This window comes from Neomonachus schauinslandi, chromosome 4 (assembly GCF_002201575.2).
Source record: "Neomonachus schauinslandi chromosome 4, ASM220157v2, whole genome shotgun sequence".
Lineage (NCBI taxonomy): Eukaryota > Metazoa > Chordata > Mammalia > Carnivora > Phocidae > Neomonachus > Neomonachus schauinslandi.
The window spans coordinates 96835660-96979838 of NC_058406.1; the positions used below are offsets into that span (position 1 = coordinate 96835660).

Genomic DNA, 144179 nt, shown 5'->3' on the forward strand with positions numbered 1-144179 from the left:
CGTTTCCCTTTTTAAAATGTTCCCTGGCAGGAGCACCTGGGTGGCTCAGATGGTTAAGCGTCTGCCTTCGGCTCAGGTCATGATCCCAGGGTCCTGGGATCGAGCCCCGCATCGGGCTCCCTGCTTGGAGGGGAGCCTGCTTCTCCCTCACCCTCCTACTGTTCCCCCAGCTTGTGCTCTCTTGCTCTGTCAAATAAATAAAATCTTAAAAAAAAAAAAAAAGACTTTAAAAAAAATGTTCCCTGGCAGAAAGCATTTGGGAGAAAAATTAGGCAAAAGTAGAACGTTAAGACATAACATGGAAGCATTCTGGGTACCCAAGGGATAAACAATCCCATTTCAACTCCTGGCCAGGCCAGCAGCTGCAAGAAGTTGATAAGGATGCAGCAGATGCGGCTGCAGAGCAGAGGAAAGCACAGATTAAAGCCTCTGAAAGGTTTGGATTTTTAAAGAGAAAAGGAAGCGCCTCCCTCTGCTTTTTACCCGCATATTTCTTTTGCATATTCTGTGAAATGTAAAGAATTACAGATCATGTATCACTGCTGTGGTTTTAATCATTCTATCATTCTCATTTTGCAGAAGTGGCCAACTCCTCCGTACCACGCCAGCGTTCGAGGGACGCGGGGAACATGGACTGGCGTGCTGTGCAGGAAGGCACCCTGAGAAGGAAGACACAGCTCCTGTGCGGTTCCTGTATCCTGGAAAATGCTTGCTGACAAGTCCAGGTCGGGACAACACTCCATCGTTTGGGAAAGGTGGTGTGGTCTTGCTGCGGAGGCCCTCTGTAGCCAAGGGGAAGGTTATTCCCCATTCCTGCGCTCCTTCTCCATCAGTCTCCTCCCACCCCTTCCTGTCCCGTCCCCCTAAAAAGGAAAGCTGGTTAAGGAGCTCTGCCTTCTGAACCTGCCTATCGGGCCTCCAGGTGTGTGGTGTGTGCACAGATCTGGGGGCAGCATGGCCTTGACAGTCACGGTAGTTGTGTGCATTTACTATGAATCATCTTCAGCAGATGGCAGTAAAGCGTCTTGGGAAAGCCTTTATTGTTTTGTTTTGTTTTGTTTCCCCCATCATTTGTACAAAGGCACTCCTTAGGCTGGGGGCAGGGCTGGGTAATAAAGGCTGCAATTCTTGACCCTTGAGCCTAGCAGGCCAACGCAATGCCAGGGGCAGAACTCCACGCTCCCAGGGCGGTTTCACGGAGAGAGGCTGGTTAAGAGAAAGAAGGACAGTGGGCTCCAGTAACTGCAAACAGCCATATTTTCAACATAATTTACTACAGGTCTCTGAAGTGTATATAAAACATTTTAGTGCAACATTTTACAAATAGTTCTCCTTTAAAAAAAAACCAAAAACCAAAAAAAAAAAACAAAAACAAACAAAACAAACCAAAAACAGATCAACAGCTCTCTACATCATGCATGGGTAGTTTCCTTACCCTACCTGTTTTTTCAACAATAAACGCAGAGAAACCATTGTTTGAAAAGAATATGAAAACCTGCTACAGAGACACCCTGATGGAGGAGGGTGTGGTCATATCCATGTCCTGGGATGGGCCTAGCACCGGGTAGTTTTTCATGAATGCAACATTGTAGCTGTAGATAAGTCAAGAGTATAGCTGTTAGTTTTCCTCTCCTGGTCCATGGCCTAGAACTCCTGTAGGCCGTGTACAATGAGGTCTCCAGCCACTGGAGGGCACCATTACCACTCATCTGACACCACATTTCCATAGAAATGGCCAAACAAGGTCCTGGGGATTTTCACAGAAAGTTGAAAAGCTCACCCTTGGATGGTATCCCCCAGCCCAATATAAAATACACGGGGACAAAAACAAAACAAAACAAAAACCCAATTATTAAAATACTGGCTTCAGTTTCTTTTCTTCCTTTCAAATTTCCTGCAACTGCTTCACATATTTAATTCCGTGCATTACCTACTTTTCTATAGCTGTGAACCAATGCAAAGTCAACTCTTCTTAGTCCTCACACGCCCAGTCCCGGCTGGCCCTCTGGCATCTTCCCCTTCTCACAGAGGAAAGTAAGTCATCTTCCCTCATTGACACAGGCTACAAATGAGGGGCCAATTTTCCACCGAAAGCCCCGGCGCCGGAAAGGGAGAAATGGGGCAAAGGACTGCCTTCTTCCCTCACGGCCGAGCAGGTGGACTCTGTACGTCCGAGGCGCTGATGCAGTACACGTGATAAATGGGAGTGAGCACATCAGGCAACAGAGGGATGCAGGTGGCGCTGCCTGCACACGGTCTCATAGGAGAGCACTGGTGCGGGCGGAAGAAAGGGAGGCAGGTCTCCACAAGCCTGTTGGTGGTCTTGCTTCCCCTCAACTACGCAACAGCAGAGCATCCGCTGAGCACCCCCACGGACCCCGACACGGATCGGCACCCACCTGGCCTCCCAGGGAGTCTGTTCAGCCTCAGAACAACCATCTCTCTGGTTAGGCTTAGCTCCAGAATCCCTGGTGGCTTTTTCTAAACTGGGAATTCCCTGGGGAGTCAAGATGCAAGTTCAAGAGGAAAGGAGATGGCGCTCTTAACCGGCAAAACAGAGAAGCGCCAGGGCATGAGCACGCCTCCCATGGAGTGCGCAAAAGGCAACACTTGTGACCCACGACGGCGTGCCAGGGGAGCCAGGGGAGCCAGGGGAGCCAAGCACGTTGCCCCACAGTGTAAAGGAACAGGGTGACACTGGCTCTGCTGGGCTTCAGTGGGCATTCGAATAAAAAGCCACCATAACAATGAACAACCAAATCGCCTGAAACCACAAACGAGATCTAAGAAAGGGGAAGGCAAAGACCCACACAGCCACGTGATGACTTCCCGCTGAGACTAGGTCCTCTGAATGGGTCACAAAAGGGCTGTGTCTGGACCTCTCCGGGGCAGATATTCTCATGGCAGTAAGACCCACGCAGACAGAAATGGTGAATAAGAAAGACACCGTTCTCTTTGAGGAAAATCTACCCGGAGGGAAGAAGAAAAACCTAGTCTTCATACCTCCAGCGTGGCAGTTACACCTCCCCTGGTCTCCAAGGTCAGGCTCTGGAAACCACCCCATCCCACCACTGACCCCTGCGGGAGCTTAGCGATCAGCCCGCCCCGTGCCCTCCAGGTATGTGGTGTCCTGTGGGTAGCTGCTTGGGCCCCTAGTGGTCAGCTCAGCACTGTCCCCTTTTCAGGCTCCCTGGCCACTTTCCCTTAAGAGTTTGGCAAAGCACCTTAAAATAGAAGCCCACCCACTCACAGTTATCAGTTAGAGACATCTGGTGCAGAACAGATCAAGCCAACAACTAGCCTTTTGTCCTTCCTTCCCTAATCACTGGCTCTGATCAATCTGAAAGTCAGTAGCTGCTAAAAGCAGTGTGTTGCCCACTTTAGCTGGCAAAGTGTGTGCTGTTTGGAGCTTCTGACTTATTCTCCAACAAAGTGGGTTTTTTGTTTTTGTGGGGGTTTTTTTGGCAAGCTTGGGATGAAGCCTATTCTTTGCCTCCCTGACAGGCTGGTCAGGCACCATCTACTCCTAATGGGGTTATGCAGGATTTCTGTTGTACATACACAGTTCTTTGAAGCAAAATTCAATGCTTTCATCTTGACTACTACAAAGTGGTTCCAACCACTCCAGCTGAGGGAGAAGATAAGATACAAATTGGGCCCACACTACACATAATTTTCGAGTCTCGTTAAGAAAGTAGAAAACGTTTGGGTGTGTTCTGATCCGTGGGTAGCATTTTCAAGTACGCAAAAACAATAAGTCTTGGAAGAGATTCCTTTGCGCCATAAAGTTCATCCCTCCTTTTGCCATCGGTGGTACCTTAAAGAGAAATTCGTCCGTCACGTTACGGAATCCAAAAAGGGTAAACCAAAGGGATTTAAAAAGAGTCCATTACAAAGAATAAGAACCCCTGTCACATCTATATGAGAATACTATATAAATCAGTGAGTAGACATGGCACCTGGAGCTACTCACTACATTACCGGAAACAGAAACAAGGAGCCTAATTCTGCAGGATAAGGACATCTGCTCCAAAACAGCTAACCAACCAGGACTGCCACTGAGAGGCAGTCTGTCTCTGTGACTGATCGGGGACTTTGAACACTTCTCAAGTCTGACAGTTTTCGGGCAAGAGCACTCCAGAGGTTGGGTGCCGTCTGCTGAGCGATCGCAGAGCAAGAGGCAGGAAGGGAGAGTCTCAGCTCCTCTGTGGCTGAGGTCCGCTGGGCTCCCCTTAGTCTATGGCTCCTGGGTGGATACTGAGCACAGGGGGCTCCAGGCAAGTGGGGGAGTAGTTGAGGTGTGGCTCTTTGATCCACAACAGGGGCACCCCATTCTTCCCATCCGAGTTCTTGCTGGAGTTCCGGCTCTTGAAGCGCACCAATAGGATGGTGATGATGAGGATGCCGAAGATGGGGAAAGGGTAGAAGAAGACGAAGTAGAAGAGCGCGTCATTGGAGCAGATGATGGACTGCAGGGTGGAACCTGGAACAGAGGCAAGACCGTGAGGGCTGGGAGCCTGGACCTCCGGCCCTCGTTCCCGAAGCCCTCGCCCAGCCCAACCCAACTCCCGCCCCCACCCTGTCTTTCCCTGGCTGCTGCTAAGGGAGGGGAGACCACCCCCCAGCCCTGTTCACACAGCAGCGCCTCTTCCGATTCCCAGCTGAAGTTCATTCAAAGCAATGCCTCCGTCTCCCGCGGGGAGCCAGCACTGTGCTTGGAGAGCCATAGAATCAAATACAGTTTATTGATTGTGAACCCAACTGCATCTAGATGGTGGAGCAGCTGACCACCCCAGTCCGCACTGCCTGCCCGGTGATACTTCACATGTCCCAATGCACTCAGTTCTGCTCCAAACGTCCTTCTTTGGGACGGGACCTGTTCTCTCCCCCCGCCAGCTTCTGAGAGCAGTTTTACCAGAAATGATGCTTACTTGCTTAACATTATCAATTGAAATGCCATTATGGACCATTTACAAATGTCCACAGTGAATTCAGTGCTAGTTATTCCTGGATATGGAAGGGAATGAAACCCGCTCCCCCCACACCCCAGACCCAGTCGAGGTCTGCTCTGGCATAGGAGACCTCAGCAGGAGACCTTCCATTTTCTCTGGAAAATAAGGCTGCTGGATGACCTCTATGTACTACGAAACTTAAATAGGGACATCCACAGTGGGCCGATAAAATGTGGTCTAAACACCTTCGCTTGTACTTTTGGGTTATTCAGTAGATTGTTAGGGTGTCTGAGTATGATTTAGGCTTTTCTCTGCTTTCATTTCTACTGCATAGCTGTTGCTCAGTATTATTAAGAATATTCAACATGCACTTACACTTACTAGATTTCCAAAGTATATGAAATTGCTGATAGTCACCCACTTTTGACCTACAAAACTTCAATTTCAGATGGTTCCATCTCCTAAACAGGAGGTAGTCAAAGAAAAGAAAAAGCTGACAAAACGAGAAACCTCAAATCAATTTACCCGGTAAAATGTTTTGGCTGAAACGGAAAAGAGGTTACAGTTTCCAGCAGATTTTTTATTTCTGCATTGCAGGCCAAGTTTACGGTGACAAACGCCATCTTCAGTCTGCTCTATGCCACACTTCGACAGAAGGGCAACTTAAAAGAGTGCCTTGTGAGAAAAAATCATTTAGGTCAGCAATTATTTCTTCCAGTCTCTGGCCATGGAGTCCCTTGATGTGATGAGAATTCTGAGCTCTGGACCTTTCTGGAGTAGCCACTGATGGTGAGCAGGGCCCTGCAGTATCACTGGTCATCCCAGCCAATCATGCAGAATCCAGCTCAACCTCCAAGTCACCCTCCAAAATACACACGAGCCAGGAACGTGAGAAAAACAGAGCAGCGACGCACTCGGGCTTCATTTTTTGTCCTCCTTCTGAGTCTGAAACACGCTAACTGGCTAAAGTAGGACTAGGCTGGATATTCTAAAGAGTGACACCGTAACATCTCACAAGATACTTGGATAATGAAATCTTACTAAAATAGAATCTGGTGGAACATCGAGTTGATTAGGAAGATTACTGGATGGTATGTTCTCACTTGAACTCCTATCCTCAATTGAGGGTCAACTATACGAACTGGCATGGCAAAGTCGAAATGCCTATGACAAGGGAAAACTGCTTATTAACCCATAACCGAGCTCTGATTTTATTCTTCCAGACCGCTGGAACCAACAGTTGGAACCAACAGAGACATCCTTCCCCTGCAACCTGGGCAAACTCACTTGTGTCCAGAACCCGGATGCCGATGGGGGCCGACTCCTCTTCCGTCAGCCGGTACCATTCCTTCTGAGGGCTGGGCAGCCACTCCTCCACTCGGCAGGAGTAGTTCCCCGTGTCCTGGGGGCTTGCCTGCAGCACGGTGAGCCGATAGAGCAACGGGGAGAGCCTCTGGAAGCGAAGCCTGCCCTCCCAGGGGCTGCCTTCTGGGCCAAAGACGACATCTGGGCCCACGCTCAGCAGGGCCATCCGCTCCATTGGGTCCTCCTCCTCCTCCTCCTCCTCGTCCCCTTCCTCCTCCTGTTCGCCCAGGCCAGGGCCGTCCCTTTCCCCTCCAGCTTTAGTCCTCAGGGAGTACCAGGCCACGGCAAAGCGGGAGTCCTGACTTGACCGAGAAACAATGCTGCAGTCCAGCTGGAAAGCTGCCTTCTTGGACACTGTGGCATTGGGGACCACCATGTCCACCTGCAGGGCAGCATCTGGGGGAGGTGAGGGGCAAAAAAGGAAAAAGAGGCTGTTTTAACTTCTTTGCTCACAACAACCTGCATGTCCGTCACCAAATACACTCTAGTAACATAGTAATATAGAACACACACCTATTGAAAGGAGCAAAATGGAAGGAGAGTCTCTAGAAAGATCGCTAGGCTATAGAACACTGGGTACCCTACAAGTCACTGTGTGCAGAAGAAAATGTGTTTTATTCCGACACATGTATCTGTTTATATTTGCATCGAATATCCGCAGAAGAATTCACAAGAAGCTGGTAGTACGGCTGCTTATGGGAATCTGGGAAGGAAGGGACACTTATTTTCACTGTAACCTCTTGCAGGGGCTGAAGGGTCCCCCTAAAAATTCATGTCTATCTGGACCCTCAGAATGTGACCTTGATTGGAAATAGGGTCTTTGCAGCTGTAACGAACTCACCCTGGATTTAGGATGGGCCCTAATCCAATGACTGGTGTCCTGATAAGAAGACAAGGGGACACACAGAAAGGACATAGAGGCAGAGATTGAAGCAATGCAGCCACAAGCCAGGGGACACTTGGGGCCACGAGACGCCGGAAGAGCCAAGGAAGGATTCTTCCCTAGAAGCTTCAGGGGGAGCCTGGCTCGGCTGACAACTTGCTTCTAGACTTCTAGCCTCCAGAACTGTCAGAGAATAAACTGTTGTTGTTTTAAGCTATGAAGTTGGTACTAATTTGTTGTGGCAGCCCTGGGAAATTCATTCACCCCTCGGCTTCTGAGTTCAAACTGTGTGCATGCGGACCATTATCTATGCCACAGTGAACCCGAGGAGGTAAGTAATCTCCAAGGACTCAAGCCCGAGACCTGAAAGGGCCCCTCGCCCTGAGCACAGAGCCCCCAGAAGGATGACACGGACAGCATCCTCCCGACAGAGACGGGAGACACAAAATGGCCAGGGAAAGGTACCAAGCAGGGGAGTCACACTTCAGACAGCACCAGGCAGCCATAATCTGTTTCTTGACTTTGCTGTGCACCCCCCTTTTTTTTTTCTGGCTCAACGGGGTAGGTACTAAACAAATAATCCATTCCCTACCTCCTAAATGGCCTGTTTGGCTCTGTTTATGAAATGCTCATAAAAGATGCCAACATAATGGTAACAAAAGTAGAGATACCAAATCAGATTCTGCTTGGATGAAGACCAAATAGGAGCATTTCCCAAGTACTGTCCTGGGCTTTCAATGAATTGGCTTAATGTTGCTCAAAGGTGAACACAAAGCTGGGGGTTCCCCCACCTTTGTGGGGCTCTACCAAGCCCCTCCACACCCCCCATGGCCCATCTAGAATCTTGGTTTGCATCGCTGGCACAGAAAGCCTCGGGAACCGGCTACAGGTGGCGGGAACAGCGCCTCAGCCCAGCTCCCATGGGGGAGAACACGCTGGAGGGCAAGGTGGCAGGGCGCAGAATATCCGTTCATAGGCGACTCACGCTCCTTGGCTCATCAGCTGATCCTTCCAGAGAGCATGGCTAACTGTAACCCCAGAGCCATCAGAGAGAAATACTGCAGATCAAGGAGCAGTCTAGGGCACCTTTGCTCTGTAGAGTCTACCACAGTGGTATCCTAAAGCTCCTGGTGGCTGGCCAATAAGACGCAATACACCCAAAATGGCAAGACGATCAGAGACCACTGGACATTTAGTTCCTCGGAAGGGCCTCTTCCCCATCTACTCTCCCTTTGTTTTCTTCTTGTCTGAATACTTACAATCTAAAGATTTATTTATTTTAGAGAGAGAGAGAGAGAGAGCGCGCACAAGCGGGAGGGGCAGAGGGAGAGGGAGAATCTCCAGCAGACTCTGCGCTGAGCGTGGAGCCCAATGCAGGGCTTGATCTCACAACCCTGAGCTGAAACCAAGAGTCGGTGCTTAATTGACGGCACCACCCAGGCGCCCCTGAATGCTTGCTATTTAAGCATTTGAGTTTTAATTTAAATTTCCTGGCTCCTTCCAGTGCCTCGTCTGCAGTAATGACTCAATGCAAGTTTTCTGAATGAAACTAATGTCCACCTGTCCACACCCCCCCTCCTTTAACATATCTCTGTACTAATTTGGTTGCCCGTGTCTGTCCCCTTCTAGAATAGGCCAAACCACGTCCCTGTGCAGACTTTAGCACTCTTTCCTGTTTCAGGTATAAGTCCCAAGAAAGTCCGCTTCTGCCTCCTCTCTGTATGTTAGGCAGGAATGCCGCCGGTGCTCCCTAAATGTCTGCCAAACCCCCCCCCCCGCCCCAGTCTCCCTGCAGCCCTAGTGTGGGGACGCGCACATGGGTGGGTGTTGGGGGAGAAGAGTGCTCAGCTGCCACCTCTCTACAATTTCACCTTTGGGAGAAGACACGCAGCAGTTTCTAGGCACGGTAAAAAGAAAAAAAACAAAAGCTCATGGGAACGATGAGTAACTCAAAGCAGAGGTGATTTCCCATCCAGTGTAGGCAAGACACAGAGCAGTGAGATAATGCCCCTTTCCCGGAACAAAGGGCGTATTCACTCCTGAAGTGTGTTCCGTGACACATGGGGCAGGCACAGCTGCGAGGCTCCACCCACGAAAAGAGCCACTCTCCTGAGACGTGCAAACGTGACGGACGCTTCCAACAGACCACTGATCCAAACGCCGGGATGCGCGGGAAACGAACAAGACAAAGTGCTCACACCGACGCAGGCCACCAGTTCATTTCTGCTCCATGTCCTCCGGGGGACCACTGACTTTTTGCTAGGACTAGGATGGACGAGGATGTGATGTCGCAGGGGACCCAGGAATCCGGCTTACCTCTGCTTTCATTACGGGTTGAAATGGGTAACCATAATTCTACCAAGTAATTATGTGCATTTAGCAACTTTAGAAACAACAAAGAAAGGCCACACAGAGCAGTCACTGGTACCAACAAAATTATTAGGAAATGAGATTGAATTTCATCTCTTCCTATTTAAAGCATGCTATTTCTATTTAAAGCATGTGAATCAATTCTTTTCCACTGTAAATCCACAGGCTTAATTTTTTTTAAACCACATGGCTACTGTTTCAAGATTTTTGCATATCCACCACCTTCTGAGTCGGAATGTACTCTTAAAAAGAAAATACTCTATGTTCTGCAACAGTTAATTGAAAAATGCTACTCTGGTTAAGAAATAGAATCACTTTAGGCCAAAGCCAGATGTGCCATTTTCCTTTCACGAGGGGAAAAAAAATGTGAGACAATCCTGAATGCAAATGCAAAATGTAAATGCTCATAAGTTTAACTGCAAACAATGTATTAATACACTCATTTTGGGCAGCGCATAAAGTATGACACTTGGAGGGGAAATACGCAGAGCAGTGACGGCCTGGGGACATTAACCCTCACCTGGCCGCATGATGGTCACAGCCATCTGCCCGGCAGTGTCCTCTGCCCGCTTATACCACACGCCGCTGGGGCTGGGCAGCCACTCCTCCACGCGGCAGCTGTAGGTCCCGCTGTCCTGCACTGCCACGTTCTGGATGAAGAGCCGGTACACACCGGGGGAAGGGCTCTCCAAATGCAGCCGCCCCTTCAGGTTGTTTTTGGCCGCCTGTTCCCCATAGTGGAAGGTAGCCTCGCGGCTCAGGCGGGCCACGGTCTCCCGTTCCGGGTGGTTGGGCTTCCACACAAACCACTCCACCACCAGCTGGGAGGCCGCGCTGGTGCGATTCAGCACCACACACTCCAGCTGCACCTGCTGTGTCTCCAGGACCGACAGATTCCCCTGCGCTTGGCTGAGCCTCAGGCGGCTATCTAGAAAGGCGAGGAAAGACATATTAGCCTCACGGAATGACAGGCCACCCACATGCACCCTTTCCACGTACATTCTGAGTCCCCTGATCACGCGTCTGAGTGCATGGATTGTAAGCAGTTCATGGTAAGAGCGGTCCCCCCATTTCTATCTCATCGGTTCAGAGCATAGGAGGGAACAAGCATGAGGTACAGAGGACTCCACACCCAAATGAGAGCAGCCCATGAGCCTATGGTTGACCAGAAGGGCCGGCTGGGAAGGGCCAGGCAGAAAAGGACAAGGTGAGACCCCCTTTCGAACCAAGAGCGAATTTTGAAAACTGACCACATGATGACTAGAATATGTTGGACCGTCCACCACAAAAAGAACTGCAGATGAGACAGTTAAATATGTTCCCGAGTTGGCCTTACGAATTGCAGTTCTTACTTTCTTGGGTTCCCTCTCAAGGTGGGAACAGAACAGATCTAACCTTAGTAAAGAGAAGCCTGGTATTGATAGAACCTGTGACTTGAAAACTCAGCCAATCAGATTCTCCTCCAGAGAAAAAAGTGTCCCTAATGATGGTATGCCCTGGCGACATGCGTGTAATTTCATAAAAGGTCCTGATGAGCCTATCTGGACCGGGGGGGGGGGGGGTCAAAAACCCACAAAACTGTAAAAGCATACAAGCACCTGGCGAAGGACACTTCCTGAGTGATACCCGAGGAGGGGGGAGGGCCATGCACAGAGCACTTTTTACTTTTTTTTACGCTTCAAAACTGTCGGAATGTTTACCATGCAATGCAGTAACTCCTGTAATTAAAAGGTCAAAAAATTAAAATAACAGAAGAAACGGGTGCCTGGGTGACTCATTCGGTAAAGTGGCCATTCTTGGTTTTGGCTCAGGTCACGATCTCAGGGTCATGAGACCGAGCCCCGAGTTGGGCTCCACATTCAGCGCAGTCTGCTTGAGATTCTCTCTCTCCCTCTGGCCCTCCCCTCGCTCACCCTCTCTCTCTAATAAATAAAATCTTTAAAAAAACTTCTAAATAACCAGTCTCCCGAAAATATACATATACATATATGAGCATGTGCGTGTGCATGTATGAAGATATTAACTCTGGTTGTCTTTGGGTTGAAAGATTATTTTCTTCTCTTTTTGTGTGTTTTCCAAAAGCTCTATAAGCATATTCTTTCTCATCAGGGAAAGAAGGAGAGGGGTGGTGCGTAGAGAAAAAGAACTAGAAGCAGGGGAAGAAAAAAAAACAACAAAACGAAAAAAATCACTGAAAAGGAGGGATGTGTTGTTTTAATCAATGTCCTGTGAGTTTTCTGTTTATAGTGTTAGTATTCCCACAAACAGAGATCTCACTAAATGTGTTTTGACAAACATCCGTGCAGCCCTGTGCGTTGGCCCAGTTAGCTCGCTGTAAGTCTGTAGTCTCAGATGGGGAAATTCCCTTGATAAATTTAGGATCCACTGAGAATCTCTTAGTTTCTGCACAAATGAACAAAGGCAAAGGATGAATGGCGACTAAGGGGGAACTCGAGGTGGGTGGGGGATCATGTCCTCCCAGCAGAGAAAGTGACCAAAACTGAAAATATACAGGAAGAACAGAAACCTAAAAGAACATCTGTGGGCCAAATGACAACTGTCAGTTTTCAAAAGCCCCAAGGACTGGCTTGAGGTCTCTGGAAAAACCAAGAGCGATAATGCAGACCAGAGCTTCCTAGGCAATGCACCCGCAGAACGGTTCACATAAGTGTCACCGAGGTGCTGAGAAGCCTGCATTGGGGCAATCTTAGCAATACAACAGAGCACCCCCATCCCATCAGGAAGGACAGGATAGCACAATAGATGGTAGGCCATGTAGGAATGAGGGATGGAGAGGGAGCTAAAGGCCACATCGTGTGGGGAGTTCAAAGAACTAGAGCTCTTTAACAAGAAGAAGGGGAGACTGACAGGGGCCCCCTTCACGCATGAAAAGATATGACCCAAACTTATTCTGGGTTGTTCCAGGGGCAGATCTAAAACCTGGAGGGGAATTACGTGGAGGAGGGTTTTTCAACGAGTAGGGCTGCCCTGCAGTGGACAGAACGGAGTCCTGCGGAGGTAGGAATGGTGCTCAGAGAGGTCAGGTGCCACCCCTGATCTGTCGGGAAGCAGAATGAGGCCTGCACCCACAGGCTCTGAGACAGGGCCGAGGGGTGGTCCGCTCTGGAGATAGGAAGGGCTCCCCGCCTGCCCGGGGGTGCTGAAATGGGTGGTAAGGAAGAAAGGCGAGCAGATGAGGGAGACCAGAAAGTGCCTTCCCGGCGAGAATGCTGGGTACGGAGCCGGCACCAGCCCGAGATCCAGGGTGCAACCTGCAAACCCAAGAGGAGATGCAGGAGCCCCCAGGGACCCTGCCTCGCGGCCTCTTGCCCAGCACAGCCACCCCTTGGGGCACCACCTGGTGAGGAAGATGCTGTCCCTAACAGCAGAGCGGAGGGTGCTTTCCTGAGTTGGCCCTACAGCACCAGGACGCGCCCGAGGCAAAGCCAGCAGTCCACACGGCACTAGGGTAAGGGTCTGCACGCCTGCACCCACCCCCAGCGTGGGCCCCACAGAGCCCCGCCGCCCTCCGCCCGGGCAGTCTGTCTGCACGAAAGCCGCTAGCCCAGGACAGCTGCACCCTGGGTCCTTACCTGGCTGCTTCACAGTGACTTCCGTGCGCCCCGAAACCTCCTCGGCCAGCTTGTACCAGGCGTAGTTGGGGCTCAGCAACCACTCCTCCACGTGGCAGTAGTAGCTGCCGCTGTCGCTGACCTCGGCCCTCTGCACCGTGAGGCTGAACAAGCCCCCGGACACGTGCCTCTCGAACTGGAGCCTGGCTCGCAGGCCCTCCTCCTCGGCGTAGGTGCCGTACTCAAAGGCCGAGCTGTGGGTGGTCTTCAGGATGAGCTTGCCGTCGGCATCCGAGGGCTTGTGGACGTACCACAGCACGGCGAAGTGCGAGTTCTGGCTGGTCTGAGACTTGACGGAGCAGCTCAGCTGGATGGGCCTGTTTTCCACCAGGGTGAGGGTCCTCTTCGACTTGCTCACCTGCAACTTGGTCACTGCAGAGGAAAGGGGGTGGGGCAGTTCAGCAGCAGAGCCCCACACAGCTCCCGGGGGACTGAATGCGGCCAGGCTTCCCCCGAAGTGGGGCTCAGCATGAGGGAGGCGGCATGGAGCCGGCTTCACCCCAACATCCCTCCACCTGCCTCCTCCCTGCCTCCCCTCCTATCACGCAGCCTCCAGGGGACTCCGCGAAAACTCAGATCTGCCCAATCACTTCCCTGCTTAGAAAGTTTAATGGCTCCCACCCAACTGCTTATAGCTTATAAGGAAAAAATAATTCCTTTTCACAGTACAGAGTCCCCCAGGATCTGGCTCTCGCCCAACTGTCCTGGCTCATCTCCATGACTCACCCCTCCAGCCCCCCCATCTCGCCCCCAGTCCCCCTGCACCTCCTCCCTGAGCTCTGGTTTCTGCTCAGCTGACCTCTCTGCCTGTCTCCTTCCACCATCTCCCCTCTGGCCCTTCTGTGCACTCGTCTTTCCACCCCCTTCTTCCTTCCCACCCTGGGCCGGCAGCCCCTCTCACTGCTAGCACCAGCACCCTCTACATATCTTCCGACTCTTTTTCCTTAGTCTCTCTTCCACCCTAGTCTGTGAGCGCCGTGAGGGCAGAGATCAACCTTTTTTCTGGAAGTCTGCAAATATTTCGAGTGTGCCCCTCCTGATGCTAAGTGCCGGGGATACCCCAAAGAACACCACCATCGTGCCTAGTGGACGTTCTCATCGCGGCACCCCCCCAGAGCCTGGCACAGTGCCTGGGCTTCAGAAAGTACTCGAATATCTGCTGGGATATGTGGGGGAGAGAGTGCCAGAGAAATAATGATAGCAGGTATTGAAAGGATTGCTAGGGGTGATCTTCCTGGGGCAGAGAGAGGGAGGAGGCTGAGAGGAAAGTGGCGAGCAATGGGACAGAACAGAGTTAACTCCAGTGTCCTTCCCCTCGCCGCCCTGCTCCAAAACCAGAGGGAGGACAGACTCCAGAGTGCCACCCTACCTGTTAATCAATGACTGGGCTCACCTTTAAGGTGGCAAGAAGCCAAGGTCTAAGGAAATATATCTTAGGAAGGTAACCTGGGATCATACCCACTCCATCCTTATTACACCTGGCTGTGCTTCTCCCCTACCCACTACTGTCCCCCTACTGAAAAAGTTTTTTAAAGAAGGAAAAAGACGCAGCTCCAAGTTCCTCCTAGGGAGCTAACAGTGAAAGCAGCTTTTCACACCCCAACTGAAATTTCTGAAAGCCCCAGACAGTCATTTGGACACCTTGGTCACACACAGATAAACATTCTGGATGGCAGAGAGGATTCAGCAAGCCAAGGGATGGCGGGATCTGATACCCAATGCCATTACTGCAAAAGCAACTCTAAGGACAAGTAACTCAGTGGTGAATCAGGAGACACTCCTCACAAATGACTGCTGAATTCACATTCCCACAGACCTTCCCCAGCCATCAAGAACACACCAATATGAGGGGCGCCTGGGTGGCTCAGTGGGTCGAGCGTCTGACTCTTGATTTTGGCTCAGGTCATGATCTCAGGGTCATGAGATCAAGCCCAGTGAAGGGCTCCTCACTGGGCTTGGAGTCTGCTTAAGATTCTCTCTCTTCCTCTCCCTCTGCCCCTCTTTCCCCCACCCGCTCTTCCCCTCTCTGTAAAAAAAAAAACAAACAAACACACCAACATGAGAGAGAAATCCTACGTCCCACGCCCCACCCTTCTTTTCATCTTTCTTGTGAACAAGCCCAGTCCCCTTCCTTCTCCCTTCTTCAAACAGACAAAGTCCTCCAGGGCACATGGGAATCCAGGGCAGGGTTTACCAGTAAGCTTCCCAGCTCTGCAAACTAGATGCACTTAGCTTGCCAGTCGACTTTTCAGATCTGATTCCTACAATACTTGAAACAACCAGCTCCCTTTTCATTCCCTTCCAACCCAATTCACCACATGCAAATGATATCTATATCAGCACAAATGATACCACCTGAATTATCTGGTTCTTGTCCAAAAAACTGGGTTGTTCAGTGTGGAGTAGAAAGAGCTTTAAAATGTATTATTAATTGGGGCTGGATTATTTTTGCAACTGTTACTAAGGAAACCTCAATTGCTATAGTAACTGCATATGTTAAACTGAAATCCTATGACTAAGCCTCAATTCAGTCACGTGGTCTGAGAACAAGAATCCAAAGAAGAAAGATGTTTTAAAGCATTTCCATTTTTTCTTTCCTTCCCATGTCAAAATATTGTGAAGTGTTGAAAAGCTTGAAAGAGAGGCAGTTTTGAAATTTGGTGCCTGCCTGACAGGTGGGCAAGGGGTCAGCTCCTATTCTGCGCTTGGAATTTCCTCCCCCATCTCAAGGGCAGGGAGGGCCTTGCCTGAAGCCCAGGAGAGCTGGCAGCCCCCATGCCTAATTAGGAAGATCTCACGAGTCCTGACCAGTACTGCCCTGGGCCTTGTGAAGCCTGCTTGCACCATCCTCCTCCGTAGAGGCTGAGGTGGGTGGGGGGGGGGGGGGCGTGGGTGGGAGACGACGACAAACAGGACACAGCCCACTTTAGGACTGGAGGAATTTTCATCTACATGATGACAACACCTCATAGCAGTGTTGTGGCGGCTAAACGCAACAGTCTATAGAAAGAGTTTAGCACAGAGCCTGGTATAACATAAACGTGCAATACATTTTTACTATTTCCATTTCATTTTGGTCTCTGGGTTCGGTGCCACATGCAAAGCACACCATGAGATCCAGAACTGTCAAACTAAGTGACCAACTTACTACTAAACGTGCAGCCCCTGGCCCAGGCCCGGCGTCACCTGGGAACCCGTTAGAAAGGCAGACTCCCGGACCCACCCCCCACCCACTGACTCAGAATCTGCCTCTAACAACAAGATCCCTGGGTGATTCCTGCGCACCTTAGAGCCTGAGAATCCCTGGGGAGGGCCCCTGTGAAGGAATGGATTTAGGGAGGGCAACCGCACACAGGTCATAGGAAAGCCAGGGACGGAGGCTGGGTTAATCCCCAACAGTGAGTCAGCGGGAGGAAGGGGCAGGAAGAGAGGCTGCCGGGCAAGGCCCCACCTGCTAGCGCAGGCTCAGGCTCAGGCTCAGGCTCACGCCAGTGATGCCTCCAGGGGGCGCCTCAGGCTCCTGGAGCCAGGCTGTGCCCGGTTTGAGGGACGGGCCCTTTCTTTCTGCATCTGGAGAGTTCTCTTCCTAGGCCTCTCATCGGGCGGGATCATGGGTGTGGCATTCTGGGAGAGGCTGCTGCATTACAGCGAAGACAGCGCATAGCAGGTGGTGAGAGGCATCTGGGGGGACTCGGCAGCAGGGGGGAGCAGTGGCTTCACCGGCCAACTCCCCTGATCCTGCGGACCCTGCTTTGTGCGCACCGCCCACCCCCAGAACTCCTTTCTTCCATCAGTAACAATTCTCTTATACCCTGCGAGAGCTCTTACAGGCCGCCTCACGTTGAGGTTCATTTTTTAAAGGCCTTTTCTTTCCTATGAAATTATAAGCATCTGAAGGGCAGGGACTGTGACCCAACCATTTGCTAAACAAATTAAGAAATGGATGACTGAATAAAGAGGCAACTGATCTTTTGGAGGTATGGGAAGATAAAGGAGAGGCGTTGAATCCTGATTGCGATGGGAGGGACTGCACATTTCACAAAGTGTGTGACGTCGGAGCTCAGCCCTTGAAAAACAAGTGAGTAGGTGTTGCCCAGGCACAGGAGGGGAGCGAGAGGGCACCCACGAGAGAGGGGACAGGGAAGCAAAGGTGGGAACTGCTCTGCGCACCACATTCGGGGAGAGCAAGTGGTAATTCCTGCAGATGAAGTCAGAAAGGTACGCGTCCGCCACACTGCAAGGGGCCTGGAGCGCGTACCAGCCGCTGACCATCCGCGGTTCTCAGGGGGCCCTCCGGGGCCCTCCAGCATCAGCATCCCCTGGGGACTGGCTGAGACCGCTGAATCACAAAGCTGCGGGGGCGAGGGGGCAGCGAGGGGCAGTTTCCCGAGCCCTCCAGCGAAGTCTGAGGCACACGGAGTTTGAGAAGCCACAGGTGTGGTGCTGAGGCGGGCACGGGTAACCCAGGATGGAGCAGCTTCTGTGCAGGGGGTGCGCAGAGCCAGAGGACAGTGAGGAGACTCAGGCAGTGAAGGAGTAGAGGAGAGAGAAGGAACACTGTGCTTTACTAAAGACATGTGACAGTGATCAGAAGAGTGAGGCAAAGAGGGGGGCCAGTGGCTGGACAGCAGACGTCTGTCAGGTTGAGGAAAGCAAGTCTGCCGAGAAGGGAAAGCTACGGGGGAGGAATGAATGGGGGGTGTGTGTGTGGTGTGTGTGTGTATGTGTGTGTGTGCGTCCATCCCACCCTCAGAGAAGGAGACGGCAAAGACACCTGCCAGTCAAGCAGCTACTACACCTTACAGTCCCTACACCCCAAGCCCCTGCTCTTCGCTCTCCCCACGGTCATGCCCTAGTTGAGCCCCTAGAAGCTCTGCCCAGCCTTACACTCGGCCTGCACGGGAGCTCTCCAGCCCCCGACCGCACCAGGGGGAGCTTCTTAAGCCGCAAACAGGAGCTCGCTGCTCCCAGCTTAGGGCCTGCTTGTGGCTCCGCATTGACAGCAGTTTTCAGCAGGGCAGCGATGCCCCCAGGGACACCAGGGAAATCTGTGGGCAGGTCTTTCCTTGTCGCATTGATGGGAAGTGGGGGCGGGGGGTGTTCAGGGGATGAGAGCCAGCGATAGATGTAAACCCAGGTCTGGGATGGCTCCATGCAACAAACCTCTGCCTCGGGTCCTGCATGACTTTCAAACGACATTCATGTGGGGGAAAACTCTGTCCCTGAGCCCAGAACCTACTTTCATTTTACTATCACCACAATATTTTTTTTTTTTAATTTTGCATGGTTTTAATATATACCAGGGAAATGAAGGGAGGGTTTTCCTTTGTTTTGTTTGGCATTGCTGCAAGAGCTGCTCAGGATTTCGGAAAGCGTGTAGGGGACAGAAGCGCCGCTTGGGCAGAGGGCCTGATGCTCAGTCGGTATTTCTAGGGACAGGGCAGCAGGGTGGCTGCCCAGGATAGCTGTCCCTGAGCACGGACATGTTACAACACATCACTGTGTTATGAACTACTTTTTAAAAATTCATCCTTTATTCCACAATGAGGGCACTGTAACAATTTTTAAAGATTATGTGAGTAGGAATGTTATACTGTCTAGGAATTTCATTTTAATAGTAGTAAAGGGACTATTCTAAATTGTTATAAAAAGGATTATATGATCTGAGCATGAGCAGAACTCCTGATTGCTCAGTTTAGAGAAAAAATGTCTTATTTAACAAATTATAGATGCCTTTCTATGTGCTGAGCACTGTTGTAAGCACTTCATAAATATTGACTACTTGCTCCCCACCAGATCTATGAAATAAGTATCATTATCCCCACTTTTAGAGATACTGGCCAAGGTCACATGGCTGGTAAGTGGTAAAGCCCAGATTCAAACCCAGGTGGCCTAGTCTGTCCTTGCTTTTAACCAGCACATATGATAACCCTCCACGCTGTGGTGTCTAAAAGGGGCTCCCCTGAACTGAGGGTTCTAGAGGAGAGGGGGGTGGGAGGATGGGTTAGGCTGGTGATGGGTATTAAAGAGGGCACGTTCTGCATGGAGCACTGGGTGTTATACGCAAACAATGAATCACTAGATCACTACATCAAAAACTAATGATGTAATGTATGGTGATTAACATAATAATAAAAAATAAATAAAAGGGGCTCCCCTGGCCCTCGCCAACATACCTGGGGCCAGAGCCCTCCCTGACCCGATGCTTCAGTCATATCAAAACATGCGTGCTGCTTCCTCCCTCCATGATGTTCTCTGTACACTCTGTTCCAAGCCTGGACTGTCCCGCTGCCCACGCCCATGCCACCCGATTCCCTCCTTGGGCACATCCCCCAAGCCGGCTCTCCCACCACCCTTGTGACTCTTCCCCGAGCTTCCGCCTTCCCAAGCCACAGGACAGCCTGCCAGGCAGGAACGGGGCCACACCCCTGTCTGCAGCTGCAGCACCCAGCATGGAAACTGGCACACAGTAGGTGCTCAAACATGCTTGCAGAAGGCAGTGGGAGGGAGGACTGAGGAGAAAGTAGCAAAAGTTTGGAAGTGGAAACAGCTAATTAGGAGTAACCCAGACATGCCCTGTCTGTCTTACCTGTCTGCAGACAGAGCAGTGACCCTTCTGCGCTGACTGCAAACAGGTGCACCTGGCGTCACCATGACAACGGGGCCTGAGGAGGTGCGGGAGGGCTGGGGACTCCCCTAGGGCTCTGGCACTCCTGCTCACTGTCTCTGAGCACTCAGCAGGCAGAAGCCACATGCACTCGGCATGCGAGGAGAATGAACCCCAGGTTCTCCTAAAAGAAAGTAGGGGCCAATCCCACTCAGGATGAGGCGGGCTGTCACTCACCAGACTGTGACAAGGACAGCCACTGTTCACATGCCCTGGACCCATGCAAGTCAAAAAAAAAAAAAAAAAAAAAAAGGCGCTCAGCCCTCCCAATCTGCCAGGTCAGCAGTAAGAAATTAGAGATAACGGATTTGGCAGCATCCACAGGGTATTAAATATTCATCCTGACTACCCATCAGTAAAATCCCAGCAGAATACACCCACTGACAAGTCGGCTTTCTACACCGGAGACTCTCCTCTTGGAAACTTGTTTATTGCTTTGTCAATCCGAATGTGCAATATTTAATAGCCAGACCAAGAGAGGGTCATAAACATTTGGAAAATGAGTGCTGACATTTCCCTTATTGCTTCTGTATTTAGGGATATGTAATTGGAGGGTGTGTTTTGGTGCTAAAGAAAATCAGAAGGAAGCAAAGTGATGCTTGGAAATTAAAAGAAAAAAGAATTGATTAAGAGCGAAGAATCGAGTATGTTGAACTGGCTTAAAGTCTTGCCTGAAGGCCCTTGGGGGTCACCCCCTGTGATCGATGGGAGTCAGGCTAAGCTAAATCAACAAAATGGGAGTGATGGCATTCCTTGAAGATTTCCTTGGGGACGTGCAGATGGAGCAGGAAGTAGGTAAAAAGAATGGTCAATAATAGATCCACAATCAATCGTGCCATCCAGCCAGAGATTTTAATGAATCAAACACCTGTGATGTGGTCAGGTCAGCAGGTGGCCCCGGCAAGGACTGGTCTGGGGCATAGATCACACAGAGCTCTTTGGGAGCAGGTGACATGAGCAGTGAAAGGCTGATACATGGACCAGCACAAGAGAGCCAACAGTCCCTGGGTTTCTCTATGATTCTGTTGGAATAAGAATATTTGACAAAATATTCTTAAAAGGGGGTGGGGGCAGGTGGTGGGGGACGCTCCTAGGGAGAACACCAGATCAGGGATAAGAAGCCCTGTTTTGAGGGGCAAGGAATGGAGGGAGAGCAGAAAGAAGAGAAGCCAGCACTGGTTCTGAGCTCTAGTATCCCCAAATCTTAGGAGCCATCTTGTGGCAGAAGTTTGAAGAAACGGGAGTTAGAGGAGGCATAAATTAAACTCCTACACCATTAGCAGACCGGAACCTCTACGGGTACCTCATGACCCCAACTTGAAAAAAACAAATTTAAGTATTTCCTAATGGGTGTCAGGAAATTAAGGATGGTAAACCAGAGAGAAGAGAGGTCAAATAAAAGTACCTGGTACCAAAGAGGATTCCTGAGAAGAAAAAATAAAAAATAAAAAAAAATATATATATATTCGTCTCGAAAATATGCAATATAATAAAATTAAGAGCTTGGGTTCTGGAGCCAGACTACCTGTCTGGATTTAAATCTTGCTTCTGCCTCTTATTATGGATCATTAGATAATTTATTTAAGGTCTGTGTCAGTGTTCTCGTCTATAAAATGGGCAAAAGCTGGTATTGTAAGAACCAAGTAAGCTATTGCATATAAAGCATTCAGGATGGTGACGGACACACAAGAAATGCTCCATAAAGATTAGCTGCCGTGTCGTTGTTACTGTTCTTACTGCTACAACCACCCATGCCGAGACTCCGCCATGCCAGCAAGCTCCAAAGAGAAACTTCTTCCATTAATAAGGCTGTTAACTGAATGCAGAAAGCATAATCTCCAACTATATGGCCTTAAAGAAAGTCAAAGTCCCCCTTTCGTCATCCAACCCCACTGCTTTTTAACAAGGCACACATGGGTTCAAATCCCAACCCTCACCCCCCACCCGCCACTTACTTGACGGGCAAGTCAGAACTTCTCTGAGCCTCAGTTACTTCATTGATAAAGTGGGACAGCAAGAGCCTCCTCCCAGGTTAGTGGGTGAAGACAACATGAGATCACCGACGCCGAGTGTCTGACACAGTCAGCCCCCGTATTTTCCACTTCTACTTCCCCCCTATGAAGGAGCAGCACCAACCGGGAGTGTGTGGGGGAAAAAAGGAAAAACGAACATGAAGCTCTTTGGGAAAGATGAAGGGCTAAGTGCATAAATGTTTAACAGAGGAGAGATGGTAACATTAAGAGGGATGCACTCTCCCTGGCGCGTCAGCCACTCCCCGGGCGGTGGCGTGCGGCCCCAGCACCCACCCGGGCTCCCTGCAGCCTCCAGGGGGCCTCTGGGGTGCATTCCTGCTTACCTCTGAGCACCGGCCACGTGACCAACAGCCCCTCCCAAGGCTCCCGCACCAGTGCAGCTCCTTCTCTCTCAACAGTGAAAGCACAAACCAATTCAGCACAAGCCACAAAGACCTGAGACAGTCCTCAGAGCAGATCCTCACCCCCTAGCTCTCCAGCTACATTTTCCACCCAGGAGGAATGAGATGGTGTGATGGAAAATGGAGAGAACTCTGCAAGTCGAGGAGACCATGGCCCACCAGCAGCTGCAATCTCGGTTTTCCACTTGACAAGCTGGTTTGCCGCCATCGTGCCTCCTAAGCAACGGGAGCCTGGGTTTCTTCGCAGAGAAACCACACGGGGATACAAACATCTACCTTGTTTCACTGCTGGATGAATTTTTAAGAAAAACATAGATGCTAGTAAGCACAAGGCCCGGCACCCGAGAGGTACTTAACACATTTATATCCCTTATTCTCTTTAGTAACCCCACAAATCAATCAGAATCCAAATAACTTGAACTTCGATGAGCTAATTCCTAAGCCTTCCCTTATGTGCTCCAGCCTTAGATTCCAGATAGGGATGGAAACAAGCAAGTATGAGGAACTGATTCAAAAAGGCAATGTCAGGCAAGGTCCTGGGGTCAGTGCTAAGCCTACCTTCTACAGCTGCAGAACCATGTGACAGGCACCGTGGCTCACAACCCGGCCTTGAGGGCCAGAGGAGACCACAAAATGTGCAATTACAATCAGAACGTCCTAGTCAGTGAGGCAGGCGAGTGTGTCCCTCGGCATTTCCACAACAAGAGGTCACACAAAATGGGGTCTCTGCTTAACCCTCCATTAACCCAAAAATCCACTTAAGCAGCACAGCGTCTTCCCTGAGCTTGTTGTTGCCCAGGCTTAGGCTGTAATTGACCAAGGAACCCCTTCCCATCATTTATACAACTTGCTTGTCCCAAACTCTGGTGCAGAACAGGGCTTTTATGAGGTTAGAAGAAGCCAAGGATAAAAGTTCAGACAACACCACTGTGACCATATGATGTGGTAGAGCAGACCAGGTTGGACACGAACCACGGCTGTGAGACAGAAAAATCCTCTTTGCCAGGTGTTCAAACCATCTTTGCAAAGTGGGCAGGTCACAAAGTCAGAAAAACGTCTTTGCGGAGTCACTTCTCATCCCCACCTCCCTTCACCGAGTGGGTGCCTGTGTTCTCTTGTTTGGGGGTCTGGCGGCGGCGGCAGCTAAACAGCACCTGCAGCCTGGGCTCCACCTTCCACCAGCTTCCAACCAAGCAGGAAGGGGGACAGACACCAGGACACCATAAAAGCACATATACTTAGGAAAAGGGTCCAATGAAGGAGCGGTTGCAGAGTGTCCTGCTCCTCTCTTCCCCCCACAGGAAAGGGCATGGGAGAAACGCACACAAGGGTTCAAACCCTCCCTCCACCCTTTACCAGCTAGGCGACCCTGGGCTAGTCATGGAATCTTTCCTGGGCTTGTTGTGAAATTATCATAAAACCAGGGACCCTAAGCACCTGCCACGAGGGAGATACTCAGTAAGTGCCTCCCATGTTCCTTCTCACATTCAACATTCTTTATCGGCCAACAGGCACAACGGTCCCTCCTCCACGCCTACTGTCACAAGGATTACAGGAGATGAGTCTAAAAAGACATGACGATTAAAAGTGGTTTGTAATCCCTGATTGGATCCTGGTTCGGAAGAAAAAAAAAGAAGAAGAAGAAGGAAAACTATAAAGGACATTATAGGGACAATGGGGGAAATGCTGGTAACGTCCCGCAAGGGTGGTGAGTTCCCCGGGCCCAACAGCGGTATCCTGGTTGGACAGGAGAGGGTCCTTGTTCTTAGGAGGCGCCCGCTGAAGGACCGAGAAGCAGGAGACCCAACCACTGCCACTGATGCTCGAATGGTTCAAAAACGACACCAACCAACCAGAGGGAGAAAACAAATGCAGTAGTCAGCCACTGACCAGCCAGGCCAGCGAATGGCAATCTGGCAGCCACCTCCAGATTTGAAATTTCTCCAGGCGGAGAAAGCAGACCGGCCGAGCGCTTGATGTGCGCCCCCTCCATCCCTGCGTGCCTGGCACCCGGGGCACGCGCCCACGACCCAGCACCCCCCGCCCCACCCCCGCGCCCAGCCCCTGACCTGGCTGCAGCACCCTGATCTCCAGCAGGTTGGAGGTCCGCTCGGCCAGCCGCGTCCAGGTGTTGTTGTAATTCCTCCGCCACAGCTCGGCCACGCACTGGTACTTGCCCGCCTCCGTGTCGCTGGCTCGGCTGATGCTCAGGCGCACGTTGTTGCTCGACTCGGCCTTCTCGATGGCCGTTCGGGTTCGGAAGCTGGAGGACCTGTCCCCCCACTGGACCCCTCCGTCCCGGGTGAAGGTCACCAGGTCATGGAACTCGAGGGTGCCTACCGGCTGGAACCGCCACGTCACCGACACGGGGACTCTGGCCGGGTAATGGGGTTTGATGATGCACTGCAGGTCAAAGGAGTCGCTGTAGGTCACGCCCGGCGTGCGGGAGATGGCTGTGACCGCAAAGCCTGTTTCTGGAGGGAGAGCAGAGAGACTCCAGCTAGGGGAGACACCTGGCTTTCTCAGGGCAGCGTGCCGCAGTGATGGGGCTACTGGCAAAGCTAGCGGAGCAGAGCCAAGGCTCTGGGTCTCTCTTGATGCCCAGGCCAGGGTTACTTTAGCTCTCATATGGAAGCACGAGCCCAAAGACAGAGGCCAGACGCAATTCTCCTTGAGCAGCACTAAGAAAATCCTTCCCAATGACACCTTCATGTCCATCTGCCTCCCAACAGCCCCCTCCCAGGGAGTGAGGTTTATAGGCAGAGCCATTCCCAGAAGTCTTGGGATCTCATGCTTAAATAGGAGAAAAAAGCCCCCAAGCCAACTTCATTCATTGCCTGCAAGGTGGACACAGCCCCCAGCCCCGACGCCTCCTCTGTCTGGTCCGCAGCGCACTGGGGCTGGAGAAGGGGGAGGCGGATGGGAGGACGTGTCCCATGTTCCCAGTGGAGGCTTGCTCACCCATCCTTTTTCCACTTTCCTTGTGAAATCCAGGGGAGATGGGCAGTGAGGAAGCCACAGCAGGTGGCCTGACCTTGAGCAGGTGAGGACCTGGGGTGAGGTGGGCTTCTGCCTTCACAGTACTCCTTACGGACAGGCAGCTGACCAATCCCTGATACCAACTCCTCAGCGGGGGTTACCTGAGTTCCTTCACCTTGAAACACTACTTAATATTAATACATTGGTTCTGCTCATAAAACTGGGACTTACTGAGCGCTGTGTGCCAGGCATGGTGCCAACGGCCGTGCTCATGCCACACTTTACCAAGTCCTCAAAATGACCTTGTAGGACAAGAAGGAGCACCATCCGTTTCTTAGGGACGAGGCAGAGGCACGGAGAGGTTATATAAATTGCCCACGGTCAAGCTGCTTGTTGATGGCAGTCAGGGCTCTCATCAGGTGGCGTTACCCACGGGAAGTGGTTAAAGGCACAGACCCTTGAGCCTGATGCCCGACTGTGACACTTTCTAGCTGTGTGACAGTGAGCAAGTTACTTCACTTCTCTCTGCCTCTATTTCCCCATCCGTAAAATGGGTCCTTGTGGGGATGAAATGAGTTAATATTTGCAGCATACTTGGCATGGAATAGTACCCGGCCCGTGCCATGTTTTGTTAAATACGTCGTTAGCTGAAGAAACAAAATACACATAAAGGAAAGTACTTTAAATTCTGTGGGTAAAAGACCAGGCACAGAATGAATCTTTTGGCTTTGTGTAGGGAGGTTAAGTCAGCAAACAGGTCGGCATAATTTGCTGAAAACTCTGGATCCTTAATTTGGATTTCATAAACTATCTTTATGTTATCCTTAAAATAAAAAAAGTTAAGACCCAGAGACCCATCCTTAAGCCTGAAGTGGTTGTGATGGTCACTTGGACCCCTGCATGCAGTATACGTTGCCCTGACGGTGGTGGAACACAGGACCTCGGGGAGAGGACATGCACCAAGGGTTCCTGGCCTCAACACCCGAAGGGGAGAGAGCTTCTCCAGGCAAGGGACTCTGTCCAGACTTGACAGAGCACACGCCATGATCATGGTGCACGGAGCAGCCGGCTTACTCTAACTGAATGATCACGATGGTCCAGGGGTAGATGGAGGAGGTACCCACCTGTTATCGCCCCGGGGTGCCTGCTGAGAGCGAGCCATATGTTAACTGCACCAATATGAAAACTCGTGTGGGTCACAGGCAACCTGAACCCATGGTGCCCTCCACTCTCCCTGCCATATCCCCTTGGGCTGCCCTGATTATGGCTTTGGCCAGAGGCGCCCCAGGGGTAGAGAACAGGGAAGCAGAACCAAGCCCCAGAATCCCGGGTCAGAGCCCCTGGTGACCCTGACTGTGGGAACCACAGACACATGGTGAGGAGGAAAAATCTCAGGGGATTAGCGGATTCTGTGAGGTGACCTCTAGAGAAGCGCTCCTGATGAATGCTAACTACTCCTTGGACATCCCTAACCTCACAGTATGCGAAGAATGCCCGTGACCGGACAGCCAGAGGCTTCCCCACAGGTGCCATCCCCAGGTCCACACTGGTGCTGACTGAGCCGGGCGGCAAACTCAACCAGTGGACGAAGCTTCCACAGACAGAAATCTGAGCAATACGATGACTGCAAGAAGCAGGACCAATCCTGGGGATTAAGCTTTTAGAAAAAAGATGTGTAATTCTAATCTTGGGCGGGGAGGATAGAGTACTTACTCTGTTGAGAGCAAAAGCAGCTGGGGCTGCCATCTTTACGGGGCTGTGTCTAAAAGCACCACCAGCTCTACCTGTGAGGAGAGTGGGCAACACGGTCCCAGGGAGTGGGACACAAAGCCACTGAGGACAACTGATGTCACAGCTGTCCTGATAAACAGGAAGACCTAACAAGAAAACAGGCAGCAGACTGGCCTTTTACAATTTAATATACTGATTATATTAGGCAGATAAACATTGATAGAAGCCTCCTTAACTGCCCCGTGAGAAGCAAATCTAATTCTCTGGTTTTAGCAAAATCTCAAGGTATCTTAATTTCATCCTAATGAGGAAGTGGCTTTCCTAAGGACGTGACTTACGGAGGACGAGACAAAAGCACAGACTTTGAAAAAAAAATTTGAGGGCGCCTGGGTGGCTCAGTCGTTAAGCGTCTGCCTTCGGCTCAGGTCATGATCCCAGGGTCCTGGGATCGAGTCCCACATCGGGCTCCCTGCTCTGCGGGAAGCCTGCTTCTCCCTCTCCCACTCCCCCTGCTTGTGTTCCTGCTTTCGCTATGTCTCTGTCAAAAAAATAAATAAAATCTTTAAAAAAAAAAAAAAAAAATTTGAGACACTCCTGGCTTCCTTGGTCCGGATTCTGGGTCTGTCATTTAAAAGCTGTGGTCCTGGGCAAATGAGTTAAGCCGTCTCACTCAGTTTCCTTGTAAAATTGGGTTTAGCTCTTGGCTAGGTGAAGATTCAAAGGGACAATTAAGCTTAAGTGCTTAGACTCAGCCAGGAACATAGTAAATGCTAAATAAATGGTGAAAGGGGGATTTTCTACCCTTGTCTGCCCTGGCCTGCAGGGCAGGAGAGCCTGGGGGCAGGCAAGAGAGGCTCTGCTCTGGGGGGCCAGTTTTGGCAGTGACCACATCCCTCCACCTGGGGCCACCACTCCTGGGGGTGGCCTCGCTCCCCCGACCAGAATTCTTCTAACTTCATGCCTACCACGCGGACACAGAAATAGTGAGCGCCCCCCAGCTGCCACCAGTCCCCAGGGGCCCCACCGTGCACCCCTGCCCGTCAACCCTACCTGCACTTCGGTAACGGTCCCTTCAGTTAAATCTTTCGGAAGGTGCCATCCGTTTCCTGCCAGGACTCTGGTAAAAGTCGGGGTAAGGTTCTTGACAGGGAAGCAGTCTCCCCACAGCCCCACAGAAAGACTGCCAGATTCTGGGGGCGCCTGGGTGGTTGTCGGTTAAACGTCTGCCTTCGGCTCAGGTCATGATCTCGGGGTCCTGGGATCGAGCCCCGCATTGGGCTCCCTGCTCGGTGGGGAGTCTGCTTCTCTCTCTCCCTCTGTGCTCTCTCTCTCTCTCTCTCAAATAAATAAATAACATCTTAAAAAAAAGAGAGAAAAGAAAGACTGCCAGATGCTTACTTACCAAGAGCCGTGATGGAGATGGGGGTGCTGGCCCGGCGCTCCCCGACGATCTGCCACTCGCCGTCCACGGCCCGCACCCATTCAGTCACGTGGCATTCGTACTGGCCCTCATCCTCCTTCCTGCTGTTGAAGATGCCCAGGCTGAACGAGTTGGGCTGCACCTGCTCCATCTGGACGCCCCCAAAGCTGCTGCGCTCCCAGTAGGACGCGCCGGGCTGGACGGTGCCGTCCCTGTCTAGCCACATGATATTGCTACGGCGGTTCTGCCGGTCCACAAGCTGCCAGACGACCGAGAAGCGGCCCTGCGGCCGGCCCGCCATGCGGATGCTGCAGGAGAAGTGCAGGTTCTCACCCTCCAGGATGACGCTGGCGTTGCTGGCCACCTCCACGGAGATGCTGCTCTCTGGGAAGAGGGACAGAGCACCACACTGCGGCTTTCTGGCCCCTCCTGCACCCTCCCCGCAGACGTAAAAAGGAGAACGGGTGCAGAGGTCATGCTATGCAGGTGCCATTCCCTTGGAGGATAAAAGCCCTCTGACACTCACTGTCGCAAGCCCTGGCTGGTTCTGGGCACTGTTCCCCAGGATTTTAAGATCCATAACCTTGGAGGCCCTTTGCTGGGTACCAGGACAAAGTGTGGGATAAGGAGGGTCTAAGACCTGAGGCTGAATCAGAACCTAAGAAACACACGATGACCTTACACTTGGGGCATAAAGGCATTTATCAGAGAATCTGTTCAGCTAGGGTTCAAGGATTTTTCAGCTCAGGAGTTTCTGTAAGCTGAGTGACGCGGGAATTCTACTTCACCTCAATCTTCCCGCCGTTCAGTGCTACGGCAGGCAAGTAAACGCTGAACGTCCATCATGTGCCCTTAGAGCTCTTCAGGGCAATATTAGCAAGCAGCCCCAAAAGAGAGGGGTGGGGAGTAAGCGCTCATCCTTTTCATCAAGCAGAGGAACATACCAAGGCCACCGGCTCTCCATCCGGCCGCCCACATTCAGCCCTGGTTCCACTGCTTCGACCTTAAAACCTCCTGCCAGTCAAACTCTGGGCTAAGGATCCACTCACTCTCTTGGCTCCTTTGCTACTCACTTAGCTCCATGACGTCAACTCAATCGAATTATTTCAACTCTACGTGCCTTCTTCTATAAGATAGGGACGGTGGTATTTATATTGTGCAGTTTTTTAAAGATTAAAAAGCAAACAAGACAATGTATATAAATCACCTAACACACAGGAGGTTTCCAAAAGGTGGTCACCGTGATCATGATTAACTTTACTATTGCCAAAAACTTGTGTTTTGATAAACATCCTGGATGTTCGAATCTGCCTTAATTATGCATACATTATTTTGTGTAATTATCTATACTGAGTTTTAAAAAACGCACAAGAATACAAAGTACCATAACTAATTCGGCTTCAATTTTCTGGGTACCACCCACATGAAACACAACAATTTAAAATCAATCAATTAAATCAAATCCCAGATTCAGAGGCATACCCCAATCACGGAGGGGGGACCAGCAGACACCCATAACCATGCATTCGAATCGATCTCTTCTCCTCTGTATTTCTCCCACAGGCAGAAACAGACAAAGATGAGCACCGAGCCCCGGCAGGTAGTTCGTGCTATGGTGAGAATGCCTGCTATCCATTCTGCACTGGCTTGTTCCACGTGAAAAATCCGTCTGGACAGGGTGGGAAAGAGGAGTTTTCCCAGGAGGGCAACCCCCCCAGGAGCCATACCAAGATGATTTCTGGAGGTGAGGAGGCTCCTGCTTAGCCACCATCTACAGCACTAAGAGGCTAAAAGCATGGATTTGGAGGCAGGCAGACCTGGGCTCTAGGCCCAGGTTTTACTGCTTCCTAATTCTGTAAGCTTGGGGTTCTTCCTTAACCTCCCCACGCTTCCATTTCTCATGTGCAAAACGGAGGCACTAAGAGTTCCTACTTCTTGGGGTCACGACAGTGACAGTATTGGAGGAGATAACTATGTCTCATTATCATCCTCATTACTAATAATTCCTCTTTAGGTTACGGACTCATCCCCAGTATGATAGTTCCATGTGGGGAATCGAAAGGACAACTCCGCATCGAGGGATAAAAAAATCCCTTCGCTTGCCTCCGGCAGAAGAATGACGTGCAGGGCGTCCCTGCCATTCCCTACTGTCGCCCCAGTGAACTCTTCCAGAAGCCCTGGCTGGGTTACGATGGGGGCTGCTGCTTGGGGCTCTGCTGCTCGAGCCAGCCTGGAAGAACCGCAGGGGGAGATGCGGACCCCTGAGAAGAGAAACCAGGCCGGTGGACTGGGCAAAGGCAGATACAGACCCGGTGTAGCCTTGCCTGTTAAGACTAGATCCGAGCGTCCCCGGGCCTGAGAAAAAGGCAGCCGACAATTTAAAACTCTCTGGATTAAGCAAAAACTAGGACAGACTGATGAGAATCTGACTGCATGGGCACCAGTGAAATTTCCAATCAGGAGGCGGGCAATGTAGCAGAGACTAAGCGCAGAGCAGTGGATCTGGAGTGAGAAGCGAATGTTCCTAATGCCACGCACGCTCAACCACTAACGGAACTGGCTGGGCCACTTCTCTGCACGGTGCTCTCGCTTCTTCATTCAGGGATGGATATGATTTGGGCCTCTACGGGGATGTCAGGGGTGGGAGCAGAGAAAGAAGTGATCTATGCAGAAGTACTTGGGCTCTTGGAAGGAAAAGCGCCATTAAAATCCAAGGTATTATCACCATTCCCGATGTGATCATTGTACTTTGGTAGACTTACCCAAGTGGCCTTGGGGCAGGATCTGGTGGTGCTGAGGGACTTTAACTACCCAGTTATCTGCTGGAAAAGCAATATAGCAGGCCACAGATCATCAAACAAGTTCTTGGAAGGGGTGGGGGGAAATCTCTTAAGTACAAAAGATCTAGGGGAGTAAAACAGCGTGGCTGCCCTTCACTGGATCCTTACAAAACAACGAGTAATTAGTTGCAGATTTAAAAGGAGAGAGTCTGTGGTTAAAGCAAGCACAAACCGACAGAAAACAGTCAAGAGAGTGGGCATTCAATTCAACAATTTCAACTCTACAAATACTCAGCAAGCACTTACCCTACGCAAAGCACCATGCTAGGCGTTGCAAGGAAAATTTTTTAAAAAGTCTAAGAAACAAAATAATTTTGAGATAATTAGGTGTGTGTGAGAGATTTCAAAAAATAAATAAGTAAGTGCGAAAGAAAGGAATCCTGTTGGTGAGAAAAGAAAGAAGTGGCAAAAGACCCCTATGTCTAATTTTTCCTTCTCGCTTGAGGAGAACTATATTAAAAATGTAAAAGTGTAAATCAAAACGTAGAGATAACCTTTACAAGGCTAAGGGAAAGAACAGTTTGAGCAGCTGAGAAAAGGTTAAAGGTTAGTTTAAAAACTTCACTGTCTTGTTTAAAATCAGGGCATGGTATGCTTTAATTCTTTTTTTACTAGAAACAGAACTATGAGAGAACTGAGATGTTAATAACATCCTGAATCTAGGGGGTGAGTAAACCCAGTAGGAGCAAACTCAGGTAGTGCCCCGAGTCCCCAGCCACAACCACTCTCCACCCAGACAAGGCCAGCTTCCGTGGAGACAGGAGCCCAACCATAGCCTCGGAAACCGGCTAAGCTTTAAGAGGAAGGCTATGCTCCAGGAAGACAGGAGAAGTCCCACCCACTGACTTTTGAAAACACAATTTCAACAGGGAAGAGACCCTTAGGGAAATGGCAACCCTTATGCCCAAAAACCCCAGACAGCAAATCTTTTTAAATAACGTGCTTTATGATTGAACATTCTCCCATAAAAGACCAACCCTCGTAAGTGAGATTTCAAGGTAGGCATCTGCCCACTTCTGGGCATTTAATTCCCACGTGGGAGCAAACAGCCATTCCTGGATTCCTGATTTTCCGCCAAGCTGAGCTGGCGTGGCTGGCGTTTATAGAGGGCTGTTAACGCTCGGCTCTGGGATGCCCCTTCCAGCCTGCAAACACACCCCAATGCTCTGCATGACTGGGGGTGTTGCTAAGTGTGGGCAGGCGAGCCGGAGAAGGGAGAGAGATTAATGGATTTCTCTGCCAGCGTTGATTGAACCCTTGAGTTCCACGAGCCCTGCCCTCCCCTCTGCCCACACAGCTCATCTGTCCCCCCGACTTTTCTTCAATGATGCCAGCTACAGACCAGACCAGGGGGAGGAGAAGGCGGCAGCATGTCTCTCTACTTACTGATGGGGAGGACTATGATGGGGATGTTCTTGGGCCGCTTGCTCTCCTTGTCGATGAACTCCCCGGTGACCGTTTTCTCTCTCTCTGTCACACGACAGTTGTATTTCCCGCTGTCTTCCTGGCGGAGGTGGTAGATCTTCAGCACAAAGACACCGTCGCTCTCTTTAGCCACTTTCAGCTGGCCCCTGGCTTCCCGATGGGTGAATTCACTGTTGAGGACCGGCACGGCGTTAGGCCCCATGCTGGCAATGAGTGAGCTGTTGAAGGCCCAGGAGACGGCAAAGTAACGGTCAGGAACGTTCTGAGCCTCCAGGATGCATCTGAACTCCACCTGCTCACCCACCGTGTACAGCCGCTTCTCTGTTTCCAGCCGAACAGTGAACTCTTTGTCTAAGAAAACAAATAACAAAATGGATGCATTCTGGGTGAATGCGGACCCCACCCCCCACCCCCGGCTATCCCAACTGTATCAGCAAATTCCCATTACCCATGCCTTCTGTGTAGTGCTAACCACAGGGAAGGCACCTCCCCACTTGTCTTGGGAGAAAAATCCAACCCATGCCCAGGGAATCTGAGGACTAGAGAAACTCCCAAATGTCACAGAGCGAACTCAAAGGTAGCTAAACCCAGGCAGTCTAAAGGGCTTGCCATCCCAGTTGGGACAGAGGGGGCTCTGTTTGCAGCCTGTGATGCCCTGGATTAGACCCCCACAGGTCAATAAGGAATATCATTCCCGACATCACTTACCCAGGTCTAGCCCTGACCTGTACTCCCGGAACTCCATTTAAGCAACAGGATTACGAACATTTTCTGCAGATGTGGCAGGACCCACCCCCACTGAGACGTGAGAGACAAAGTTACACGGTGGCCTAGGCGCTGACCCCAATGCTAAGAAATACTCAAAAATGTACCTATAATTGAGATATGTTCTCCAGCCCCATGTGCACACTGGAAATAAGAAACAGGTAAGACAATCTCTAACAAAATTCCGCAAAGTGAAAGCAAATGTCTCTCCACCAGTCACCACCTGTCAGATCAAATCTCGAGAAGGAAGGGGATAGCTGCTGCCTCAGTTTCCCATTTCCCAAAGGCCAGTCCTACGAGGTAGGAGTTGAAAGGAACGGGTTTCGCTCTGCCACCCTAGCCTAGAGGAACACACCCACAGGGAACTGTGCCTGTATTATCTGCCAGACAGTGGCTCTGTGGTAAACCCAATTACAGTCACTTGACATCAATGATTTAAAAAAAAAAAAAAGCACCCCTTCCACATAAATGGCATGGAAGACATGCAAATGGGTGCCCGAGACCTCAGAACTTTCCATTTCCTCAGAGTTAGGCTGGCTACCACTGTGGCTTTCTACTTGTGGCAGCCAGAGACTCTTATACTCTCGTGGGACGATCCCCAATGGCTGGGTGAAGCCTTCCCACGCCCAGGTTGAAGACCCAAGATTTACAGCGAACCACCTCCTTCCTGTAGAGCAACTGGTCCTTGGTGATGATACCCAATTAAACCTCTAGAAATTGCTTTATGCTTTTTCCAATGCCCCCTCACTCTTCAGCTCCCTGAAGTTTGGCTTCTGGCCCTTCTCCCACACTTCACTGACTTAGCAAATGTCACCAATGATCCGCCCATCCCCACCTCCGCCATCACACCAAAGGCTTCTCTCAAGCGGGTTTCTGGACCGGTTCTCCGCCCTTGGGTTCCATGACGCCTTCCTTCCTGTTTCTCCTCTTGCTTGACTGACCGCTAGGTCTCTCTCTCTTTCTCACTGAGACCTGCTGTTGTCCAGGGCCCTTTGCAATGACTACCCCATGGGCTTCCCCCCGGCCCTCATCCCTCCCCGGTTCAGCACGGACAGTGCTTTATGACTGAGCATCTCTGTAAGATTCTGCATGAAGGATGGACCCCTTGACTAAAATTGACAAAAACAGTAGAAAAGACAACCAGGGCTGCCACCAATGGGGAAGCAGAGGCTTTGAAGCAGGACTTGGCACGCTCTTGATACCTTTCCTTCCCCCTCTCTCCCTACCCCGATGCAAGGAATTGCCCACAGCCCTGGCCTCAGGGGGCCCGGTAGGTAGATTCCCATTCCGTGGTGGTGCTCCCCATTCTTCCATCTCTAACACCCACTGGCGTGCTTTCCAGGCACTGCCACCAACCCGCCCTGGCCTTATAGCTCTCTCCTACCTGGTCTCTCCACAGCAGGACCGACCTGCTTCATCAACCTCCTGCTGGCCTCCGTGGTGTTCTCCTTCTAGAACCCAGATCTCATTGTGTCACTCCTTGCTTTAAAATCTCTATTTCCCCCTCCCATTGTCTGCAACAGTGATTTTCAAACATTCCTTGGAGGGGGCAGGGGAAAGGGCAGTTTCTCCGTGCAAAATCTTTTGTTGCCCAATATAGAAAACATTTGGTTGAGGCAAGCGAGGGAACACTGTGGCCCTCAGCATGCCTTCCTCCAGGACCTCCTGGCAGGCACCTCTAAAGTGCTCTTAAGATCCCAAGAAGGACAGCTTGCAAACACGGGGTCTATGGAGTCAAGGCCGAGCTCCACACTCCAGCACGTGGGGCTTTAGACCTCGTCTCCTTCCTCATCTCGTCACTCAACCTCTGCCCACGCCGGACTCCTCTCTGCTGGCCAAACACAGGACACATTTTTGTGCCCTTATGCTTGTCCCTCTGCTGTCTCCTCAAGCTTCAGACTCAGCTCCACTTAGCAAATTCACTGCTTTTCCTGGATTTGCCTTCACTCTCCCATCCAGGGAAAACTTCAGGTTGCAAGAGCACTTCCTAGTCACTGTGTCCCAGGGCACTGTCCAGACAGCAGCACCACAAACCTCAGCACACCCCACTTAGCCACCAGCCTTCACAGCTGCCCCTTCCCGGAACGCAGGCCCCAAGAGTTGTTCATCTCGGAATCCCCAGTGGCTCTCGCCAGACCTTCACTGCGGCAGAGACTTACTGAGTGTTTACCGAAAGGAACTAAGGGAAGGGCCTCAAGATGGGGCTGCAACTGTCGAACCTGAAAAGCTCGGGGGCACAGAGTAAAGTCATCCACTTTATTTTTTTTTATATCTAGTTTTCCCTTTGCTGGCTTAGTCTGAATACATTTGCTGGGCAAATTCAGAAAGTCCTAATCCCAAATTGGTAAGATTAAAATAAAGAAGATTAACTGATGCCACCTACTTTGAAAGCATTAAGATTCAAAATTTGGTCCAGACTTTTTTTTTTTTTGGTCCAGACTTCTGAAGCTGATCGTAAAGCCATCCAGAAAGGGAAAGGATAAAGATGAAGTGTCTTCCCTAGATGTCTTAGTACTGGAAGATCCAGAAGCTGCTAACTGCTCTGGGCCCGACAGAACAGATAAAGTGCTCTCTTTCTGGGAGCCGCCCCTTCTCAGAAAAGCCCATCAGATGTCCAGGGAATCCCTTCTGCCCTATTACCTGCAGAGCTATGCTGGACAATGTGGGCAGTGGAAGAATCACCTGGGATGTGTACTGGAAATCCAGCTTCCCAGGCCCCCCAGCCCTACCCCAGGAGCCTGATTCAGGAATCTGTACCATTAGGTAAGTTGGAAGCACTGCTCTAGAAGGACACAAGAACAAGTGGGAGAAGACTAGGACCCCTGACTGTATGTAGCAAAAGGGACAGTGAGGTCAAGGTCAGGTCCTGAAGAGGAGACCCCCCCTGTACTGCAGCTCATCTCCCACAAACCACACCTCCAACTGTAGCCCCTCACTAGAGGTGAGGAACAACAGAGGAAGGCTCTCGGGCCACTTACTGCACCTCGATGATGACACAACGACCAAAGCCAGGGCACTGAAGGCTCGTGGAGAGCCTGGCCCTGACCAGCCAAGGCAGCCAGCGACAGGGGTCAGCTCTGATCTGGAGCCTGGCTGCACTCGGGGGCATGGGGCAGTCAGAGATTGTGGGGGAATAATACAAGGAGTCAGGGAAGATCTCAGCCCACGGTGCCACCATCTTCTCATCCCAGCTATAAACATGTCACTCAGCCTCCTCAGGGAACTCCTTTTCCAGGTCTTTCACCGGAGAAAGCCGATACTCGCCAGGCTGGCCTTGACAACCCGCCCTGTGACTTCTCCCAGGGCCCCACCATAAAGCAACTGCCCTCGGCATCTGCCCCACCGCCGACTTACCTTGCAGACCTTCTGAGGGACCCTGAAGTAATATGTGATAAAGTATTTTGGAAATTATAAACCACCACATATCTTAAGACACAGTGTTAATATAAAAAATAATAATTTAAGCCAAAGTATCCCTAGATCATAATTTCAAACCTCTGATGGAAGGCTCATAATCTCAAATGTCTTCTACAAATGAAACAGGACTGGTCCCTGAAACAGGTAACACCATCAAAGGGGACAGCCACTGTGAACCCAGTTCATCAGATACAAATGGTTTATGTGAAATCTCCTAATTTTTTAAAATGAATTTGTAATTCAAGAAAAAATATAAAATTCCACGTGGGTCCAAGAAACCATGCCTGTAAGCCAGATTCGGTCTGGCCTACTCCTCTCCAAGACTCACTAGAAGGTCAGATCTTAGTTAGGCTCCCTCTACATTCCTAGTACCCTCAGAGATCACCAGAGAAGAAGTCTGCACACCCTCCCGGCGTCGGACAACCCTCAGCACCAGGTAGAGAGCGGGCACAAGAGAGAGACTGACCCGTGGGCTGGACGTTGACCACGGTTCCCTCGGAACGCTTTCGGGTCATGGCATACCACGAGCCGTCTGGGTCCTGGATCCACTCGGCGGCCTCACAGTAGAACTCGCCCTGGTCGGAGGGCTGCAGGTGGAAGATGGTGAGGCGGAAGGTGGTGCTCCCCAGCTTGTCCAGCCGCACCTCCCCCAGGCTCTGCCTCTGGGTGTACTCGCTGCTGGAGTGCAGCACGAAGTCTCGGCTCAGGGAAATGACCTCCGCAGGCTTCTCGCCCCCTCGCTGCCGGAGCCAGGCCACAGATAGGTGGCTGTGCTGGAGCGTCTCCGTGGCCACCTCACACGTGAGCTCCAGGGGGTCCTGCTCCACTTTGTGCAGAGTCTGGGGCACGGCTGTGGTCTGCAGGGTGTCGGGGATCACTGCAACACAGAAATGTCCCGGGCGCCCGGTCACAAAGCCACAGAACCTCATCCTCGCGGCGGGGAGGGGGCTAGCCACCCACCCCCCACGGCCTTCAACAGTCACCGTGAGGCCATGGGCGACCCCGGATGGCACAGAAACAGGAGCTGCCTGCTTGGATTTGGACTGCAATTTTTTGGCACTTACACTTACCTGTTTGGTATTTTAATAACACTTGGATAACAGGTAGGATGTATTTTGTTTCCCACAGTAAATGAACTCCCTGAAAATACCATGTAAAAAAGAATTCTCTTTTAGGCCAAATGAGATTTTGTTGTTCACTTTGGTACTGCGTCAAGATACTTTCACTTGGCTTCTGACCGATCTTCAAAAGGAAATCGTTCCTAGAAGTTGCAGTTTTATGTGTCTGTGCACCTTGCTGACTTCCTCCCCTTTCGCGGCCCCCCCCCCCCCCCCCCCCCCCCCCCAACTCACTTCAGCAATGCAATCCTCCAGCAAGGCTATGTTGTAAAAAAAAAAAAATCTTTGGTAGAGGAAAGCAACAACATCCTCAATTGTCTGGCGGGTTGAATTTTCCTACAGTGCATGTGTCAGAGTGGTCGGCGCTGGAAGGAAGCCTCAGTTCGGGCATTGCCCCATGGCACCTTGGTCAGAAATGTACTCTGGAGACTAAACACCCCCCTTCTCGGCCTGATGGGGTGTGATGGGGACACCCCAGTCACAACCAGTGCTGTCTTTTCTCAGTGCGTGATCTCAGGCCTGGGTTCTCACAGGCCTCCTGATGGGATGCAGACCGAGAGAAAGGAAAAGCAAGTTTGGCATGGGGTGGGGAGGGGGGGATTTCAGTGTGGACAGCACTGGGCTGCAATGTTCACCCACATGGAGGGTCAACAATATCAAGGCTGTTCTGTTTTTCTGCTCACGTCGTAATTTCCAAGCATAATTGTGATAATAAAAACTGGAAATTAAGATGTAGGCAGAAAAACAGATGTGGGAAAATTAAGATGTGGGCAGAAAACAGAACAGCCTTGATATCGTTGACCCTTCACGTCAGCAAGCGTGGTGGCCCACGGCCATCCACACTGAAATCTGTCCCCTCCCCTCCTGCCAACTCCCTCCATCACTCAGGGAGCACGAGGGCCAAGGGAGAGGGCTGGTGCATAATTCCTTACTCATGCAGCCAAAGGACCTAGGGGCGGGGTCCGGGTATGAGCAAGGAAGGACCTGCAGGTGCATTTGCTTCCTGATTCAGCAGTGCCCCAGGGGTCTCAGAGCCCCTCCACTGCCCAGCAGTTTCGCTTCTCTGCTAGCTGATGTCATATGCTCCATCTTCGTCCTTTCTTCAGACAGATCATCAACCACAAATGTCCCTGCCTTCTATTTTCATATCCCCTTTCGCCAGCTACAGGGTCAGTTAACCTCTGAATTCTTGACATCTGCACTCGATCTTTCATAAGTTTTAGCCTCAGCCTTCTATTATTTACAAATGAACCCCCAACCTTTGTTCACTCATGCTACCGGTTAACCACTAAGATATCTGGGGAGCTTTGGTTTTTTGTTTTTGTTTTTGTTTTTTAAGTTAAATAAAGTTGCACTAAAAAAGAAGTGACTCAGTAATCTGGACTCGGTGTTTATTTCCTCCCCTCCCCCACAATCCATATGGTAAATCCTCATCTTTCCTCCCCCACCCCCCCAACGGTGTTTGGAGGTGAGGCCTCTGGGAGGTGATGAGGTCATGGAGAGGGAGCCCTCGTGAATGGGATTAGTGCCCTTATAAAGGGACCTCAGTGAGCTCTCTCATTCCCTTTCTGCCATGGGAGGACACAATGAGAAATCACAAGTTGGCAACCCAGAAGAGGGCCCTCACCAGAACCAACTGTGCCTGCCACCTTGACCTTGGGCTTCCAGCCTCCAGAACTGTAAGAAATAAACACTTGTGGTTTCAGCCAGCCAGGCTGCGGTATTTGGGTATAGCAGCCCAAGTGGACTTACTGGGGCGGGACACTGGCCATGGGAAACGTCATCTCCTTACCCACTAGGTTCATCTTGGCACTGTAACTCCCAAAGTACCGCTCATCTGTGTTGGGCGTGTGGCACTCATACTCCCCGGCATCCCGGGCCTGGAGGTCGGTGATGTGCAGCAAGGCTGAGTTCCCCTGCACTCTCTCCACATAGATCTTCCCCCCGCGGACCCGCTGGGTGTAGATGGCGTAAGGGAAGGAAGAGTCCACCGTGCTGATGATTTGGACCTCGCGCTCTGGGGCAGATGGCAGGTAAATGGACCACTGGAAATTCTGCTCAGACGGCCCCTGGTAGCCACTCACGTTGCACCAGATGGTGATGTGGGAGCCCTCCGTGCGGTACAGGGGTCCTTCCTGGACGGCGACATGTCGCTGTGCCGACACTACACCTGTGGGGGACACAAAGACATGCTCGCTTACTTCTCAGACCAAAATGCAGAGTAGGCAGCGATCTTCGAAAGGGTTTGTGATTTGTATGACATGATCATATAAATAGCTTGCTGGCCCCTTCTGAGGTGCTCTGTGATTTATAAATATTAATTAAAACACTCTGCAGTAAAGCTCTGTCCCTAATTTGCCTGTGTGGAAATCTGACCATGCAAAGTCGCAGTTCTGTTACTTATTCAACGGCTGAACCCTAGGGAATTTGTGTAGCAGTTTTATATCTATTTATTAATGCCGTTTATAAAGTTTTTAATAAAATGAGCACGAAACGTTGAATCCTCGACACCCATTCCAATGAAAACAAATAAAAGCAACCGTCCTGCAGTCTGGGCCTGTAGGTCGGAGGTAATCCTGGGGCCCTCGCTTTGGTGCTGCACCCTCCGTATCGGGGGGGTGGGGTGGGCAGAGCCAAGCTCCTGCAGGCGACTGCAGCTTTAAGCTGAGTGCACACGAATGTGGAAGTACGTGCAGGGCCGAAGCATAGCCCTGCTGCCCAGATGCCCGCACACTGGCAATGGCGGGGTGGGGGACTGACCGTGTAGACCCGCCCTTTGGGATGGTGGCTCTGATGCCCCACCAGTCCCCCTGCCTTCTGACTGGGCTATGCTGCCCTGGGGTAGCCTCTGCCCGCCTTCTCCGTGTTCTTCTTAACACGGTCTCCCCCACAGACTCAGGAGTAAGGAAATACGATGAGTTTCATTTCTCATTCCATGCCTACAGCCTGAGCCCTGGAGCAGGGAGAAGGGGGCACACCCCCGTGGCCTTCCTTCCCCTCAGCAGCGGCTGGGCACGCCAATGAGGCGCAAGGGGCATGTGAGTTCCAGCCACAGCTCTGCCAGCAACTGGGACTGGCTGTGTCATCTTGGACAGGTTGCTTTTCCTTTCTGGACCTTGATCTCTTCATCTGTAAAATGATTTCTAAGAAGGCTTGGGAGTGGACCAGCACATACGTCAGGGCTGGCTCTGTCACTTACTAGCTGTGATCTTGGCTAAGTTACTTAACCCTCTCTGAGCCTCAGTCTCCTCATCTGTAAGATGGGGATAATAATAATGTGTGCCTCACAGAGTTATCAAAAAGACTCCGTAAGATAACATCTGCAAAGCCCCTGCCACAGGGTCCAGCCCACAATTACTCTTCAGTATAGGGCTGCTAGCTAAAAACCCCTCCTGGCTGGAACATTCTGCAGCTCTGGATCCACATCTCTGGCTAGGCATCACCCCAGGACATTCCAAGGGCCTCTTGACAATGACAGCATCTCTGGCCCACCCACCTCCACCCACAGCTGCAGCCCACTTCCACCGTCCATGAAAGCTTTCCCTCTCCCTCTCCAAAAAGGAATCGCAGCTGCCCTAATGTAAACCTGTCTGTCGGAGATCCAGCTGGTGAACAGCCAGGACAGCTCAAGGACTAGCGGGATATAGCTCTAGCGCCAGTCCGGGGCTGCAGCTTGGGGGAGGAGGGCAGTGTTGGGGCCTCATCTACCAGATGACAGACTTCACCAGAGACCCTACAAGGAAAGGCCTGTAATTCATGGGGAACCTTTTCTCCCAATCAAAATCTTACCCAGAACCCCATCCTGGCTTCACGAGCAGAAACCGGGAACTGAACAAATGAACGGTGGGAACCAAATCAACAGATCAAAGTGGTATGTGAATTTCATTGATCCATCCTGGTTGACAGCATTCATTACTACATCGAGAGTCACTGAGAAGACAGCTCATTAGTTATTTTCAGTCTGAAAATTTGGTGTACAGCGTTTTGACTATGTGTACTCTGTCTATGACAACTTAAAATATCTATATGGTGACATTCTGAGTCAAATGTTTGCACTACTCTAGAAACACAGAACTCTGAAAACAATTTAACTACATGCATAACATTTAGGTCTCTTTGTATTTCCTTGTATTGTGACACAAAAGCCTCAACCCCTCATCCCCCGCCTCCAGGAAGGCTACTAGAGGCAAGTCAGGAGGAGCCAACGTCTTCAAGGCACTACCTCTCCACCTTGGATCCACACTGGAATCACCCCGGGAGCTTTACAACATAGCAGGGCCTGGCCCCCACCTGCTGTAACTGGTCTGGGGTGCAGCCTGGGCATCAGCATTTCTAAAAATTCAAACGCATGGCAGGGTCGACAACTGCTGCTTTCATGGGTCTCTACATACTGGCAACCAGGTGTCCAAATTTTAGAGAACGTCTCCTAACTTAAAGCTCTCGATAGCTTTAAGCTCCTTCCTTCTGCAAAGACTCTCCATGAATTTGGGTCAAGAGCGTTTCATTCTTCTCCAGTGAATGGGTGCAGAGGAGGCCCCGTCAGATCCTGGCTATTGTGAGGCAACCCGGGGCTTAGCCAGCCTGCATTCTCCTCACAGACCTTACGAAAGCGCTTGATTGTCAGATCACACACATCACCCCCTGAAAAGTAAACAGCGTTAAGTGGCCTCAATGAGCCAGGGCATCAGGGTCAAAATGACTTGTCCAAGCCAGAAGCAGGTTATAAACAGCCCTGTCAAAAAAATAAATAAATAAACACCGGACTGGACTTGAACCACACACACACATTCAGCCACACCTGTTCATTTGATATCTCCTTCATTTCTTTCCTGCCCCACAAAGGGCCTTTGACCCCTGAAAACAATGCCATTCTTAGGGAATGGACCCTAACACAGAAGTAAAAATTACCTTTTCTTCTCAGTTTAATTCCCTTTCTACACCCCACCCTCCACATTTCCTATTCCTGGCACTGCCCCTCATTTCCCGAGACAGTGCTATGTATTCAAAGAGACCCAGGTCCCCTACCTGGCCAAGGCATCCCCTGGCCTCACAGCCCCTTCCATCTCCCTTCTCAGCCTACAACAGAAGACTCCTCCCGGGCAGGGACTTTTTTATTATTACTACTTTTTATCAGTTTAGACATTCCCATACTTTTTGAATTACTTTGCAATAAGTACACATCACTTCTGTAATTTAAAAAGAAAAAAACAAATATACACAGGATCATATATAACCATATAAAAAGGACTGGACGCAAAAGGCAGAAAAAGAGTGGAAGACAAAAATAAGAGCAAAGAACAAGGGCAACAAATACAAAATAGTAATGCGTATAGTAGATACTAATCCAACTATATAAGGAATCCCTCTAAATGTCAATCAATGGTCTAAACATGCCAATTAAAAGACAGAGATTTTTAGAGTGGACCAAAACAAACGACCCAACTATATCATATCTACAAGAAATCCACTCTAAATATAAAGACGCATATCGATTAAAGGTAAATGGATGGAAAAAAATATACCATGTAAACACTAATCAAAAGAAAACAGGAGTAGCTCAATTAATCTCAAATAGAGTGGATTTCAAAGTAAAAAAAGTTATCACTGATGATGAAGGACATTACATAATTCTCCACAAAGACATAACAATTCTTTTTTTTTTTTTTTAATTTTATTTATTTATTTGACAGAGAGAGACATAGCGAGAGCAGGAACACAAGCAGGGGGAGTAGGAGAGGGAGAAGCAGGTTTCCCGCAGAGCGGGGAGCCCGATGTGGGACTCGATCCCAGGACCCTGGGATCATGACCTGAGCTGAAGGCAGACGCTTAACGACTGAGCCACCCAGGTGCCCCAAGACATAACAATTCTTAACATGTATGCACATAACAACAGAGCACCATACTAGATGAGGCAAAAACTGATAGAACTGCAAGGAGAAACAGATGAATCCACTAGCAGAGCTGGTGACTTCAATACCTCTCTATGAGAAATGGACTGCTCCAAGAAGCAGAAAATAAGTAAGGACATAGCTGATCTCAACAACACCATCAATCAACTGAGCATAATGGACATCTGTTGACCACTTCATCCAACAGCAGCAGAGTACACATTCTTCTCAAGCTCGCATGGAACATTCACCAAAACAGACCGCATTCTGGGCCATAACACACACCTTAGCAAATTTAAAAGACTAGAAATCACACAATGTCTGCTCGCAGACCACAATGGAATTAAACTAGAAATCTGTAACAGAAATATCACTGGAAAATCCCCAAACATGTGGTTATTAAACAACACACTTCTAAAGAACACCCGGATCACAGAAGAAATCTCAAGAAATATTTAAAAATATTTTGAATTAAATGAAAATGAAAGCACAACTTACCAAAATGTGTGATATGCAGGCAAAACAGTGCTTAGAGGAAAATTCATAAAGTCAAAAGCATATATTAGAAAAGAAGAAAGATCTCAAATCAGTAATCTAAGTTTCCACCTTAGGAAAACAGAAAAGGAAAAGCAAATTAAGTCCAAAGTAAGCAGAAGAAACCACAAGAATCAGAGCAGAAATCATTGAAATTGAAAATAGGAAATCAACAGAGAAAATCATCAAAATCAAAAGCTATTCTTTGAATAGATCAATAAAATCAATAAGCCCTTAGCCAGTATGACTAAGAAAAAAGAGAGAGGACACAAACTATCTCATATCAAAAATGAAAGAGAAGACATCACCACAGGGCCCATGAAAATTAAAAGGATAATAAAGGAATCCTATGAACAACTCTGTGCCTACAAATTTGATAACCTAGGTGAAACTGATCAATTTCTTGAAAGACTCAATCTGTGAAAACTCACACAACAAATAGATGATTTCAATAGACCTATACTTATAAAAGAAATTGATTCAATAATTAATAACCTTCCAAAGCAGAAAGCACCAGGCCCAGATGAACAAATTCTATTGAACATTTAAGGAGAAAAGTATACCAACTCTCTACAATCTCTTTTAGAAAACAGAAGGAGATGGAACACTTCCTAACTCATTCTGTGAGACCAGCACAAACCTACTACTCAAACTAGACAAAGACATTATAAGAAAAAAACAAACCAATATCCCTTATGAGCACAGATGCAAAAATCCTCAACAAAGTATTAGCAAATCAAATCCAACAATTTACAGAAAGAATTATATACCAAGACCATGTAGGGTTTATCCCAAGTATGCAAGGCTTGTTCAGTATTTAAAAATCAATTAATGTAATCTATCACTTCAATAGGCCAAAAAAGAAAAATTACATGATCATATCAAGAGAAGCAGGAAAAGCATTTGACAAAATCCAACAACTATTCATCATAGAAAGTCTTGGTAAACTAGGAACAGAGGGGAATTTTTCCAACTTGATAAAGAGTATCTACGAAAAACTTACAGCTAACATCAGACTTAATGGTCAGAAACTCAAAGCTTTCCCACTAAGACCAGGTACAATGCAAGGATCTTCCCTCTTACTACTCCTTTTCATTATCATATTTGGAAGTCCTTGCTAATGCAATAAGGCAAGAAAAGGAAAATAAAAGGTACACAGATTGGGAAGGAAAACTGTCTTTGTTCACAGATGACAGGATTGTCTATATAAAAAACCTAAGGGGATTGACTAAAAAAACAAACCAACTCTGGAACAAATGGAATTTGAAATTTTGAAAACACAAAACCATTTACACTAGTACTCCCCAAAATTAAATAGTAGAAATGTAACAAAATATACAGAAGGTATATATGGACGAAAGCTACAAAACTGATGAACAAAATCAAAGAACTAAACAAATGGAGAAAAATTCAATGTTCTTGGATAAAAGGACTCAATATTGTCAAGATATCAGTTCTTCCCAACTTTATCTATAGATTGAATGCAATTCCAATCAAAATCACAGTAAGTTATTCGTATACATCAACAAACTGATTCTAAAGTTTATCAGAGAGGCAAAAGACCCAGAATAGCCAACACTATATTGAAAGAGGAGAACAAAGTTGAAGGGCTAAAGCTACCCAACTCCAAGACTTACTATAAAGTAATGAAAACAGCATGGTACTGGAGAAAGAAAGGACAAATAGATCAATGGAGCAAAAAGGAGTCCCCAGAAATAGACCCCCATAAATACAGTTAACTGATCTTTGACAAAGGGGCAAATGCAATCCAATGGCGCAGAGATAGTCTCTTCAACAAATAATGCTCACATAACTGTACAATCACATGCAAAAAAAACCAAATAAACAAAAAACCCGAATCTAGACACAGACCTTATTTCCTTCACAAAAACTAACTCAAAAGGAATCGCAGACCTAAATGTAATATGCAAAACTATAAAACTCCTAGAATATAACATAGGAGGAAGCCTAGGTGAGCTTGGGTATAGTGATGCCCTCTCACATACAACACTAAAGGTATGATCCAGGAAAGAAATAATGGATAAGTTTCGTTAAAATTAAACTTCTGCTCTGTGAAAGACAAAATCAAGAGGAATTAGAAGACAAGCCACTGACTGGGAGAAAATATTTGCAAAAGACACATCTGATAAAGGACTGTTACCCAAAATATACAATGAACTTTTAAAACTCAAAAATAAGAAAAAAACCTGATTAAAAAATGGGCCAAAGACCTTAAGAGACACCTCACCAAAGAAGATATCAGATGGCAAGTAAGCGTACGAAAGGCTGCTCCACATTGAGTCACCAGGAAAACAGAAATGAAAACAACAAAAAGATACCACTACACACCTGTAAGAGAGGCCAAAATCTGGAACACTGACAACACCAAATGCTGGTGAGGACGTACAGCAAGAACTCTCATTCATTGCTAGTGGGATACAAAACAGTATAGCCACTCTGGAAGACAGTTTGGGGGCTTCTAACAAAACTAAGCACACCCATACCATATGATCCAGCAACTGTACTCGTGGTATTACCCAAAGGTGTTGAAAACTTTCGTTTCTACAAAAACCAGCACATAAATGTTGGTATCAGCTTTATTCATAATTGTCAAAAGTTGGAAGCAATCAAGATGGCCTTCAGTAGAGATCAACAAACTGTGGTACATCCAGACCACAGAAGAGTATTCAGCACTAAAAAGGAATGAGCTTTCAAACCATGAAAAGACAGGAAGGAACTTTAAATACATACTATTAAGTGAAAGAAGCCAATCAAAAAAGGCTACACATTATATGCTTCCAACCATGTGACATTCCAGAAAAGGCCAAACTACGGAGACAACAGAAAGATCAGTGGTTGCAGCGGGTGGGGAGATGAATAGGCAGAGCACAGAGGATTTTTAGGGCAGTGAAAATACTCTGTACGATACTGTAATGATGAACACATTTTATTATACATTTATCCTGTGTACCACAGGAAGAGTGAACCCTAGGGTGAACTATGGACTTCAGGTGACACATCATAATGTGTCAACGCAGGTTCATCCCGGGTAACCAATGTACGACTCTGATGAGTGGTGTGGATAATGCATGAGGCTATTTACGAGTGGAGGCAGGGGTGTACAGGAAATTTCTGTATCTTCCTCTCGATTTTGTTGTAAACCTAAAAAAGTACAGAGAGAAAACACTGGGTAATAGGATGGCAAGTGATTTTTATGTTCTTCTTTATATTTTACTCCTCCCCACCCTTGTCCTCTGCAAAGAGTATGTACGAGTCATATTAAGTAGGAAATAAATTTAACCAAAAATAAAAATAATGTATGACTGCTGTATAAAATGTCTTCTGTATTGACTAATATGGTAGAATAAAAAAAATATGTATTTGGTCTTTGTCCCTAGTTCCTGGCCCAGAGCTTGTAAAACCCTTGGAATTTCCTAAGGGATGGCAATGTCTTTTGTCATTCATAAAGAGCCCTTTTGGCCCCAAAGGAGTTATGCTAATGATTTAAGGCAGGCCTTTAGACAGTTTCAAGACAGCAGCTGGCCCAGCTTAGAGGGTTGAAATTTTCAACCCCACCGCACACACTCCAGGGAGGAGATAGGGGCAAGAGATTGAGTTCAATCACCAATGGCCAATGAGTTAATGAACCATGCCTATGTAATAAAACCCCCATATAAAAACCCTAAATGACAGGGTTAGGAAAACCCCCGGGTCAATGTGCAGGGAGGGTGGTATGACTGGAGAGGACAAGGAGGTTACCCTCCATACCTTGCCCTCTGCGCTGACTGGAAATGCAGAAATGCTGGAGTAGGACTTCCAAGGCTAGGCCATAAAAAGACACCAGGGTTTTCTGCCTTGCTCTCTGGGACCACATACACCATGTGAGGAGGACATCAAAGCAGCCCTCTGGGCAGGTCTACCTGAGGCCTCCGGCCAACACCAGCATGTAACTGGGCCACACTGGAAGTGGGTCCTCCAGGCCCAGCCAAGATGACTGTACCCCGTCGGGAGCCACAGCCTCAGAGCCACCAGAGGTAAGATGCTCCTGGATTCTTGATGCATGGAAACTGTATGAGATAATGTTTGCTGTTATTTTTTGTGTTTTTTGACTTTTTGTATCATTTTAAGAATTTTATTGACAACTGCAGTAATTACTGCTTTCACAGAGCGCACACAGCTTCTCCAATCAAAATCTTTTTTTAAGACTATGATTTTTTTTAGAACAATTTTAGGTTTACAATAAAATTGAGAAGAATTTATTGCTGTTTTCAGCCTGAAGTTTGGGGGTACTTTGTTTTGCACCAGTATCTGACCAACACCTGTGAGTCCTAAGATTTAATGAAAAACTGTGTTCCCTGCCCATGTTATGTGTTTTCTAGAAAAGAGGTCCATAAATTTTAAAAATATTCTGGAAAGCAATTCAAGGCCCAGAAAAAGAATTAAGAATATTGCTTTAGACAGTGCATGATCATTAGGACTGGCCAGGTCCTTTTAGATTTAGTTGTGACAGTTTCTAGTCACATAAACTAACACAACAGTATCTATCACTTAACTAGTTTTTTCAAGACAATGCATGTCCAAGGACGCTCTTTTTCCTTTGTTCCCAGATGAAACTAGACAGTTTCTAGTCACATAAACTAACACAATAGTATCTATCACTTAACTAGTTTTTTCAAGACAACGCATGTCCAAGGACGCTCTTTTTCCTTTGTTCCCAGATGAAACTGTCTAGTATGATTCAGGAGTTAGTGAGCAGGAGGGGTCACTGTGCCTGTGAAAACTACCTTCTTACGCATTTTTTGGAATACGCCGGGGCTCAAGGAACCCACATCTCTAGGCAAAGGATCCAACTGCTACGTTCAAGATGCATGACTGAGCATGTCAAAGTGTCAAAGGACCTAGCTCACCACTCCACTTCTGCCCTTCCAGTTGTGGCCTCTACAATCATCAAAGCTCCCTTCCGCACCCAGCTGGTACCAATTCTACATGCAACTCCGCCATGCTGGCATATTTCTTTATCCATACAATGGGAATAATGTAATGCACCGTATCTCGATCTCACAGGTTGTAACCCCAGAGATCAAATAGTATTGTGAAAGCCACCCAATGAACATTTCAAGATTTCATTTTATTTCTGCCCACATGAGATAATCTAAAACCACGAAAAAAAATCTTTGTAAGTACAAGAGCATAAAAGGAACATCGACGTTTAACTTTTGGCTAAAAATGAAAAACTGCATAGGTAGTAAAATTATGTTTAAAAAAAATATTATACCTAGAAAACTGACCCCAGAAAACAATGATCCTGGGCTGAATCTTTGAGTGGTGAGAATATGGGTGACTCTCACCTTCTCTTTTGTTTTTATTCTCCCATTATTTTATTTATTTATTTATTTTAAAGATTTTATTTACTTATTTGGCAGATAGAGACACAGCGAGATAGGGAACACAAGCAGGGGGAGTGGGAGAGGGAGAAGCAGGTTTCCCGCTGAGCAGGGCGCCCAATGCGGGGCTTGATCCCAGGACCCTGGGATCATGACCTGAGCCGAAGGCAGACGCTTAATGACCAAGCCACCCAGGCGCCCCTCCCATTATTTTAAACAGGCAAGTATGTGTTGTTTTTAAAATGCAGATAAAGGATGGTAATGATTAGCACTTTAGGGTGCCAGACACTAGCCTCACTGCTTGGCGTACATCATCTCATTTAATTCTCACACCACGAAAGGAAGGTGACGTCATTAGAGCCACAATGACCAGACAAGGAGATGCCCTTGGGGTTAAGCCACTTTCTCCAGGACAAAGAACGTGACTAATACTTTTCTTAGTCTGTGGCACATGCTGAATGTGCTAGGGGAACATCAGCGCTAAGTGAGGATAAACCACAGAATGGCTTTTCTTGCCAACCTGGTCCTGACGACCATCATGGGGAATATATGGCCTCAAGTTTAAAATGCCAAACAGACCCTCTGCGGGGTGGAGACTGGGCCAAAAGCTCCCCAGAACGTAAGTTCCCGAGAGAGAGCAGTCAGGGAGGCGACTCCAGGGACAATGTCTGAAGATCCCCACTTTTTAGCCTTCAGCCAACAGAGGACAAGAGTGGCATGAGCTAAAAGAATCTCCGTGCGATCTCCTTCCGGACCAGGGGACAGACAGACACAGAGCTTGGCCCTTGCCAACAACAGCCAGCACTATGTGGGACCCCGCTCAGGTACCAGGCACCGTTCAAGGGCATTGTGTGGATTAACGAATGTCAACGCTCACAGCAACCCCAGGAGGTATATTCTCTTAGTGTCTTCACTTTAGAGAAGCAGAACCTGAAGCAAAGGGTGGGGGAAGCCAGTCAATGAAGCCAGGCTGGAGACACCCACACCACCCAAAGCACCTTCACAGAGAAGGTCCCGCTAGGTCAGTGTCACCGCCCCCTAGAGGCAGCCTAACCAAGGTGCACGCGCGCACACACGAAAACTACAGAGCCAGGACAGCGGTCTGCCCTGCTTCCCAAGACCATGGGCACAAAGGCCTGTATCTTGGTCCTTATTTCCACTAAAAATATCCCCTGAAACAGCCTCTGACTCCCGTGCGATTCGTGCGGTGCCACAACCCAGCAGCAGATCCGAAGGGTGCAGCTAATTCCAGACTTTTCTCCCTCCTTGACCTCACACAGCACAGGCGGGGTTGTGAGACCTCAGCTGGTAATATTGAACCTCTCTGTGCCTCAGCATCCTCATCTGTAAAGTGATTTAATCTTCACCTGGTTGCTGAAGGATTAAATGAGTTCTTCCTTGAAGACTCTTAGCGCGTGGCCCATCGTAAGTGCTCAACAGGCAGGAAGCCACCAGCTGCAGGAGGACCTGCAGTAGGAAGTGATGTTAGCTCTAGCTGTGAAACCAATTTCTCCCCCACACCATGACAAGGTGTATTTCCCAAACACAGCTCAACAACACCTCCTGTCCCGGGTGCTCTTCCTCAGTGTGACCCTACCATAGGGGGTGGGCTTTAATCCCCCTCCCTTGGGACCTGGGCGGGCTTGTGACCCTGTGGACGTCAGGGTCAGGTCATACACAAGTAATGCAGCATCTGCTCTAATACCACGGAAGAACTCCGAGGGTCCTGAGGCTGCCGTGCTGGGAGGAAGCCCAAGGCACATGGACGGGCCCCGGGGAGGGGGCCATCATCGCACTGCTCAGCCACAAGCAGCCTCCCAGCCTTGAATCTTCCCAGCTGAGCCCCCAAACACTGGGGAACAGAGAGAAGCCACCCCCAGCACGCCCGCCCCAGTGCCGGACCCACAGGTTCCACGAGCGTAATAAAATAGTGGTTCTAAGCAACTGAGTTTTGGAGTAACTGGTTACAGGGCAAAGATAACTGGGACATAGGCTACGCTTTCAACCAAAGGTTTCTGAGTACCTATTATATGAAGGGGGGCCCTTCACAAACTGAGGGAGAGATTAATAAGACATGGTTGCATGCTAAGTGGACAATCCCAAAGGAAATGCACATAACTGATCATTATTATATAACAAAAGGTGACGGCAGTGAGGTGCAAAGTGAAAAGATTAAGGTCCCTCAGAAGGAGAAAGGTAGGGCGCCTGGGTCGCTCAGTCGTTAAGTGTCTGCCTTTGGCTCAAGTCATGATCCCAGGGTCCTGGGATCGAGTCCCGCATCCGGCTCCTTGCTCGGCGGGGAGCCTCCTTCTCCCTCTGCTGCTGCTCTCTCTCTCAAACAGATAAATAAAATCTTAAAAAAAGGGCGCCTGGGTGGCTCAGTCGGTTAACGACTGCCTTCGGCTCAGGTCATGATCCTGGAGTCCCTGGATGGAGTCCCTGGATCGAGTCCCGCATCGGGCTCCCTGCTCAGCGGGGGGTCTGCTTCTCCCTCTCCCCCTCCCCCTGCTTGTGTTCCCTCTCTCGCTGTGTCTCTCTCTGTCAAATAAATAAATAAAATTAAAAAAAAAAAAAAATCTTAAAAAAAAAAAAAACAGAAAGAGAAATGTACAAACAGGCTTCACAGAAGTAGGGGCATTTGAATTGGGTCTTGAAGGATGGGCCGGGAAGTAAGTGCCACACAAAAATACGATAGTGTCGTTCCAGGACCAGCAAGAAGGTTGCCATGGGCTCTGGTCACATGACTGGAGGGTACAGGACTGCCAGGTGGGAAAGGGCACCGAAAGGCACACGGATAAAGTCAAACCTCTCCTCTGGGACAGGGGGAGCTGAGAAAGAGGCCAGCAGAGGAAAAGTGAGGACACAGGTCAGATTTGTGTTTTTGAGTCCTCATTCTGGAGGTGGGTGGAGGACAGAGCAGAGGGCAAGAATGGAAGCAGGGAGACCGAATTAATAGTCAAGTGAGACAAGATGAGGGCCTGGCCTGGTTTTAAGTTCAAGGACAAAAATATCACTCATTCCTTCTCTCTCTCTTTTTTTTTTTTTTTGGTTTAATTCCCCAGTGGTACCTAAAATAGAGCTTGTCTAAAGATGATGATTAGTTAATGTTAAATTATTGATGCCACTTCTAAGGAGGTATGACTACCGGCTACAGAACCAGCAAAGAAGATGGCAAACACAATGACTCACTTCACCCCAAACTGACTTTGATCTCCATGACATGTGTCCTGCTGAGTCATGACGAGGCTTCCTCGCTGTCTGCCTAGGGTAGGACTCCCAGGGAGCGAGCCCCTGGGCTGGGTCCCTGCCCCCCAGCTGCGGCCTCATTTACTCGGTCCTAAATGCTGAAGCCACCACCTTAGAACGCTGCTGAACTACGACTTCAAAAATACTTTAAACATTCTAATATTTACTTCAATTAGAATATTTAAAACAAATGTTAATGAAAATATTATAAGCCTTCAATCTCTTCCGACTACCAGCCATCATCCTGCTTCCCCCCCTCAACTCCCCAAAGACTGGCACTGCTATGATTTAGGGATATACCACTCCAGACTTTTCTTAAAAATCCACGTACATACAGATACACACACACACACGTGTGTGTGTGTGTGTGTATAATCATTGAAAGTATCAGTCCCCACTTTTTTATATAAACACTTTGGGGTTCCATACAGACACGTTCCTTGGTTTTGTTCCTCAATGTTTTTGAGATTAAATATAATTCTAGTTCTTTCCTTTTATACAGCTATATGGTATCCCCTCCTGGGATTACACCACACTTTATTTGTTCCCCTATAGGTGGATATTTACAGGATTTCTAAACGTTTTGCTATAACCAACATGTCCTTCTCTTTGCACATGCCTACCACTAGAACAGCACTCCAATGGGTCTCAAGGGATAACCTGCTTCCAGCTTATGACTCCTCGGTTGCTGACCTAAGTCCCTTGGTCTAGAGCAGAACTAACCTCCTTTGAGATCTGCAGACCAGAAGCCTTGAGAAGTGAAGGACCAGACTCTCCCAGAAGATAAGGTCTGACTACACGAAAACAGCGGCCCCAGATGCCAGCAACTCTGTTCAGGGTCACGTCCACCTCGGACGAACCGCCAGGGCATCTGCTTCTCCTGCTCACGCACTCCCCTCCCTTCCCGCCTCACCTACATGGGGAAGACGGTCTTCGAGACGTTAGCCCACCACCTTCCCAGGCTGCCAGCTTCCTGAAGAAAGCAAGCTTTCCTTTCCCACCATCCTCTGTCTGTCAAGTATTGGCTTTTGAGCAGCGAGCAGCTGAACCTGAATTCGGCACCTGTTCTCTGTCTGGGAACAGTACATCTTTGTCCTCTCCTCGCCCAAATTCGTACAATCCCCTAGCTTCTCTCTCCTTAACCATTCAACCCATAGGGGAGACCTGAGCACTTCTAGGATGACCAGGGCTCTTCCACCCATGACATGCTTGGCACTAGGACCACCCCCAAGACCGTATGTCCCTGCTCTTCTTCCTCAGTGCCCCCTCTCCTGTCACTCCCCCCTCGCCATGGCCCTCCACTCCCTTTCCAGAAAAGGCAGGGCTAATGCCCCAGAGTCCCCCCTACCTTCTCATACTCACCTGGGGCCCCCTCACCCCCATCCTAAAGTTGGCACAGCATGGAAGCACCTGGAAAGGCACATGGGGGTGCCCTGCAGCCTGCCCTGATCCTACCGTGCTCATGGCTAAGGTAACAGACCCTTTTCCCAACTCCACCGGGACCGAAGGCAGCATATTCAGGGGAAAATGCTTATAATTGAACAGAAGTGCCAGAATTTGCCTTCTATCTTCTGGAGGAGAAAAAAAATTAAAAGATGGAATCAGATTACTTGCCTGTAAATGCTCTCCCTATAATTACCCTAGATCTTCTGACCACTGTTTTCCTTCCATCGGGTTTCAAAGATAACAGAAATGGACTGAGTGTCAGGCAGATTGTTTTTAATAAGAGGGCAACTTCATGGCACAGTCCCCCTGCCAAGTCTGGTGGCCTAGGAACCACAAGCTTTGCATGAGTTCCAGTAAAAGAACCCTCGCTCAGAACCAGCAAAGGCCTGCTCCTCCTCACCAGCGTGCATTTCGTAACTGTTGCTGCTAACACCCTTGAAGGGGGCACTTCTGGACCCGGGATGCCCCAGTTTCACCAAGTTCTCAGGCTGGTTGAGAGGCATCTGCTGGATCTCCAAACAGTCTCTTTACTGGCCGTCACCACCACCTCCATGTGGGGCAAGATAACACCTCCTTGGTTCCCCCATCACACCCTGTCCTCTGGTTCATCCTCCTAGAAGCTGGCAGGCTTCCTGTCTGTGTCTCCCTTGATGTTCTCGTGGCCCCAGAAAGAGGATGCTAAGCCCAGGTCCTTCCCGAAAAATGCCAGAAGGGCTCCTCAGGGTGGCATCAGGAAGGATGTCAGCTCGCTGGGGCAGCAAGGAACGCAGAAGACCTCGAGGACCTTGTCCAGTGCCTCAGGAATAAGACCACGACCTGGGTGGGAACCAGAGGCCACGGCTTCAGGAAGCTCATGAGAGGTCTGCCGTGGCCCTCGACACAATGTCCACCCCCTTCCCGTTCTGTCATCCAATGCCAAGGCCACAGACACATATAGACACACATAAGAAATAGGGGCTGCCCAGCTGCCAAGGCACGCACAGGTTTTGAATGGGTGGTCTTTAGACGGGCCTCAGAGCAGTTTCCTTCTCCTGGTGCAGCCCCTTCAGCTCCCCCTCAGCAAGCACTCCTTGTATAAACCACTAATGCTCTTCTCCCAGCTCCACCCAAGACCACAGCCTTCTCCCTGTGCTCTCTCAGCCTCGTGGAGGCCACGCTATGACTCCCAGTGGGAATCTCTAGACACTGAGGAACTCTGTTACTATCTGTGCATGCCCTGAGCTCAGTGCTTGGGGCTTGTCAGACACTTCGGTAAACATTATTGATGGATGAGCCAATGAGCTAACAAGTGCAGCAGGCTCCAAGGGCCCACTTCTCCAAAGTGAGGAAAAGCCCAGAACACCCACCTTTGGTTCCAGAGGTGCTCAGGCACCTTCCTCTGGGAGCCAGGCTGGCTTTGCAGGACAGTAAAGGAAGCAGATGGGCTGGCAGCAGAGATGACCATCCTCCTGACCATGACCAACCCCCTACACGTGTGGGCCATCCTCTTGGACGTTAGCCAGATAATCACAAGGATTTGAGCTCAGGGGCCCATTCCACTAGCTCAAGAGTGTATGTGTGTGGGGTGGAGGATGTACGACAAGTGACACTGTGGAAGTTCAAAGCAACCCAAGAGTATGGGTCATAGACCTTGGAAGTCCCAGAACTGGAAACCCACGTGACCTAGACGACTTCCTCAGGTAGGCTGCACTCCTCTCTTTAAGGATGGGCTTCCTTTACGTGGCCAAAGTTTCTGTGCTCCAACAACTCAGCTCACATATGACTCCCTTACCTGTGCATTCACCTGCAACTCCCCACTATGGCTCTCAGTACAAGTGCCCCAGACAGTAACCTCAAAGGCTCAGTTGTGGATTTGGAGGGTCGTTTAGGATACACACTTCACCCCACCCAGATGGGCTTCTGCATCCCATTATTTGGCATACAACCACTGTCCCCCTGGTCCCTGCTGCAGACAAGGCGGCAGGGACCATGGGGGAGGGGGCCACCCCTCACACCCCAAGTGTGAGTAGCCAGGCACCCTGAAATATGTCCAGCACACTAATAAAGAACCAACATCCACACTCAACTAAAAATTAATAGTCAAGTGCACGGACACCACCTCTGAGGATTTTCCCAAGCCCCTGTCACCTCTATCATAATAATTCACGGCCATTCCTTCTCTCTCAAGCTTTGACTTTCATTGTTGGTGGTTCAGTCTCCTGCACCGTGCCCTCCTCTGTGGGCAGCCCTGGGGATGCATCATTTTCCAATTTAATTCAAGCAACATGCTTTGAGCATGACTGTCACCAGGTAGTGAGCAGCAAGTCCGCTGCTTCTTCTTACTGGGGGGCAGGAACACATAAAACACAACTCTGCAGCAACTCAGAGACGAGAACTGGGGAGTTCGGAACACAGCCCTGGGAGGTATGCAGGGCTGCGCTGGGGGAGAGCAGAGGGGCCTTCCAAAGGGTGGCAGCACCAGGAGCAGCACACGGGGGTGGGGATGGGGGTTCGCAGAAGCAGGGAGGTCCACCCAGCAAGACTCTACGGCGGAAATGACAGCCCTTCTCCAAGATGGGGAAATATTACACAGCCATCGAAAATCACAGAGCTAAATATTATGAACACCTAAAAATGTTGGAAGCCTCTTACTAAGTTAAAGGAGAAAAAGGCTCTAAAGGGGTTTGCAAGTATTTTTGTCAAGAACCACTCACCCCACTACAATATGTGTGGGGAAAGTACCGGGCTAACATGCAGGAAATGCTGAAGGACAGGAGGGTATAAGTGACTGGTTTTCTTTGTGTGTCGTGTTTCCTAAGCATTCTGCACTCTGCACAGATTACTCTTGGAATGAGAACAAATGGTCACAAAGTATTTCTCAGACCACCTTCCTCCGCACCCCCCAGAAAAGGAGTCAGAGAGGAGTGAATGTTTTTGTGCAGATGAGTCCGAGGTTGTGTGAGCAGGGGAGACGGGGGGGAGGGGGGGAAGGGGTGTCTAAGTGGCCTGTGTGGGGTGGGGGAGGGGAAAGGGAAGGGCTGAGAGAGACTAGATGGCAAAATCGGCCAGGGCCAGGCTGGCCAGGTGACCTGGCAGGTGTGACATGTCACATGGTTAATCAGTTGCCCTCTATTTGAGCTTGGTACTTGCTCAAGGGCCTGGTTGAACAGGTTCGACCTCATCATCTTCTTCTTCTTTTTTTTTTTTTAAGCTATTTAGCCACTTTGCTAAAACTCCTTATTTTCCGAGTTATTAAACTTTCAATCCCATGTTGATCCGTTCCGAGCCCTTGTACGCATCTCTTCTCTTGTTTCTTCCAACCGGATGCCCCCGTGCAGCACAAATGGAGACCATGAGCCCTGGTGACAACCATCCCTCCAGGGTACAGAGAAGGCCCCTGAGTGACAGCCGGCTGGGGGGAGTCCTGAGAAGGCGGAAGTTCAGGCATTACCATGCAGGCTGTCTCTGGCTTACCCAGAGCCAAGGACGCGCCCCACAGCCCACGGCTGTCCGCGATTCCCCACTGGGAGCGAGGGCAGCCGCACCAGCAAGGGCCCTGGAGAAGCCTTGAGGAACAGAGATTTCAGGACTGGGATTCTGAACATTGACTGAATGGTCCCACAAGGCACAGGGAGGGTTCAAAAGCCTCTGCCGCCTGGAGGCAAACCCCGGCCCAGATGCTGAAGGCACTCCCCAGACACACCCTCCCAACTAGAGGGGCGAGAAGAAGCCCTCTGGGAAAGGAGACAAAAGACACGAGGTGGTCATGAGATACCTCATCTGACACTGATGCTTCTCTGCAGCTGCCATCCGAAAAGGGCCACGAGGACGGAGTATCTGCGAAACCCCTGGTGCTGGTCAAATCTACCCCATACTAGCGGGCTCCACTAAGTGTCCTCTCATCTGAACTTCACAACCACCTTGCAAGAAAAGTATGCTGTTCCCATTGTACAGATGGCATGAGCAAACGGAGGCTCAGAGAAATTAAGTGCCACGGTGAATGTGGAGCCAGGACCCCATGCTCCTTTTTCATCCACTCCACAACTATGGACGGTGCTTCTCCTTCGCCGGGCCCCGAGTCAGGCTGATGAGCTACAAGACCCCCATCCTAGCCGTGGAGGAGTGGGAGACAGACGTGTAAACAAAGGCAGAAGGGCTAGCAGCGCGGCGAAGGACACGTGGGGGGCACGGGGCAAGCGGTCCCTGCTAACTGTGGGGAGTCGGGAGAGCTTCGGAGAACAGAGCTTCCTGGTGCCAGTTTTAATTAGGACGAGCGGACATTCCTGCTTGGTGAGGCTGGACCAGGCCCTCAGCCCAGGGCAGCCCGCGTCCACACAGAGCTACCGGGGGGAGCTGGAGGGCCCACGGGTGCGGGCATGCAGAGGGGTCAGACGGAGATGAAGCAGCCGCAGGGCAGATCAGGTGGGGCTCGGGCGCCATGCTAAAGAGGCTTTGCTCCAAGGGCAGTGAAGAGCCACTGAGGGGTGTACACAAGAGTATGTATATTCCGAATCATGTCTTGGGAAGGTGGTTCTGGCAGGAATGATGGGGAAGGGGTCCTAGCAGAAGATCCTTGCAATGATCCAGAAGAGCGCCACTGAGAACCCAACTAGAGCAGATCCCAGGAGGTGATGGGAGGCAGTCTGGAAGAAGAGATGCTAAGTAAATGTGGTCAAGAGCCCAAAGGAGTGTCCAGGGAGCCGTCCAGAGCAACTCCCAGATCTGGGCAACGGGGTGGGTGTGCAAAACAAAGACAGAGGAGGCAGGTTTGGGGGAAAGTTGATAAGGTCATCATCGGACTGAGAGTCCATTCCCCTGGGCCCATCCAACTCCCCAGACCACCCTGCCACTTGCAGCTAGAAATCACCTCCTCCAACAACCCTCTGTAGGACAGAGGGAGCAGAGAACAGTCACACAGCTGATGGATAGCAAACACTCAGATGGGAGGTGCCTCAAAGCCCAAAATAAGCCATTGATCAATTTGAGAAAGTTGCCAGAAGATAGTTAATTCAAGACTGCTCCCAAATACCTGGCACTCAGTCCTCCTCAAAACCTCCGTCAGCTGCAGACCCCACAGCTCCCAAATGGGCATCATTACCACGAAGGTCCAGACACAGCAGAAGTCACCAAGAGCAGAGCCTGTTCCTGGAAGGCAGTCAAGGATTCCAGATGTGCACAACTCAATCAATGCAGGCTTGATTGAGAAAAGAGAGGAGAGAGACAACTGACATTCAGAATAGAAAATGATCCCATTAATGAGAGCCCTGATGACATGGCTGTGAAGGTTATCACTTTGCTAGGGCTGCACATTTAAAATAGTTACGTGGTAATCAAAACCAGAAAACACGGACCATCCCCAAAGGTCTCCAACGTACCCAGTGCTGATAAGAGGAGTTATCAGTTGCCTTTTGTGTATACGGCCAGATGAGCCATGGATCTGTTTGGGGCGGGGGGCAGGGGGCTGCCAGCGCCCCTCGGCACAGCAGACTGCCATCGAAAGGCAACAACCTCGCCAGGATTTAAACAGCATCTCAGAAACCACTTTCAAGATAACTGTGGAGTAATTAAGCACGCAACACACTCAGTGAGGGGCCCTCAGAGGCAGGGAAGAAAGCAAACCCAGAAGGAGCAAATAGGGACGTGAATGCTGAAGAATTCATGCTTAATCCTGCCCAGCGATCCCTTTTCAGCCATATCTTTCTGTCTCCCCAAACTCACAAGGATTGTAAAGGATATCTATGCTCTAAGAGGGAGACAAAAGATGGTACTCATTAACTTAGAGCTCCCCTTGTCTGGCGGGATGAACTCACCATACCTGTGGAGCCAGGACCCAGCGCATGGGGTGCTTTTCAGGGGGAAAGGAGCTGCTGTTTAAAACCTTTTTACGGGGGCGCCAGGGTGGCTCAGTCAGTTAAGCGTCCGGCTCTTGGTTTCAGCTCAGGTCATGATCTCAGGGTCATGGGATCGAGCCCCGGCCCCGTGTGTGTTGGGCTCTGCCCTCAGCACAGAGTCGGCTTGAGATTCTCTCTCCCTCTCCCTCTACCCCTCCCCCTGCTCGCACCCACGTGCTCTCTCTCTAAAATAAATAAATAAAATCTTTTTTAAAAACCCCAAAAAACCTTTTCACAAAACCTCCAGCCAAATCCAGAAAAGTAACGGGCTGCAGCCAGGCACAGGCGAGGCGACAGATATAAAGGGGCCCTGAAAAAGTTTTAAATCCCCATGCGTGGGGCTGGTGACATCAGTGTGTTTACAGAGCATTTGATTTACTTGCTAAGGCAAAATTCCAGAAGGATGAGACATGGGGACCTGAGTGGAGAGTTTCTTCACGACAGCTCTCCCCGACAGGCTCATTGTAAAGTACTGAATTCTGTGGACACTCAGAGAGAAAAAATAGCTTCTAATGCTATGGATCGATGCTGCGCACTGCAGAGACACAGCCTTTGGTGTCAACGAGCTGTGTTCAGGTACTGCACAGTGTTCAGCGGCAACCTGTCCCTTTGAAGGCCAGCTAAGAAGTGCCTCCAGGCCCAAGGTCTCACGCTCAAACCATTTGGAATCTCCTGGGTTCAAGCATTCCTGTCTAGAGCTGGATCAGGTACTTCCCACCACCTGCACCAGGGACTCAGGGTCTCTGTGGGTCAGCATCCATCCCAGGAAGTAAAGCAGAGCTAGTTTTGTGGGAGGTTTTTGTTTTTTTTGGCACAGGGAGGACTTTAGACAATCTCTCAGTTTCCTCTCTAGGGCTGAATTCCCTACATACAAAAAAAAAAATTTTTTTTAACCAAAACAAACAAAAAAGGGAAAACACCTAGACAATCCATAAAGTCCCTTTTCAGCTCCAAGTTTGTGTGATTTTGTGATACCAAAATTCAAAGCCCCTGGGCTCCCCCACCTGTATATATTTCCCTCTGCCAGGGAAATGTATGTGTAACTGACAGAACAACAACAAAAAAAATCAGAAATCATGATCTTGGGAGTAAAAGAACACTTAGAAACCACACAAAGCAGAAATGAAGAACCAACGGGGAATGAATCTGACTTGAATTAGAAGCAACATCAAGGGCTCAGAAAAGCCTGAACACAGCCCCAGGCTGAGGCTGACCCTGAGTTCACAGGCCGGCCTTCTGGTGAAGGTGGGTGGGTCCGTCTGGAGGGGAGGAACCAGCTGGGGAAGAGCCTCAGCGCCAGACCAGAGAGCAGGAGCCCTCAGTCAGCATTACCGAGGCCCCAGGCGGGGAGAATACTCCGTGCACTGCAACAGCGGTGGTCTCTGGGGGGACGGGGTGAGGAGCAGACTTAATTTCCACTGTCTACATCCTTTTTTATCTTCTTAAATTAGACACGTGCATCTATTCGCTTATTCAAACGTAAATGAATAAAAATGCATGCTATGCCAAAGTAAAATCTGGAGACAATAAAAAAGACTAAGATTACTTAAAATTTCTCCTAATTAAGTGTCGTTTAGAAAGCTAAGGGGAAGGTGGGGGGAGGGCTCAAGACAGCGAAGAAAACAACTCATCAACTAGAGCCACGTGCTTCTGGCCAAACGCAAGTCCCTCTGGTCCTCCCTCCCGCCCTGCCCCCACAGCAGCTTCAGGCCCAGAACAGCTCTGGCGGTCCTCCTCCGCCGCCTCAATCACCCGCTGCCTCCTCCCCTGCGTGCCCAGTATCGTGGGCTGCCCGCCAGACCACAGCTGCCCCCCCCCCACTGGCCTCTAACCGCTATGGCGCTGTTGGGGAGTTCAACTGTTCTTGCCACTTCCCCACCTGAGCAAGCGTTACCCAAAGTTGGCTGCGAAGCCCCCTCCCATCCCACGTGCTCTGCTCGCCTGACTCTGACACGCCTCCCATGGAGAGATGGGATCCCGACCTCCCCTTGAGTCTGGGAGGGCTTCTGACTACCGCAGCCACACAAGTGACTTCGAGGCTAGGTCATGAAAGGCTTCCCTCCGCCTGCCTCTTCCAGGACACTCACTGGGAGCCCTAGGAGCCAAGGAAGCAGCCTGACCGCACTGAATCCGCCATACTCTGAGGAAGCCATGCCAGCCCCCAGCGTGCTGGCCCCCACCCCCTGCTCCCCCTCCTGGGGCCCCAGCCAGCAGTTGCACGGACATGCGCCAGAATCACGGGCCAAACCCTTCCTGAAGTCCCGGCCTACAGGATTCCCGAGAGAGAATAAAAGGATTATTATTGTAAGCCACTAAGATTAGGGTGGTTGGTTGAAAAGCTCTAGGTAATGGATAACCCGCCTCTCAACAACAGAAGCCCCAAGGTCTAGACCCCATCTCAAACTCACTTCAGGTTCCCACTTCCTGGTTTTAAGGCACAGAGCTTGGCTAAGCCCTTGAGTCAAGCCATCGATTCCAGAAACCTGTTTAAATAAATTTATTGTATCTGCCCATATTTGACTATTCCTCCCAAACAATCCCCACTGATGTCTGCCTTCCTCAGCTCTCTTCCTGGCAGACAGTGGTCCTTGCTCTTCTCTCCTCCCTCGACTGTGGACAGCAGTGGATGGCCCACGGACCGCTCCTAAATCCCGTTTACTCCCAGTCACTGTCAGCCCCTCCCGGCCCCGTCCTGCAGCCACACCTCCATCCACCTGCCACGCTCTGCACCTGGCCCGCCAGCCGCCTCCCAGCCCTCAGCCCTCCAACTCCCCACACACAGAGCAGGAAGGACTATTTTTTGTTTTCCACCCACGGTGTTCCAGAAAAGACTTGCGGCAGCTTAAGCACAAAGAATTCTCAGCCTCGAACACTGTGATAGCCACCCTCTTTTTGGGGCACTGAAGCATATATCCCCCATCATTCCAAGAATCAAATGACCAACGCCTGGTGATGGGGTCTCTCTCTGCCTCCACACACAACATGAAGGCAAACTCCGAAGACTCCAAAGCCCTTCCCTGGAATGGCTCTTCCTCTGCCGCACACCCAACCCACTCCGAGTCCCTCCTGAAAGCCCAGCCCATTTGTTATCTCTGCTGGGAAGCCCTCCTCGCCCTCTGGGGCAGCTACTCCCACACTCTTGTGCGGTGTGCCCCCGCTGCACCATGGAGGGACATTTCCACACTCGTCTGCCCCGCTGGCTTCCAGGCAGCCGAAGTCAGAGCCCCGCCATAACCCAGCTCTGTGGGCCCCTCTGCACTTCAGTGGCAGGTGCCCAGGACATGTGTGGCATGAATCGATTGCTCATTCTCCTGGAACCACCTTTCCCAGTGCACCTCCACTCCAAACAACAGCCCTCCCCACAGGTGCCTCACTCCCCCTACCCCAGCTGAAGCCCCCCCAGCCTCCTCCAGCAAAGTGGGTCCCTGCCCGGCAGACAGCCCCACTCCATAACCACCTTCCCCACACCCGCTTTCCGGTTCCTTCCGTGCTCAGAGGTGCTTTCAGGGGCATCTGTTCAGCTCTCCAAATCTCCACAGCCTGATTTCCATGTACTTCTGAGTTGGCCCTCGTTGCCCCCTCTCAGGCCTCAAGCACACCAGGAGGAGGCCTGCTGATGTCTTTTCCCGAGCTCACAACAGTCTGCATGCGCGTGGTTCTCACGCCTGTAAGAAACGCTGCTCTCTAGTATGGAGGATGCCGTTCTTCACATCCTAGGTCTTAAAACTAGGAAAGTATCGGCACCACTGGGTTCCCAGCTCCTAGAATGGTGCCTGGTACCCAAGAGGAACTCAAAGTATCGGCTGAATGAATGAAAGAAGGAAAGCTCGCTGACCTGGAGAAGGTGCGGTCTGCCGGGGCTCCTCTCCACCAGGCACGGGGGACTGAGAGAGGCTGCGTGACTCAGCCAAGGTCACCAGCAAGCCAGCGAGGGCAAGTGGAACCCCGTCCCTTGCCCCCCCACACCTGGCCCTCCTTCTGCCCCACCCCAGCTTTCTCACCACCCACCCCTTCCATGTTCCAAAGACAGCATCTCCACAAGGAGTTCTGGACAGCGGCCAGGAGTTTTTCTTCCTGGCTTTAAAACAAACTGTGACAAATGGCTCTGCAGATCTGGGCCATGGAGCTGAGCAAATGGGACTGCGATTCACACTATTAACTTAAATTCTACTCGATGTTATTTCAAATTAGGGCATTTTAACCAGAAATTATAAAAAGCATTGTCTGGGGGAGGGGGTGCGTTTCTAAGTTGCCAATAGATTCATTTACAAACCTACTTGTTCCTGGCCACTCTCAGCCAGCACAGATTCTTACCCACTCCTTTTTCTTCCCTCCACAAAAAGTCCTGACTCAGGGATGTAAAGAACGATTCTTGGGGCCCACTGGCTACTGACTCCCCATACCTGAGGCTCATCTCCACGGATGCCAGCTCAGGTCGGGAAGCTCTGTTAGAAAGCTCTTCTTTACTTGGAACTGAAATTGGGCTCAGGGGTCCTTAACATAGGATGAGCCCAGTCTCTTATTTACCCCTTCGGTGGGTAATAACTGAGCACATTCTAGGCACCAAACACTGAAACAGGCACTAAAGCTAGAGAGATGCACAGCGACCATCCTGACGCTCAAGGAGCTTGCCATCTAGAAGCTTTGCAGCTTCTCCTCTGCAGTCTGGACAGCCCGAGACCTTTCATGGCTGCACGCATGACACGGATTCAGTTCTTTTCCCTATTTCTCACAAACAGGCTCCAGGTTGTCTCTGTCCCTCCAGATGTGTTGCCCAGAACCCCACACCGCCCCCCACCTGTCGTCTGACCAGCACCCTGGCTCTAGACACCAGATTTCTTTCAGGGCAGACAAGACAGCTTTGTCTGGTGGCCACATCACACGGTCGGCGCCTGCCCAACTACAACCTGCCATCCTGCCCACCGCCTCCCCCTCTTGCCCTTGTACAGCTGGATTCCAAACCTTGCCTTTATCCCAGTTCCATTCTAGCAGAAGGCAGACCATCAGCCTGCCTCATTTTTTATCTTCCTTACCAACCAACATACACGCTGTCTCCTCTTGTTTTAAAGTCCTTTCAGTGACTTTAAAAGAGTATGACCTTCACCTTCATCAAAACTCGCTAGAAGAATGCAGAAAGGTCAAGGACGGACTCCCACAACACCCTAAAGCAGCCAGCAACACGGTGCTTGGGCACAAGACTTCCGTGCTCCTGTCCTATCCGTAAGTGCATCATGTCACCACGCCTCTCGCTGGCACCCACAGTACGCGTTCTCAACAAATGCAATTTGATGCCAAATCCTAAGCCATTCCACACATATTAAAAATACAAATAAATTTTAAGAAAATGTGTTATTTCCAGTGGCTCCACTCTGCCAGTCCCTTCTCGTCTAAACACCTCCTCTTGGTCGTCAAGGTGTCCAAATCCCGGGCCCACTCCCGCATCCATCTGATCTCCCCCTAGTCCTTCCAGAATTCGCCTCCCCCCACAAGCCTGCCACTCGTCACTCACACCAAGAGGCTCTGCTTACGATGTCTTCCATCTTGCCGTGTTGGTGGGTGAACAACAGTGAGCACAAAGGAAGAAGAAGGAGGGAAGGTAGAAGGAAGAAAGGAGGAGGGAGGAAAAGGAAAAGTAACAATGGTAGCACCAGCAATTCTCAGCACTGCGTCTTGCCAGGCCCTGCTCTGAATGTCTCGCGTGTGGCACATGTAACCCTCACAGCAACAATGTGAGGTGGGTGCCTTTCTCATCCCTGTCTGCAGATGAATGTCGGGCCAAGAGATCAAGGCATCTGCCCAGGGCCACACAGGGAGTTTGTGCTCTGAACCATTCCGCCTGCACTGCTGTCCAGGAAAGGCATGGAATGAAGCACCAGCCAGCCAAGGAGCTACCTGTGCAAGGACCACGGGAGGGTGGGGTCAGCCTGGGGGGTCAGGGAGGGCATCTCACGGAGGTCCCCTTGATCTGAGTCTTGGGAGGTAAGCAGGAGTTGGGCAGGCAGCCCAGGGACCGGTCTGGGGAGGCACTCATCCACACGCGAGGACAGGACACAGGCAAGGCCAGAGGACAAAGTGGGAGTTCACCGGGAGGACTGCTGTGGGCCCTGGCTAGAAGGATAGTATGAACCCAGGTGTGGATGGACAAGTAGGGACCAGGTCTGCATGGTTTGTGTTTTGGGAAAGATGGGCCCTTCATCCTGCATACATCTAGTCACCTAGGCCCGGTTATACAAATCCCACCTCCCCCGAGCCCATCTGTCCTGCCCCGGTGTAAGCCTCAGGTGTGGAGACAGGTGTTAACCAACCACAGATAAGAGGGAGGAAACCACATCTAGCACCAGACTACATATAGGGAAGGACGGGGTCCCCTGCACCCCTCTCTCCACACTGTTCCTACATTCTCCAAAAGGAGAAAGAAAATACAACGTAATTGCTTCTTCTATAGCTTGTTAAGTCAAATCATTAGGGTTTCATCACTTGGCTTTTTCTAACTGTCAATATAAGTGTCTGGAAAATACATGGAAATCTATTAAATTTAAGGGAATCCATGACCTACTGTCATCAGATGACAAAATACGCATTTTCTCAGGACTGGACGAGTGTCTTAGCTTCAGTCTGGATGCTAACGACATCATGTGACACCAGTGGTCATCTCAAGCTCAGGAGATGAAGAATAATTACACGTTTCTTAAACTTAATTTTTGAATGAGGAAGCATTGGAAACATACAGAAGAGTATACAGAATAATAAATAGCTGTGCCTACCCAGGACTGTCAAATCTTAATGTTTTGTCACACTTGCTTAAAATTCCTTTTTCCAAGAAAATAAGCCTCACAGACGCTGCCCAAGTCCAAATTTCCCTGCTCCCCATCCCAAGGCCCCACCCGCCCCCGAAACAACAACATCCTGCACTCAGCATTTACCACTCCTGTGCGTTTTTATGCTTCTACTGCGTGTGTATAACAATATAGAGTTTTTGCACGTTTCCAAATTGTTTAAAATGGCATCACTGTATGCACTTTGCATCATGTTTACTTGACCATTTTTGAGAGTAATCTCTGTTCACATCTGTCACTCCAGTGCATTCATTTTGACTGTTGTATATCACAGTCTTTTGTATGAATGTTTACTTTATCTATTCATTTTTCTGTTAATGAACCTTTAAGTGGTTTCCAATTCTTCGCTACAATAAATATTCTTGTAATTGTTCATCTAAGGGTATCTCCAGTCATGCTACACATTGCCCAAATCGCTCTGCAACACTGGGACACCAACTTATATTCCCAAGGTCAGGGTTTACATATTCCTTCTGTTCCAGGTCCTTGTCAACTCCCTGGCATTATCTGGCTATTACATTTTCACCAATCTGATGGGGACAAAATGTTACCTCCTTGTTATTCTGAAGATGAATTTTAAATGCAAACACAAATTACTAATAAATGCAACCTGACGGACAAGAGTTTTCCAAAACACGTGGGCAAATAGTAAGTGTTCCTGGGGTTTTCTGGAAAATAATACAGGAAGGGTAGGAAAGGGAATGAGGGTGCAGATAAAACAAGACTGGTGATGAGCTGATAATGGCTGGAACTGGGTGATGGGTGTGTGGGGGTTTGTCCTATTCTCTCCACTTGGGGATATATCTGCAGTTTCCCGCAATACAGAATTAAGCTAAGGAAAAGCAGTAGCAATATCCAGAGCAAAGGACGCCCAAAGAGCAAGAGCAAGGGATCAGGGCAGAGGGCAGCCCTCAGAGCGGGCAGAGCATAGAGCTGGAAGGGCAGCAGAGGGCAAAAGGAAGCCCAGAGAAGGCCTTTTGAATTGTGTCATTGTAATTTAAGACAGAAAAGTTAGGAACAGTATTCATGCAGTCAGTGTTCCTGATGACCCTGCACAACCTGACAGAATGTTACCAGACTTGGAAGGACTATGGATACAACAGTCACCATTAGAAACCATTCAAGATGTTGTTCCATCAAAGTTTCCTTTGAAATACAGAACACTTCATTTGTTTTCATACTTCCAAATGCGTTTTTAATATGTGCAAGAATTATCTAAGACAAGGAAAACTTTAGAATGACAAGAAATTGGTCCTCAAGCTTCTGTTTTTGACGTCTGGGGTGACTTCTGTAAGAATAATCGCTCGTATTGCACACTTCTGAGTGAAAGTGTAGTCTTGATGACGAATCTTAGAATTCTGGATGCTTCCAAGCAGCTAGGGCTGGGAGGACCTGAATCCCCCTGCTTAAGGGGCAAGGGTGTGAAATATAAACCTCAAAGAAACAGAGAGTGGGATTTGGGACAGAGCAAAACTTGTCCAGGGAGAAGGCTAAAAAAACTCCTGTCACATGGGGAGGAAGAAGCACATTCACTCAAGTGGGTGAGAAAATGTGGAAAAGAGCGCCTGAGGGGCTCAGTCGGTTAGGCGTCTGCCTTCAGCTCAGGTCATGATCCTAGGGTCCTGGGATCGAGTCCCGTGTTGGGCTCCCTGCTTGGCGGGGAGTCTGCTTCTCTGCCCTTCCCCTGGCTCATACTCTCTCTCTCTCATTCTCTCTCTCTCAAATAAATTTTTAAAATGTGGCAAAGGAAAAGCCTCAACCAGAATCAGAGCCAGTGGTTTAGAGCTGGAGCTCCGGGGCTGTCAGGGAAGAGGTGTCCCGAGCCCAAGGGCGTGGGGGCAGCAGGCAGAGCCCCTCGGGGGGCAGAGGCTCTGCTGCACCATCATCAATCACTGCACGCTGGGCCGCGGGAGGCTTGGGGTGGCAGATGTCAGCAGGGGGCCACCAGAGCCACCTGCCAGCAAGCCCTTGGCAAAAACTGCTTAGCGAAGTCATTTTCAGGTTCCTCTGCATACTGCTGCCTGAAATCAACCCACCTCTGGAACCCACGTCCCCCCCACCTTCACCAGCAGCCTCCACTCCCCCCCCCAACCTCTGCCCCCTAAAGCGGTTCTTCATTAACCACAGGGATTTACCACCCAGTAACAACAGAAGCTGCCTGCACGTCTTAGTCCGAAAAGCACAGTGTGAACAGTGAGCGGCACTGGGGTTGTGGGGCCTCATTCGCCGAATGCTATGTGAAAACTCTGAAGCGCGGTCATGCCGTCCTGCCCCCGCGGTCACAGAAAAGGAAATGGAGGTCACCCCGTGCAAGGTCACATGGCTAGCTCCTGACAAAGGGGCTCAGAGAACTCAGGTCTCCAAATTCCTGTATCAGTGCTCTTGTCTCTCCCACAAGGCTGCCCCCTCCTAAATTCTAACCCATTCTCCTTGGGGTTAGAATCCAGCTCTTTTTGTATCCACACCCCTGAATCACCGAGAAATCCCATTTGGGATGGACACTCATCATGTGACCTTCAGGGACCTTGACTCACTCCCCTGACATTTCTTTGTGTCCTTGACTCCTGGCTGCTCATCAGCGGCTCTGTCCTCTTTTGTGCATTTATTACTGTCAATCTGTGGGAGCAAGCAGAACCTTCCATGCCCCGTGCTCAGAGGCCAGCCCTTCTCAGCTGACACCACCCCGGGCCAGCCTGCCCCAGTCACACCCATCCACGCCTGGTCCTCCAGGAGCTCCAGGCACAGCGATCCTGGAGGGCAGGAGGTGGAGGTGGCTTCCCGGTGTTAGCTTGGCTTCTCTCAGGACAGTGGCCAAGGCCAAGGCCAAGTCTCATGATGCCATGTGTGTACACAAGAAGCTTTCCCATGGACGGTGCGGCTGACCGACCAACCCCCTGCACAAAGAGACCATTGTTCCTACTCCTCAGTAAGGAAGCTGAAGTCCAGAAAGGTCTGATGATTCACCCAAGGTCATCAAGTTAGCAGGAGTCAGGGAAAGGGCAGGAAACCAAGGTTTCCCATTCCAAGCACAGGACTTTCTTCAGCCTAGCAGGCAGGTTCCCCAGCTGATCTCTGCCCTCCCCAAACCTGAGGCCAGATTTGGTGAGGTAGCTCGGCCGCCAGTGTGTTGCAGGGCACACTTCTGGGCTCAGCGCTCCACTCTGTGACACCATGCCTTAGAGCAGAGGACCCGTGCTTCCTTCATCCGGACCCCTGCCAAAGAACACCTGTCAGTGGTCCCCACACAGGAAATGCCATTGCAAATAAAGAGAAAAGTGAACCCAACCACATGCTCCTCAAACTCTTTCTCCCATTACCTGGGCCAACTGTAATCTGACAGCACCCCTGTCCATTTGGGACTGTCAAAACATCAGGGATCTACCTGAAAAGTACTAGAAACCAGAGTTACTAGGCACCTGTTAAGGACCGACTTCAAATTACGAACAGAGGTGATGGCAGAGAAGAAAGCCAGCAAAGGAGGACGTCTGTGTGTGGGTAGCCATCAGAAAAGGAGGCTGCCCTGAGTCCCCAGGGGCCATCTGGAGAAAACCTCTCTAGTTTTCTAGAACCTCAACTGGCTCCAAACGTGAAGACTTTTCTAGAAATCCTGCATTAAAAGGGCAGGCTCTCAGTAACTGGTTACTATAACCTAGCCACCACAGCGACCAGTTATTGAACCAAACACATCTATGATCCGTTGACTTTAGAGGATCTTACCCTTGAAAACATGGGTGGGTCTCAGCTACTCAGCTGAGATCTGCAAGAGGAAAAATGAAAGTTATCCTAGTGAAGAAGAAATCAAGCCTCAGACCACAGGGTAAAATCCTGTTGAGTTTCCAATACGTGGGCCTGCCCTAGAGACTTCAAACTTGCCAACACCACAACCACAAGAACAATTCCAAAATTCAAATCTCTTTATGTGTGTCTCTGTGTGAATACATACACACATTCATACATATGTGTACATATACATATCCATGTACACATGCATACACACATATATGTTCATGCTATAAATATTTATGTTCTTTTTCTCAGGAGACCCTATCTGATACTGATTTTTGTACCTAGGATGGTTCTAGAAGAATAGAATCTTAAATATGGTGTTTTCTAAAATGGTTCTGGGGTTTCTGGAATTGGCTCTCTAATCTGAATAAATTTAAAGGCAAACAACTCTTTAAAAAGAAAAAGAAAAGTAAAGAGAAAGCATAAGCTCAGGCCGCGTTAACGTGCTTATGCATCACCAACCCCATGGCGGCTAGTGACCCTATGGGGTGGATGACCAGAAAGGCCCCAGACTAGAAGTCAACGGTGTCAGGTCCCCCTCGTACGCTGCTGGTGGGACTGTGGGGTAGCAGAGTCACTCGGGAAGACAATCTGGCACCTTCCTATAAAGTTACACGTACACTTGCCGTATGAGCCAGCAGTCCCACTCCTGGTGTTTACCCAAGACAAATGAAAGCCTATATCCACACAGAGACTTACACACGAAACAGCAGCTTTATTTATAATGGCCCCAAACTGGAAACAACCCAAATGTCCATCCACGGGACATTCTGCCCATCATAAACGGTGATATATCCATACCACGGAATACTGCTCAGCAAAAAACGCGATCCACACAACCACATGAATGAACTGGGAGAGCGTTATGTGGAGAGAGACAAGCCAAATTCAAAAGGCTTCACCCTGCAGGATTCCGTGTGGCCCACAATCCGGCCGGGGCAACGCTGTAGTAACAGAAACCAGGGCCAGGGCCGGGCGCCTGGAGGTGCGAGGAGGGAACCTTCTAGGCTGATAGGAGGGTTCTCTACTTGGTTGTGACGGTGGTTTACACAAACGTTTACATCTGTCAGCACTCAGAGAACAGCGTACTCAACACTTAGTGCCGCTGTACGTTAATGACACCGCAATAACGCAGATGACAACAACACTCAGGTCCTGCTCCTTAGCAGGAAGTGGCCCGTGTGGGCCGTGACTTGGAGAAGTCCCATGAACCCTGCTGTGCCCCGACAGTCCTCAGACCTGAAACTGTAGGGATGAAGTCAGAGAACGCGAGAGAACGCACAGAGCCTGGACTGACGTGGGAGTTCAATTAACGTCCGCTTGTGCTTCCCAACTCAGTGCAAAGGAGCCATGCTCCGGATCCCTAAACCTTGCAGCCAGCCCGGGTCAGGGATGCGCCGGAGGACTTGGGGAAGTACTGAACCCCGGGGAGAGCCAGGGACGAAGGCTGGGCCCGGCCAGACAAGGAGGGGGGCTGCAGCCTCAGTGGGGCACCGCGGGCGGAGGGAAGCTCGCGGCTACGGCCGCTGGGGGGCAGAAGAGAGGACCGAGGCCAGCGCGGAGGGGGTGGCAAGGGCCGCACTGCTGGTGACTGTCTTGCGCAAGGCCAGCCTGGCTGGGGCCTCCAGGCCTCTCATTTCCTCTACCTTAATGAGAGGTCGTGCGGCAAGAGCCTGCCCACAACTGCATCATCTCCCGTCGCCAGCTTAAACACAGAGCCGAGCCTGAGCAGGACAAAGTCCCCTTTATAACCCACTGTGGCTTGTTCCCACTGCTGTTTGAACCCTGGGGCTCTGCGACACGGAACACCAGCTTCAGCCACTCCCCGGCACTTCCCACAGGCGCCAGGACAGAGCCTTCCTCTGCCTGGCTTCTGGGTAAACGCCATTATTTATCGTTACCTTCAGGAGGAGCTAGAATCTTCTAGGGGGTGGGGTCAGAGAGAAGACGGATCCATAAGACTTCGAGGAACTGTAAGAGGCCTGGAAGCGAATGGTGCCCGTTCCTCAGTGTGTCTCATTTTACTTCAAAAGTTCCTCCCGGCACAATACACTTACCAGCCAAGACAGGGTTGGTTTTTGGCTCATAAAGAGCGAAGGTGAGAATTTCCTCAAGTCACTGGGGGGGGAGAGTAGGAACAGGGCAGGAAGGGGCCACTGAAGAGTATTTACAGGACACCAACGGTGCCAGAGGCAGAAGCAAGTGAGTTGTCAGTGGAGAAAGAGAAGGGCGACACCTAAGTTGGGACGACAGAGGAAGGTAGGGGAGCAAACGGTGGGTCCCGCAGGTCACGAGCCATTGCCACCAGCAGGAAAGCCTGGTAAGCTGACCAGCATGTCCCTCCTCCAGGTAACGCAGGTGTCTCCCCCTCCGGTGACAAACGACTCACTTCCCCAGGACCCTCTACCATTCCCTTACACTCAAATGCCAATGCAGGTTCTTTCCAGAAAACCCAGCAATGCTGCATGAGATGACATCAACACTGCTCCCCAAAAATCCTGGGAAAGGCGGCAAAATGAAGGGAAGCCTGAAGGACAGGCAAGAGAACAGTGGCCCTGACAGAAACAGGAGCTTGAGCAGATGGAGAAGGCTGGAGGTAAAAATGGCTCACATGTCGTATGAAGGCAACATTTAGAGGCAGCGGTGTGGCAGGTGGTGGAAAAAAAGGTGGGGCAGACGGGCCAGCGAGACCCAGGCAGTGCCACCCCATCAACGGGGTGAGGAACCCCCTCGGAGTGGCCGAGACGTGCTCAACCTCAAACGACGCCAAGGCCGGTCAACACTCTGAGGCCAACATACATGGTCAACACTCGGAGACTTCTGGAGCCAGGCGACCGTGGCCCCGCCAAGATTGAGACAAGAACAGCAAGATATCCCAAGGAATGTGACAATGTGGTCCAAAGGTCTCACATTTATGGCTCAGCGACTATGTACTGTGGCCTAAATCCAATCTCCAAAGGGCCACCCATGTCCAAGGCAACCTGCAGCCAGGCAGCTGACCAGGAAGGCACCCAGGCCCCGAGCGCCAACTACCGTTTCCCAAGCAGACCCCAGGCACAGGGCCGGTACTCTCCTCCCATGGCCCCATTTCATTCTGACACTAACCCCCAGGAGTGGCTCCTATTGTTTTACGGGTGAGGAAATAAATGGGAGCTTCGAAGAGTTAAGTAGCTTGCCCCAAATCCTACTGCTGGCTCAGTAACAAATGCTTATCGAATGTTGGCTGGGTAGACAGATGGAAGGGTGACTGGAAGACAGATGGACAAGGGAAAGGCCAGGCTGACAGATGGCTTCAGTGTCATCCTCCCCCTGGGACGACACATGGACCTTCTAGGCCTGTCAGAGGAAGCAGGGAGAGCAACGGGTAAAGCAAGAGCGGCTGCCCTTGAACAGAATGGCACCGAGAAATAATTATGACACCTCTGGGTTGTTGGAAAAGGAGGAAAAATTACAAAAAACATTGGGCAGAGAAATGCACCCCCCCCCAAGTGCCTTTAAGTTTTCAAATTGAGGAGGAGCTGGAAACTTCTAGGGGGTGGGGTTCCGAGGGGCCCAAGGCGGCTCTCCCCCCTGCCTCAAGGGTTTTCCTCTGGGTATTTGTGAGCTCAAAGTTTTCAGTTAGACGGGAAACAGGACACACCAGAGATCACACCCAGAGCAGGAGAGGCGCCTCACAAAAGCCTTTCCCCTGCAACTAACTCTGCTTTGTTTAAAGCAAGATCAGATTCGGCATCTGCACTTTTACTCGCTGCCTGACGAAAACCAGATGCCAAATGCCTCCCGGCACCGCATCCTGGCCCTTGCCCTGAGGAAACTAATGTGAGTCAGCCAGGCCAAATGAGCCCGCTGCCGTAACAAAGAGTGGCCTCGTCCAGGGGCCTAGCTCCACACTCCCGAGCCTTGAAGAAAAGGCACATTTTCAATCTTTTGAGAACAGGAAAGATTAAAAGGCACCTTGCGCTTAGTCTAATCTGGAGGTCTGGACCTTCTTCCTAAGGCTCCACGTCTAGCCCCACTGATGACTGAGACACTGAAGCTGGTCACCAGTGGGTACCAGCTGCTTGACATTTCTGGTACCTGTGGAGAGAGCAGCCTTCTCCCCACCACAGCTCCTGAGCAGGGAGCCCCTACCCTGAAAAGCTAAATGGCCTTGGGGAACAGGAGCACGAAGTGAACTCGCCCTCCAAGAACACTAAGAGCCCCAGGGGTGGAAGGAGAGACAGCCAGCAAGCTGTAGCCCGTTCACTGCAGACCCCTGAGCAAACCACGTCAGAGGCGGTGTTAAAATGGAACCTGAAGGGGCGCCTGGTGGCTCAGTCAGCTAAGCGTCTGCCTTAGGCTTAGGTCGTGGTCTCAGGGTCCTGCTCAGAGGGGAGCCTGACTCTCCCTTGGCCCCTCCCCCGCCTGTGTTCTCACACTCTCTCTGTCACATAAATAAATGAATCTTAAAAAAAATTGTAACGTGAAGGCCAAACCCTACACAAACAGCAGTCAGCAATGGCACCCCGTTGCAAGTGCAGATCTGGCTCCCACGACGATCTCCCAGGCAAAGGTGGAGCGAGCGAAGTCTGATGCTGGGAGGAGGCCCTCCTCCCCTTGTGGCCACATCAACCGCCCCTGCCCCTTGGCCCCAAGCATGCTCTGGGCTGTGGGGGGGCCGGGGGGGGATGCAGGAATACCAGCTCTTAGCTGCCTTCACCAGGAGATGACACCTGTTACTTCCTCACCCGTCTTATTGGCTAAGATTAGTCACATGACCCCACAACACTGCAAATCTGGAGAAGTATGTGCAGGTCTGTGTTGTCCCAGACATATCATCTTAAGCCCTGGCCTTTCATTCCCAAGGCCTAACCCATATTTTCAGAAGAATTCAAGGTGCCATTACTTAGATCATCCACCATTACCTCAAAACCCCAGTGACAGAGACCAGACAGCATCGTCCTAAAATTGATCCCCTCTTTCAAATTTCCATTTTATGTCATTTCCCAAGTCATCACACTCAAACACTTAGAGGCAGCTTCTAGACTTCCCCTTTTCTCCACATTCAATCAACCCTTCTCTTAGCAGTTATTTTATTCCTTTCCAATTTTCCTTTGACATCTTCCTCCATTGCCTACTCCTTTCACCTCGAATCTCACCACCTGGAACTGAATTATTCCACTCAGCTTTTCCTGTCTTCCTTCCCTTCTGACCGACCTGGTACATGGCTGCTTCCCCATGCCCCTCAGGGTCCCCTTTCCAGCTTCCCCCCTGCTCACAACCCTTTCCACTGCATGCCTGCAGCTGGCCGTGCTCTAGGATCTGCCTGTGGAATTAGTCAGGACATAATCTCACTGTTCTCTGACAGTGCCATGTCCACTCCTGTCTCGGCAGGCCTGCTCATGCCGTCCGCCGCTCGGAATGCCCTTCTGCTCTTCCCACACAAATCCTAATCCGACCTCAGGATCCATTCCAAACACAATTGCCTCGCTCCGGCTTTGCCCACCAATGCACTGAGCTCTCTCCTTTCTGGCTTACCCCAGGGCTCAGCACTGGCTCTGAAGAGTGTGCCTTTTGACGATCAGCTGAATTGTACTGTTTTATAAGAATAAATCCTTTGAGGGAGTGTCTAATACAGGTTGCCTCAACTATAAGTAGCAGAAAACATCAAGTCAACTGGCTGAAACAGTGAAGACAGGAAGTATGGAGGTCGACCTGCTCAGTGTTCAGTGGCTCTGGTTCCACCCCTCTGAGGGCTCAACAGCTTTACTTTCCTCATGGTGACAGGATGGCTGCCTCATATCCAAGAATCCAGTGGAAGGAGCTGTCCTCCTTCTGGGCTTCTAAGAGAAGACATTTTTCCCAGAATCGCCACAGCAGACTTCTCCTCATACCTCACTGGCCACAACTCTGTCACTCACTCATGTCTACACTATGGGCCTCCATGACTGGCTTAGACTGGTCAGCTTTTACTCAAGCCAAAAGCAGGGTCACTTTTCCTTGAGCAGTACCAGGAGAGAGATACGACCTTCAAACCAAATCAGGGCTCTGCCATCTAGAAAAGAACAGCTGTTGTGGAGGCAACCAAGTGTCTGCCATAGGCTGGGACCAACGTCACACATTTGTGTTTCCCGAACTTGCCACCCCATCCTGTGCTGGCACATAAGATGCTCAACAACAAGCCGTGGAATTGAGCTGAACTAGAAATTATCCTGTGGGTGTGAGAAAATAGTGAGCATTATAATAGAGTGGCACAATTGGACATTTGTGCAGAGAAACTGGAAAGAAGGCCAATAAATCCAAACAGATGCAAAAAAAAAGTACTCAGCAGAGGAGGTTTGGGAAGCTCTGGTCCCAGCCCTCGGCTGGGCCCAACTCCCAGTTCCACAGATAGGGAGTAGGCCTCGGGCCAGAGCCCTGGGCTTCTCCCAGCAGGGCCCAGCTGGGCCTTCTCCTCAGTTCAACCCTTGCCTCCAATGGGCCAGTGATCTACAAGATCAGCCCGCACCCTGGCAGGCACAAAGGAGGCTCACAATGAAGGCTGTCAGTGCCTAGCAAGCAACCGAGCACTTCGTGGGCACCCACCAATCTGGTGACTATGAGAACACGTGAGGTCTGCACTGTAAAAGCAAGGGCTGCCTTCCCTCTGGACTAAAGAGACGGCCCCTTTGTTTGCTCCAACAGGTCTCTCGTCCCTCATTCCTCTTGGGCCACCCCACTCAGATCTTTGTCTCCATCTCAGCTTTCCAGCACCCTCTCCCGGAGTCTCTGGGCAACAGACGGCACTCCAGGCCCCAAATACACATGCCTCCCCCTGAGGCTGGGAAATGTGCCAAGAACTACACAGAAAATATATAGACCACAGGGCTCCGAAGTCCCACTGACGCACCATCTCTACCTCACATCACAGGTCCGCGAGTTTTGGCTCTTCGGAATTTTACAGCTCCTCCTCAAGTACTGTAGTGGGCATTTCCTTGGCTGAAGAGAACTGTGTTAATGCAACATACTCTAAAAGCTCACAGATTATAATACGTATTCAGTATTCGATATGGATTGACAGAACAACTCTTACATTGACCCCTATGGCACTGTTGATATTCAACCGTCGCTGACCTACAAATGTGGCAATATCATACAACTCAATCCAGCATCTCCTCTGTGCCAGGCAACAGGCTAAGGAGGGGCTTGGGCCACCATGGCCAACAACACTGACATAATTCCTGTCCTCATGGAGCTTACAATCTAATGCATTAGATCATGCATTAAAAAGTAATATACCGGGGCGCCTGGGTGGCTCAGTCGTTAAGTGTCTGTCTTCGGCTCAGGTCATGATCCCGGGGTCCTGGGATCGAGCCCCGCATCGGGCTCCCCGCTCGGTGGGAAGCCTGCTTCTCCCTCTCTCACTCCCCCTGCTTGTGTTCCCTCTCTAGCTGTCTCTCTCTCTCTGTCAAATAAATAAAATAAAATCTTAAAAAAAAAAAAAGTAATATACCGTCTAGATTTTTGCCCTTGTAATTAATTATATGTGTATTTATTTGTGTACTGCTTGACTTCTTTGCTAGCCTATAAGCTACACAAGGATGATGACTGTTGTCTTTTTTTTTTTTTAAAGATTTTATTTATTTATTTGAGAGAGAGAGAATGAGAGACAGAGAGCATGAGAAAGAGGAAGGTCAGAGGGAGAAGCAGACTCCCCACCGAGCAGGGAGCCCGATGCGGGACCCGATCCAGGGACTCCAGGATCATGACCCGAGCCGAAGGCAGTCGCCCAACCAACTGAGCCACCCAGGCGCCCCGATTGTTGTCTTTTCTAACACGCTGCCAAGCACATGGCAGAACATATTAGATATTTGCTAAACTTATTAATTCATGTTAAAATAGGTAAGTGCAGGTGCTGTGGCAGCATTGGGCGGGGGGTAAGATCAGGGACTTGACTAGCTTGGGAGTTCTGATATTGCTAATAGGGTTGAATTAGGTCTTTGCGAAACAGGTCTTTATACCACATAGAATCTACTGGCAGCGTACATACACAGGGTTTCATAGGGACTACTTAAAATACTTAAGAGAACAAACTGTTTTCACGCACAATCCAGTTTTTCAGAAACTCCATTTACATAAACAATTGGTGCACTAATTGCAAATCATTCTTATTTCTCTCCTAAAGCAGGATCCCCTAAGGATCTTTATTAGGCTCTCTATTAGCCTCATTTGAGTTACAGTATTTACTTAAAAGTAGTAACAGTGAAGTTCTTGAAAAATATTTGGTAATTCAAACATTTCACTAATTCAAACCAATCCTCCTCATTAGTCTACGTTTTTAGGGATTCTACCATCACATGAAGAGACAGTACCAAAGTCTGCACCTGCAGGAATATTCGCCAAATTCCTTTGCAGGAGGACACTTCTGATGGCAAGAACCTGAGCTAATTTCCGAAAGGGGTTGAAAACAGCAAATCAAGAAAGGACAATTTGAAGAGTGACTGTAATCCAATTTAGTCTAATAAATGACGCACACATGAAGTCACATTCCAATTCTAAGCAAAGCACATGGAAATTTTAGAAGCTCCACCTCTGATCTTTTGATTGATCTGCTATAACAGAATGACGAATGTCAGTGAACAGCACTGACCAACGGACCTCTTATCTATTTTGCAGCGTCTCTGTGAGAGCCAGGCCCGGACGCACTGCACGGACATCAATGAGCTTGGACGGCATCTTCATGCGTGTTTGGCCTCTTGTCCTCTGCACCGGCTCTGAGATTTACCAACACACTGGTCAGATTCATGGAGCATCTCAAACTCTCTTGACATGGCAAATGATCAGCAGGCCCTGTCCCCACGCCAAAAGCAAACAAAAATCTGTCGCCAGCAAGGAGGACGCCTGGTCTCTCCGAAAGATGCCAAAGTCCCCCATCTTGTCTCCTTTGCAGAACCTCGCAAATCTCTCGGATGCAGGCAGGATGATCAGGAGTTGGAGAAGATTATGCTCTGAATGTCTTAAGAGATTAGTTACTTAAAATCCTCCACATGACTTCAGTCATCCCCGTTACAGATGACAGAGTAAAAGCCTACTTGATTAAAGCTGAATGCCTATACATTCACAAAAGGGAAAATATGCAGAAGAAAACAAGAGTCAGATTACTGATGGGCACAGCACCAGCTCCAGGACATTGGGGGCTGCTGAATAAATTATGACAAGGAGGTACATGCAGTAATCACAGATTCACCATAAATACCGCAGCCCTCAAGGCTCTCATATTTACTTACTTTCCCCCAAAGCATAGATTGAATCTGGCCTTGTCCTCAAATGAGGCCTGGCTCTCCCCAAATTCCAAATATGGGAAATTACAGCTCTTCTGTGGCGGTGGGGCGTGAAAGTGGAAAGGCAAGTGTTTGTATTACATCATGTTTTCATTTTAAAACAAAGACCTCATACACCAGAGTCCCTTTCTCTTCTGTGAGGGGCATTCTCCAGTCCCTCCACTCTCCCCCAACCCAACCCAGGCCTATGGCAGCCCTTCCCTCACCTCCGGAATACTTCCCCTTTAAGAGAAGAGGATTACACATGAGATCCCTAAGGATTCTCTTCAAATACATTCAAGCCTAGAGGCACATGAGTTCTCAATCTACTTCCTCCCTTCCGGAAGTCCACCGGCGGCGGGGAGCTGCTCAGAAGAGCTGGATTCATACGTGTGAGAAAGGAGTTACAGACGCTGTTCCTCCAGCCAGAAAGGGGCCGGGACAGCCAGCTGGGGGCCACAGCCCCTTCTGACAGAGGGACGGAGAAAGGGCTGGGCAGGGCACTCAGATGCGATCTTGCTTGTTGGTAATGAAAGACTAGAAGACAGATGACAAAACTGTCCAGCATGCTTTCTTGGGTACTAAAATATCAGAAGACCTTAAGAAACTGTTCAGCAAATCATCTCTAACCAGGTCCTAACGGGTGGTCTAGATTCAGGATGAGCCTAGAATGACTCCCCCTACCAGTCTCTGATAAACTAACAGACGTGTCCATCTGGGAAGCAGAATCCCCAACAGACCAGCCAACTCCCAACCAACACAAAACCACCACAGAACAAAGCCGATGAGGAACACCAGAAAGGCCTCTGAGACGTGCTGCTTGCAGGGAGAAGGATGGCTCCATCCAGATGCTCTGGGGAGGAGCAACTACCAGCTGAAGTGACTCCCACGGGGCGCAGCTTCCAACCTGCCTAGAATCTGAGACCTGGGGGACTGGTGGAGAAAAGGGGAAGCACCGATCGGATGAGTGCTTAGGGGTAGCAGCCCTGGGTCAGGGGACAGCACTTGGCAAGGTGTGGGCCTGGAAGAGCCTGGACCCCACTGAGCGGATGCAACAGCTTCTGGAACCCAGGCCCAACACTGGAGGGGGCCCTGAGCTGTCCCCACAGGCTCCCCTCCCAAGGCTCCCTGAGGGGAGCCACTCTGTAGGGAAGTAGGGATGTAGAATATAAGGTAGGAGACATGTCAACCTTAGGACCACCACGGCCCCCACATAAAGGGTCCTGAGGAGAAAGCCTGGTGTGGATGCCGCCTCTGATCTGATGGGAAGTATGTGACTGCTCTATTTCTCTTTTGTTCTGGCTTCCGAGAAATTCAGAGCCAAGGACAAAATTCCCAATTGCCAGAGACAGACAATATCCGCAGCAGTTAATAAGGACATTTCACATATCCAGGACTTGGGAAATTTGGGTATTTTCAAAAGAAAGAATTTGCACTCGCCGGGCCACCCACCCCAATCTCCCCCGATCAGTGGTATTCATCATGTCTTACTCCTTCAAAGGCCCTTCGTCAGGGCTGAGGGGGTATGTGTAATTCACAGCTGCTAAAGAAGAGTTGAGAACAAACCAGGAGGAAAAGATGTTAAGTAACAATAAGAGAAAAGATATACCTCAGGGACAGAAAAGAGTTCCCCCATGTCAGAGTGTTTTTAATTAATCTTTCTATTTATTAAGATTAAAAATACAGATCCGGTGACTTCTTAAAATGTTTCTCACGATTTTACCTTTCAGTTCTTGGTTATGTGAAGTAACCAAATGAGGAGCGGCTTGGAGCCGGCACTCGAATATTTGCTGAATGAACAGACGATAAGTCTTCTTAGGAAAGTATTGTAAGTAGTTTCTAGCAGAACAGTGGTCTTGGGATGGGGAGGAGCAGGTCAAACACTGATGTTGAAGAAGGGTCGACTATGTTAAGTGAATCCAACCGCCATCCCTTCAAAATGGTAACATTTTTAAAAATCAGGTCTAAAGGTGACCGATCCAAGAAACCTGCATTTGCTCCCAGGGATTTAAAGAAAGTCACACCAGTGGGCGCCTGGGTGGCTCAGTCGGTTGAGCGACTGCCTTCGGCTCAGGTCATGATCCCAGGGTCCTGGGATCGAGTCCCACATCAGGCTCCCTGCTCTGCGGGGAGCCTGCTTCTCCCTCATCCCCCTCCCCCTGCTTGTGTTCCCTCTCTCGCTGTGTCTCTCTCTGTCAAATAAATAAATAAAATCTTTAAAAAAAAAGTAAAAAAAAAATTAAAAAAAAAGAAAGTCATACCAGTGAACCTGAGAGGTAACCCAACACACTTTGAAATGATCATCTTTTTTACAGAAATAGCTGCTTCTGCAGGGCTAGAGGAAAAAAAGGGCTCTTTTGGGTTAAGGTCTTAAACGTCTGGTAGCCGGCAACCTCAGCGGTTACTCTAGTCCAGTTCATTCTAAATGGAAGAATCATTTGGGAATTGAAAATGCAGGCAAACTTCTCTCTTTTTTCCCCCAGTCTATGAACAAATACGAAACTTGACTGAATTAGACCCCAAATCCAATATTTATGGTTATCCTCTTAACAAGTTTTAAATAGGCTTCATTTGAATTCAACATAATTTCAAAATTATAACTAAAACAGTCAACAAAATATGTGTGTACCTAATTTGTTAAGTTTATGTGTTTGGGGAGAAAATACTCAGAATAAACAAGTCAGTTATTTTCATTAAGTACATTAAAATTTAAGGCTAGTGTTTTTATTATGACTCTTGCTCTTGATATGGCAAGACAAAATTATTCCATGATATAGCTATTGAATGAGGCTCACTACTCCCCAATGATTTCACAAATTAGTTTCGACTAGCTATAAAATAACCAAATCAGTTCGGATATGACCATAAAATTAAGCCTGAAAAAACAGTGAGGTAAATTACCCCCTTTAAAATCAAGTTGTTGAACAATATGTTCTGTATGATTCCATTTATGTCAGAAAAAAAAAATCTATATTGGTGTGAATATATGCATAAAAATTAGAGAAAAAGATCTGGAAGAATATATATCAAACTGTAAAGAATATGTATCAGACTAATAAGGGGCATGGGGCAGAGAGGGAAGCTTTCACATTTTACTCTCCATCTGCACCGTCTGGATTTTTTACAACACAACTATATTCCCGTTACCTCTGTCAATGACTTAAAATCCAAAAAAACAAAGCAAACAAATATAAGCTACCATCTGAAATTGAAACCAATCTCCCATGATCTTACTTTTATACAACACTTTACTGCGAAGCACTTTGTTGCTTTAAACTATGAGTTAATTCCAATCAAGTCTTCAGTGAAATTTAAGATTGATGGGATTGATAACATCTAAGAGGTTGTGAAACTTCTCTGGAAGTCTCGAAAAAAAAAAAAAAACAAAGGAGGAGGAGGTTGTCCCTACACAGGGCAGGTGTGGTCTGACCTGCCGCACTGGCTGGTTACTCAGGTCCAGGCTCCTATCGCTCTTCCTACTGAAAGTCTTTCCTAGCAAAGTCAATCAAGGTCACCGACGCAATCAACGAATGGGCACACACCAGCTAGGTTATCCAAGTGCCCTGAGGCTCTTAAAAGTAACATGTGGGGTAGGAAAGCTGGCCGCCTCGGACATTTCAAAACACGGAACAACGACACCACTTCCCCTACACTGCAGATCCAGGGCTAAGGTACCTAACCCGTAAAGCCGTGCATGTCCTTTGGGTCATGGGCAATGCAGACTGCCAGATTAATTTTGCTTTAGAGCCGAACTAGATCACTAGAGCAAGAGCGAGCAATCATACTGGTTACCACGTAGTAAAAACAGATTAATTACTACTTAATGCTGAGAGACAGAAGATTTCAAATGGATGGGGCTCCTGAGGGAAGGTAAGTTAATAAAAGCGGTCCATGAGAAGGAGGTCAACAGCCTGCCTCATGACATATCTCTTGTCACCAGCACGCCACAGGCCGGGACCCAGTGCCCTGAGGGCAAAGAGGGTATTCTCAGAAGTCACCCAGAGAAAGGAGGCATGGACTGCACTCGAGAATGGGAAAACAAAAACACTATTAAATACACAAAAATAAGGCCAGTTGGAGGCAATCCTGAACATGCTCCCATACATCAAAGAATCAGGTTTGGGGAAAGAACACACAACTGGTATCAGATTCTCCAGCCCCCCCCCCCCCCCACCACCGTTTTAATAAAGGGAAGGCCTAGGGACCTGAAAGTCAAGGGGAAGAGGCCACCCATTTCTTTGAGTTCACAATTTTGTTTGAATGTCTTTGCCCTGACGATGTTTTGATGCACGAAAGCTCTTTCCTTGCTACAGAAACAGGTCCCCTTCACTTCCACCCTAGACCCCCCACCTCCAGGAATGCCTCCTACCCTCCCTGGCCACTTCTCCAGGGGTCCTCCAGGACACCTGCTTACAGCTCTCTGGCATCTTCCTTCTGTCTCGGGCCCAAATACCCAGACCTCATGCCAACTGACTGCTCCTTCAGGCCCCGGCCACTGACCCTCAGGCTTTTCCACTCCTTGAGGAGCCTTCTCAAAGCAGCCCCAAGGTGCCCAGGGTGGCCTCCAGCCCCACAGTTCCGCCAGGACCTCACTCTCCTATTACTTAAGAAATGCCTACCATTGCAGCTCTACCAGAAAGCCTTTCCAGACTGACCACTCACAAGCTACTCCAGCCTCATCCTTCGGCACAGAGTTCCCTCCCTACTCCTGCTGAGCTGAAAACAAGAACAAACTTGCCCAGTCCCTCCTTCCCCCAAAGACGCCTGTCCTCCGGAGAGCACATAATACCACTGTCCTCCTGTCCATGTGCAAAGTGATTTACCGTTTGCTTTACTGCTGGCCTTAGAGGATCATCGCCTAGAAGACAGGGACATTCAGCAAAGCCTGGGTCACTTGGATGACGGGGAATAGGGTACTCAGGTGAATTTAATTAAAGGGGTAATAGAGGATTAGACAGAAACTTTGCTTCAACTCTCGTTATTACAAAGCCTGTTATAAAGGTTTTTAAAATATATCTGACCACTTTCCAGACTGAGTAGAGTTAATATAATTTAATCTTTGATTTAGGATCTTGCAGTGCCCTGAGGCTCATCATTCTCTTCTGCTACTATAATTATAGATGCGGAAGATGTAGAGACTGGACGGATGGTGGCCTGGAAGCTAATTTCTAGAATAAATCCTTGCTACCACATCTCGTGATTTTCGCCTTTCGGAAAGTGGAGTTCAAAAATAAAAACAAAATCCCACTTAATTGAAGGTTCCAGTTAAGGGAGGTTCATTGCCATGGTCTTTGTTAAGTGCCCACCACTGTGGCCCACAATTAGTCACTTAATAAAGCGTTCTTGATGAGGGAATTTGGCAACATGTGATTTTCTACAAATGCAAGCTTGATTTTGACGCAACCACTCATTTCTTTGAAAATCAGGGGGCATTGATGCACAGGTGTCCTGAATTTCCCTAAATTAAAAACCAACCCTTTACAAGGAGTTAGCTGTGCTCACTTTCAAGCAGCAAAGAAACAGGTGTCCAATCATGGCAAATGAAGAGCTCCCGAAGGAACCTAAAAATATTAATCAAGGAGCCATAATGGAGGATGCACGAGGCTAGGGACCATGGGAGGCCAGCAACGGAGCCACTTCATTCAGTTTCCAGGCCAGGGCTCAGCGGAAGTGGTCTGCCTGGGCTCTTGGGGACCCGGTCTAGGCCCAAATCCCAAACTCATTACAGTCTAAGCTGGTTCTTTGCGTCCTCATCATCCCAGGTGAACTGGGCCCTAAAACCACTGACAGTCATTTCTCCAGACCCTACAGGGCCACTCTCCTACCATTATGACTGCTGTCTCCTCTGCACTATCAGGATTCTACTGGGAATAGAATGCCTCCCCACACGGAAACCCTGCCCATTTCTGAAAGCTAATGAAGTCCTCTCACACAGTGTCTTCCCAGCAACCACCGCCTACTCTGAACTTTACTTTGCACTTCACAGGGGTCCCTGAACAGAATTCAGGAGCTATGTGAACTTGAATGGGGAAAAAAAAAAAAAATTACACCTTTATTTTCAACTAACCTCTCTGTGAATGCGGACTGTTTCATTATGAATGCAGGCAGCCATCATGATGATGTCTCCAGGACCTGTGACTCTGTCACAACAGAAATCACACACGCTTTCATATCACATCACAGTTGACACAGATATCTCAACATACCGTTTTCGTGCCTCACTATGCCGTAATTACAATAATGGTTAGACCTGCTGCTAGAGCTTGTTATTTAATGCGTTACTAAAAAGGCATATTGCTATAATCATAAATTTGTTTAATATTTTGATGACTATATTTCAATATAATTGATTTCCTTTGTTAGTCGATGGATTTTTATTTGCGCATTTCAAAATGTTCTCCAAAGAAAGGGTCCACAAGCTTCACCAGACTGCCCAAAGGATCCAGGGCCCAAAATAGGTTTAAGAACCCCTGTTTGGTGACATAAAGGGACAAGCTCTAGAGTCCAATTTGGATTCAAATCCAGGCTCTGCCAATCTCTAGTGCTTGTCCTTTGAGCAAAATGATTCAAACTCCCTGAGCCTTGAGTTTCCTTGTCTTGGTCGAGGGAGCCAATATAGAAACCACTTAGTCGTCAAAAAATTAACCGAACACCTACTTACTTTGTGCCAGGCGTGAGGCTGAGCTCTGGGGCTAAGCAGTGAACACGACACAGAGGGTCCTTCATACGGAAGGGCTTTGCTCTGCAAAGGGTCTAGCAGTCACTGGCACATAAGCATTCTGAAAATACTACGGCCACTATTGCTAAGACCCCAGCACTGCCTGTGTAATTGTATGCGGATTTATGTTGCTCCCCATTGTGACAATGGCTGGCTCATCCGGCCCGTGCCCTCCCTTATCGGGGAGGGGCTGGGCCGCACACTCGCAGAGTGGCTGCTGGCGAGATGGAAGAACACAGGATTTGAACCAAATGACCTTGGCTTCAAAACCCTATGCTGCTACTTACTAGCTCTGTCACTCAGCCAGCAACCCGTTGCTGTCCCTCCAAAATCTGTTCTCTCCTCCGAACCCTCAGTTTTTAGTGGGACACTCAGAATTAAGGATGCTATTTCTCAGCCTGCCTTGCGTCCAAGTATGGTCATGCACTCAAGCTGTAGCCAACGGGAATATAAGCAGAAGAGATGTGTGCAACCTTCAGGAAATGTCCTTAAATTGCGAGGTCTTGCCCTTCGCCAATCCTTTACCTCCTTTGTGATGGCTGGGGCTAGCATAGCCATCTTGGACCATGCCATGACCTTGGGAATGGAGGCAGGCACGTGGGGCAAGACAGAAGCAGCCTGGATCCCTACCACTGTGGAGCACCATATCCAGCAGGTACAGTAGTCTACCTGAGGCAAGTTCCTTAAACTCCCGGGCCCTCGATATCTCCATCTACAGAAAGGTGATGACGGGAGTCCTCTATCCAGTGAGTATATCTGGAGGACTTAATGAGACAGGGCTCGCTTCACAGCAAAAGCCAGAGCTAAAAGAGGTGGTATCATTACTGTTCTTCTCTTACTACAATGCAAAATGCAGGGGACTGGGGTGTCCTAACACAGCCCTGGGTGCCCAGTGGTGGCTCAATAATTCACACAGGCGGAGGGCATCCTAGACAGTCTAGTCCTCCTGACAAGAATTCCCTTCTCCGGCACCCCGGTCAAATGGTCCCCAGGAAAGGGAAAGTGTACCACCTCTGCGACAACTGGTGGGGACGGTGTTTGTTCACCCATAAATCACGATCTTCAGAACTCTTCCCCCGACTGCCCCAAGCAGCTTCACTTCTGTCTTCTGCCTTTGAGCATGAGTCCGGCCTCTGAGCTCACTCTCATCAGAAGTTCCCTTCAGTCTCTTTCGGAAGAACCCTCTGGCCTCCTCCCTGAGAGGTAACTGATCACTGCCTCAGTCCCATCCTATTCAAGCAAGAGGCTTCTCAAACTCTACACGTGAAATTCTCTGCCGCTGGGGGGCACACAAATGCTCACGAGCCCGCTACAGGTTCTAAGCAGCGCTGATCCAGAGATGTCCCAGTCTCCTACATCTTCCCTGGCTAACACTTTTAAAGCTATTTCGTCTTGTTTGCAACATCAGCACTGGCCTAGGAGGCACACGGCTATATGCAAAACTGAAATGTGCTCTACGGGCCTGAAGTTTATATTCCTCTTTCCCCGACTGTCCCCTTCCTGTTCTTGCAGACACAAATCCTATGCTGTCTCTCCCACATTGCTGTCATCTTTCCATGTCACTGTCACCCATGCAGGCTGCTGCCAGGCACAGTCCCGGCCACCTCTCCCTCTCTCCTCATTCCCTCCTTTTTCACACACACGCCACATTCATGCCACGGTCACACCAGCCTGGCTCTCGCTCTCTCAATCTTCTGCCCCTCTGGCTCCACCCATTCTCAGCAGTGGAGACTTCACTAACCCTCGTGGCTCAACCGGGCCCGGGCTTCAGATGGCTCTGGAATTGGAACAAGGGTGGCCGTGGCCGCCCAGGGCTCCCAAGTCGGGTGGGGCACCCAGCGCTGCAAGAGGAAGAGACAAGACACAGTGGTCACTGTGGCTTCGGGTAGGACAAAGACAAGGGCAGGAGTCAGCACCCAACAGGCAGAAAAGGAGGAACCTGATCCAAATCCCAGACGCTGCTGGCAAAGGAAGGGAGCAGAAAGCACAGGTCCAGCGATGTGGAGGGTGTTGCTGGCATGTGGGAGATCTACCCTGGATACACCCTCGTGTACTGTAGCGTTTTCTGACTCAAATTTGCCATTTCTGGAGGCTGGCAGCACCTGCATCAGCACCACTTTGCAGAGTACTTTGCCTCATCCTACTTTATACAAACAAAATTTGATTCTAGGTGTGTGACCCACATGAGCATAAAACCTTGGGATTCTTTGCTCTTTGAAATTCACATTACACAGTAATTTACAGTACACAGCAAGAATGCTGACGCATGAATCAGCCCACACCAGACTGCAAGCAGGAAATAAGACCCCCAACCTGGGTTTTGTTCCCTCCCCAGACAACCCCAGCTCTCCAAGGTTACCAGCAGAGTCGCAAGAGCCCCTCCCTGCCCTGCTGACAGTCATCAGGTGATGGGAGCAGATGAGACTTTGGGGGGGGGGGCGGCAAAAAAACAGGCACACCGCACTTCTAAACCTTCCCACCCTCACCCACGTCTGGCGGGCTGCCAGTACTCCCCTGCACCGCCACCTTGATGCTCCTTTCCTCCCCGGCACCTGTTTATAAGGGGGGCTGGGAGTGGAGGGAGGAGAACAGAGTCAGGGCCCAAGCTCCATTCCAGAGTGGCCCAGAGGGTGAACAGCAGGGGGACCTGCAGGAGGCCTCCCATTTCTAGAGCAGCCAGAAGAAACAAAAGGCACAAATGTCCCCATTTCCTTGTTTTGCCATCGGTGGCTCCTCCTGCCCTGGGCCCCACCCTTCCACCCAGCCCCCTAGCCGGCCTTAGCCATCCCACCCTCCTCTGACTCCCCAGGGCCTTCCTTGTTTGTCCTCTTGAATCCACATGAATCACTAATTACTGATTTAAACCTAGACACTAAGTGAATGACAAATACAGTATGAACAAATATCAACGGGATATTCAGGACTGGCACACAGAGAGCTATCTGCCTTCTTAACTCTGCCTGAACAGACGGGAGACACGGGGACACTGTATCCTCACCCACACGCGGGCACAACACTGACTAACCTGCCCCAGGACCCGGCGTCTGCGTGTGTGCTGGGGCGGGGAGGGCTGGCACTAATGAACTCACACACTGGTTCTTTCATTTGGAATTACCTGCGAGAGCAGAAAGACTGATGCCTGGGTCACCCTCCCAGAGAATCCGGTTTAATTGGTCTGGCTGGGGTTGCTGCCTGGAGATCGGGACTTTTTAGAAGCTTCCCCCAGTGATTCCAACATGCACCCAAGTTTGAGAACCACCGACTGGACACATTTACTATGTGTTCCAGACATTTTTCAAAGCAGTCAAGATATTTAGGACACCTTATATAGCCTTTCACTGTCAAGACGGCTCTTGGAGGCATCATCCCTTTTTTGAAGTTCATATGGCGATCATGAGGCTGAGATTCGAATCAGGCTCTCAAACTCCAAAACCCGTTCTTTCCACCCAACTGTGAACTCCTACAAGGGTACAGACAATGCATGAGAGCAACCTCTCTAAAGAGAAGCAGGTCATGAATAAACTCCGTAAATGCAAAATATCTAGACTTGGAAATGCAGACACCATAGGCAACTGTGATGACCTCTTCACGCAGGAAGAAACCACGACGGAACCATACAGAGAGGTCAGAGGGCGTGCTCCTGTGCAAGGTCTGAGGAGATGGACAGAGAGGATGCATCAGATCCTGGCTAGGAAGTTTACCCTAGACCCAAGATGTGTCCTCAGATACTACACATAAGACGGTGCTCAATGGCATAGAAAGTATGGGCAAAAGGGAGGGGGGGCTCTGCAATGGGGAGAGAATTCCTAGGACAGGTGTCAAGGGTTTACCTCTTGGGACAATAACTCTTCATCCTGCTCTAAGCATTCTGGCCTTCTGTAGGGGCACCAAAACCAATCCGAACACATCCCCTCGCAAGCAGCTTCCCCTCCTCCAGTCCCTCCTCCTCCAGAACTATGCTGAGTTTCCTTGGTGAGGGGTCATAAGACGGGTATCCTCAAACATTTTTAGTCTCCAGACCACTTAGGGTAGGTCCCTTCACCACCCTATTCCACTCATGCCTACTTCCTCCCCTGCCCCAAAACAAAACAAAACAAAAAATGACCATCATTACCACTAAACCAACTTTCCCCACAGTAAGAATAACGTTGCCACTTTGAGTTAGGAATTAAGGTGGACCAACACAGAGGTGAAGACACTGAAGTTTATAAGCCACATGGAGCCCCTAAACCACTGACATGCAGATGGGAGGATCTCACCACGAGGCAAGGCCGGGGGCAGACACTTCAAGGACAGCAGATGCTCCTTCTTAAAGACACCAAACAATAGCTCACCGTTCCTCCTGGGTCAGAAATGGGCCTCTTGTACCCTATTCCAACCTGTGATACACATTGGCGGTGTCCTGGTGTCCCCCAAAGCCAAGTGTTGATGGGAAAGAACCACAGGGAATTACAGGAACCAACAGCAGGTTAAACTTGCCCATCGATCGCACTGTTAAGCAGATCCACTTACCCAGCACAGCCAGACAACTCAGCACTGGGAAAAAGCACTTCATGTCGGCAGCAGAGTAGAGACACAACACAGGACGCTTCCTCTTCTCTTGCACTTAATCTCTCATTTCTGGCAATCCACTTATAGCTCCAGAGGACAGTTTTGGAAACAGAACTTAACTCAAAAAATGAGAACAGGTTAAAGAGAAGAGATCAGGAGATGGGGGGGGGGGGCGCAGCGAGGGCTGCAGGTGGCTTGTGTTGAACTCCCCTATGCTAAAAGAAGGGTCCAGAACAATTCTGAAGGCCCTCTAGGCTTCTGCCACATCGCGTGCCTTGCGGTTTCCACTGGAATTGTAGATTGCAGTGAATTAATCCTCGAGGAGAAGGGAAAAAAAGAGTCTGAGAAAATCCTTTCATCCACTGATTATACAGAAATGTCCTTGGCTTCCCAGTGAAGGTGTCTGTAAGCTCCCTCATTCGGACTCCCCAAAGGGAACAGGGCAGGTTTTGTCAAAACCTGTGACAGCTAAATCGCCCCGGAATGTAACCGACTGTTTGGGTTTCTTCATCAAAAAGTCCGTCTCCATCCATGTCGGTAGGTCACGGAGCTGCCACCTGCCCCACACCTACCCAGAACACACGAAGCAAGTTGGCGTTCAGCGGCCCCGAAGCGAAGCCGGTCCCACAATGCCAGCAGATTTCTAAAACAAACACAACAGAGATGTATCAAAGGCGAACACCAGCGCCGCAAAACCGAGAGGGGCTGAGCGCTGGGCTGCGCTGGCCGCCTGGGTCCCGTTCCCGGACCAGGACAGTCAACCCGTGCGTTCTGACCTTGGGCAAGTCGCTACACTGGCCCCGGCCTCAGTTTCCCTGCCCACAGCAGGGCAACTGCGGGAAGCCCGATTGTTCCTGCAATACTTTGCCCACACGCCTCACTCCAGGGAATTCCCTTCGCCTCCTGCCGAGCCCCGCGCCGCGGGTAGCCCCACCCTCCGCGGGGGCACAGCGGGAGGGGGCTCCGCCGTGGGGCCGCCACTCCCCGTTCCACCTCCGGCCCCCGCCCCAAACGTGGGAGCTCCGCGCGCGCCGCGTCCCAGGTGGCCCCGCTATTGTTTTACCTTCCCGGGTGTTTATTTTTCGCTGATTGGAAAGAAAAGAGACGGTGGGAGAAGCGAGCGGCGGCTGCGCTTTCCGCTGCCGGGGCGCGCTCGCCGCGCGCCAGACCAGCCAGGGGAGGGTCTCGGGCCCGACCCCCGAGCGGAGCCGGCCCCGCGCCCGCCGCCGCCCTCCCCGCCCCCTGCCCCGGGTTCCCGGCTGCCCGCGCCGCCGCCCCTCCGCGCGCCGCCCGCGCTCCCACCGGATACTGACCTCGCCCCCGGCCCTCTCCCTCTGTGCGTCTGTCCGGCGGCCGGCGGTCCGGGCGCACGCCTCTGGGGACGCACCGCCTTCTCCTTCTCCCCCCGCAGCCTCACCGGCAGCCGCGCTCCGGCCCCTCCCGAGGCCCCGCCCCTCCAGCTCGGCCCGCTGCACCCGGTGGAGCCGCGCGCCGGGCGAGGGCGGTGGCCTGGGCGAGAGGACCCGCCCCCGGACCCGCCCCTTCCCCCGCCCCTGGAGACGCGCGGCCGGGCCCAGAGGGCTGGGGGGGTGGGGGGCACGCAGGGGGCCGCAGTTCTCTCCCCGGCACACCGGCCGAGGGCAAGAGCCACCCCAGGGCCTGGGCACAGGGGGCGTGTGGCTGGGCAGCCCTGAAAGTTAAGTAGGGCGTTGTACGCAGGCTGCCGGGCCGTGGGCAAGAAGCACAAGGCCCTTCCCAAAGCCCAGCAAAGGACCCACGAGCCTTGAAGAGGGCGGCAAGGGAGCGTGTCCTCTCTCCAGAAAACAAAAACAAAGCCCTTAGCAGGAGATTTGAATCTGTTCATGTAGTGGAACCCCATATTGTGCTTCATTCTAGAGCAGACCTTCCTAGAAGTTGTGGCCAAATTGGACTCTGGACACAGCCTGGGTTCTAACCCCGGTTCTTCCACGTCCTTGCTGCCGACCTTGGTGGAGTTATTTCACCTCTCTGTGCCTTAGTTTCCCCATCTGTTGTATGGGGAAATAGCCCGCCCCTACTAAAGAGGGTTATGGGAGATGTCCATGGCACACTTGCAAAGCACTTAGAGTGGAGCCTGCCCCATCTTAAGCACTCCATAAATGTAAGATATAATTTTTTTTTGAGGAGCAGCCCTACCCAAACAAGTGCATTTTCATCCATTAAATACTTAATGAATACACATGCCTTCTGGGTAGGAACGGTCAAAAGGTGACCAAGGTAGAATAAGACAGTCCTGCCCTCCTGGAGTTTGCAGTCTAGTCGGGAGACTATAAAACAGGTACTGCAAGAAAAGAACAAAGTGTTGAGGAAGCAGGTGCTAGGATCCGGACCCTGTGTTTCGGGGTTGGGAGGTGAGGAGGAGGGATTTGGTCAGATCAGGTCAGGTGTCAGGAAGGCTTCTTAGAGGAAATGAAAACTAGGTAGAATCCAAAAGAGCAGAAGGAGGCTCCAGAGGAAGGAGAGGAGGGAGGCAAGGAGTAACTGAGTCCAGACCCTGAATCAGTATCCTCCAAGACCTAGAGGGACGAGAGAGTAATCAGAGGACCAGAAATCTCTGTTGGGCACAAATTAGGCTGTAGGAAAGGAACAAGAAAGAGCAGAGAAGAAATCTGGTGCCAGAACCTAGAGGGCTTTGTATGGTGTGTTAAGGGGTTTGGACTTTAGGGACCCCCTGGTTGGCTCAGTCGGTTGGGCGCCTGCCTTCGGCTAAGGTCATGATCCCAGGGTCCTGGGATCGAGTCCCGCATGGGACTCCTTGCTCAGCAGGGAGCCTGCTTCTCCCTCTGCCTGCTGTTCTCCCTGCTCGTGCTCTCTCTTTCTAACAAATAAAAAAAATCTCTCCCAAAAAGGGGGGGGGATGGACTTTAGTCCAGGGCCATAGTGAAGCCCCTGAAGATTCCAAGCAAGGCAGTACTGCTCTCAGATGTACATTTTAGAAAGACCACTCTGGCCTAGATGTGGAAAATGGGTGGGAGGGGAGTTCCATAGGAGGTTAGTGGGTGTTGCTGTAAATCTAGACAAGAGATCCGGTGACCAGGACCGCAGAAGTAGCAACAGGGAGGGAGAGAAATAAGCAGGTCCCCTGGACGTCAGGAGGTAGACTCCATGGAATGCCAGGTTGAAGGTGAGGAATGGGGCAAAAAAACCAGCTCCACCTCAAAAACTGAGATCAAGAAACATAGGATGAGATTGGATGTATTGAGTTGGAGATGCCCAAGAGTCATAGAAGTAAAGATGTTCAAAAAACAATTGGGGGGCGAGGTGTGTAGTTCAGCACTCAGAAAGGGACTGTAGGTTTGTAAGATGTTTTTCACTCTAATGGACGGTATGGTGATGAAAGGATTTCGGGAAGGAGTATACTGATAATTAACTTTAAAAAAAAAAAAAGTTAGTTACCCACTCCCCCAGTGGGCAAGGCAATGAAGAACATGCTATGGGGGATTAAAAAAAGTTACTAAGGGGTCTTACTTGCCCTCGCCCCTCTTCCTTGCCTATAAATTCCTTGCAGGCAGGAACTGTACTTTAATTAACCCTTATCCCAAACATCTCTTGGCATTGCAGTCTGCATATTGCACTATAAATACCTCAACTGAATTGAATTGAATTAAATATTTATCACTATACCAAGTGTTATATGGAAAATCTCTTCTTGTGTGTTAAATATTACCTCTTTTCCCCAAGACAACCCTGACTCTGGCATCTCTCACTTCTTATCTGCTAGACTCCTTCATTTATTCGTTAAGCATATACTATGTGCTAAGAAGTCTCTGCTCTCGCTCGTGGCACTTATTCTGGTGGAAAACGCCAACAATGAAACGAATAAATATAGAACATAACATGACATGTGTTCTTAGGAAAAGTGGGAGAAGGGAATCGTGTGCATGTGTGTGGGGTGGGGAGGAGTATTCTGTTCTAGGTGGGTGACCAGGGAAGACGACACCTGATTAGAAGGAGTGAGTGAGCCTTGGAGATTTCTGGAAGTAGAGCGTTCCAAGCTTAGGGAACAGCAGGTGCAAAGTCCCTTAACATGCTCAGAAACTATAAGGTGTGTTGGCGTACCTGAAGGGACATGAGAGCAAAGGAGGAGAACTGTGATCAGAGAGGTCACAGAGGCCAAATCCTGTAGGACCTCATGGGCTAGCAGGCAGTTTGGGTCCCTCTGGCTGCAGAAGGAGGATAGAGCGTCGGGAGGTACCAGTGGAGGAGGGACACTGAAAAGGAGGCTCTTGTAGTTGTGCGGGTGAGAGATGACTGTGGCTAGGACTAGGATGATAATGATACAAGTTGTGAGATATGGGTGGAGTCTAGAAGCATTTTGAAAGTATGTTCAATAGAATGTTCTGGAGAATTGGATAGGGAGAGGGAGAGAAAGAGGAGAGTCAAGGGATCTGCAAGAAGAGCTACCTCAGCCTGTGTCAGAGCTCTCTGACCCCAACAAATTGCCCGACCTCTTATCCAAGACCACACTTCCTAAGCATTTAGTCCCCAGGCCTCTGCCTGGGCCACTTCCTCCATCCTTGAACCCTGTACTCAATATCCCTTCTCCTTTTAAACTTCTCCACCTACCCCACCTCCTACCACCTAGACCCCTTGCAGCTTTTTGGATGGTCTGTCAACCCTTGACCCCATCACCACCCCATATATGCTATGGCTGGTTCCTAGCATAGCATCTTTCTAATTTTCTCATGGATGGACCATCTAAGATCTTCAAAGGGCTGTGCTAACTGCAGGGCAGGGAGAGTAGAGTGGAGGCATACCTCCTTTTATTGCGATTCACTTTATTGAGTTTCGCAGCTACTGCAGTTTTTTACAAAATGAACATCTGTGGTGACCCTGCTCAGAGCAAGTCTTTTGGTGCCATTTTACCAATAGCCTTTGTTCACTCTGTGTCTCTGTGTCACTCCCATTTTGGTAATTCTCACGATATTTCAAACTTTTTCATTACTATTATATTTGTTATGGTGATCCGTGATCAGTAATTATGACTGGCTAAAAGCTCAGATGATGGTTAGAATGTTTTAGCAATAAAGTATTTTTTAATTAAGTTGAGCACTTATTTTCTAGACATCATGCAATTGCATACTTAATAGACTACAATAATACAATAGACTACAACAATACAATAGACTACAATAGACACTGGGAAACCAAAAAATTCATTTGACTCATTTTTTTGGCAATATGCACTTTATTGCAGTGGTCTGGAACCTAACCCTCAATATCTCTGGGGCACACCTGTACAGTGAAAAGAATGTCTCTGCCCTCCAGACATAGAAAGCATTAAATGAAGTGCTGAACAGTGGCATGACGGTGACCCTTTCAGGAGACCATCTACAGACAGCGAGTCTTAAGGGAAGGAGAAGCATCAAAGGAGAGGAGGGGACAGAAGACCCCAGTCAGCAAACGCATCTGGTGTCTGGGCTAAACACTAGCAGCTTGTTTCAAAACAACTTACGTTGGAATGTTGAAACCTCTTCCTGGACTGGCCTGGGATCAGGTGGATATTTTGGACATTTTGGAAGACTCCCTAATCTTCTTCCCCCCAGGGAGTTAAATTCAGAAGCCTATAAAGCCAGACTGAAGCACAGCTTCAGCAAAGAGTTGTAGTCAGGAACAAAGATCCAGGGTTGCCTGATTTTCTTACTTTTCAAGAAAAGCCGGAGATCCAGAATTTCATTCAATTTTCCCTAATTTTATCCATTGGAAGCTAGTGTTTAAAAATAAACACTGTAGGGCGCCTGGGTGGCTCAGTTGGTTAAGCGACTGCCTTCAGCTCAGGTCATGATCCTGGAGTCCCTGGATCGAGTCCCTGGATCGAGTCCCGCATCGGGCTCCCTGCTCGGCAGGGAGTCTGCTTCTCCCTCTGACCCTCCCCCCTCTCATGTGCTCTCTCTCATTCTCTCTCTCAAATAAATAAATAAAATTTTTTTAAAAAAATAAAATAAAATAAACACTGTAGGGGGAACAATACCACAAAATTTGTAGATAAGATATGACCAAGTGGTTCTATCAGTTTGAGGTCTCCAAACCTACTGGAGCTGTAATCAAAAGGCTAATATAAAACCACAAGGGACATAAAGTTACGGTTTTTAAAAATTAGGGGGGAAAGAAGGCATTAGCCAAGTTCTCTTTTGTCAGCCAAAAACAAGTTGAGGGCAAGGCATTTTTTCTAAAGATAGCTTGACACCTTGTGCTCACAAGTACCAGTGTTAATTGCCCTTAATGTACTCAAAATGCCAAGTGGAAAGAGCAAAGCCTCCCTACCCCACAGAACAGCCAAGTCAGAGCTAAACGTGCTACTAAACAATTCGGATAGCAAGCTTTCTTCTTGGTGATTACCCTCCTACACGGGCGAGGATCCCCAGAGCTGAAGACTAGGAATAGCTTACACAGGATACCATCTGTCTTTAAAAAAAAAAAAAAAATAGAGTTGACTCTTACATCTCAAGATCAAGGTGGCAAGGGAGTAGAGGAGACCCCTAAGGCTTCCCCACAAGGTGGGTGCTCAGAATCTGAGGTGGGCCATCTGGCGTCAGCGAAGGATCTGGAGTTGCCCCCTTGGAACTCTGAAGACTGAATTATCCCAGGGGGGACATAAGAATCTACTGAGCTAACATTCTTCCTCCTCCACAAAGCCCCAGGGCTGTGCTTTCTGATCCTCCTGTTCTCCAGCTGACCGAGAACGGTGGCATCTGGAGAAGGAGGTCAGATCTGAGCCCCTGACACTTAACTCTGGTCAAGGTACTACACCTGTCGTCTGGGTTCCTCGTTTATAACAGGGGATAACGATAGCACCTGCCTTCATAGGGAGCTTGCAAGGATTAAATGAGCTGAAATACAGGAAGAACTTAACAAGATGCCTGGGACTAGTTCTCGGTACTCACTGGCTATTGTTTGGGCTGATTATGAACTTCTCATAATATAAGAAGCAAGGAACTAGGAGCCTGAGATTCTAGCTCTCCATCTGGGCTCTGCTGCTCATGGTGTCTTTTGACCTCTCTGGACCCAAGTTTCTTATTCCGTAAAGTGAGGTTGGTGAGAGTAGTCAGAAGGTCCCAAAGTGGCTGTGCAGGAATTACTCCAGAAGCATGAAAAGTAGATTCCCGGGCCCCATCTGGAAGATCTGGTTTCTGAACGTTGGAGTGAGACTGAACCAGATGACTATTTAAAAAAATTTCCCCCCACCCTCCTGGTTCTCCTCCTCCTCCTTCTTGGAACCATGCAGGTAATGGCTGCAGGGGGTGGAGCGCACACACAGAGACTCACGACAGCATGGCTGCCACGCCACCTCCCCTCCCCTGCTAGATGACTTTTAAGGGCTCTTCCAGCTCAAAATCTTGGGATAGATTTTTCACAAATTCATGAACCCATGTCCTCGCTCCAAGCCCACTTCTGATGGGTCCCTCAACTGTATAGTTTGTCACCCACTTCCAAAGAATCCGAAGAGCTCATTTCTCCACCAATATTCCCTTCTGAACTTAGTCCTGACCACACTCAAGAGGCCCCCCATCCTTCACAGCCCAAACCTCGAGCATTTTGTTACTCTCCATTTTCTTTTCCAAAATCTCAGCAAATCCTGATTTGGTTGTTTTTTGGTTTTTGGGTTTTTTTTAACCCAACGACAGCCTCAGATTTGATTCTTCCTACACTCGGCTCTGGCTCGCCACCTGTGCTCTTCCTGCCTGGGCTGCCTCCCCTTGCTAATGAATGGACCAACCTAGAGCAGGTGCATTGGCAAAGATTTCGCGCTCAGGCTGAATGCCACGACACTGTCATGTCGGAGCGACTTCTCTGAGTTGGATTGGCTGACCCCCCCCCATCCCTCGCTCTCTCTCAGTGTCCCAGGGTGGTGGGGCTGGCTGCCAGGGCTGGCTGCCACTTTCAACCATGCTGTTGCCCAGGTAGAGGACTCTCAAGAATTGAGCTTGGCCCCTCTGGTGAAAAAAATGTGAGTTCAATCACAGAGCTTCTGTCCCTGCACAGTGGAAGGTGTCACCACGGATCTGAGATTCTAAGAATCCAAACACCCATGAGCTCATAACAGAAGAGAGCCTTCTGGATGTGAGGGCACTCTTTCTGAGACATCTGTTATCCCACTCATCGCCAGGGCTGTCTAGCCTGATCTGGCTGGCGTGTTGCCTCTTTCTATAAAAGAGTGCAGAGACATTGGCAAATCTCACCCAAATATATATGAGCCCAGCTGACAGTTTCCAAAAGTTCACTTGGAAGTTAATTATTTGGCACTCAGAACATATTTCCCCGTAACCGTAATATAGTAGATGATGATTCTATTTCCAGGCTGACACACAAGTCTTTTTAATCCTTTAAGAGAAAAGGCAGCAAGCCAACCATACAGTTGAAACACTAGGGATTAGACAATACAGAAAAATAACATTGGGACAAGGATTTTTTTCCTTTAAAAAAAAAAAACAAATATTCAGTCAGCATAAAGCACTGTTCTACACCCCAAGGTGCTAAAGAAAGCAGGCAAGCTTCCTATCCTCATGGAGTTTACTTTCTGTGTTTATTTTCCTGTTTATTGTTTGTCTTCCCCATGAGAACGTAAGCCACCTGTGGGCTGGTATCTGACCGGCCTTGTTCTCTAGTGCATGCCCAATGTCTAGAATAATTCTTAGCACATAGGATGCGTACAATAAATATTTGATGCATAATGAGTAAATAACTTCTAGCTGGGGAGACAGACAATAAACAAGCAGATAAATATGCAACCAAATATCCGATGGTGATTAAGCACTATAAAGAACAATAAAGCAGAGAATGCAAGAATAGAGGTGGCTATTTTCGATGGAATTGGCATGAAAGGCTTCTCTGAAGAAATGAAAGTTGCACACAGATCTGAATGAGGAATTGAATCGTGGAGGAAATGGGGCAAGTGGGACTGCTTTTGTTAACACATCAGACCTGGAAATTTGGACCAATATTCCCAATGCCAACGAAAATACACGGACAAAATTTAAATAATGCCAAAGGTAGTTATTAAAGTGGTGCAGAATTACTGGGCAGAAGCTAGGAGAAGGACCATCACATAGAGCCATTGTTGTCCCGAGGACATCTATGGATATGTAATAAATATCTGCAAAACGGAGCTGAGCTTTTGGCGGCCTCAGAGGGTGAGGGGACAAACATCAGAGCCTGAGAAGAAGGTGGAGGGCTCTGAACCTAAAGCCGGGATCCTCCAAGAGCTATGTCCTTGGGGTAACTGTGAACCAGAATTAGCTCTCACTCAGACACGCAACCTGGCTTCAGGTCATCTGAAGACCTTGAGCCTAGAACTTGGCTTAAAGTGGGTTCAGACTGGGAGTAGCACTAGGTACCTTCCAGAAGTAAGTGAAAATCCTTTCAGGAGAAAAAGCCTATCACCCTGGGCCTCAAATTATTCCAGAATGAAAATTTCCAGCATACAGCCAGAGATAACCAGGAAATAAAACAAGGTGAGTGAGAGCCAGCAGAAACACCAGAAAACTGGAACAGGTCCACAAAATCCTGAGATATTGGAGTTATCTGACACAGTCAATGGAGCACCTATGCTTACTCTGTTCAAAGAAATACAAACTTGAATTCAAACTTGAAAATTCTGTCGGAGAAATTGAATCTGTAGAAAGATCCAGGAGAAGAGCATTGCAGGCAGGTGCAAAGGCCCTGGGGCAGGAACAAGCTTGGCATGTTTGAGAGCTAGAAAGTCAGTGTGGCAGGAACAGAGTGATGAGGGAGAGGGAGGTGGGAGGTGAATTCAGAAAGGAAGGCAAAGGCCAGATCTTGAGTCTTGTGGGAATTTGGGTTTTATTTCATGTGTCAGGGGAAACCACTGGGTGGTTTAGAAGATTAAAGTGACATGACTTAATTTACATTTGAAAAGGGCCCATCTGGCTGTTGTATAGGAAATAGTCTATAGGGAAGCAAAAACAGATACAAGATGACCAATTTGTAGATTATTACATAACCCAGGTGAGAGATGATGGAAGCTTTGCCCGAGGAGGTGGTGATGGAGGCGGCGAGAAGTGGATTCAGGATGTATGGTGAGGGGTGAGCTGACCACTCTTCCTGTTGGATTAGACATAGGGTATAAGACAAAGGCCAGAATAGCTGCCCACCCCAATATACTCTCTGTATGACCCCATTTCCCCCCCGACACCACACGGTGTCTATTTCTCTCTCAGTGGACAACTCTTACTGGAACTTTCAGCCCGGTCCTTCCTTACTTTACACTTATAGAGCTAACTGCTTTTTGAAATGTTCTACCTGGATGTCACCAGACCTTAGACTGAACATGCCCCAAACGCAGCTCATTATTTTTCCCTCGAATCTATTTTTTCCTCCTCAATTCCCTATCTCCATTAATGATACCACTTTTCACTCAATCATATAAGCCAGAACCTTCAGATTAATTTTAGACTTCTCACTTTCCACGGCCAATTGGTAACTGGAGCTGCCAATTCTATCTTCTTCACATCTTTTGAAGCTGTTGGTTCCTTTCTGTTTCTGTGGCCTCTGCCCTAGCTCAGGCTTCAGTACCTCTTTCTAGACTATTGTCCTGGTTGCCCACCTGCTCTCCCAGGTGATGATCTCACTCTCTGCCCATCCGTCCTTCTAAAGGGCACATCTTCCTAAAGTGTAGATGTGACCCTTCCGGGGCTGCCAATTGCTTATGAAAGATTCAGACTCCTTAGAATAGGTTACAAGCATGCCTTTGACTACCCTTGATCTTGCTCCAACCTCTCTCAGCTCTTGATTCTTCCCACTACGATCTGGTCTTACCCAGTTACCTATGGTTTTCCGGATGGGCCTTTATATATGCTGTTAGTCTGCCTGGTATGCTTTGTCTCCTTCCACGACCCATCAACCTGGCAAAATTCCAGCCTTCTTGTAGGAGCAACTGAAGCACCAGCTTCTCTATGGTACCCCTCCTCACCTCCCCCCTGCTTTCCTCCTCCCCGCATTGAGTTAATCATCGATGAAAGCTCTGTGCTTAGTATAGTACTCTAGGGTAGTGCTTTTTTACTGATTTCGGTTATTTGTTTACATGTATGTTTACCTAGTGGGTTTCTTGGGGCCAGTAACTTCCCGATGTAACAGTGTCCTCTGCTCCCCACACTATGCCTGGTGCCTAGCGAGCATTCACCTAAAGCTTTATGGAATGAATGAAGGTGAGGCTAAGTGAACACCCTGGACTCTACCCTCAAGCCCAAGGAGTGAACCTCCAGGCCCTGGACTCCAGGGAGCTCAAGCAACCAGGGGATGGGGGTATTTCATGACTTCCCCTGGGCAATTTAGTCCCCAGTGTAGCAGACACCAAGCTGCTTTGGATAGATGGTTCATATAAATAAGTAGGAGGGCAGGTTTTTTGTTTCTACTTGTACCCAAGAGCCTTCATTAGTGATCATCCTCTAGTTCCCTCTGCAAAGGTCCTTGGCAAGGAACTTCCACCCTCTACAATGCAGCCCATCTCCCTGGGATCCCTGAGTCCCACCCCAGCCCAGACCTCAGAGCCCTGGGGACTTCATCAGAGAGAGCATCTCCCCTGATGCTTTAGACGAAGCTGACAAGGTGTAGGAGGCCACGTGTGTGCCTTAAGTTCACAGCACAGAATATAATACATGGATGTTGATGGGCTTCTTTCACTTGTAATTTCTACAACACTTCTGTGACCCCCTCATCCTTCCCTCCTTTTCCTCATGGATAATTTCCTATCCACGGAAGAGGAGCAGAAAGGGGAGAAAAGAGAGCATGAACCAAAGGAGGACAATTGGGAAGGGGGAAGGAATGGAGGAAGGAGTAGAAGGGAAAGAAAAGAAAAAGGAAAGAAGTCGGGGGGAGAGAGAGGGAAAGAAAGAAAGAACAAGGAAGAAAGGACAGAAGGGAGGGAGGAAGGAAGGAAGAAAGAAAGGGAAAGAGATGGAAACTTACATTAAGTAAGCAGGCATGTGGCTGCCAAATATATCTGAAGTATCTCTACTTAAAAGCAGGGACCTCATGGCAGGTATTAAACGTTTAATTGACTAGAGAAACCAATCATAGAACAAAGCCCTTTTCTTTGTGAGCTATCATATGATAACCCAAACACAGTAGTTCTATTTTTCTCCAGACACTATCAACCACAGCTGTCTGTCTTGGTCCTAGACTGTTTAAGAAAACAACAACAACAAAACAACCCTTTTTTAAAAAAACTAGGTGTATTCGTCTGTCAATCACAAGACCAAAGTAGTCTCTGTTGCGACAATGCCCAACGTGTGGCGTTCAGCCCTGACCCTCCCAGCCCGCTCCTGGCCGCCCAGTGTCAGCCAGGGGCCCCAGTTCCTCCTCACCCACTGCAGAGCCGTCTTGGCCTGTGTGGTGCTGGGGGTCCCGGCCACTGCTGAGCCGGGGCCCCAGGTCTGAGGGAGGTGAGGCCAGCTGGGGGGAGGGCAATGAGCAAAGCCTCCTGGGGGCAGAGAGCAGATGAGGTTATCTGCAACGGCTACTTCTTTTCAGCCTGTGAATCCAGTTGTTAGCATGAGGGAGAAAGAGGACAGACTTCCTAGCAGCCTTTGAAAGGAGCACCCATGAGCTGGGGGACGTGGTGGGGAACACACCCTAGTCCTCATCCCAGGGATGCTTTACGGGGGGGTCCTGCCGCCCACGGTAACCCCAGGAGGCAGCTGGACGGTTCCAGACCCCACCACCTCCACCGCTGGCCCTTCCCTCTCTGTCTTCTCTTCCCGTTCTTCCTGCTCCTCCTTCTCCTTCACAAGCAGGAATTTGGATCAGCAATGCATCTCCAGCGAGGCGGTCCGAAGTCCCACCACGCGAAGATGCTGACCGGAGGGCCCCCGAGCTGCCCACCCCTCGGCCACGAGAGAACTCGAGGAAGGCGGTGACAGTTTAGCTTGCTGGTCAAGAGCTCGAAACCACACTTCCCCTTTCCCTGGCTACGGGACCTCAGAGCATTTATTTAAGCAACCAGCCTCAGTCTCCTCCCCTGCAAAATGGTGACAATTGCATCTGTTTCATAGGAGGACCTATTGCAGGGCTTTTTGCGTAGGGCTAGCGTGGGGAACCCATGGGGAATAAACTGGGTGAGGTCTGGAGCGCACAGTCAGTGCTCAATGAATGCAGTCACTTCACAAATATAATTAAACACCTCCTAAATGCCAGGCTCTATTCCAGGAGCTGGGTGAACAAAACAGGCAAAAAGGAAATCCTGCTTGCAGGGAGTTCACATTCTAGGAGGGGGAGGCAGACAATAAACAAGTAAATAAGTAAAGGGCATAGTACATCGGGTGACGGAAAGCGCCAAGAGAAAAAGAAATCCTGGACGGGGGTAAAGTTGCGCCGCAGAAGGAGGGATTGTGATTTTAAATAAAGCAGTCAGAACCCCTCTGTGATGTTTCTTTTTTTTTTTTTTTTAAGATTTTTTATTTATTTATTTGAGATAGAGAAAGAGAGAGAGAGAGCACAGGCAGGGAGAGTGGCAGGCAGAGGGAGAGGGAGAAGGAGATCCCCACTGAGCAGGGAGCCTAACACGGGGCTCCATCCCAGGACCCCACGGGGCTCCATCCCAGGACCCCAGCATCATGACCGGAACCGAAGGCAGACAGTTAACAGACTGAGCCACCCAGGCGCCTTCCCGCTGTGGTGTTTGAATAAAGACCCAGAGAAGGTAAAGGAGCCAGGTCCCAGATGTTTGAGGGAAGAACGTTCTGGGCAGAGGGAACTGCAAGTACCAAGGCCCCGAGCTGGCGGAGCACCAGGTCCAAGTGAGAAGCATCGAGGAGGCAGGCGAGGTGAGGAGCTGAGGGAGGGAGAAAGGGAGAGCAGCTGGAAGTGAGGTCGGAGAGGTAATGGTGTATGTGTGCAGGAGGGGAGGGGAGGAGCAGGGAGAACAATCGTGTAGGAACTTGTTGGCCATTGTAAAAAACTTGGAGATTTTTAAGGAGAGGAGTGATATAATCTGATTAATGTTTTAACATAATACTCAGGCTGATGTGTTGAAAACAGATTGCAGGGGTCAAGAGTGGCCGTAGGGAAACCAGCTAAGGGCCATTGCAATCATCCAGGTGAGAGATTGTGGTAGAAAGCGGGGTGGTGAGAAGTGGCCGGGTTCAGGATATGTTTTTTAAGGAATTGCTAACAGGGTGTAATGATGGATTTAAGGGGGAGTGTGACAAGAAAGGAGTTCCAGGGTGCCTCTAAGGCTTTTGGTCTGAGCAATCAAAAGGATGGAATGGCTGTTTACTGAGATGGCAAAGACTATAGTTGGAGCAGATCAGGGGTGGGGACAGTAGATGCTATGAATTCTGTTCTGGTCATTGTGAGAAATTGTTACCTTCACAGCACCCAGTAAGTCATGCATTGGCACTCGCACATGGGGGCTTGCCCTCTTAGAACATTGCCTCAGCCATGTAAGGACCCCCATGTAAGGACCCCCGGCTGTCCTCTGTAGCTATCAATGGAGGACAACCAGAGTGTCCTGGTCAATAGCTCCAGCTAATGGCCAGATGTGTATGAGGACGTCTTAAACCATCCTGTCACAGTAAATCCTCCAGAGGACATTAGTCACATGAATGACCCGAGGCGAGGCCAGGCGAATCGTCCAGCTGAGCCCAGCCCAAATTGCCCCGAAGCTTTAGGGTTTATTCTGCACCGATAGATAACTGTTACAATCATGTTACATTTGATGATGCCTTCTGGACATTCGGATTAGGATGTCAAGTAGGCAGTTGGATGTCTGAGTCTAGCATCCAGGTGATATGTCCAGGTTGAAAACGCATCTCGGGAGTCATCAGCATATAGATGATGGTTAAAGCCATTGTACTGATACCAGAGAGTTGAGTAGAGGCAGGGAAGTCCAAGGACTGAGCTCCCAGATACCACAACATTTAGAAAGAAAGAGGAATTACAAAGGTGGCCGAGAAGTCCCAGCGAGTGCAACAGGAGAAAAACCAGCCACGTGAGACATCCTGGGAACCAAATCACTGAGCGTGTTCCTGGTACAAAGAAGAAACCAGTTATGTCAAATACTGCTAAGGGAGGCAATAAAATGAGGACTGAGAACTAAACACTGGAGTTAGGCAATGAACATCCTTGGTTGCCTTGAATGGGTTTAGTCACAGCTCTGGGTAACCCTTTTGAGGGATTCTGTTACAAAGGAAAATAGAGAACTGGATCCATAGTGGTAGAAGGATGTGAAGTCACGAGGGGATGTTTTAAGGTTGGGAGCATGCTGTTTATGGATGGGAGTGATCTTGAAGACAGAGGCAAATCAAGTGGTGCAGGAAACAGAAAGATTTGCTGGATGATGCCCTCGAGTAGGTGAGAGGAAATGGGAACTGGGGTATAAGTGGAGGCAATGGTCTTCCCTGGGAGCAAGGATGGGGCACACTTAATGTGGGAGGAAAGGCAGAATATGTGGGCACTGACGTAAGTTGGTGGGTAGGTGTAGGTAGAAGAACACAGAATGTCTTTGCTTAGGTTTTCTCAGCAGGATCACTGGCTGAGCTTGAGGATGGGGGGGGAGGTAGTATTGGAAGGTGCGCGAGAAAGGGGATAGAAATGAATGGTAGCTAACATTAATCATTATTATCTCCCTGTAGGAAGTGAAGGTTCCCATCCTACCCATTACTACCCAAGAGCTCAGGACTCCTGTTCCAGCACCTACGTGCTGGAACTTTAACTGGCACTATTGTGCATAGACAAAGACACCACTTACTTCCACCTTGACATGGAACCCAAGTCTGGGCAATGACATGGCGGCCATGTGCTTAGGAGGGTCTGAACTTTTTCCTGGACCAAGGCTGTGAATTTTGGTTAACCTGAGCCGATCAAGGTAATTCTGTTCTCTTTGTCAGCACTTGTTTTAGGCATGTGCATGTGTTGCAATTCCAATTGATAATGTGTAGAAGAGGTCTGCTGGCAGTCTCTGGGAAAAGATTTTCCCTTATGATAAAAAGAGGATCGTAGAAGGAATGATGTCTTTTCTTTGCTCCCCAGTGTTGTATCTGTGTGTAGAATCCAGATCTGAGCAGCCACATTGTGACCGGGTCTAAGTGGGCGGGGGGCGGGGGGCGGGGGGGCTACACACTGGAGAAGGCAGGCCTTTGATGACATCACTGAATCACTGATCCCAACCCCAGAGCCTCCTCCTTACCTCCAGATGTCTTAGTATTTGTGACATTATTATGTATTTTCCTTGTTGACTATGTCCCTTTTTTGTTGGTTCATCTGTGATTTGCAACCAGAAGAATTCTGATACACAGATTATCAGCAAAATGCATGCCGAATTCAGCTTGGCCTTATTGAGGACACAAATTCAATTCAGTGCAATATAGATAAAATGAGAACAACGTACCAGGCATGATATTATACCCCGATGAATAAAACTCCTTTACTATGAATGTCGTATAACAAATCTGTGTGTGTCTGGATTGTGGACTGGAGATAATAAAATACAGAAATTACTATTCTAAAGAGCAGAACATAAGTGCCTTGAAAAAAAGATACAGGAGGTCAGAGAAATAGTGATAATATCCATTTGGGGAAATGGAAGTAGTCTCATCAAGGAATTAGAATGTAAGCTGGGTCTTGAAAAGTAGGTGGGAAGTGGGGGGATGGAGATGGAGTGGGGGACTGCCCAGGTGTAGGAAGTAGGGAACTGTGATAACAAAGGTAGAGGCCAGAAGGTAGACTGTTCTGGAAAACCACATGGTAAGTTCAGTTCAGCTGGTTTGCAGAGCGTGCCTAGAGGATGGTGGGCTTAATGGTGGAAAGTTACATCGGGTCGGGATTTGAGAGGCCAATAAATTAGGGTTCGCTCAGCTTGGAACGGCAGCCCTGAGAGAGTTTCTTAATAGGCCGGTAACACTATCAGAGCTGAGCATGGGAAGATTCAGCTTTAGCAGAGGGACCAAAGGCATTTCTTCATTTGCCCAACAATAACTGTTTTAGTTATTTGCCATGCCCTCAGTATGCACACACACTCATATAGACCCACCTAAAGCTTCAGCAAGAATAAGCAAGAGAGAATTACATTCTCAGGCCCAAGCGATGGGCGGGAGGAACAGGGACCAGTGATTAGCCTTGGCCTCCTACAAATATCTCCACCCCTACTTCCTGCATCCCGCCCCCTTGTTTTAGGCTCCCTGTAACCACTGAGAGCCCCCATTCCACTTAAAACCTGCCTCCAGAGCCCAAATTTGCACCAGGACAGCGGTTCTCTATCCTCTGGTCTCTATTTTTTTCATACAACGGGGTTCCTATCAGTCATGGTACCCTTTGCAGATCACAATGAAATATTGATATATTTAAGTCCAAATACAGTCTCTGATTTAGCACAAAATTACATATTTAGCTATTGTATGCTTAAGTTGCTTAGAAATGTTAAATTTAATTAAATTTACAGGCACTAACACACAATATAAAACCACAACCATAAGCCCAAACACCTGTCCACAGAAAAAACAAGCTGTCAAACTAAGTGCTGGCGGCTATGTCTGGGCCCATTAATATTCATTTGCTACTTGTTAATTCTTTCAGTCATCTGCTAGCACTGGCCAGTGAACAAGCAAAACAGGTGCCAAAGATTTCATAAAAATGTAGAGAGAGGGAAAAAAAACCTAAAAGCTGGAGAAATTCTATCCATTCACTTAATTTTTTCTGGGAATTGGTATATTTCTTCATTCATCCAACAAAGATTGATTGAGCAGTTACCGGGTGCCAGGCGCCGTGCCAAGCGGAGGAGACGCAAGGAAGTAAGGCGAAGCCTTGCCTTCCTGAAGGAAGATGGCTAGTAGAGGGGGGGGCGGACGAGAAAATGCGAACAGGACAAGGGGAAGTGAGTGTGATGGGCCTTATGGAGCGGAGCGGAGTGTAGAGCCTGGGGCCAGAGGGGGCTTCACAGAGCAGGAGCCACGAGACGTCAGTCTGGAAGAAAGATCAACTCAAGTTTTCCAAGCCAGGACTTGTCAGAGCGTGGGGTTTTACAGCCAGGACAATGTTCACAGAAGTGGGGGTCGAGGCTGGACCAGCAGACGGTCACCGACTTCTACAATTTGTGACATATTTGCCATTCAAAATATCATCTGACATTACCGCAATTTTATAGATGGAAGGACATTTTAGTACCAAAAGGATAAGAAAGGAGAAGTACATCATTTTAGAAAGAAAAAAAGAATGGTCCTCTCATTGGTATAAATTCGGTTTTGGGAAGAGCTCCTCGCATTGAATTGTCCTATTTGGCTGCAGATTCCAGAAAACGTGAACCGTAGAGCCGCAGTGGGGAGAGAGGCTGGGGAAGGTGCCACAAACAGAGAAAAGGAACAGGGAGGGAGGTCCTGAGGCAGCTGGATACCCTGGGTTTGGGGCAAGGGAGGGGCAGAGCCAACCAGACCCCAGGGCTTCGTTGTGGCCTCCCACGGCCTCGGCACATTTCCCCAGGGCACTGGGGGGGGGGGGGGAGGGTGGCACGGACTCCTCTACAAAACAAATTACAAATTATATTTTATGATTGTGTTGGCATAAAAAAGAATATAATCTTTATCCCTAATAGTTCCTTCCCCCCTTCTGATGTTAAAAGAACTTAACACATTTTTGTGGGCCCCTAAAAGTATTAGGGGCCTAACGTGCTTTGCCTGTGATGCCTAGTGAGTAAGGCAGGCCAGACTGTCTGAAGATCTGGGCAGCATCCAGTGAGGTGAGGTCCCAGAAGACCTCTGTGTCACCATAACCGCCTCACTGGTTCTGCCTATGGAGAAGTCTGGCCCTGCTGGGAGAGCAAGGCATGTATTAGAGGAGGCGAAGCAATAAAGTCACACGTTGGCCAAAGACTGTAGAGGTGTGTGTCTCTGGTAAGTGAGCACAGCCAGGACTGGATACTCAGGCGGGCAAAGGGCCCCTTGCCAATGGTCAATGGGACAGGCTGGCCTTTCTGGCTTCGGGGACAGTAAGCAGCAGGAACCTGCCCTCTCTAGAAACTCTGCCAGATGGTCTAGCATCCTGGGCTTGGCCTGATCTACATTTTGGCGGCCAGGGCCGGACCCAGCCTTCCACAACTCTGAGCCCCTCCTCCACCAAGACTCTGCCCCAAATGCCACCTCTATCATGGACTGGATAAACTAAAGCTAGATTTTAATCCCGCTGTCCTTTTTTGTCAAAGTCTCAGGTGTGTGCTTATGGGAGGTGGGGGTTGGGGCTGTGACCGATGCTCTTTTCCTTGCTTCGGCTCAAAGGAAGTCTTAGCTAGGGTATGCGGGGCCGAAGGGCAAGGACCAAGGTCACCTAAATGCATGGAGCATTTGAGATCATTGGTGGGGAGACAAGGGACAGGGTCGGGGTGGGGAGGAGAGAGACAGAGACAGAGAGAAAGAGGCACAGTAGGAATACATAGCAGGAGCCCAAATGATGCTTTTGAAAACACGATGCATCCTTACAGGAGTGTGGACTCACATGCTACCCTGATTCTTCTAATTTAGCCTAAGTAAGAGAAGTCGGAAGGCAAGTGCATAATAATAAAAACTGAGAGAATCAAAATGGACAAAATGTAAACGTCTAATTGGAATAGTGTCTAAGTGAGTAAATAGGATATTCATGCTGTCTGTCAATGTCTTCTCCCCCAGGATTTTATAGGGAAAACGTTAAAAACTACAGAAAACTTGAAAGAATAGTGTTATGAATACTTATGTGCTCCTCCCCTAGATTCACTAGTTAGCATTTTGCTACATTTGCTTTTTCTCTCTGTGTATCTTTGTCTCTGTATGTGTGTGTATATACAGGAGTATATTTGTGTGTGTGTGTGTGTGTACTTTTTTTTTAAACCATTTCCAAGTAAGTTACAGACATCATGTCACTTCACTATGTAACTACTAAGAATAAAGACACATTCCTAAAATATCATCAAGCTGAAGAAATTTAACAATGATGCACCAGAATTATCCAATATGTAGCTTAATTATCTGAAAATTTGTTTTTGTAGCATTTCTGTAATCCAGGATCCAATCAAATTCACTTGTTGCAATTTGGTTGCTTTATCTTAGTCTCCATTAATCTAGAAGAGTCCCCTGCCTTGACTTCTTTGTCTTAATGACGCCGACAGCATTAAGGAGTTCAGCTGGCTGTCTTCTTGGATGTCCTGCAATCTGGGATTTGCTAGTTGCTTCCTCGTGATTATATTCAGGCTGAGGGTTGGAGACAAAAATACCACATAGGTGGGTTGTGTGCCTCCCACTGTGCATACCAAGAAGCTGTAGGGCCAGTTGACCTCATTGTTTGTGATGCCAAATTTCATTATTTGGTTAAAGGAATGTCTGTCAGATCTCTCCATTGTAAAGACAGCTTTTGACCTTTGTAATTAATAATTACATTGTGGGTGTTTTTGTTTGTTTGTCGGTTTGTTTTTAGGGGCCAAAAGCCATCAGCTTTTCTTGGAAAAACCATTTCTCTCCCACTGTCCCAGCAAACTCTCTCACTGCCCGCAGGGTGGGCCTTCGAGTTCAGACCAGCATCCCAGAGGTGGCTCCTACAGCAGGAGGCTTCGTGACTGTCATAATTAATACTCAGAACTTTCTCAATGCTTCTGTAGCATCTTACAGTTGGCACAGCATTTTTGCCCATATTATAGCTTTTTATTTTTCCCAAATTTCCTTTTCCTTCTGCAGGAGGCTGAGAATCCTTCACTCATTCATTCACCCGTCCATTCTTCCTGACCACACGCCAGGCGCTGAGCCAGAGGGGGGATTGGATCCAGTGAGTAGACAGACATGCAAACTTCAGCACAGCGTAACAAGCGTAACAGTGGAGGGACTCTCTCTGGTGGGGGCAACGTGGGGATAAGAGCATCCCCCCCCCCAGGAGAGACTCACAGGGGAGCGGAAGCCGAGTCTCTCACCTGCCCTAGCCATTACCAGGTGCAAAAATGTATTTCCTCCTGTTTAAAGCATCACCAGCTGGGCTTTTTGCCATCGCAGCTGAACGCACCCTTGCGTGTACTCATAGTGGCCTAGCCTTGCAGGTAAGGAAATTAAGTCCCCGGCAGCAGCATGAGTTTTCCAAATGACACTCAGCTAGTAAGTGCCCCAGGAGGTTCTTGATCCAGAGTGCCCGATTCCAAGTCCCACGCATCTCTGTGGCTAGTGTTACTCTCCTAGTGTAGGAGGAAAGGAGAGCCAGCCCCTTGAAACTGAGCCTGGGTGCACTCTTTACTCCCCTCCTCTGGACCGAAGCAGACATGGCTAGACAGAAGAAAAATGCCCAGGGACAGTTACTCAGGTAGCGTAAGTGTTGGTCGTTTCCTTCAAAAGCCCGCTGAGTGATGGGCATCTCGGAATCGGGAGCGATTTCAAATCCAGCACTGTTCACAGAGACAGATAGGGGGTGTGCACGGTTAATCAGCCCAAACAGATGAACAGACTGTCTCAAGGCCACAAAGTGCTCCATGAATAATTCCTGTGAATCCGGATCCATGCCCACGTTTCGGAGGGACTGACTGTGTAAAAAACAGACGGGCCTGAGGAACAAGGAGTTAATGGAGGGGAGGAATCTATGGGGGCTGAGGCCAGAGAGTAGCTCAGCGGAGCAAAGAGCAAGGCTCACCAGCCTGCTGTGAATTTGAAGTATGGGAGCAATTAGGCAAGAGCTATTTGCAGACAGGAAGGAGAAAAGGTGAGCTCAGCGGCCCCATTCCACGTGCAGGCTTGACGCTGAGACTGTCACCCTCGCTAAAGGCTATGAAGTGATGCAGAGGGTCATCCTTCTGGAGGGCAGGGCTGACGGCCGGCCGCATTTAGAATACCCCTTTGGAGCTCTCAAAGAGGCATCGAATATATATAAACATGAAGGTGAAGAATTCTAAAAACTTGGCTGCTAATTGTCCCACTTCACCTGAAATAATTTCATTAGAGAATGCTGATGCACCTGTATGTGGTGGTGTGGTGTGTGTGTGTGTGTGTAGAGGAGGTAGTGGAGGGGGGGGAGATGTGGTGGGTTTTTGGGTTTTTTTGCCAGTATTTGCCCTTTTTGTTGTTTTTTGTTTTTTTTCCCCTGCTGTTCTCCACCCCTACAATAAGCTGAGGCAGTGTAAGTTACAATTTATTAGCTGGTTGCTATGGGTTACACCAGTGCTCCACAGATATTCCCTTCAGAAATAGTAACATTTAATGTAATGTAAAACAGAACCACTGTATCACTACTCGGGTGGCTTCTGCTGGCTTGCAATATTATATCCTTCCCTGCTGAGATAGAAGCCTGGGGAAATTAGCTTGCGCCGTTATTTTATTATGGTGATGGGTGTCTGCCATACCCCTGGTTTTGTGAAAAAGAGAGCTTGCAAACCAAAGGCGTCTGCGGGATCTGGGGTGCCAACTTACAGTGCCACACGGTGCCCAGAGACCCAATGCTTGTTTCATCTTCTTGTTCATTATTTAAGGCCGACTTCTCGAAGCCGAGTTCCTGTGAGCCCGAGGCCAGTTACCATTTCGCGGAGGCCAGTCGTAACTACTGATGGGTTTTATTTATTTTGCCATCTGTATAACATTTCTAGCACGCTGGTTAACAAAAATTTGTGGGCTGATAAATTTTTAGGATAATATTTAGCTGGAAGGGTCTCGCAAAAGGAAATGGGTAAGAGAGGGCAGTCATTCCATTTAAAATAAACACGGTGCAAGAGAGATTGGTGTTTTCGGGCCACCTACATCCTCTCTCGCCTGCCCCTGTCTCCATCACCCACGCAGCTCCCCACCACGTCACCCAGGGCATAAGTGTTGGTCGTTTCCTTCAAACGCTCTCCTGACTCTCTGCTCACACGCATCTCTCTCCTGCTCATGGAGCTCTGCTATCTTCCACACGCAGGACACTGGGTCAGTCTACAGGTGTCTTCTTCCCAAACAGGGTCTGCTTCTATAACGAGGGCTGGAGTGGTAGGGAAATTGTGGGCTCTGGAGCCAGATGGTCTGTGGTCAAAGCCTGGCTCTGCCACTCTCCGGCTATATGACCTCGGACAAGTCACAGCTCTTTGGAGCCTCGGTTTCCATGTTTAAAAAAATGGGATAATAGTATTTACCTGCTTGCATATCCTAAGGATTAGAGGTGGGGGGACGTATGTTAAATCACTTAGCACAGTGCCTGGTGCACACAGGTGCTTATAAGCAGGTGATCCTGCTTACTCTTTTTCTTCTCTGGAACATGAGATGTTGTTTCCTCTGTCTGAGAGAATCTTGACCAGTGTGTCTACCTGCACAACGCCTGCTTTCTGTGTAAGACTCAGCTCAGGTCCCATCTCTTTTGTGAAACTGCTCAGTTATCCTCCTAGCTCCCTGCTTTTAGGCACTCCTTCCTCCGACCTTCCGCTCTGCCGGGACACCTTCTGTACCCCTTTGGGCTGGTGTGCTCTGGATTGTCAGGCTCTGTCTGTCCGTCTTAGTCATAGTGGCGGCCGCTAGACTGAGGGACAGCAAATGCTGTAGTCTCGATGGTTCAGATGCCTTTGGCTGCAAGTAACAAAAGATACAACTCACAATGGCTTAATAATGAGGAAACTTCTTAGGCCTGGTAACAAGAAGTATAGTTCCTCAGTAATGTCATCGATGACCCAGTTTCTTCAACTGTACTAGGCATTGTATCCAGATCAAAAGGCAATGTCTGTTCCTCTTTTTATGAAGGGAAAAACTCTTTAAGAACCCCCTTCCCTGACCCAGTGGACTTCTGCTGATGGTTCTGGCTAGGATTATGTCGTGCGTCCTTTCTGAAACCAATTACGAGCACAGGGAAAGGGAATACTATGAATGGCTCAGTAAAACACACGGTCATGAGTAGGACAGGTTGCCAAACAAAATTTGGGGTTCTGTTACAAAGGGAAAAGCATGGGGGTAAGGTTATCTTGAATAAGCAACCACACAGCTTGCTCATTTGTTCATTCAGTAGATAGTTACTAAGTACATAGCCTGCATTAGGCTTTGTGCTAAAAGCCGTGCACAAGAAACATAGACCCTGTCCCTAAAGGAACTAACATTTCCGGGGGGAAAGAGATAGTGAACACGGAAACAGATAAACAGGATAACTACGGATTGTTTTAAGTGTCAAAAAGGAAATCAGTAGAGAGCGAACAGGGGTGACACTAACCTGGGTGGTCAGGGAAGGTCTCTCTGAGAAGGTAACATTTGGTGGAGTATGGAGAACAAGTCAAGTGAAGATTAGGAGGAAGACTATTTCAGGCAGAAGGACCAGCAAGTGCAAAGACCCTGAGGTGGGAAGGAGGTGAATATTTCAGGCAGAAGGACCAGCAAGTGCAAAGGCCCTGAGGTGGGAAGGAGGTGGCTGTGTGACTAGAGCAAAGTCTGTGCTTAATGACTGATCAAAAGTTGCTCCTGGAACCTAGCCCAGCTCCAGCCCCAGGCTGGAAACAGATCACTGGCAGCAACTCTAGCTTCCCGGAGCCTCTCCTGCCCAGACTTGCAGCCCCACCCCAGGTCAGAGGCACAGCTGTGGAGTCCACAGGACAATGGGCTCAGTTGTGGGCTCAACTCTATGAAGAGAGGAAAAGCCGCCACGGCTTTGATGAAGAACACACTAATGGGGTCAAAGGCTTCTTTGGGCACTGCCTAGTTTAGGTAGCAGCCATTTCTTCTGCCACATCTACCCGGGAGTATAGAAAGAGAGGGGCAAGGTAACCGTGGAAATTTCTCTGTGTGTCTTTAGGTGTTTTTCCCTGGTAGCTCCCCCATTATGGCAGGCTGGGCCAGCTGCTTCGCTTTCCTGTGGGGGTAGGGCAGGGCAGCTCTGCCAAGCTCTGAGAAGGCCGGGGGCTGGTGTTCTGGGCTGTTGGTATAGTAATCTCCACCCCTCCACCCCCGACCACTAACCCCTTTCTATAACCTAGCTGCTGGGTGGACATAAGGATTGACTGATGAATGGGTCCCCAAATCTTCTTCCATTTTTGAGACTGGTCATTCCCCTTTTTTCCTCCCCTTGTCTACAGCAAACACCTATGCCAGGTTCAAACCAGCCCTGCGCATCCCAGCCTGGCCAGGCCAGCACAGAGAGCAGTGAGGTCTTCCTCCTTCCTTCCTTCCTTCCTTCCTCTGTCAGCAGGGACACCAGGCACGCTCATCAGGCTTCCTCTGAAGGCAGGTTGCCTTCCCTCCTGTTTCGAGGCAGCCATTTTCCCAGAATGCGGTCAGCAGACTTAGCTCAAGTCTTGGTTTCCTTTGAAGCTTTGGAGAAAGGAGAGTAAGCTCACAGGGGGCCCAGATGAGGTCAGATTCACATCGCCCCTGGCTCACTACCCCACCCACGACACCTGCTCAGTGTTTCTCAGGCCCACAGCCTCTCTGCAAGTCCCTGGGAATGTCTCACCCATGTCTGCAAATTGCATGGCTTTCCTGGACCTTTGGTTCCTGGCACCCTGCTGGAGAGTCGAAGAATGAGAATAGGTTCCTGCCCCATGTGACAATACCCCAGGGCCTTAGAGCACGGTCGCTCAGCATGCGGGGGACTGGGAGTTTGGTGAGATGCCCCAGCAGTCTGCTGGCCTCTAGGTGGCTGGTTGTGGTGGAGGTCACCACACTAGCCGGGACCCCTGCTTCCTTCTAACTTGGGGCTGTGCTTCCAAGTCCTTTCTCTCTAAGGGTGAGCCGTGTCCTGGGAGCTCCATGTTTGACTTTTGCCACCAATCTCCCCACCTCCCTCCTCTCCCTGTCCTGAGTCTGCAAGCAACTCCAGTTGCGGACACAATGAGGTTCTTCCTCTGGAGCTCCAGAAGTCCAGGTGGGAGCGGGTAGGAGAAGAGGTCACTCCACCATCCCATGTATCTAAATCTGAGCTCTCTCCCCAGCCTGCTATAGAATAGTAGTGCCAAAGGGAGTGTGGAGGTCAAGGCCAACTAGCTCATTTTGCACATGAGAAAACAGAGGTCCAGAGAGGCAAAACCGTTGAGCCCAGGACATGGGCCATAGAACTCATAGCAGAGCAGGGTTCCCCATGTCTCCTGATTCTCAATCTGGGTCTCTGTTCACTGGATCTTCTGCCCTCCCAGTTTCAGAGTTTTATGAAAGGTCATTTTAGATTGGAACACCTCCTCCTTCAGTCCCCATACACCGCCCCCCCCCTCCAACTTGTACGACCTCTGATAAGGAGCCTCAGCCATGAGTGGCCCTCCTGGTCTGTCTTGAAGACAAAGACCACCTTGGGTGCTCTCCCTTCTAGCACATAGAGGGGGATCAACATGTATTTATGGGATCAGATTATGGCATCATTTCCCATTTTCTCCTTATTCTATAGTGTGTTAACGGGAGTGCCATGAAAAATAAATGTGTATTTTCTGCCTAATTAGGTGAAGCAAACTTAGATTGCTGTTTTTGCTGCAAAACTTAGAGCTTTTAATAGGCTAAAGGGTGCTGTGAGGATGGCCACCTGATATGAGCCTATAATAACTCCAGAAGGCGCACTCGGTGCCACATTTGAGGAAATGCTGTGTGGGGTGGGTACATGGAAAATCGGAGGCTTCCTTGCTCCCCCACTGGGACCTTCTGGTTTCCTGGGACCGCCAAAGCTCTGGCTAGCCTCTGAGATGGTGTTCCTCCAACCTCCATGGCCTCAGGGCTGCTGTGGGGCAGGGCAGAGCCCAGATCACCCTGTGTGTACAGGTGGGGCTTCTGGAGTGCCTGAGACATTTTTGCTCCCTGCTTCCCACTTCCTGGAACAGAGTTTAAGGAAGCCAGCTGGGCTTTTGGCCCAGGAGACAAGACATGAAATGAAGCCTGTCTTCCGACAGGCATTCTTCTGGCTTTCCTTCAAGTGGGATTTTGACTGTAGGATTGGGTTTAAACATTGAATTTCATTTTCGTACACACACACACCGAGAGGCCCTGGGGCAATGGGGGCGTTTGAAATGAACACCAGCCCAAGTCCTCTACCTGCCAAGTGTTCGATTAAGCTGCTTAGGTCTGTTTCCACCATCCTGTCTTTCAAATATTTATGTGGCAGATTATAGGCAAGCTTCAAAGGCAAGGAAATGCAAATCTGTTCTATAAATCATAGAATAACACAGCTGCTGTCTTCCTCAGAGTGACAGCTTACGAATGCCAGCATTTCTGCCGGCAGAAGGGGTGGTGGGAGGTGGGCTTTTTGCTCTCGGCCAGGACCGGTGTGCGTGAGTGCATGTGTGTGTGCGCGAGCACGTGTGTGTGTGTGTGTCTGTGTGTGTGTATGTGTGCATGTATTAGAGGTACAGGAGAGAATGGGAAGTTCTAACCACATTTGCCTGTTTGCAAAAGAGCAGATTTTATTTGTACTTTTTTTCGCTAATTTCCAAGCAGTTAAGGAGTTAACTAATGTGAAGTAAGGAGTTAACTAATCCTAACAAACTGTGGAGGGATAGGACCTCTCCAGGAATCTGAGGCAGCCAGGGAGCTAAAGAGGGGAGTAGATTTCAGTTCTGGGTACACGTACCTAGAACGTAAAGTAAGGCGGAGAGAAGTCACTAAGCGAGAACTTGGAGAATTCCAAAACGAATCTAATTTAGACTAAATGTGTAAAAAAGGAAATTGTGCATTGCAAATAGGTATGCACATCAAGCTCTGCCCCCAGGGTCTTCACAGTCGGCCAGTGGAGGCCCCAGTACACTGAAGATTAGGCTTTTGTGGGCTCTGTTCAGCTGTTGTCCCGAACACATGGATCTGGTACAATGGTGTTCAGTGACACATTAACATCCACCAAGACCAATGCTGGGGTTTATGGTCTTTGCCCAGCAGCTGGGTCTGGCCTGGTGTCATCCTGTACCAGTACCTAGGGAAGGCTACACTCAGCAGTGTGCAGATGCCCGGGGGAAAGGGTGTACAAAGAGAAATGTGTTGGGGGGCGCCTGGGTGGCTCAGATGGTTAAGCGTCTGCCTTCAGCTCAGGTCATGATCCCAGGGTCCTGGGATCAAGCCCCGCATCGGGCTCCCTGCTCCGCAGGAAGCCTGCTTCTCCCTCCTCCACTCCCCCTGCTTGTGTTCCCTCTCTTGCTGTGTCTATCTCTGTCATATAAAAAAAAAAAAAAGAAGAAGAAGAAATGTGTTGGGAAACAGTTTGCTGGGTATTAGTCAGGATTCTGCTGCAAGTGACTCAAACCCACTTAGGCAAGAGGTGAGTTTTCTGGGTCAGAGAAAGGAGTACTGAATAACCAAATCATGGGGAAGGAAGGGATGCGGGTAGCTGGGCTTGGGAGCAGTTGGAACCAACTGGAACACTGCCAGGGCTCCCTGCCATCACCTGTCTTTAATTTTTCTCTGTGTTGTTTTCTAACATGGCTGGCAACCACTAGCAGATTTTGTACCTTAATGCCGTTTGCCACTATCAAGTCCTATTTTGAACAGTCCCAGGGAAGAACTATGATTGGCTCAAATGGGATCGGGTGCCCATGCCTGGACCAATCAACTCTAGGGAGGGGGTGTGGGGTCATATAAAAACATGGCAGCCTGACGGTTATGATACTAACAAGGGGAGGTCTTCCTAGCAAAAGGGGTAGGGAAGCTTTGGGCAGACAATCCAATGACCATCTACTGTAGCCAAGAGAGGGCTGGAAAAAAATAGAACAAAGCAGTGAGAGGGGGCCATGGAAGATGGTGGGATAAATTAATTACATCTTAGAATTCTTCTTCCTTGAAACTCTGTTGCATAGGATTCTTTTTTTTTTTTTTTTAATATATGTGCATAGGATTCCTTAATGACACTAAATTCTCCTGGTTCTCTTTTTATTTCTTCTTCTTGATGGCCCTGGATCCTCCTCTTCTCTGCACTGAGGATTCCCTCAAGATTGCAGTCCTTCTGCTCCCTTGTCTCTAGAGAAGACCATTAGACTGCTTCCTTCCAAAGACATGAAAAGCCCTTCCTGTCAGGACCCTCCCCTTACCTTTCAAAAGAAATCTATCCTCGAAAATTGATTTGTCACCTTTAATGCCTTGCTACCCAAAGTGTGGTCCCTGAATCTGTTGTGTCAGAATCCTTGGGAATTTACTGGAACTGCGGGAACTTGAGACTTGCCCCAAACTGCTGAATCCATCTATATTCTAATAAGATGACCAAGTAAATTCATTAATTTAAGATGCATCACTTTAACCAGTTGCAAATTAAACTCATAACCTTTCTGCTCTCAATGCTCAAATAAATATTTCTCCACAATCTTCCCATCAGGGCAAAAGCAACCACTTTCATAATGTTTTTTTTTTTTTTTAAAGATTGGTTTATTTATTTGAGACAGAGGGAGAGAGCACACGTGCATGTGCACATGCAAGTGGGGCGAGGAGCAGATGGAGAGCATCTTCAGGCATACTGCGCTGAGCTTGGAACCCAACTCTGGGCTCCATCCCATGACCCATGAGATCACGACGTGAGCAGAAACCAAGAGGCAGATGCTCAACTTACTGAGCCACCCAGGCGCCCCCAAAAGCGGCCACTTTCAAAAACTCAGACTCACAATAACCCTCAAAATTATTTTTTTAATACTTTCTTGTCTTCCTTACCTATAACCAACCATCATTAATTTGTACCTATTAATCCCATTGTCTCACTGGTCTGCTTTTCTCCACCATGCACTCATCGCCTATCACAGACTCTAATAGATGCATTTGCCAGGCAGCCTCCTCATTTATAAATTTTTTAAATGGGTCTAATAATACTAGGCCTCATTTACATATTTACATATTATACAAATTTAATGTGTAATTATTTTCATCCTTGTAGGTGTAGTTTTCAACCACGGTTTTGTGAATAGTTGTAGGGAATATTGCAAACAATATATTATGAATTAGAAAGCGCCATAGTTTATGACTGTTTCGCTGATGATTATAAGCAGGAGCTTTATTCCCTTTGTTGCAAACCCACCTACGCCAATTTGGTTGTTCCCAATCAGTTAAATGTTGGTAGGCCTCTGTAGTTAGAGTTTGGTGCAGAGGAATATACCACAAAACAAATGAAGTTAAATATGTGAACTCTTCTTTTGATGGCCTTCTTCCATGGTCCTCGGAGGGTCCCTAGCCATCTGTTTACATGGTGGATGTTTTTACAAATTTTGCAGAGGACAGATATTTGAACCACAATCAATTAAGGCACCCTCTCTTTCCTTCATGAATTTCTTTCAGCCAAACCCCTTTTTGCAGTTGGTGTTGGGTGCTATGGGTGTTTTGGGGAACTAGCTAAGGAAAGTTCAGTTGGTAATATATTTAGTTTGGGTTGAGTGGGATGTGTTTGTGTGGTTTGCAGACATTTTCACATACAGTTAACTTACTCTTATCTGTCCTGTGCAGGAATGGTCTTACCACCCACTGGGCAAACTTACCCAGTGACATGATAGGCAAATACAGTACCAGAGGGCCTACCGTGAAATGAATCTATTCTATGGCGCCAGCACTGGATGTATATAGGGAGAGGAAGAAGAGCACGGTTTTATGTGCAAAGCCAGAAGCTAAGTTGTGGAGAGTTTTTCCAATTAAGCACATAAAATGATAATTGGAAGCTTCGGATCTCATCAACTCTTAGGGAAATTCTGTTAGGAATACACACTCTATGTAGACTTGTGTCTACAATCATAAACATTCCCTGCTATTTTTTTCTTTTTTGAAGACAATGTGCAAAAATCGAATTTATCAGAATTCCTCTATTTATAGGGCACAAGTCTTATGGAAGAACTACACTGAACATGTCCATTAAAGTTGCATATTTTATGAATTAAAAATTAATGACTTACAAAAAAATTCGATCAACCAAGTTAGAGGAAGAATGGAATTACTTTATTTCTATGGAAAATATTACATAATAGTTGTAGCTATACATATAGATGTATATGATCTATATATTATAGCTATTTTACATATCAGCTTTTATTTGTATTATATATCTCTCATTACACATCAGCCATTAATAAAAAATTATTGCTGTTTTCTGGATCTTTGTGCATTTATTAACTGTTTAAAATTTGGAATTTGCTATTTCTTTTCTCGTTCTATATAAATATTTGCTTTTGAGCCTAATTTTGGTTTTGTTATTTTTAATACTTTTTTCTCCAAGAAGGCCCTCAAATATTGGATCTAACCTCAGCTAGAGGAAGATACCTTGCTACCAGATCACAACAAATGCTGGTGTCAGGTTAAATTTTGCTTCACATAACAAACACGTATGATCAAGCCAGCAGAAGAGCCATCACAAAACCTGTTTGGTAATCTCAGGAAAGACCCAGTTCTGTGTCCTCATAGATGCTCTGGCAGGACATTTCATGGAAAGCTTACATGCAGCAAACAATACTATTCTAAAGGCAGAATTCTGCTACTATCCACTTGGAGTCAGGAGAACAAGGCTCCTCTGAGCACCTGCACTCAGGATTGTTTAGGGATGGTGCCCAGGTGAGAGGTGAGCACTTGCTGGATTCTCATACCCTGTCCCTGCAAGGTGGGAAGCATCTCTATAATATTTTATTCAATCCTCTTCTCTTGACCACCACTCACAGCACCAATAAAAAGCGTTTCTAACATCCAGTATGCTTATGATGATGATAGTTGAGGATAGAAAGACTTTGGGGCTGGAAGACCTTCCAACTTGGGGAAGAGGACTCAGAGGGGAACAGATGTGGGATGGTGAGAGCCATCTGACCTTGTATTTAACCTTGGCCAGTTTTGCCCTTGGTCTCCGTGATGATGTAATCATCCAAGATGACAACCTGGTGCTTCCAGGGGCTTTTGACCCGAGAAGCAAGTCCTCCCTGTCTGATAGCAAAGCTGGGAGCACGTGAGGCTGGGTGGCTGGCAGCCTTGCTTCCATCCTTGAGAGGAAAACCACTTGAGGAAGCACAAAGGTACCACGCAGCAAGCAGGAAAGAGGGATGAGAAGCGCCCTGAGGGACTCCAGGTTCCAGTTCTGTGGATCACTGATGCCCAACCCTCTTCCTGCCCCTCTTGCTTGGATTACGACTCCACAGATTCTCTGTATTGCTTGAGCTGGTCAAAGTTAAATTTCTCTCATTTTTTTAGACCAAAAATGTTTTAGACAAAGCACTAAATAAGGCAACAGAATTATAGAGCTCCATAAAACAAAAGAAGCGGAAGCAACAAGAAACATGGAGATGTAATTCCCAGGAACAAAATAACCCGGGGAAGGAATCAAATTTGGAGTCCCGGAAGTCCACATACACTTCAGTGTACGGGGTATAGATCTGAAAAAAGGGACCCTGGACTTTTAGCTCGGGAAGACAAACGTGACTGTTGGTGTGGCGAGTCTTGGAAGATTGGATGGAACGGCCGCAAGGGAAGAGCTCCTTTCTCCTGGTAGGAAGGGGAGGACAGGGGGACCACGTGTGAAGATGAGGACACCTGCCCAGGAGCGCACAAAATGAGGGTAGAAACAGTGGAGAAGACGGACGAGGAGAGACAGGGAAACGAGACTGTGGCACGTGCTCTCGGTCGTGGAACCAGAGGTAAGGAAGGGGTGGCCGGTTTCCGAGCAGCATCACAGCCTGTGTGCGGGGGCTCACCCCCCGGGGAGCAAGGGGCGGGGCGTGAAAGCACAGCAAGCCGCTCCAGGAAGCAGCGAGCACGCGCACTCTGGGGCACGAACCACCCTAGATGCCGAATGGATCGACTCAGGGGCAGATGAGTACGGGTTCAGGGTCAATCTCAGGGCAGAAGCCAGGTGACGTGAGTGAGTAAGATCTAGAAAGAGAGCATAAGAGTCAGACGCTGGGAGAGGGAGGAGACCAGGAGCAAATCCTGGCGAGGTCCCGGGGTGTGTGTGGTTGACGCAAGTGGGCACTTGCAGACAAGGGCTCGTGTGCAATTCCAGCAGATGGCTGTCTGTGTCCAAGCCTTGCTTTTATGCCTGCTCATCCACAGGCGCTGGCTCTGCCCTGGGGCTCAGGGGCTGAGCGGGCCTTCCAATGGCACATATGACCTCCTTGGCCGGCTCGGCTGCAAGATCCAGTGGAGATGGCTGGAAATCTCATCTTACTAGACACAGGGTGTCTGATCAATTCTCCTCGTGCTGCTGACTGTTTCATCTTTTGTAATTTAAAGAAAGAAACAAGAAGTGCTCCCCTGAACCTAACCCGGGGCATCCTGCTCTGTAGACGCCTGTGACAGAGACCCTGAGGGGAGACAGCCTTTGAAAAAGCTGGTGACATCCAGGGCCCGACCGGGTGAGGGCCCTGAACCCACTGGGAAAACAGGTTTTAGAAATGTCCAGATAAAGTTTAGAAATATCCAGAGTAGGTCTCCTCAAGCAGAGACTCTCGGTGAGCAGGCAGCTCCTGAGGAAAGGGAGGCTAATTGGGGCTAATTGGGACTAATTGTATTTTGTTAACCATGTATTTTGTTAACCAATGAGAGCAAGAAAGCAGAACTCAAATAGTACTTTACTTCCAAATTCTCGGTCAGGAAGCTGGATCTTCAGACTGGAAAAGGCAGAATTAATGCTGGTGAGAGGGAAAGAAGCCACATACAACTGCCATGAGCTGACTTCTTGCACTCACTAAATACCTAAAGGCCCGGCAGGATTTAGCCCCCTCCAAGTGCTCCTCAGATAGGATGCCCCGGGTGCCAGGCTCCAAAGGCTTGTCCATCGCTTCAAATACCCCCCCGCTGCCAATGATACTCAAGAGCCTAGCCCTCTGCAGGCCCCAGGCAGCCAGGCCCACCACTACTACCTGTACACAAGCCTCAGGATGAGGGGTGCTGACAGCCTTCCCTCAGCCCCTCAGAGCACAACTGAGACCAATGACCCTCCTCCTAGAACACAAGCTGCACAAGGGCAGGGAGTCTGTGGGATCCCACTCCACCCTTGCTAGGTACCCCCAGGGTCTAGAACAGTTCCTGGCAGGTAGCAGGAGCTGAGGAAATCATAACTCTTAACCGGTCTTTACTAAACATTCCAAAATTAAAGATGAGACTAAGTAACAATGCTTAAAAGATGTTGCTAATTTTGGGCTTCTCAGGCCCAAATTTAGGAATGCTTTTGTACAAATTATAAAAAATACTCCCCCTGCTTTGAGCAGACCCATGGCTTTGCATGTAGAAAATACCTTTGTGGAAAGTAAAGGGTTTGCTGGGCTGACAAAATAGAAAACAACGCTTCCCCTCTGCCTGCCCGCCAGGTGGGCAGGTACATTAGAAGGAGACCTCACTTGGAGGGCATGGCTGCAGGCAGAGGGCTTGCTTGGTTGGTAGGTGGTAACTTTGTGTAAAGAATAAGGCTTGCCTTGGGCGCCTGGGTGGCTCAGTTGGTTAAGCGCCTGCCTTTGGCTCAGGTCATGATCCTGGAGTCCCTGGATCGAGTCCCACAACTGGCTCCCTACTCAGCGGGGAGTCTGCTTCTCCCTCTGACTCTCTCTCCTCTCATGCTCTCTCTCACTATCTCTCTCTCTCAGATAAATAAATAAAATCTTTTTTTTTTTAAAAAAGAATAAGGCTTGCCTTAAAAGAAGAAAGGAACAGAGAAGAACTACAAAAACAACTTAAAATGAGTAACAAAATGGCAATAAATACATAACTATCAATAATTACTTTGAATGTAAATGGACTAAATGCTCAAATCAAAAGACATAGAGTGATGAAATGGATAAAAAAGCAAGACCTATCTATATGCTGCCTACAAGAGACTCATTTTAGACCTATTGACACCTGCAGATTGAAAGTGAAGGAATGGTAAAACATTTATCATACAAATGGATGTGAAAAGAAAGCCAGGGTAGCAATACTTATATTGGACAGACTTTATTTTCTAAAAGATTTTTTTATTATTTATTTGAAAGAGAGAGAGTGAGATAGAGAGAGAGAGCACGAGCAGGGGGTGGGGGGTAGAGGTAGACGGAGAGGGAGAAGCAGATTCCCCACTGAGCAGGAAGCCTGATGTGGGCCTAGATCCCAGGACCCTGAGATCATGACCTGAGCTGAAGGCAGATGCTTAACCGACTGAGCCACCCAGGCACCCTGGACAAAATATACTTTAAAACAAAGACTGTAACAAAGAAGGACATTATATAATCATAAAGGGAGCAATCCAAGAAGAAGGTATAACAATTGTAAATATTTATGCACCAATATGGGAGCACCCAAATACATAAAGCAGTTAATAACAAACACAAAGGAAGTAATCAATAGTAATACAGTAATAGTAGGGGACTTTAACACCCCACTTACATCAATGGATAAATCATCCAAACAGAAAATCGATAAGGCAACAGTGGCTTTGAATGACACATTGGCCAGATGGATCTAACAGATATATTCCGAACATTGCACCCTAAAACAGAATACATGTTCTTTTTTTTAAGTAGACTCCACACCCAGCATGGAGCCCAACATGGGGCTTGAACTTACCACCCTGAGATCAAGACCTGAGCCGTGATCAAGAGTCAGAAGCTGAACCAAATGAGCCACCCAGGCACCCTTACACATTATTTTCATGGAACATTCTCCACAATAGAACACATATTAGGCCACAAAGCAAGTCTCAACAAATTCAAAAAGACTGAAGTCATACTATGCATCTTTTCTGAACACAATGCCATGAAACTAGAAATCAACCACAAGGAAAAATCTGAGAGGAACATAAATACATGGAGGTTAAATAACATGCTATGGAACAATGAATGGGTCAACCAAGGAATCAAAAAGGAAATAAAAAAAATATATGGAGACAAATGAAAATGAAAAGGCAAAAGTCTGGAATCTTTGGGATGCAGCAAAACTGTTCTAAGAAGGAAGTTTATAGCAATACAAGTCTACCTCAAGAAGCAAGAAACATCTCAAACAACCTAACCTTATACCTAAAGGAGCTGGAAAGCAAAGAACAAACAAAACCCAAAACTAGTAGAGGAAGGAAATAATAAAAATTAGAGCAGAAATAAGTGAAATAGGGGCACCAGGGTGGCTCAGTTGGTTAAACGTCTGCCTTCGGCTCAGGTCATGATTCCAGGGTCCTGGGATCGAGTTCTGCCTGCATCGGGCTCCCTGCTCAGCAGGGAGCCTGCTTCTCCCTCTGCCCGCTACTCCCCCTGCTTGTCCTCTTTCTCTCTGACAAATAAATAAAATCTTTTGAAAAATAAATAAATAAATGAAATAGAAACCAAAAAACAATAGGACAGGTCAATGAAATCAGGAGCTGGTTCTTGGAAAAGTTCAACAAAATTGATAAACCTTTAGCCAGACTTATCAAAAAAGAGAGAAAGGACTCAAACAAAATCAGAAATGAAAGAGGAGAAGTAACAACCCACACCACAGAAATATAAACAATTATAAGAGAATATTATGAAAAATTAAATTGGACAACCTAGAAGAAATGGATGAGTTCCTAGAAATATGTAACATCCCAAAACTGAATCAGGAAGAAATAGAAAATTTGAACAGACCAACTATCAGCAATGAAATTGAATCAGTAACCAAAAAACTCCCAATAAACAAAAGACCAGGAGCAGACAGCTTCACAGGTGAATTCTACCAAACATTTAAAGAAGAGTTAATGCCTGTTCTTCTCAAACTACGCCAAAAATTAGAGGAAGAAAAGCTTCCAATTTCATTCTATGAGGCCAGCATTACCCTGATACCAAAACCAGATAAAGACACTACAGAAAAGAGGACTACTGGCCAACATCTCTCATGAACATAGATACAAAAATCCTCAACAAAATATTAGTAAACAAAATCCAAAAATACATTTAAATAATCATTTACCACAATCAAGTGGGATTTATTCTTGGGATGCAAGTGGGGTTCAATATTTGCAAATCAATCAACATGAGGTATCACATCAACAAGAGAAAGGATAAGAATCATATGATCATTTCAACAGATGCAGAAAAAGCATTTGACACTGTACAACATCCATTCATGATAAAAGCCTTCAACAAAGTAGGTTTAAAGGGAACATACCTCAACATAATAAAGACCATATATGAAAAACCCACAGCTAGCATCATGCTCATTGGTGAAAAACTGAGAGCCTTTCCCCTAAGGTCAGGAACAAGACAAGGATGTCCACTCTCACCACTGTTACTCAAAAGAGTACTGGAAGTCCTAGCCAGAGCAATCAGACAACAAAAAGAAATAAAAGGTATCCAAATTGGTCAGGAAGAAGTAAAATTCTCACTATTTTCAGATGACATGATACTATATATAGAAAACCCTAAAGACTCCACCAGAAAACTGAATTCAGGAAGGTCACAGGATAGAGAACCAATATAAAGAAATCCATTGCATTTCTATACACTAATAATGAAGCAGCAGAAAGAGAATTTAAGAAAACAGTCCCATTTACAATTGCACCAAAAATAATAAAATACCTAGAAATAAACTGAACCAAGGAGGTGAAAGACCTGTACTCTGAAAACTATGAAACATTGATCAGAGAAATTGAAAACAACACAAACAAATGGAAAGACATTCCATGCTCATGGATTGGAAGAACAAATATTGTTGAAATGTGCATATTACCCAAAGCAATCTACAGATTTAATGCAATCTCTATCAAAATACCAATAGCATTTTTCACAGAGCTGGAACAATCAATCCTAAAATTTGTATGGACCCACAAAAGACGTTGGATAGCTAAAGCAATCTTGCAAAACAAAAACAAAAACCTGGAGGCATCACAATTCCAGACTTCACGTTATATTATAAAGCTATGGTCATCAAAACAGTATGGCACTGGCACAAAAGTAGACACAGATCATTGGAACACAAAAGAAAATCCAGACATGAACCCACAACTATATGGTCAATTAATCTTTGACAAAGCAGGAAAGAACATCTACTGGGAAAAAGACAGTCTCTTCAACAAATGGTGTTGGGAAAACTGGACAGCCACATGCAAAAGAATGAAACTGGACCACTTTCTTACACCATACACAAAAGTAAACTCAAAATGTGTTAAGAATCGGGCGCCTGGGTGGCTCAGTTGGTTAAGCGACTGCCTTCGGCTCAGGTCATGATCCTGGAGTCCCAGGATCGAGTCCCGCATCGGGCTCCCTGCTCAGCAGGGAGTCTGCTTCGCCCTCTGACCCTCCCCCCTCTCATGTGCTCTCTCTCTCTCTCTCATTCTCTCTCTCAAATAAATAAATAAAATCTTTAAAAAAAAATGCATTAAGGATCTAAATGTGAGACCTGAAATCATAAAAATCCTAGAGGAAAACACAGGCAGTAATTTCTCTGACATTGGCCATAGCAACGTTTTTCTAGATAGGTCTCCTGAAGCAAGGGAAACAAAAGCAAAAATAAACTATTGGGATTATGTCAAAATGAAAACCTTCTGCACAGCAAAGGAAAGAATCAACAAAACTAAAAGACAACCTACTGCATGGGGGAAGGTATTTACAAATGACGTATCTGAGAAAGGACTAGTCTCCAAAATATATAAAGAGCTTATATAACTCAACACCAAACCTCTCAAATAATCCAATTAAAAAATGGGCAGAAGACATGAACATGTATTTCTCCAAAGAAGAAATACAGATGGCCAACTGACACATGAAAAGATGCTCAACATCACTATCATCAGGGAAATGCAAATCAAAACCACAATGAGCTACCACCTCACACCTGTCAGAATGACTAAAATAAAAAATTAAAGAAACAACAAGTGTTGGCAAGGATGTGGAGAAAAAGGAACCCCTCGTGCACTGTTGGTGAGAATGCAAACTGGTGCAACCACTCTGGAAAACAGTATGGAGGCTCCTTAGAAAATTAAAAATAGAACTACCCTATGATCCAGTAATTCCAGTATTAGGTATTTACCCAAAGAATATAAGAACATTAATTCAAAAAGATATATGCCCCCCCTATATTTACTGCAGCATTATTTACAATAGCCAAATTATGGAACATCCCAAGTGTCCATTGACTGATCAATGGATAAAGAAGATTGTGTTATACAAGGGAATATTACTCAGCCATAAAAAAGAATGACATCTTGCCATTTGCAATGACATGGATGGATCTAGAGAGTATAATGCTTAGTGAAATAAGTTAGAGAAAGACAAATACCGTATGATTTCACTCATGTATAATTTAAGAAACAAAACAAATGAATATAGGGTGAAACAAAAGAGAGGAAAACTCTTAACTCTAGAGAACACAATGATGGTTACCAGAGGAGAGGTGGGTGGGGGATGGGTGAAACAGGTGATGGGGATTAAGGAGGGCACCTGTGATGAGCACCGGGTGATGCATGGAAGTGCTGAATCACTCTATTGTACACCTGAAACTAATATATAACACTGTTAACTATACTGGATTTAAAATTTTTTTAAAATAAAAAATATATAAAGTGAAATATGTGCTAACAATGCGAAAAATTTAAAAAAAAAAAAGTGTCCTGAAGCTGCCAATTACCTTTTAAGAAAGTGCTGAGTGACACAGTTGGTTAAGCAGCTGACTCTTGATTTCAGCTCAGGTCATGCTCTCAAGGTCATGAGATGGAGCCCCTGTCCGGCTCCATGCTGAGTGTGGAGCTTGCAAGATTCTTTCCCTCCCTCTCCCTCTGCCCTTCCCCCCTTCCACTCATGTGCTCGCTCTCTCTCTCTCTTAAAAAAAAAAAAAGAGAGAAGAAGAAAGAAAGTGCTGAGTGACAGCTAAACCAAAACATGGAACGATTAGGGTGGGACTGCCTCTTAAAACAATGGAGAATTTTTCCCTCTGAGCGGTGTAGTGAATTATATTTGACACACCTTCTCCAGATGGGTGAAGAAATAGACATATTTTGAGGTCCCAGAAACTTGACTTGGCTTTTATCCTTGTTATATATAATATTCTTATGAAAATGATATGATGTTCATGCTGCTGATGAAATGATTTTGATAATCCTGTAAAACGTATCACACATTTTTACATATTGAGAAGGATAAATAAAAAGAGGTGAAATAACAACAACAAAAAAAAGAAAGATAAGACCTGCCCTTCTCCCAGCAGGGGCCGCCCCGCCCCGGAGTGGACACAGCCCGGTTCTTGGACGTGTGGCTTGGTGTTGCCCCTTGGCCAGGCGCCTGTGTTCTGTGGACAAGCCGCCGTCTTCTGACAGGACTCTTGTCGTGCTGATGTGTGGCAGGAGCTGACACAGCTGCCTGTTTGCAAGCCTGCGGGAGTCAGGCCAGCTCTGCCTAGAATCCCAGCCCCACCCCACCCGAGGTTTGTGAAAGGGCAAGGGGTTCTCGGGCCTGCCTTCCTGCGCTCAATCCTGTCCCGACACCTGCTCTTTGGTGACTAGTGATGGGCATCCATTCGCCCCAGGAAACCAGCCCTCATCCCATCTTTGATCTTGTCCTGCAGTGACCAGTAGAACAGTCCAGAACACAGTAGTCCAGAGGGCTTTCCGTCATGTCATGTGGAGGACAGGAACTGTCTGCCCCAATTATAGTGTTCTGAGCGTCCTTCATTTTCTTTATAGTCTCTCTTCCAGGAGAGGTTAACACTCTGCCTGGATGTCCCTGACAGTCTTCTGGGACCTCAGCTCCCGCCAACAATTGCTCAGGCAAAAAATACTTTCCACTCTGCAAGCATAAGCAAACACTCTAATTCCCAGCATTTGCACAGAGCTAAGAAATATTTCTCCCCTTCTCTGAAAGCAAGATCACAGAGACTGAACTCAGACTTCAGTGTGTACAAAAACAGACCCACCAAAACAAAACATTTATTGGCCAAACCTTAAATCACCATCCAGACTAATAATGACTTTCATTGTTCCAAAGAGCACACACGAGGCGCTTGCTTCGTGTGTGTGTGTGTGTGTGTGTGTGTGTGTGTACGTAACAAAATGACTCACAAAGTGCGACCGAAGGGTTGATTGTCTGGATGGATTTAACCCACTGTCTTCTTTCTGGACAAAGACAGGCACAGGTGTGAATGGCAATTTCCTCAGATGCTATCCATATATATGATTCTCAAAGAACATGGCAGGTGTCAGCCTCATCCAGGACACGCCCATCACGAAGAAATAACGAAGGGAATTTAAAAGAGCTTCTTACTATTGGAAATGGCGTCAAGTTTCACGGTCTGAAACTATTTTAACCCTTGGATGCGGAGACATCTTGCAAATGTCACTGCTGAGTTCTGCCAATAATAATCTTCAAGGGGCTTTAGGAATGAAACTGGTGCTGTAAGACTAGACCCAGGTAAAGGTCCTGAGTGCAAACAGTGGATGAGGGTGGACTCTGAAAAGCACAGAACGACAAGCAACGTAGCTTCCAGGTAAAATTCATGAATAAGCTGTTGAAAGGGAATTTATGAGCACTTATAAAAGGAAGTCGTGATTTCTAGGAGCCCGTATAGATTCACCCATAATGTTAAGGCCTGGTAACCATTTTTTCTCTTTTTTTTTTTTTAAAGATTTTATTTATTTATTTGACAGAGAGAGACACAGCGAGAGAGGGAACACATGCAGGGGGAGTGGGAGAAGCAGGCTTCCCGAGGAGCAGGGAGCCCGATGCGGGGCTCGATCCCAGGACCCTGGGACCACGACCTGAGCTGAAGGCAGACGCTTAACGACTGAGCCACCCAGGCGCCCCCATTTTTTCTCTTTTTGAGAGGACTATTGAGCTCAGGGAATTCTGAGACGGGGGTCTGCGTTTCGGGAAGAGAGCAGGATTATGCACTCCATCCCTGACCCTATAAATTACAGGTTGTAAATTGGCAGCCCATGGTGCCCTGTGTTTTGTTTGGCTCTGCCCAGCATTTCTGATGCTTTTGATTCAGTTGCCAACATTTAAAAAGAGGGAGTATGGCAGGTCGTATTCTTGCCCCCGTTGTCCCCTGCCCGCCCCCAGCCCCCTGCCTGCCGGCGGCCACGTGAGCGGCAGGGTCTCCTGGTGAAAGGCGGAGAAGCCGGCCTTTGGCCTCCTCCCCTCGCTCGAGCTTGGCCAGGGCACCTGCTTTGGCTGACGGAGTGCGGGCACCAGTGACCCGTGGCCCTGGGAGCCGTGGCTTGAAGAGGCACTGCGTGGGGGCCTGCTCTTCAGCCTGGACCCTGGGAAGGGACAACCATTCAGAGCAGAGCCATCCCTGCCAAGATGCAACAGGAACAGAAATGAACTCTTACAGGTGTAAGCCCCTGATACTTGGGGCTGTTTGTTTCTACAGCCCTAACCTGGAAAAATTGACGGATAGAGGAGATATCCCATAAGAATCTGGCTCTTTCACTGTTCTGGAAGAGTCAGAAGATCGATGACCCGGGCCCCCACCCCCATGGCAACAAATGGCTGGAGGTGAAGGATGGCTCCCCTCTTTGTGGAGACAGATCACCATCTGCCCGCTTTATTTTTTTTTAATTTTTATTTTTTGCAGTTTTCTTTTCTCCTTTTTTAGTTCTCTCTGGTTTTAGTTTAAATTCAATTTAATTAACATAGGGAGAGTCCAGGGATTCATCAGTTGCCTATAACACTCAGTGCTCCTTCCACCACGTGCCCTCCTTCATGCCCATCCCCCCACCCTTATTCACTCACCCCTCCTCCCATTCCTGGAATCCTCAGCAAGTGCTCCATGGGTAGGGGAGCTTGGAGCATGATGGAAATGAAGGGGTCGCGAGTTCTGCTGCTGTGGGGACGCCGCCACATGGAAGCTACTAAGAGTCTGGGAAGGCCCACTGCTGACATTTGGGTGACTACGGCTACCCATCCGACACCTCCTGTCTTCCTTGGGCTTCGCCTACTCGGAGAATGGCAACCCCACTCATCTGAAATGCAGCAGCATTGTCTATACATCCTACATGTCCCCTCTCTGGATACCCGTTGCGTGCCAGGACCCTAAACGTGTAAGTTACAACATGACGGACCCGATGCCTGGGCCTCCCAAACATCCTCCCTTCAGTGGTGGCCCCAGGCCCCTGGTGCCTTCATAGGCACTGGTTTGTGATCCATCCGGGTCCCCTGTCCCTGCAGGGTCCCTGCTGGACAGTGAGAGAAGGCGAATGCAGAGATCAATAAGGATTCAGAGATCCACTTCTTTTTTTTTTTTTAAGTAGGCTCCACGCCCAGCATGGAGCCCAACGTGGGGCTTGAACTCACCACCCTGAGATCAAGACCTGAGCTGAGATCAAGAGCCAGATGCTTAACCGACTGAGCCACCCAGGTGTCCCTCGGAGATCCGCTTTTTGAAACCACTGCTTTCTCCTGGAGCCCACGGTTTTATGAAAGGAGACCCAGCCTTCACCCACCTCCTCACCTGGCACAGGGAGGAAAGAAGTGGGAAGAGCGTTCCGGGCTCCCTGTGGCTAGAGCTAGGCTCCGCGGGTTGTGCTGTTTTCCAACGGTGAGGCGCTGAGGTCCTGGACTACCCCCAGGATGTCTCGATATATTCGCCTCCTCTGGCCACTCATCTCACGCCCATGCCAACCCCATCTGCTGCCAGGAAGAGCCTCATAAAACGCACCCCTGATCATGCCATTCCCCTGCTCCCCCCTCTCCCGCCTGGTTCCCATTGCTTTCAGGATACAGTTCAAGCAGCTTAGCACACCAGGCAAGTCTGTTCATGATCTGGCCCCACGGGCCTTTCTGCCCTCCCCTACCCCCTCCTCTACCCCACTTCCCACCTGCCCCTGAGTTCACACCGTGTCAAGCGGCTCAGGGTTCTGCAAACCCACCAGGCTGTGGCACGTCTCCTGGTTTCCCCTAAGCCAGGAGCACCTCTCCTGGTTTCTTCTCACAGCCAGTCCCTCCTGGGTGTTGCCTCCTTTGGCAAGCTTCCCCGGGCCCCTCGGGTGAATTCTGAGGCCCGGCCCCTGGGATTCTGAGCAGCCTGGGCTCCCTGCGACAGAGGAGAGTGGTTCTCACGGAGTGCTGATGCCCGTGGCCCACAGCACCCCCCCAGGAGAGCCTGGTGTCCACAGTGCCTCTGCTATCAAATGATATTTTTCTCAAAGACCCTTGGGATTGTTCATCTGTTCATTCATTCATTCGTTTATTCACTCATCATTTGCACTTGGCAGACGCTGTGCTGAGTGCATGGGAACTTCCATTCCAGGGCAGTAAGAAAGACGGCAGACAACTCAGGCACTGAACGATAAGCTAGTAAATAAAGACCGCGTCAGGGGACGATGTGTGTTATGAGGAAAACTAAAACAGTACAGGGCAGGTGGAGCTGGGGTAGCAGGTGATCTCCTCTCCTACTCAGGGACGTCTGAGAAAGCCTTTCGGATGAGAAGGCATTTGAAGAGGGAGCTGAAGGAAGTGAAGACTCAAGCAGATATTCGGGGAAGAGCATTCCGGGCAGAGGGAACGGCAAGTGCAAAGGCCCTCCGTTTGGGTAGTACTGACTGTGCGGGCAAACAAATCCCAAAACTTCATGGTAAAAATCTGGCCTGATAAATGTTTATCTCTTGCTCATGTTCCGGCCCAGTGCTGTGCTGCTGGGTGATGGGTCCTTCCTTTGGGTGCAGAGACTCACATGCCTTCTATCCTGTGGTTTTCCCATGTCCAGGGGCCTCGGAGACCTCCCGATGAAGTGGGCGGAGGGGGAGGACAGTAGGCACAAACGGTCCCTCCGACGTGCGCCCCCCAGTGGAAGTGACAAGCCCTGCTTCCTGTTATTTCATCAGTGGGAGCCAGCCCCGGGTCTCCCCCTGAATGCCAGGGGCCCGGCTGGGCCGCTGACTACCAGCAGCGAGGCCGCACTGTGGATGGGCATACTGGGGGGCCAGCTAGCTACCTCTGCCCACGGGGGGGACAGTGCCTGGCAGTTCGAGGCGAAGTAAGGAGTCAGATGTGACTGAGGCAGAGGGAGCCCGGTAAAGCGAACAGGTCAGGGAGGTAATAGGATGGGCAGTGAGCAGATGATGTAGGGCCCTGCAGGTCACTTAAAGGACTTTTGGGTTTTATTCTCTGTGAAATGGAAGCCCTCGGAGGGTTGGGAGCAGGGCAGTGGCATGAAATGGCTTATACTCCAAAGAGGCGTTCTGGCCGCAGTGTGGAGACTGGACTGCCAAGGACCGGGTGGGGGGTGGGGGGCACGGGCAGGCAGAAGTGTCTAGAAGTGTCTAGGGCGCTCCTGTAGGGGCGAGATGATGCTGTCCCGGACCACGGGGGAGGGCAGGGGGAGTGCAGACCCTCCTAGAGAGAGCTCCAAACGGGATAGGACTACGGCCTCTCACGGACTCCCACTCCTGCCTTCTAAGCCAGGGTCAGAGAGCGTTTTCGGCTTTATGGGCCCCGTGGTGCCGGCTACAGCCCCTCAGCCCTGCTGCTGTTGGGTGAACCAGCCACCAACAGTATGTAAATGAACGAGCCCGGCCATGTGCCAGTGCAGCTCAGTTTACGAAAACTGGCGGTCGGCGGGCCACGATCGCGGACCCTGGCGCACCAGTCACGCGGCCCCGGGCGGACCGGTCCTCCGTCCCTGGTCGAGGCAGCGGTGGCGGGTGTGGCACGTGACTGAGGGCTCTGCCACTGCCGGAAGTCTGGGCGACAGCCACTCCCCAGGAACTGAATTTCTCGGAGTAACGCTTGTGGTGTAAGAATGAATCACGGCTTCCCACCGCCTCCTAGCAAGTTCTCTCTTGACAGAGGAAACGGCTTTTGGCAAGCCCTTTTTTTTTATTATAGTTCAGGCTCATCAGCTATTCTTCTATAACTAAATACCTTTATTATGTGTAATTAAGGCAGCAGCTGAGAAAAGATGCAAATGTGCTCTGAAAAACTGACTTCGCAGCAGCCGAAGCTCTGCCACCTTTTTAAAAAGTTGAAACCGAAACACGTTCCGCGTGTGCCAAGACGGGAGGAGGAGGGAATAGAAGCTGAAGAGAGAAATGAGAAGACCAGGGGGCTGCAGCGTGGGGCTCAGGCATTCCTACCAGCCGAGCGGGCCCCCGCTGGGACTCCAGGGAGCGGCCTCTGGGCCCAGCCGGCTGGGCCCCCAAGGTCACAGGCCAGACGCCGCAGAAACGTCGCAAGCTACCGCCTTTCCAACTTCCAGGGTATTCTCTTTCTCAGAATTCCTTCCACTTCTTCGAGTTGTGTGGGGTGACAAGACAGAGCAACTGGGGAACACAAAAGGAGGCTGGAGGAAGGAAGAGAACATCTCCTCGCCTCATTTATGATGAGGAATGGAAGCCAGAAGCAATCCATTCCTGTGGCACTGGCTTGTCCAACAGAACTTTCCGCGCAGTTGTAAATGTCGTGTATCTTCACGATTCAGTAGGATGGCCACTAGCACTTACGTGTGGCTACTGAGCACTTGACATGTAGTTAGTGCGACGGGGCCATCAAAGCACATTCTAGGGGGTGCCTGGGGGGCTCAGTCGGTTTGACGTCTGCCTCCTGCTCAGGTCGTGATCCCAGGGTCCTGGGATCAAGTCCTGCGTTGGGCTCCCTGATCAGCGGGGAGCCTGCTTAGGTTTCTCCCTCTCCCTCTGCCCCTCCCCCCTGCTCATGCTCTCTCTCTCTCTCAAATAAATAAATAAGATCTCTTTTAAAACAACCCACACTCTATTCTAATGACCATACATAGCTACCGGTGGCCAGTGGGCACTGTATGGGACAGCAAGCTGCAGTGTGTTGGTTAGGAACGTAGGTTTAGGGGTCAGACCCAGGTTTCAATGCTGGCTTCCCACTTTCTAACTGTGACCAGGCCAGATACTCACTGCCCCTTATCTTTGGCTTCCTCATTTGCAGGCGGGGTATGATTGTGTCTATTCATGGAGTAGCTCTGAGAACGAGGTTAGGGAGTGGAGATAAAGCACTTCGCGTAGGCCTGCCAGAAGGTAAACACCCAGTACCTGCTTACTCAGGACCTCATAGGACCCACACCCACCTTCTAGATATTTCAGAAAGGTCGCTCCTAAGTCACTTGTGCTGGTTTCACATGATTCCAGCTTGTGATTCCACCTAAATTTGACTGGGGAGAGAGATGAAGGGGGGCAGAAGGAGAGCCAGAGGTCACAGACCAGAACTTTGACTCCCTCTGGTCATCTTCGAGGGGGCAAAGACTGCTAGTTGCTCACTCAATCTTTGGGGGGCAGTGTGACCAGCTAAAAGACCTGTTTCCCAGGCTGTCCTGCAGTTAGGGGTAGTCAATAAGATGTAAGCAGACACGTTAGCTGTGACTTTCAGGAAGTCTTTGGAGGCATCAGACAGTTTGTACGTGCCCTTTTGCCTTTTGTCCGTTCACCATTCCTCCTACCTCCCATCAGGAAGGCAGACATGATGGCTGGAGCTCCAGCAGCCTTGAGGAGCTGTCCTTGTGCATGAAAACCCTGAAGTGCTACAGATGGAAGAGCACAAACAGAAGAGGCCTGGGTTCACGTACACTAAAAAACCACCATACCAGCCTGGGACCACTCATCTCCAGATTTCTCTTATATACAAGAAAACTTTGTATCATGTTTATGTCATTATTCCTTTTATTTTCTTATATGCGGTAGAACCTAATATAAGCTATGACTAATTATTCCCAAGCAGCGCTTAATTCTACAAGTCTGGGTTTCTATGGCATGTATGTGATGAAAGAAAGACCTTGAGATCAATTCCATCCTTGTTTCCTAATTCCGCCTGCAGGGGGCACCTAAACCCCCTGCAACATTAGAAATCATCTCTTCTGGCCAATCTTTTTTTTTTTTTTTTTAATCATCAAGCCTGTTTGCTACTTTTTTCTTCTATCAGTCTTATGTTTCAAAATAAGCCCCCCCTCCATCGATTCAGTCATAACTGGTTTATTCATCATGACATTTAACAACCGTAGTGGACATTTGTCATTTGGGAGGCTGTCCAGCAGCTGATCCTCTTTCTCTATTTGGGGAATTCTCCTGACACAATAGAGTTTCTGAGGACCTGACACTTGTTGTCCCTGTCATGAGCTGGACATGAGCACAGAAAGCTGAAGATGAGCCAACTGGATGGTCTGACCCGGGACTTTGCATCCAGAGTGAGGGGCCCAGAGCACCAGCCATGGTTTGGGATTCATTCCTCCAGGCAGCAACATCCTGTGCCCCAGAGGGCTGGTTCCAGGGGCTCAGGGTCTAGTGTCTGGTGGCACTCCCACTCGGCCGCTGCTGTGGGGTGACCCCTGCTGAGCACCCCATTGCTCAGCTTTCTCTGCTTACTGCCCATTTCCAGAGCCTGGCTGGTCCTCCTGCTTTTCTCTTTCTTCTGGAGCCAGCTAACACTGTTTCAATGCACTTGCTTTTTGCTCAAGTCAATCAGACTTGGTTTCTATTCTTTGCAATCAAGAATCCTGACTGATGCACATGCTGAGTGACATGATTTTACCTGTGATACCACACAGAACTGCCATCGTTCCAGCCGGATGAGGACACACTGTTTACATTGGCCACTGCAGCCTCAACTGTATACTTTCTTTTGAGCTTTTAAAAACACTGAGTCTTGTTTACTCTACTTCTCCATTTTTCCCACTGTGACTCTTTAAGGACTGGGAACTCAAGCCTGGAAACCACTGATATCACTGTATTTCCTCGTTTTACAGATGACAAATGGAATCCCAAAGAACTTCTCAGTGAGGGTCACTATCCATTCACTCTTGCACTTGCTTGGCTCAAAGTCAGGACACTCTCTCAAGGAGCTCAAAGTCAGGTAGGAAGGAGGGTGATTCGAGTGCGTGCAGAATTCTGCCCTTCCGGAGAAGAGCTCTGGGAGAACCACAAAGACCCAGATACCATGGAAAAGGGCAGGTGGAGATATTCAGAAGAGACATGTAAGTGAGAAAGGCAGGAATGTGATGCAAGTTTCAAGAACCCATGCACAGTGGATGAAAGCAGGAACGTGGCTACGTAGCTGGAAGCACCATAGATGTGAACCTCTGTTCTGGACCAGATGAGGAGGTGTGCCCAGAACAAGATGGGGCGCAAGCGTGGGGAACCCAAGAAGACATTTAGTAGAAAGCTTCCAAAGTCAGAGAGTGAAATCAATACGTGCTTGCATCCTCAGAAACATCTGGAGGTGCAAAATAAACTTTTGAAAGATTATTCACTTTATTTTTTTATTTTTATTATTTTTTAAAGAATTTATTTATTATTTGAGAGAGAGAGCGCATGAGAGAGGTGAAGGGCAGAGAAGAGAAGCAGACTCCCCGCTGAGGAGAGCCCGATGCGGGACTCCATTGGGGGCTTGATGTGGGGCTCGATGAGGCGCTCGATGCGGGGCTCAATGTGGCGCTCGATGCGGGGCTCAATGCAGGGCTTGATGAGGGGCTCGATCCAGGGACTCGATCCTGGCACTCGATCCTGGGACTCGATCCTGGGACTCCGGGATCATGACCTGAGCCAAAGGCAGATGCTTAGCAGACTGAGCCACCCAGGTGCCCCCAGATTATTCACTTTAAAAATGGAGTCTTCACTTTAAAGAGAGGAGGACACATCTGTTTCCTAGGGTTCCAGGAATTTTGCTTTGCTGATTTCTTTTCTACAACATTTTAAGGCAGGATGATTATGCCCATCTCACAGATTAGAAACCGAGGCTCAGACAGGTGACGCATCCAGTCCAAGTGGTGGTTTGTAAGGGGTGGCCTGAGATGTCTGGCTCCAAAGGCCCCGTGTTTCCCTGTCCTGCCCGGCCACCTCCCACAGAGCTCGTTCCCACAGAGCTCCTTGAAACAACAGAACAGGGGCGCCTGGGTGGCTCAGTCGTTAAGCGTCTGCCTTCGGCTCAGGTCATGATCCCAGGGTCCTGGGATCGAGCCCCGCATCGGGCTCCCTGCTCGGTGGGAAGCCTGCTTCTCCCTCTTCCACTCCCCTTGCTTGTGTTCCCTCTCTCGCTGTGTCTCTCTCTGTCAAATAAATAAATAAAATCTTAAAAAAAAAAAAAAAAGAAACAACGGAACACTCGAAATGCATCTGGAAGGCACTTCTCAACCGAAGAGACTCAATTTGCAAAGATTAGATTTGCACACCATTCTGAGAACACATCCGTCGCCCAAAGCATTATGCAACAATATAAGGATAAATAGCATGGGTCCCATACAAAAAAGAGGAAAATAAGAGAGGAAGTGTGGTTAATTAATGCAGTAGAAAGGGAAACACACAGGGGCAGAAGCACGCGCCCCCGCAATGTGATACAATAAAGCGGCTTCATTAGGAAGACAATTTATGTGGTAGGAGAGATAATAGCAAGAGAGAGGAAAAACGTAAAAACAAATTAGTCTCCTAGAAAACACCGATTTGAAACTATTTTATAATGATGGACTGGTAAGAAATCCCTCTGCAGTAAACAGCCACGGAACTCTTGCTTTTAGAGATCTTAAAAAATAGGTCAGCTTCTCCGGGTTGGGCAGCTTTGTGTGTGATTTTTTTCCTCTTCCTTTTCGGGTGAGGGGGCCAGCTGGGAATTTTCAAAGGCTCCCTTTCGTTTAGGATTCTAAGGTTCCACTCACGGGCCTTTCTGTGACTGTCACTTTTTAAAGCTGGTTAACTCGGTGGCTCTATTTTTTTTTCCCCCTCTAAATTCCCCCACAGGGCTTGAACTGAATCAGACCACATTTGGAGTCTCGTGTCGCCTTCTGGGCACCACATTTTAAAAGGGACGTTGACCTGCTCCCTGCCTCTAGAGAATGGCACCAAGACAGATGGGTGGAAGTTGCTCAGAGATCAATTCTGACTCAATACGAGAAAAGCCTATCTCCTGCTATCAGAGCCCTCTGACAATGGAACTGGCTGCTTTTTGAGACAGTTTGCTCCCAGGGATTGGAAACACTGAAGCAGGGGGTGTTTTAACAGCTGTCAAAGTTGCTTTGGAGGAGATTTTCTTTCTTTCTTTCTTTTTTCTTTTTTCTTTTTTAACTAAGTTTCCTTTCAATTCCAACGCTGGATGATTGATTGATCCAATAACTCTTCAGTATGTTTTACCAAGTCAATAGCTCCTTTTTAGGTCTTTTGTCTTCATCATTAGCCTCTTCCCTTTCCATCAAAGGGAGGGAGGAAAAAAGGCAGTTGGCAAAAACAATGTAGAATGACAGAAACCGTTGCAACGTCAAGGTCTTATTGTCATCTCACAATGCTGCGTTTCCTCCACTGGGGAGGCAGGAGGTGATGTGGCCTGTTGAGGATCAAAGTAGACGTCTGGAGCCCAGTCAGGGTGATGGGGACAGTGCTAGGACCTCCAGATGGTCCCTGGGCAGGTCCATGTGCAACAGCAAGGGCAGCCCAGGCTGAGTGAGGCCATGCCAACTCTTCAAGGGTCCCCATCTTGGCTAATGGCCCCTCTCCCCATCCAGATACATGACCCTCCCTGTACCCCCACCCCACCCCACTATACTCAGTCCATTACCATGTCCTGCCCACTTCCCATCCATCTTCACGACCTCTGTGCTCTCCAAGTGCCTCCCCCATCTGTCATCCGAACCTGCACCCAGGCCACGTGGCCTCCCTCCAATGTGTTGACGCAAATCCGAGCCCCTGTGTCTCCCGACTGCTCACACCGCTGCTGGGATGAAGAAGCTTGGCCTCAGCCCCACCTGTCCAGGCACCTGTCTGCTTCCCTTCACGCCCCTTATCCCAGCCCTTGCCCTCTCAACCCACTCACACTGACCTTCTTTCCCCGATGAGTCCTCCCCACATGGGGCCTTTGACCCTGTTCTTGTCTCTGCCTGGGGCAAATGCTCTTCTGCCCTCTTGGCCTAGTAAAGGCTCACCAGTCCTTCCCATCCCAGGTCAGTGGTGTTTCCTCAGGAGGTCTCCCTCACCCTCTTGACCAGATCACGTCCTCCTGGGGTCCAAGGGCACAGTGCCCACACCCCTCCTCCCCAGAACTTCTCCCATTTACAGGTATCCCTCTCTTTCTGTGATGATTTTGTCTCTGGGATAGTGGGAGCCATGCCTGTGTGCTTGGCATGGAACCCCCCGAATGAATGAATGAACAGAAGCTGTGTGAAGTACTCTGTGCTTCCAGTGGCTCTCAGAGGCTTAAGAACCACCTAGACACAGGAGGTGGTCATCAATATGGCACTCCAACCCTTGGATGTCCTCCTCCACCACCCCCAATCCTCTGTAACTAGCAAGTCAGAAAGTCTATTGCTTGGTTAAGCCTTGTCCTCACATTTCAGTCTTCTTTGTAAGGCAAGTAAGGGAGGTGAGAGTGTCCCTAAACTTGAGTTTAACCAAGAGTTCAATCTATTCCTAAAATTCTCTCTCGAGCAAGAAATATCTGACTTACAAAAAAATATTAGGCTGCAGAGGGTGGAGACACTGGAAAGATTTAGAAAGGAAAAGGAATGACTGTGTACTGGATGCCACATGCTGGTGATGCCTCTTGGCCTTTGCCCATGGGGTTCTGCTGTCTGAAATATGCTCCTCTGCCTCTTGTCAAAACACTAGTCCTTCAGCAGAAGCAAGCACAGGAGACTTCTAGAAGCCTTCACTGGTTTTCCCTAGCAGAGTGGCTTCCTTGTCCTCCGAGCTGTCGGGGCACCTTGTCCGTACGTCCACCGTTGTGGCATTTATCACGTCATCTTGCAAAGGTCTGTTTATATGATGTTGCCCTTACTGGGCTGTGAGCTGTCTGAGAGCAACACCCTTATCCTCACACCTTTATCCCCAGGGCCTGTCTCAGTACCTGACTGTACCGGTCAGCACTTCTGGTAGCAAGCCAGAAAAATCAACTTCATCTCCTCACGTAAGCAGATAAAGACAAGCCACTCTTGTTTGCTTAGCACATGCTCCAACCTCTCTGCAGTTCCTCCA

General features: G+C 49.0%; 1 protein-coding gene across 2 annotated transcripts; it reads right to left on the reverse strand.

Moving 5' to 3' along the window:
• Positions 1 to 3427: 3427 nt before the first annotated feature.
• On the reverse strand, positions 3428 to 91836 carry IGSF3 (immunoglobulin superfamily member 3). 2 transcript variants are annotated; one of them, XM_044914109.1, is made up of 11 exons: positions 91497 to 91836; positions 39791 to 40168; positions 37347 to 37757; positions 32660 to 33049; positions 31196 to 31255; positions 28416 to 28817; positions 24373 to 24777; positions 13164 to 13574; positions 10091 to 10498; positions 6240 to 6713; positions 3428 to 4483 (listed from the first exon to the last, which is right to left on the reverse strand). In XM_044914109.1, the coding sequence occupies exons 1-11, from the start codon at positions 91537 to 91539 to the stop codon at positions 4233 to 4235; spliced, it is 3633 nt and encodes a 1210-aa protein (XP_044770044.1). In that variant the 5' UTR covers positions 91540 to 91836; the 3' UTR covers positions 3428 to 4232. The 2 variants fall into 2 exon arrangements, with proteins under 2 accessions (XP_044770044.1, XP_021545675.1); XM_021690000.1 differs by lacking the exon at positions 31196 to 31255.
• Positions 91837 to 144179: the final 52343 nt, after the last annotated feature.

Coding starts and splice junctions, on each gene's coding strand:
- IGSF3 (XM_044914109.1), bottom strand. CDS start 91,539: ATGAAGTGCTTTTTCCCAGTGCTGAGTTGTCTGGCTGTGCTGG. Junction 24,778..28,415: donor CATCTCCATCACGGCTCTTG/GTAAGTAAGCAT, acceptor CTCTCCCTCCAG/AAACAGGCTTTGCGGTCACA. Junction 13,575..24,372: donor GATCAGGGTGCTGCAGCCAG/GTCAGGGGCTGG, acceptor TTTCCTCTGCAG/TGACCAAGTTGCAGGTGAGC.